General features: G+C 32.6%; 2 protein-coding genes across 2 annotated transcripts; one reads left to right on the top strand and one right to left on the bottom strand.

Annotated features, from left to right (window-relative positions):
- Positions 1–30,493: 30,493 nt before the first annotated feature.
- LOC134277253 (zinc finger MYM-type protein 3-like) lies at positions 30,494–31,444 on the bottom strand. The gene has a single exon (XM_062759570.1). The coding sequence runs from the start codon at positions 31,349–31,351 to the stop codon at positions 30,500–30,502; it is 852 nt and encodes a 283-aa protein (XP_062615554.1). The 5' UTR covers positions 31,352–31,444; the 3' UTR covers positions 30,494–30,499.
- A 27,225-nt stretch (positions 31,445–58,669) lies between these two features.
- Positions 58,670–131,552, top strand: LOC134277252 (zinc metalloproteinase nas-36-like). The gene is made up of 9 exons (XM_062759569.1): positions 58,670–58,744; positions 65,554–65,745; positions 71,539–71,668; positions 77,186–77,305; positions 84,830–84,936; positions 85,955–86,076; positions 111,213–111,373; positions 117,720–117,765; positions 131,171–131,552. Exons 2-7 carry the CDS (start codon positions 65,578–65,580, stop codon positions 111,370–111,372), a joined length of 807 nt encoding a protein of 268 aa, XP_062615553.1. The 5' UTR covers positions 58,670–58,744; positions 65,554–65,577; the 3' UTR covers position 111,373; positions 117,720–117,765; positions 131,171–131,552.
- The last annotated feature ends 12,627 nt before the right edge of the window (positions 131,553–144,179 follow it).

The raw sequence follows: 144,179 nt of genomic DNA, 5'->3' as shown, positions 1-144,179 counted from the left end.
CTATGTTTGTTATTGAAATCCACTCTCAACCACAGAATGGGGCTGTAGTGGCACCACCAAGTGGTGCCAAGTGCGTGGGGCATATCTTATTACCAATCACTGAGGATGGGTAAGGGGCCTTAGGGGTATCCTTAGACAGATTTTTGCAGGGTCTTAGGGGCTGGAAGGGTCCAGTTAGCTAATCTGAACTTTGATCTTTTTTTTTGGTGCACAATAAATATATTATCTTTTTAATGGGTGGCACTGTAGCTCTCTTGCCTGACAATATAGCTAAATTTATGTGAAAGTGAAAGGCTGAAAATTTAATTTTATACATGTACGATGCACGTGTGGTACTGACAGCCTTTGAACATACGCAGAAATACCCAGAAAATGAACAATATTTCAGCTAAAAAAAACAGTTTAAACAATAAAAATCAATAGTGATCAGCGCAAGGACAGACTTTGTAAAAAAAAAATCAGAGATGAAATCAGGCAAATTTAATCCTTAAACGACACCACCTACCTCGTAACGATTTAGTTGTGTGACCGGTCTCCGCGTCTTGAACCCCCAACGTAATATAATGCATGTACTCGAATAATATGTATTGATTGATTGATTGAATATTGTTTAACGTCCCTCTTGAGAATTCTTCACTTATGTAGAGATGTCACCGAATGCCGGTGAAGGGCTTCAAATTTAGACCTATACTCGGCACTCAGGCCATTGACCAGTGAGGGTTCCTTATCGTGCCAGCGCCTACCGTGACACGGGACCTACGTTTTTAAGGTCATATCCGAAAGACCCGTGACTTTCACTTCTAGTGCCGAGCGCTTACCGAAGGAACAGTCACCTCTTTGTTTATGTCTTAGGTATGACACAGCGCCACGAACGAGAATCGAACCTTGGCCTCCCGATCACGAAGCGAACGCTCTACCACTAGGCTACCGTGACCGGTCGAATAATATGTATTAATATGTCTTCAAGGAAATAATATGTATTAATATGTCTTCGAGGAAATCTCATGAAGGAAATTTCATTTGCCATTTTACTTCAGAATATATTACCAAATCGTTCTCTTTTGGAAAAGATACATACTAGTGGATATTTCTAATTAAAAAGCACGATAAGCATCACCTAAACCACACCTTGCCATAGCGTTACTAAGATGCAATTATTCCGTAACGTATGATGAAACAATTCCTTATCGAGTTTTTACATGGAGATTTAACAAAGGTAAGTTTATGTTGTATTTGTATGCCTTAAACGCAAAATAGCCCCAATTATGTTATCCGTTGCATTATAGGACTGACACAGGCATCTGTTGACATAACGGACAATGTCCAGTGATGCGCTGTTTTGATTCACTACTAAGTCAAAAACGTACCGACATTCCCATTTTTTACTGACAAACTTAGAAAATTACTGACAATGTGCTGTCGTTACTGTAAAACTTAGACAATTACTGACCTTTTTACTGCCGGTACTGATAAACTTAGAAAAGTGCTGACAATCTTAGTCGGTGCTGATATACTTAGACAATTACCGACCCGTTTACTGTCCCTGCTGAAAAACTTAGACAAGTGCTGACATTTACTGATAATTACTCTCCCTATTGTTCACCATGGATCGGACATTGTTTACCATGCATCGGACAGACGGTATTTTGACCAGAAAAATATCATACCTTTATCAATGTGCTTTAAAATGCTTGTTATGGATATATTTTTATCTTTTATCCAAGAAATAATCCTCAACTTAAATTTAATTGACGACATCGTTTCACAAATGTAGAACGATTCAAGAGACCCCAGTCTGCCTTAGAAATGCTTTAAAATGCATATAATGCGGTAATTCGCGCCCTTTTTTCATGGTTTATCATCTTCTGGTTTGTAGAAATAAATTGAGTCAAATTCCAGACGTCATATATCGATAACTCGTATTTTGACTGAAAATATAGAGTTTTTATTTTCTTTTTCCGCAAAAGCAGCTATCAGCTGGGTTCTGTATGAAAATGATAGTGCTTACCATTGCATCGGAAAGTGTCCGATGCATGGTAAACTTGTGTCCGATGTACAGAGAAATGAACATACTAGTGAAAACCAGCTCTAAAAAGAACAAGAGGCCCATGGGCCACATCGCTCACCTGAGCACTAAGGGTAGGAAAAAGTAGAAAATAGCTTTTTATTGTAAAGTTTAAATCCAAAAGTAGTCCCAAGACCAATCATGGATTTGCTATTTTTAGAAAATGATTTTTAAAGAATTTTCCTATATATATATGTAGGACTCCAAAGTGCGATGGGACTCCAAAGTCTGATGGTCACGCAAAAGTCCGATGGTCTGCACCAAACCCCGATGGTATGACACGCCAAAGTCCGATGGTGCGGAAAACAATTAACGTTTATGACGTCATAGTACTGCTGCGCAAAAATGCATTACCGCGCCATGCCAAGCCCGATTTGTTTAAAATAAAATACAAATAAATATTAAATGCAAAGATTAACCCTAATCTTTTAGATATAGGTGCGAGACTAGACCAATCATGGATTTGCTATTTTTAGAAAATGATTTTTCAAGAATTTTCCTATATATATATGTAGGACTCCAAAGTGCGATGGGACTCCAAAGTCTGATGGTCACGCCAAAGTCCGATGGTCTGCGCCAAACCCCGATGGTTTGACACGCCAAAGTCCGATGGTGCGGAAAACAATTAACGTTTATGACGTCATAGTACTGCTGCGCAAAAATGCGATACCGCGCCATGCCAAGCCCGATTTGTTTAAAATAAAATACAAATAAATATTAAATGCAAAGATTAACCCTAATCTTTTAGATATAGGTGCAGGACAACGTCATGACGTCGGACTATTGTGACGTCATAAACGTTGATTGTTCCTACGCACCATCGGACTTTGGCATGTCAGACCATCGCACTTCAGCGTCGCACGTCTAATAGGAAACGAGCCATCGGACTTTCGCTTGACTATCGCTTGACTATCGGATTTTGGCGTCCGTAAAGACAGCGTGCCATCAGGGTTTGGAGCAGACCATCGGGGTTTGGCGAGACCATCGGACTTTGGAGTCTTACATATCTTTGTAAAAACATTGGTCGGCCATTTTTGCCCCGCCCTACCCTTGGGGGTCATGATTTGCAAAATCTGAATGGACACTACTTGAGCATGCTTCCATATAAATATGATGAATTATGGCTTTGTCATTCTTGAGAAGAAGATGTTTAAAGAATTTTCCTATATATTACTATGAAAAACTACTGTCGGCCATTTTGGCCCCGCCCTACCCCCGGGGTCATGATTTGAACAAACTTGAATCTACACTACCTGAGCATGCTTCCATATAAATATGATGAATTATGGCTTCGTCATTCTTGAGAAGAAGATTTTTAAAGAATTTTCCTATATATTTCTATGTAAAACTTTGGTCGGCCATTTTGGCCCCGCCCTACCCCCAGGGGTCATGATTTGAACAAATTTGAATCTACACTACCTGAGCATGCTCTCATATAAATATGATGAATTACTGCTTTGTCATTCTTGAGAAGAAGATTTCTAAAGAATTTTCCTTTATATTTCTATGTAAAACTTTGGTCGGCCATTTTGGCCCCGCCCTACCCCCGGGGGTCATGATTTGAACAAACTTGAATCTACACTACATGAGGATGTTTCCCCATAAGTTTCATCTTTCCTGGCACAGTGGTTCTTGAGAAGAAGATTTTTAAAATATGCTACCAAATTTTCATTAATTCCCAATTATCTCCCCTTGAATTAGGGCGTGGCCCTTCATTGGAACAAACTTGAATCCCCTTCACCCAAGGATACTTTGTGGCAAGTTTGGTTGAAATTGGCCCAGCGGTTCTTGAGAAGAAGTCGAAAATGTGAAAAGTTTACAGACAGACAGACAGACGGACAGACAGACGGACGGACGCCGGACAAAATGTGATCAGAAAAGCTCACTTGAGCCTTCGGCTCAGGTGAGCTAATTATACGAACATTGAAGTGAAATTTCTTTAAAATTTATGTAAAATTACCAATCTTTGACTTTATTTACCAAAGTCTGACTCGTTCCGTTGAAGTCGAATTTAAGAACGATAACTCTAAAAATTGCAAAATTATAAATTTCTGGTTATTCCCCTTTGATGATGTAAAATATGACGTAACTTCAAGGCCATTCTCGGGGTATTTTTATCACAACATGATAATAACAATCGATATCATTAAAAAAATTAAATCTTCAGCTTCTAGACAGAAACAAATAATTATACGGGACTCTTAAGTTAATTGTCTAAAGTTGTCCGAAGCAAGATATGTGTCCTATGCATGGTGAATTCACCCTATTACAAAAGTTCGATAAAGTTGACTGTAAAAAAAGACTTTGATTTTTTTTTTAGATCTTGTTTCACGTGATAAGTTCCTTCTAGAAAATATTGCTTTTTTTTTGCTGTTTCTAGACACTGTAGGATTCATGTTTTGTAAAGAGCCTAGTACAATGAGATTCAGGTCAAACATAAAATCTTTCTGGAAGGCTGGTAGGAAAGTATTCCATAACAAATTTCTAAATTTCATGGGCGGATCCAGGTATATAGGGAATAAAGAGGGAGTGATCAAAGGGGAGATATTTCCTAGGATAAATTTTGCCGTACCATATAAAACGATTTTGAATATATTCAAAAGATCTTCCTTTGATACTTGTATCTCAAAGCGTATGAATACAGGGTGCTTATCACACATTTAGAAAATTTTCTTCTTTTCGGAGTTGGATAAGGGGATGAAATGACTTTATTCCTCCTGTACTTTTTTCTTTTAGCCGTTCTATAGTCAAGTTTTGCTTTTCTCTTAACCATTTGGTATTCTGTGATAAAAAGAAAGCAATGAGTTATTTTATTACACTACTTTAAAACGTGCCCTAGTAAAGAAATCCAACATATTGGTCTAATAAAACGATTGTTAAAGAATAGTTGCATCGCACGTTACTGATGATGGGAATCGTTGCCTCATACGTTACTTCTAAAAACCCATGTTAAAGGCGATTAAATAAATATTTTCATCACAATTCTAGTGTGAAAAACAACGAATTGTTATTATGGTTAACTTGTAGTTGATCTTGTAACATGATTGGGAAAAAAAGTTCTATAAACAAGTTGCTGTCTTTTAAAAAAAGGACTGCAATACGTGGACCATATGCATGTTTCTTCTAACTGAAATTCAATTTAGAAAATTTGTAGGTGTAGGGAATATTCATGTAGGGTTTGTTCACTTATTCTACAATGATCTGCCTACTTATTACTGATTGTAGTCTCAAAGCACAGTTGTGAAATATTATCTCCGTTTAGCGACCTTTAGTTTTGTCAGTTTAAAAAAAAATCGGGTTATTTTGACACTTGTAACTCATACTTGCTAGGACTTGACACCTGTTCTGGATTTATACGGCAGAAATTTATCATGGGAAAAAAGAGATGTGATGATTCAGGAGTATCACAGTTCTGTACTACGCAGATTTTTTTGTTGGAGCCCCCCCCCCCCCCCCGCACCACACACACATTAAAAGCCGTTGTTACAGATAGGATATTTAGATTGCCGAAATTTTGAATGATTTTGCGAGCCTTGATGCACAAAACTAATGCCGGTGAAAACTTGCTCTATCTTTTAATAGCTATCTCTGTTCGTTGAGTGACGTTTTTCATTCAAGTTGTTAAGTTACATGTATCTAAATACTGTAACTTCTTAAAATACTTGTACTTTAGAATCAATGCGTAGCCTGTCGTTTGCCTATGGCATCTTGTTAAGCCTCGCTTATATATTTACTGTGTGGACATCAGGGTCCACGCAATAAATCGAACTTTCAAGCCTCTTTATTATGACAGTGCAAAGTGTTTAAGAAAACGGCGCATCACTGGACATAGTCCGTTATGTCAACAGATGCCTGCGTCATCCCTATAATGCAACGACCTATAATGCAACGGCTAACATAATTAGGGCTATTTTGCGTTTAAGGCATACATTGTACAAATACTACAATTGTTGAAACCACTATTGAAATTATAATCACTAATGAAATAATTATATCAATAGTAGTTGAGGGTGAATTTCAATAACAAACATAGTTAGTAACCACTATTGAAATGCAACCACTATTGAAATTATTATATCAATAGTAGTTGAGATTGAATTTCAATAACAAACATAGGTAATTACCACTATTGAAATACAACCACTAATGAAATAATTATTTCATTAGTGGGTGAGAGTGCATTTCAATAACAAAGATAGGTAATAACCAGTATTGAAATACGACCACTATTGCAACCACTATTGAAATAATGTTCACTTTTGAAATAAACAGTTCCGTATGGATTAGATATCGACTTTATTAGTGCATTGAACAATGAATCCAATATATATTAAAATAATTATTTCAAAACTTGCTTAGGCGGTGAAACTTTTCTTTCAATTCTCGTAGTATATTTCAATAGTGTTTGAAACCTATGGTTATCATATTGAAATGCACTCTCACCCACTATTAAATAATTATTTGAGTAGTGCGCGTATTTTAATAGTGGTTGAAACCCACGGTTATTATATTAAAATTAATTCTCATCCACTACTGAAATAAAAATTTAAACAGTGGTTGCATTTTAATAGTGATTATTACCTATATTTGTTATTGAAATGCACTCTCAACCATTATTGATATTATTATTTCAATAGTGGTCGTATTTCATTTATGGTTACTAACTATGTTTGTTATTGAAATCCACTCTCAACCACTATTGATATAATTATTTCAATAGTGATCGTATTTCATTAGTGGTTAAGAACTAAGTTTGTTATTGAAATGCACTCTCAACCACTATTGAAAAAAATATTTCGATAGTGGACGTATTTCAATAGTTGTTACTAACTATATTTGCTTTTGAAATGCACTCTCAACCACTATTGAAAAAAAAAATTCAATAGTGGATGTATTTCAATAGTGTTTACTAACTATGTTGCTATTGAAATCCACTCTCAACAACTATTGATATAATTATTTCAATATTGGTTGTATTTCAAAAGTGGTTACTAACTATGTTTACTATTGAAATGCACTCTCAACCACTTTTGATATAATTATTTCAATAGTGGTCGTTATTTCAATAGTGGTTGCAACAGACATTTACTTACCTTGGTCAAATCTCCATGTAAAAACCCCATAAGGAATCGTTTCATCATACGTTACGGAATAATTGCATCCTAGTAACGCTATGGAACGGTGAATCAGCATGGATTTGAAACATTTGAATATTTTTAAACCAGGCTGAAGCTAGCAGCCAATTACAGCAGCCACTAAGCCCGTAGAAGCTATCAGCCAATAAGGAAATTCATCAAAGAACTGAGAGAACTCGGACGCAGCGCTGTTTTAGGGGGAATCCCTAGACAGATTTTTGCAGGGTTTTAGGGGCTGGAAGGGTCCAGTTAGCTAACCTGAACTTTAGTCTTTTTCATCATTGTACATTGTGAAACGGGAAAAGGGCAGCTATTATACGCCTTATCCTTGAAGTGTTCATCAAATAATTATTGGGGCAAAGTAGAGGGGCCATGGGGCTATCATGTCTCACTTTCAGAATGGGGCTGAAGTGGCACCACTAAGTGGTGCCAAGTGCGTGGGGAATATTTTCAGCATTCATATTTTATTTATTGTCGACACCCTAAACAAACTATCACTGGGGATGGGTAAGGGGCCTTAGGGGGTATCCCTGGACAGATTTCTGCAGGGTCCTAGGGGCTGGAAGGGTCCAGTTAGCTAACCTGAACTTTTTTTCATCATTCTACTTTGTGAAACGGGAAAAGGGCGCTGATGTTTATTTAATGTCACCTGTAACTTCAACATAATCTGTCAAACTGAACGCGACATTTATTGCAAATTTGTAAACAGAGTATTGACACGGCAGTTCTATTGTATCCTAGGCTTTAAATTATTAACTCGATTTGTTCAAAGTTTAAACAAATCCAAATGATTTTGTTTTACAGAAAATTTGCAATTTTATTATACATCAATCGTATTTCTCTAAACTATTTAGTATGGATTACTATCTTGTTCAACCAGGAAGTTGGAACTCTTTACGTAGTGTTTAGAACGTATGCCTAACAAGAATTGTTAGTTTGATACCGGCTGGGTGCATTTTATATATTTTTTTTTATTTTTTTTTTTTATTTTTTCTTATTTCTTCAACCCAAATTACCTTTTAAAGGTGGAGGGTCCACAGGAAGAATAAGATTTCAAGTATTTTTTTTACGCATAAGACGTTTTTCACTTCAATTAGAAACATTTGCTTATGTGTAAATATTATATTAAAAATAATTTCCAAGTTTACATCATGATTACTAGCATTCTCACTTTTTTTGCATAAGATTTTTTTTCACTTTAATGGTAAATATTTGCATATGTATACATTTCATATTAAATAACATTACTTACAAGTTCACATCATAAGTTTAACGTTTGAAAAAATCTTATTACCTCTAAAAAGTGCAAAGTTTCGATGTGAAAAGTATGAAACCATGACAAAATTTTTATTACATATTGCCATTTTGCACATCTTATTATGCCCCTGTAAACGAAGGTTTTGGGTGTATATACTGTAGTTTTTGTCGTGTCTGTCCGTTTGTCCGTCTGTCTGTTTTTCTGTTTGTCCGTAAAAACTTTAACCTTGTCCTTAAATTTTGATTTAACGGAGCTATGATTTCATATTTCACGTGTTTACTCCTTGAAACAGGACTTTTCTTTGTATACCACCAAATTTGACCTTTTGACCTTGACCTTAGAGTTTGACCTACATTTAATTTTTTAAAGCCCTGTCCATAACTTTTTTAACGTTAAAGGCCTAAGCTTTCATCCTTTACATATGTATTTTATGTACAAAGACCTTACATTGAGTAGTTATTACCTTGACCTTTTGATATTGACCATGGAGATTTTTATACTTATGAACACGATGCTTTTTTTAAAACACTATGCGCCCGGCGGCGGCAACAAAGTAAAAACCCATATTTTTAGCATATATGTCACAGTCAAGGTCACAAAGAACTTGAACAGTAAAGCATGCATACCAAATATGAAATTTTTATCTTTCATGGTTCCAAACGAGTTATTTTTAGCATACACGACACAGTCAAGGTCACAAGGACATTGGCTTTATTGGCTTATGAATGTGCTTCATTAGTGAAGTATATATTCCAAATATTAAGTCTCTATCTTTCTTCGTTCAAAAGTTATGACGAAGGTTAAAATTGCCGACAAAAAAAACTGTATTTAGCATATACACTGAAGGTCACAGTCAAGGTCACAAGGTCATTAATCATGGTGTCATTTAAAGGAGCTAAATCAGTGGTGTATGCATACCAAATATGACGTCTCTATCTTTTATGGTTCAAAATTTCTGGCGAATGTTCAAATTTGCAGAAAAAAAATATTTTTAGCATATAGGTCACAGTCAATGTCACAAGACTTTTGAACACTAGTGATAGGACTAGTGATATCATACTTCATCGATAACTTATGTAATCCCTCATTGGATACCACGAACTTTGCCCCCTTAACCTTGCAGTTTGACCTACTTTTGAAAAAGTAAACCTTGACATTTCTTTTGAAGGGTTAGGCCTAGTGCTTTCATACTTTACATATTTAATCTTTGTGACAGGACTTTTCATTTGATGGCAAGACCTTAGACTTTGAAGTTTGACCTACTTTTTAAAATCTTTAACCTTCGCCATAACAAGGTAATGTCTGACGCTTTCATAATTTACATATGTATTTTTCTGGCAAGACCTTTCATAGGATATCAATGACCTTGACCTGAAGTATTCCCTACTTGTGAAAAACTTTAATCTTGGCCTACTTTCGTATTTTACAATTTACCATTTTTTGGCACAAAAATATCAGATTTGCCTTAAGAAAAAGTTTAATCTTTGCTATATTGCAAACAGGGGTATCAGTGTCTCACAAAAAGCATGTGATCCGACACATATTTTGAGTTTCCAATAGCAAAGCATTGACTTTGCCACTATATACATATGGGAGGCGGGGGTATCATTGAACGAGCTCATTGCTAACAGAACTTCTTGTTAATTACAGTTATCAATAGCATATTTTTGCTTTGATAATGTCACTATAAAAAGGTTCCTTTGATTGGAGGTATTGCTTTTCTTTGGATCATACTCAAGTATATCGTGCCTTAATTATATCCCACCTCCACCCCACCAACCCACACACTTAAAAGCGGGAGGGTACATTTTTAAAGGTAGGACAAAACCCGTGGTCAAGGTCAAAAGGTCAAGGTTATTGGTTTCTGAACAAGACCATATAACAAAGATATCTCAAGTATAAAAACGTTGGTTCTTACCGTTCAAAAGTTATGCCAAGGTAAAAGGTTGTAAAAAGTAGGTCGAAATCCAATGTCAAAGGGTCAAACGACTTGATAATCAATGAAAAGACTTGTCACAAGGATTACATGTGTGAAGTATGAAAACCCTAGCACTTACTTTTCAAAAGTTTCAGCCTAGGTTAAAGTTATTTCACAAATACAGAAATCTCCAAGGCCAGAGGGTCAAGGTTGTTGGTATCCAATGAAAGGTCTATCAACAAAAAATGCATTTGTGAAGTATACATATGTAAATGTCCTGGTATCTACTGTTCAAAAGATATGATCAAAGTAAAAAAATCTCACAAGGAGTACACACGTGAAATTTGAAAGTCATAGCTTCATTAAATAAAAAAAATCTTGTTTAGGACAAGGTTTAAGTTTTGCGGACAAACAGTTGGACGAACGGACGGACACGACATAACAGGTGCAAAATATAGCAATATGTAATAAAGATTCTCTGATGGTCTCATACTTTTAACATCGAAACTTTGCATTTTTTAGAGGTAATGAGATTTTCAAACGTTAAACTTGATGTGGACTTGTACATAATAACATATTACATAAAATGTACACAAATGCAAATATCTAACGTTAAAGTGAAAAAATCTTTAAAAGAAAAACCAGATGTAAAACACTGATGCCCCCGTATGGCAACATAGTGAAGATTAAACTTTTCTGAGATGCAAAGTTAATATATTGGTACCCAAAGAAGTGTCTTCTTACTGGAAATACAATAGAAAAACATGAAAGCCCTATCACAATTTGTTCCCAAGTTATGGCCAGGCTTTTTCTTCATAAGAACATAAATCTTCAAGATCAAGGTCAGAAGGTCAAGTTAATCGGTATCCAATGAAAGGTCTTTCCACAAAGATCATATATTCGAAGTATGGAAGCCCTCACCCTATCCATTCAAAAGTTATGGCCAAGGATTAAAAGATTTTTAAAGTAATTTAAGCTCCAAGATCAAAGTCAGAAGTACAAGGTTATTGGTATTGAATGAAAGGTCATGTCACAAGAATTACATATGTGAAGTATGAAAACCCTAGCCCTTCCTTTTCGAAAGTTATTTCTACGGTTAACGTTTTTTCATAAGTCCGACAATCTCCAAGGTCAAGGTCAAAAGGTGAAGCTCATTGGTATCCAATAAGTGCTCTTGCTACAAAGAATACATATTTGAAGTATGGAAGCTCTTATCCTAACCGTTCAAACGTTATGGCCAATATTAAGATTGTTTAAAATTAGGTCTAGGTCAAAAGGTCAACGGTGTCGATATCAAATGAAAGGCCTTGTCACAAGCATTAAATATGTAAAGTATGAAATCACTCTTATCCTTTAAATGATGTGGTCGATGTTTATTTTTTAAAAGTAGGTTAAACTCCAAAGGCACTATCAAAAGATCAAAGCTCTTGGTATTCAATGAAGCGTCTTCTTACAAGGATCACATATGTGTAGAATGAAAACTTTAGCCCTTACCGTTCAAAAGTAATTGCCAAGGTTAAAGATTTTCATCAATACCAAAAAAAATCTCCAAGGTCAAGGTCAAAAAGTCAAGGTTTTTAGTATCAAATGAAAAGTCTTGCCACAAAGGAAACATATGTGACATGAGAGTCCTGGTATCTACTGTTCAAATGTTATGACCAAAGTAAAACTTTGAATTTTTTTGTGTAAAAGTGGGTCAAATTCCAAGGTCAAGGTCAAAATGTCAAATTTGGTTGTACCCAAGGAAAGATCCTGTCACAAGTAATACACATGTGAAATATGAAAGTCACAGCTCCACTAAATTAAATGTTATGGACAAGGTTAAAGTTTTTGCGGAGAAACATACAAACGGAGATACAGAGAGACAGACAGACACAACAAAATATGTTTAACCCCGAAACTTTGTTTACGGGGGCATAAAAAAGAGAGAATAAATACTAGTTATCATGATGAAAACTTGTAAATACCGTAAATCTGACAGACAGACGGACACGACAAAAAACAAAAACTTCGTTTACGGGGGCATAATTCAGAAAAAAAAAATAAAATGCGCCCAGTCGGTATCGAACTCAAAACTGTTTCCTTGAAAGGCATACGTTCTTTACACTATGTCACGATTTCCAACTTCCTGGTTGAACAAGACAGTAATCCGTACTAAATAGTTTTTAGAAGCACGATTGGTGTGTGATGAAATTGCAGATTTTCTGTAAAAACAATTTATTTGGATTTGTTTAAATTTCTGGCCATAAGGACCCTGCAGAAAACTGTCTACGGATACCCCCTATGGCCCCTTATCCATCCCCAGTGATAGTTTGTTCAGGAGGCCGACAATGAATAAAATATGAATGCTTTAAATATGCTCCACGTACTTGGCACCATTTAATGGTGCCACTACAGCCCCTTTCCTAAAGTAGGAAATGATAGCCCTAGAGCTCCTCTACCTTGCCTCAATAATCATTTGATGAACACTTCAAGGATAAGGCGTAAAATAACTGCCCTTTTACCGTTTCACAATGTTCAATGATGAAAACATCAAAGTTCAGGTTAGCTTACTGGACCCTTCCAGCCCCTAGAACCCTGCAGAAATCTGTCAAGAGATACCCCCTAATGCCCCTTACCTATTCCCAGTGTTAGTTCAATCAGGAGGCCGACAATGAATAAAATATGAATGCTGGAAATACGCCCCACGCACTTGACACCACAGGGTGGTGCCACTACAGCCCGATTCTTTACCACTTATAACACTTATATAGCTATCTTATAGACCCCTTAAGTTGCCCCAGTATTAATTTTCGAAACATACTTCAACGTAGTTTATACTTGTGCCATATATCAGTTTACATTTGTTTGAGTAATCAAATTTCAGGTTAACTAATTGGCCCTGTCGTATGTCCGAGGTCCCTGAAAGAGTTGAAAATGGATTTTTTCCTAAAATAGTTTACCGTTTCCTAGTGACTATTTTTACAATTTGATTAAGCTGATAAGGTAATTTATTTTTTCAGTTTTTGAAAGAAATAATATTTTGATGCAGGTAAGCTTTACTGCCGCCGAGTGTCTGATTTATTAGGTAAATGATTGTCGTATTAGTTATCCAATTATTTTCCTTTCATTATCTTAAATTAAGTATTAAAAACAGTGCTGCGTCCGAGTACTCTCGGTTCTTTGATGAATCTCCTTATTGGCTGCTAGCTTCTACGGGCTTAGTGGCTGCTGTTATTGGCTGCTAGCTTCAGCCTGGTCATTTTTAAATGCCTATGGACACCCTCAAAATCCGGGAAAGTCGCATCGATCCTTCTTTTAGTAATGTTTATGTTAATCAAGGCAAATAGATATTTAAATCGACACTTAAACAATCTAATGGTGGATCATAGGCAGGCGCGTTTCTTGAATGAAACTTTTTTGTGCTATATCTGTTTTTAAAAAAATGTAGTTGCCTGTACCCATAATACTCAAACTAAAAAATTGGTACTCTTGCATTTGAAAAATATACACAATAAAATTTTCATTGAATTTGAAATCTAAAAGGAGCGTTTAGGTGGCTTTCAATACCTGTGTCATCGTGTTGCATTAATGCTAAAAATGACACTTTTATGAATGGCGCTAAACTCTCTTTACCCCACCGTAAACTTAAATATGAATACATACTATATATATACTATAAGTATTTTCAATAATTTATTCCACAAGTGGGTTCAACATGGGTCATACAGGTAAATACCTCTCATTTGCTATAGGAAAAACATTGTAATTTTTGTACATTTTTAATATTTTAACTACCAGCCTAATAGAGTACAAATTTCCTACTTTCACCCAAGTTTTATAAATGTATAATGCGTCTTTTGTCATTTGCACAAGTTTGTACAAAGTTAGACTCATGGTAAACAAAAGCTTCCAAATGAATGACCGTTTTCGATTTACTACACAAATGTCGGCTGACCCCTGCCACATTCTTTGGTTTTATTCTTTGTATATTCGTGAATTTCAGCGGTGACATCTGTTGAATCTTACAGTTTAGAGATCAATTAATGATTATGGATGTAAAAGTTTGCTCAATTTGAATGTTTATTTTTTCACATTTTACCGGGGCCCATTAGTGCACTCGTTCTTTCATGTATTTATTTTTAGGGTACATTAAACCTTATTCAACAGCCAGTCTGTCCATCTGTCATGAAATCTTTAAGCTTGATAATAATTACTGAATGATTTGAAATAATTATAGAACTTTCATATTTCACATGTGCATAATTTGTGAAATGTGATTATCAAACATACTGTGATTTTTGACCCTGTGACCTTGATCTTGGAGCTAGACCTACTTAAAAAATAATATTACCTTAAATTGACTATAACTTTTGAAAGCTTCCATTTATAAACTTGCATTACCTGTGACAACGCCTTTCAACATTCACTGTGATTTATGACTATTTGACCTTGAAGTTTGACCAGCTTTTTCAAAAACATTAATTGACATACGTTTTGAATGAGAAGAGATAGAGCTTTTATTTTACCCCGGTTTATTACCTGAGCCAATGCTTTCCTATATACACTTACTTTTGACAACGTTACCTGGAAGCTTGGCTTACTTTTCACAATTTTAACCTTGATCATAACTTTTGAATGAGAAGAGATAGGACTTTCATATTACACAAAAATCACATGACTGTACGTACTACTATATACCTGTATTGAACTTTGACCTTGAAGTTTAACAAGCTTTTTGTCCCCCGCTTTCGCGAAAGCGAGGGGACATTAAATCTCATTCGTCTGTCCGTCAGTCTGTCCGTCTGTCAGTCTGTCCGTCACAAAAACTTTAACCTTGCCTATAACTTTTGATTTAGTGGAGCTATGACTTTCATATTTCACATGTGTATTCCTTGTGACAAAGTCTTTCTTTGGGTACCACCAAATTTGACCTTTTGACCTTGACCTTGGAGTTTAACCCACTTTTACACAAAAATTCCAAACTTTTACTTTGGCCATAACTTTTGAATAGTAGGTACTAGGACTTTCATATTTCACAAATATATTGTTTGTGGCAAGACCTTTCATTGGATAACAACAATCTTGACCTTCTGACACTGACCTTGGAGATTTACGTACTTATTAAAAAACTTTAACCTTGACCATATCTTTTGAACGGTGAGGACTAAGGCTTTCGTACTTCACATATGTAATACTTGTGAGAAGACCTTTCATTGGATACCAATTACTTTGACCCTTTGACCTTGACCCTGGAGTTTTAACTACTTTTAAAAAACTTTAACTTTGGTCACAACTTTTTAACAGTAGATACTAGGACTTTTATATCTCAAATATGTTTTTCTTGTGGCAAGACCTTTCATTGGATACCAACAACCTTGACCTTTTGACCTTGACCTTGGAGATTTACATACTTATGAAAAAACTTTAACCTTGACCATATCTTTTGAACGGTGAGGACTAAGGCTTTCGTATTTCACATATGTAATACCGTATAAGTGGAAATTTTAGCGAGACGCAAATTTAGCGATTTCTACCTAAAATCTGGTATTTTATTTTTTAGCGAGAAGTAATTTTAGCCATTTTAAAATGCTAACTAAAGAAGCTATTACAAATAATACGCAATTAATTTTTAGCGATATTCAATTTTAGCGATGTCTGCACCCTCGCTAATAATGCCAAAATTAAATCCTCGCTAAAATTTCTACTTATACGGTACTTGTGAGAATACCTTTCATTGGATAACAATAACTTTGACCCCTTGACCTTGACCCTGGAGTTTTAACTACTTTTAAAAAACTTTAACCTTGGTCACAACTTTTTAACAGTAGATACTAGGACTTTTATATCTCACATATGTATTTCTCGTGGCAAGACATTTCATTGGATATCAATAACCTTGACCTTTTGACCTTGACCTTGGAGATTTACGTACTTATGAAAAACTTTAACCTTGACCATATCTTTTGAACGGTGAGGACTAAGGCTTTCGTACTTCACATATGTAATACTTGTGAGAAGACCTTTCATTGGATACCAACAACTTTGACCCTTTGACCTTGACATTGGAGTTTTAACTACTTTTTAAAAAACTTTAACTTTGGTTATAACTTTTTAACGGTTGATACTAGGACTTTTATATTTCATATATGTATTCTTTATGGCAAGTCCTTTCATTGGATATCAACAACTTCGACCTTTTGACATTGACTTTAAATATTTACGTACTTATGAAAAAACTTTAACATTGACCATAACTTTTGAACAGTAAGGGCTAGGGCTTTCATACTTCACATATGTAATCCTTGTGAGAAAACTTTTCATTGAATAAAAATAAATTTGACCTTTTGATCTTGACCTTGGAGTTGAACTACATTTAAAAAAACTTTTTTCACTTTGGCCATAACTTTTTAACGGTCAGGATTGGGGTTTTCATCCTTCCAAAAAAATCAACTTCAATGATAATTTCTAAATAAATGACATGATAGGATGTTCATATTAGACACAATATGTCATAAAAAATAACATCTCATCCACAAAGAAACCGAAAGCGGGGGACCACAGTTCTTTGAATTTACTTGTCCAAAATTTAAAATAACATAAAAATATAACTATGTACATAGTTCATTGGTTTAATACCCAGGAGCAGAGAAGAAGATTTTTGAAAAAAACAATGTACTTTTACCAGGCTTGGGGTAATGCCATTGTAATAGTAATGCATTGCAATGCATTACATGAACTCCAAGTAATGCTAGTAATGTGTAATGCCAAAAAATTCGCATAACATGTAAAGGTATTGTAATGCATTACTTCATTAAAATCAGTGTAATGCTGACATTACATGGCATTACAAAGCATTATTTTACATGTACCTTTTTTACTGATATTTAAATAGACATGGAAAGTATTGTTTAGGTTATTGTTTTATTTCTTTTGCAAATGATAAATAAAATGATTAAAGTTAACCTATTTAAGTATATAGAATTTCTGTATTTATTTCAATACATTTATTATTCTGTGGAAAGTACACTTAAAATTATCTTACATTTAAGTATTCAGACTTATTTTAGATAAGATTTGGTTTCAAAGAATTATTTAAAATATTTTTTTAGAATAAAAATCGTGTATGAGGTATTCTAATTAATGTAAATTAATAATTGCCACAGCTAGAGTGTCATCAAAACACACTCTGGGTTATGTAACAATTAAGTACAGCTCCGTGTAAAAATCATGCAGAGGGTGATTCATTCAGAATTTCTTCAAACTTTGCATGTTGGTAGAGTATGCTAAGATACTACAAAAAAATTATACTTTTTTTTTAATTCTGCCATTGGTATCCATGGCAACCGATAAACTGTTTTGGGCAAAAAAATGGCTGAAATTTCCTCTTAAAACAGGCAAAAATACCAATATTGAAGATTAAATGAAAAGAAAACTAAACAATAAAACACGATTATGTTAATTTCTTATCAAAATACAGCATAAGTGGTTACAATCCATATCTAGTCAAAATATTTTATGACCAGTTATGTGTTCCAATTTTAAGCTAAAAAGGGGAGATAATCCATATTGGCAAAAAATGTAAAATATCCATTTTTTAGGATTTTTCTTTATCAAAAATTTCTAAAAACCCCGCAGCCAAACTAAAAAGCCATGCTAGTTTCATTGAGACTATGGTATAAAGTCAATAAATTTATTAAAACATTTTTGTGCAAATGATTATTAATTTCCCAAAACAACTGATGAATTTTGTACAAAAATGGTACTTTCAATTTTTTTTGTCACAGTCCAATATATGCCATATATGTTAACATGTAAAAAATAAACAGCATTTCAAAACCATTTTTTTATATTTGCATTTTCAAATACAATTAAATTATTTACTTTTCATAATTAATCCAAACATTACCACGTCCAGTAATATTTTTTATTTTCAAGCTGAAAGGGGGAGATAATCCATGTCGAGAAAAACTGAAATTTTCAATTTTTAAAGGATTTACAGCTAAATTCAGCTATATGATAAAAAAATTAAAGAAAAAATACACTACAGCCAAACAGAAAGGCAGGGTTTATTTCCTAGACACCATACCTTATGGCAAATAAAATTTTAAAAACATTTTTGTGCAATTGATTATTAGTTTCCTAAAGCCATTGAAGGTTTTATACAAAAAGTGGGAAATTCACTTTTTTGTCACGGTCAAATAAATGTCAGGTATATATTTTATATGCATTTTAAATTATAAATAGCATTTCAAAACAATTTCTTTATAGTTCCAAATCCAAATAAAAAACAATTATTTATTTTCATTAATCAAATTATATCTATATCTACAGTATTATCTCTAATTTTAAGCTGAAAGGGGGAGATAATTCATGTTGACAAAAAACAACAAAATATCATTTTTTTTTAGGATTTCAGTTATCAAGAAAATAAAATATATCTATGATTTAAAAAATAGCCAAACAAAAAGGCTGAGTAGGTTTCATAGATACCATACCCTATGGAAAATTTTAAAAAATCATGTGCACAAAAATCATTGTGATTAATAATGTAACCGAGCAGTAACAAGACCAGGTCATGTTTAGATTAAATCTTTATTAAACAGCAACAAACGACAATGGCATGTGTCTATAAAAAGAATATACATAAATTATAACAAAATAGAATGAAAATAATAAATTATGAGAAAAAATAGCAAGTTATGAAAAAGAAAAGCATTTCAATAGCAAATACCCTTATGGACAGCACAGCTTGAGAAGTGTGACCTTGAAAACTGGCTGGCGGGACAAGTAATTTCAATCGAACATGAGTATTTATACCCAGACCTACTACGCAAGTGGATTGAGTTGATTTCAAAAATACGCCAGTCAGGAATGAGATTACAAAGAGTGTTCGACGAAAGCCTTTACAAAATATTAGAATCATACTCACTTAATTCAATAATCAAATAAGAAATAAGTTAACAAAAGTGAGTACGGTATTAGCCTAAATAAATATATGAATTAAAATATGTAATTACTTGGTCACAATAATTTCACCAAAAAAAGAAGTAGCATCATCTTTTGTCAGAGTCCAATATATACACCATGTACACACGCCAGTAAATGTTTACATGTAAGAATATCAGTTTACAGTTTAAAATAAATTCCTTTACATTTCCGAATTCAAATACAACACAAATTATTTTTTCATTAATGAACAGTAAAATGTAAAAAAACATTTGAAAATATTAATCATATTAATATTGATTACTAGATACATTTATCATATAATCATTGTGTATGTAAACACAATTTTTAAAGTTTTACATCTTTGTAAGGTGCAGTCATGCCACTCAGAATATCACTAATCTCCCCTGCTTCTCTTCTGTAGTAAGTGACTGTCCTTTGTTTATTAGCCTCTTCTAAAAGCACTTAAGATCCTTGGGAAAAGAATTGCTGCCTGATTAACATTCTCCAATGTACCATCATGGAATCCACTGAACTCTAATCTCTGCTTTTTGACAGCTTTAAATATCTTATTTTCCATTATTCCTAAAATAATAATTACAATATACATGTACATATACTTATCATTCATCAATTTAGAATTCTTTAGTGTATGCTACATTATTATTAAGGTACTAAATGGTTATTTTGATTTTATAAATTACTTTACATGGAATATCAAGTTTATATAATGCAGTAATTTCATTAAAAATCTATAAATGGTTGCATGACATATTTTCTCCCACCTTTGGAGTCTTATAAGTTGTGGTGTTCAATGATGTTTTCTTGCTGTCTGTAATAAATAGTGTAACCTTTTCCTTCAAAACCATGATGCAGCCCATCGCATACATTCTGTGAAAATAAAATGGGGTTTAATTCATCTAAAAAAACAATAATACTAATTTATGAAGTACAGTAAAACAAAGTTATAACAAAGTCACTGTGACCTATGAAATTACTTTCTACATCAATTACTCGTTATATCCATATAAGGAATTTCTTAAATTTATATAGCTGGGGATCTAAAATAACTTCGCTATATCCGTGAATTCGCTATATCCATGATTGTAGTAAACGAGTTTTGCTGTATGTGAAATATCTTTTCTAGTAGTGCATTTTTCATCATTTGCAATATGTCTCCAGTTTTAACTTTAGTACAATTTAAACAGAATCTACACTACTTGAGGCTTCTTCCAATGACTTCCATGTCAGTACAATATTAATCATGGCTTTGCTGTTCTATGGAAGATTCTCCCCTATATACTGCAATGTGAAACTTTGATCCCCATTGTGGCCCCATCCTACCCAAAGGGGGGTTTAACTTAACCAATTTATTTATACACTACATCACCAGAGAATGCTTCCATATCACCACTTTGCTGTTCTTGAGAAGATTTCAAAAGATTGTTACTTAACAGGGGCTGACAAATAGATTTTTAAGGCACTAGTCCAAGGGCAAGTACATGGCAAAAATTGACTTGCCCAACCTGAATTTTTGCTTGCCCTACCATAAACTAATTTTGTATTTATAGATATTACCAAAGAGAGGAAGACAAATTCTGAGCAAGCCCCCTTGCCCAGCTTTTAAATGGCCTACAAATAAATTCTATTTTTTGATAAGTCACTTGCCCACGGGCAAGTGGTTGATAAAATTCCACTTGCCCACCCGTAAAATTCACTAGCCCCGGCGTCGGCAATGGGATTTGTCATCCCCTGCTTAAACCATTCCAAGTTTTCTATCCGTTTTTTTAAGATCCATGTGCGCCTTGGTTTTGAATCCCAATGAGAAAAGCCCTTTATTTTTCATTCAAAAGTCATGACCAAGGTCAAGTTTTTGAAAAGTTTTTCATTTTCAGTCGGATGTCAAATCTGTAATCTGTTACAAATCTGTTTGCCTGTGACAAAATTTGTGCATCTCAGGCGGTTGAGTAACAGTTATTTCAAACACTGCCTTAACCATACCATCATACTTATTCATGCCTCATCGCACAAAGGGGAGTGCACAGTAACTTAAACAGGTCTAGACAACAAGATTATCTGATGACACATCAGCTTAAATTTGCATGTAAATTGGCTATCAGTTTTCTTTACATAGTTTTAGACAGCAGCACAAGGTGCACAATTATCATTTAACCCCTAAATCAAATATCAAAAGTATAAAGACATGCAAACGTCACAAGGTTTGTACGGTACGTATTGGAAGCAACTACAGTGATACCTCATTTATCCAGACGCTTTGGTTCCTAGTCAAATTGTCCAGATATGTGAAGTATCCGGATACCTGAATTACCAGTTAAAAAAGACAAAATAACGTTAAAAATTTTCGTTCCGATGAAAAATCATCTGAATACTGAAGCATTTGGATATCTGGCGTCCAGATATCTGAAGGTTCACTGTATTTATCATCTAAAACTACAATTTTAAATGTGAGCATCGAGCAGTGTCTTTGGAAACTAATCTTTCAATTCTGGCTGTATAAAGTAAAAAAGAAACTGTATTGTTTTTGGTGATGAAGTAAAAAAAGTATGCAGTAAATCGATGAAAACCGTGTGTCGCTTCTCATTTGTATTAACAAATAGTAGACTGTCATGCTTGGGTACTCATTCAATTAAGGGGGCTCTCTACACCTATAAAGTATAACTGATTTTTGTTGCATGCATTTGTTTCTAATAATAGGCCCCATATCCGATAAAATAAGGTTCCTAAGTACTTCAATTTATTTTTTAGAAATATTTGAAATATTTTATTTATTTTGTTCAAATCCCTCCTATCTATATTTTTAATGGCCCAGTGCTTTAAATTTCTCTTCAAAGTTTAGTGTTATAAAATATTGAAATAATAACCAGCAAAGGTAAAAATAAAATCAACATAATTTTTATTTAAATTTACAAAAATAAATAAAAGAAAAACTTAAACAGCATTTTCTTGAGAATAGCTGGTTGGATCCTCTTCAATATCTGAAAAGATATATAATATCAAAGGGTAAAAACAATGAAAAAAAGAAATTGAAAAAAATTGAAAAACTGTCAAAAATTTATAAACTTCACAAAAATTCAGGTGCGAGAGATCCGCTTTAAGAGTGGACTCAAATATCTTGGTACTGTATTTTTTAATATAAAAATAAACTTTAAACTCTACTTGCACAAGTATTAAACAAATGTCACGCAAGGACATTGGAAAGAAATTCGTACTGTACATGTATTGTTTTTCAATAATACATTCGAAAATCATCTCGTTTACAGTCAATGACAAAGACATGTATTTAGTGAATTCATGGTATTGAGAAAGGTAGATTTACTTACCGTTTTTATCCAACTTGCATGTGTTATCCAGTGCTTTATATAACAAAACAAGTTAAGATGGTAGATGGTGAAAAGCGGTAAAAGAAATTCCTGTCACCAAATGCAAACTTCGTCTAAAACCTGCACGTTTCCCATACTTGTAAACAGCTGACAATCAATGGTGATCGAACGTTTGCACGTTTGGGTCATGCGAAATTTCACCAGGTATAACCATTCATTCAGGTGTATACAAATAGAGAACAGAGTATCCTGTAGTTGATGGGAAGATAATACATATGTCTCATCTTATCAAATTTGCATTTTGGGGGGATAGGCCTATATTTTGCTGAAAAGCATATATGCTTATTGAAGAAATGAATTTCTGAGTGTATGGCGTTTTGACACGTAATGATGAATTAGCATATGGACAAGCCATGTTTCATATCATTTTTTTCTCATCTAAAAATCTTACTCCAATAAGTTTGTAAATGTATTATCTAATAATTAAATAAGTAAAATTGAATACATTGAAAAAAAATCATTTTTAAAGAAAGGATAGATATTGGGCAAAACACTGTATTTATTGATGTGATATAATGTACATTCAATCCACAATATCGAATGTTGTGTTATACTCAGTGATTTATCGGTGTTAAGTGAATTTGAATCTGATCATTTGGGATCAAAATGGCGTTTTTACGGAAGTACGTCATGTTGTGACGTTGTAGAGGGCCCCCTTAATTGTAGAATGCTAGAGTAGAGACAAAAACAATGTGCTGAAAGTTACCTTCCATTAACGGTAGTGTACCCGAGCTCTTAAGAAAATGGAAATTTGTCTTTTGCTTAATTAAAAGTATTCAACAGCTGCAATACTACAAGTATCTATGATTTTTCCTTTTTATTAAAAACTCATAATACATTGTCATATAGGACTTGTAAAATACTTTTGACTGCATATAAAAAGCTTTATCCCATGTTTACCCCTTTATCCTGTGGATATGACCCATTGGATAAATTTTTCATATCCCACACTTAAGTGCAGTTATGACGTCACAATGGTTTTTGCGTAAGCGTGATGAAGTAAAATATAGCGATGTCCCTCATAAAATCAGTGTAAAACATCAGTTGTGAAGTAATAAACATGGGATAAAAAGAATCTCCCATGATTTGTAATTAGACATGATTTTTATCCAACTCGTTGTGTGTTTTTATCCCCTCGCCAAGGCTCGGGGATAAAAAACACACAACTCGTTGGATAAAAATCATATCCAACGACAAATCATGGGAGATCCTGTTTTTACCCAGCTATTTTGAATAGATTAATAGCGAGTACAGCAAGGGTCGCAAAGCGATGCACATAACTGGCTAACTGCGAGCTCTGATGACAATGTCTGGGCAAAGAGAAAATTTAGACTACTTCACATTAATTCCAAAGAATTTTGCAATAATTTAGACCCACAATGCATCACTTCATACACAAACTCTAAAGCAACATTCTCACGAGAATAACAACAAAAGTTAACCGAATAATAAACTTGTCTTGGTTTAATGAATTTATTTGTTTATTGCAGAAAGATAGTCATAAACTGATTGAAATCAGCCTTGTTCAGGCTTCGGTTTGCTAAAGCAGCATACAAACGACGTCATATGACGTCAGAATCTAATACGCACCGAATGTCACTTGCGGATTTACATGTCTAATCTAAATGAAAATGGATAAGTATATGCTTTCACCCTAACGGTTGCACCGTCAACATATTAAAGCTACATAGCTATTTAAAGCTACAAAATTAATTATCTTAATTAAGAAATTCGGTAACTGGAAATTCCAGAAGCCCCCCGTTTTTTGTATAATACCCATACAGAGGGGTAGAAGCCCCAATAAAGTGGTAGAAGCCCCATAAAATTGAATTAAATGGGGTACATGAAACCCTAAGGTGATGTTTAAATGAATGATACTGATAACCATAAATTTTTATTGCCAATTTTACCTCAGAGTCGACAGAAATCGGGCGCCATTTCTTCGTGTCATCATATACCGTACACCACGCCCGATCTAAAATCGCGATCGCTGAAGTCGTGAAAATCATTACCGTCACTTGATCGAAAGTGAATAATTTAAATATAATATATATTTTTATTTTCAAAAAAAAATATATGAAAGGAAAGTTAAGAATATCTATTAGATGAAGCATTAAATATTTACATATTTCCTAAATGAAATAAAATATTAATTATGAAGATATTTCATGGCCTACTTGAATACATTTATCCCCACTGGTTTGTACCTACCAAAAAGAATTTTATATCAAAAATCATTATTGAAAATATGAAAATATTTGTATAGATGATGTGTACTGTTACATAAAAACATAGTGATTTAACCTGTTGATAGAGAATTACTGTAACAGTGAAAATACTAATTAATAAAGTTCCTTTTTTAAAATTCCAATCATTTATAACATAAAATTAAGTTAAATAAAATTAAGTTAAATTAATTAACGAATAAAGTTGTTAATTTATTTAATTTCAAAGGTATTTGTTTTGGTTCGTTTTCCATCTATGGATGTTTATTTATATTAGAAATTCTGTATTCATGCATTCATTATTATTTTCTTGTTACTTGTAATTTTTTTTTTTTTTTTTGGTTCTGTTTTATTGGGGAAAGGTTTTATTATTATTATTATTATTATTATTATTTTGTGTGCATGTAATAGAACAAATTATACTCATTGATATTAGAAAGCAATAATTTGTATCCATTAGAATGAAATTATTAGAATCCAGGTCCAGGAAATAAAAAAGTTACTTATAAATTAATAAAATGTGCATAATTGCATATGCAAACACTTGTAAAGTGGGTATTATGAGAATATGGTGAGAATATCATTTACACATCAGCTAGCTGTGTTATGTACTGAGATAGAGAGGCACCCCCGTGTGTGTACATCCAATATATACACAGCTGTTGACACTTGGTAAAGTTGACAATAAACTCCTTTTGTTCAAACACCTGTTCTCAGCTAGTCTGACCAACCCCCCTCTGGCAGGGCATGTGTATATATACACTGAACCTTAACTATGCTCAATTGTTCTTGACTTTCATTATCAAATTGTAAAATAAATTATTTTGTAATATATATATTTTTTTTAAGTAATGTTGATATGTAATGGTAATATGCATTAAATACAAATTTTTATTTTAACTTAAGGATGTTGCACACACATAAGGAAAATAAGGAAAATATGAATTTTGATAATTTTGATACTAATATTTTAAATAATTATAAATTAATAAAGACCTTTTAAATTAGTAATACATGAAAAATATTCACAGTTTCCCTATGTTCCCAGCTCTAGCCATGTGAAGCCCTCCTTAATTGTAGAGCCATTATTTGAATTTTGAAACAGAAAAGCCAAAGGACCGAAAATTAAAAGAAAATAAAAAAAACTTTAAAAAGACCTAAAGATACTATTATTATTCCTAGTCAATATTTTGTTCATGTATAAGCATATAACAGTAAAGTAAAGTGAAAGTAATTGACATAAAATTAAATAACATTAAAAAAAATTTCATAAAAAGGAATTTATAATTTTATTAGCAACTAAAATAAATTATTATACCTCTGTGTATTTTTTCTATATAAAAATAAGACGAATAAACATGCTATTTTTTCTAAACAGTCTCTATGGTGAAATAGTTTTTGTGCTATTTGCCCATGGTGAATAGTCCTCAAACTATTCAACGGCAGCATTCGATTTCCCTTGCTTTTCATCTCAGAAAACTTCTGATTTTATATGAATTGTGACGTATATATTATGACGTAACAAAAGTAAAGTCGACATTGGTATCAAATAAAACACCTATTTACTGACTATTCGGACAATAGCAAGTTTATCGTCCCCCTCGACAGCAAACTATTTCCCTCGGCTGCGCCTCGGGAAATAGTTTGCTGTTTTGGGGGACGATAAACTTGCTATTGTCCTCATAGCCAGTAAATAGGTGTATAATATGTTCCTGACCTAACCTAACACAACACCAAACAGTATTCACTGGTCTGCACCCGTCTGGTGGGGGAGGAATACTGCGTGATACTAACCCTACTCTAGAAAAAATAATAAATATACAATTTTAAAAACATCTTGGGGTTTTAATGGTTTAAGACTGGTTTAAAAGTGTTTCTGTAAGTGGGAGAAAAAGATATATAGTGTTAGGAATCCAAAACATTATTGAACAAGAGGCCCAGGGGCCACAGCGCTCACCTGAGCACATCGGGCTTGAATTTACCCCCCCCCCCCTCCAGGCGTTCATCATTTGAACCAACTAGAATCTACACTACCTGAGGATGATTCCATATAAATATCACTAATCATAGCTTTGAAGTACTTGAAAAGAAGATTTTAAAAGGTTTCCCTATATATCCCTATGTAGAACTTGGGTCAGCCATTTTGGCCCCACCCTAGCCCCGGGGGTCATGATTTGAACAAACTTGAATCTGCACTTCCTGAGGATGATTCCACATGAGTTTCATTTTTCCTGGCCCAGTGGTTCTGGAGAAGAAGATTTTTAAAGATATTTCCTATATATTCCTATGTAAAACTTGGGTCGGCCATTTTGGCCCCACCCTTGCCCCGGGGGTCATGATTTGAACAAACTTTAATCTACACTACCTGAAGTTGATTCCACATGAGTTTCATCTTTCCTGGCCTAGTGGTTCTGGAGAAAAAGATTTTTAAAGATTTTTCCTATATATTCCTATGTAAAACTTGGGTCGGCCGTTTTGGCCCCACCCTTGCCCCGGGGGTCATGATTTGAACAAACTTGAATCTACACTACCTGAGGATGATTCAACATGAGTTTCATCTTTCCTGGCCCAGCGGTTCTTGAGAAGAAGATTTTTTAAAAATGCCATTAATTTTTAACAAATTCATGATTATCTCCCCTTGGAAAAGGGCGTGGCCCTTCATTTGAACAAACTTGAATCCCCTTCACCCAAGGATACTTTGTGCCAAGTTTGGTTTAAATTGGCCCAGTGGTTCTTGAGAAGAAGATGAAAATGTGAAAAGTTTACGACGACGACGACAACGACAACAACGACAACGACAACGACAGACAACGGACAAATTTTGATCAGAAAAGCTCACTTGAGCCTTCGGCTCAGGTGAGCTAAAAACTGTTAAGAAAATATTTATTGGAAGTATGTTTAGGCAAATGATTTGTGGAACCATGGATCCAGGAAAGTACAATTCTACTGTTTTTGACGTAAATAACACACTACGAAGGAAATATGGGAATTCTCAGAATGTGATATTTTGGAGATGTGTGGGTTTATTGAATTCAAATAAAATCATTTGGCGTGAAGATGGGATTAGTGTGAACAGATAGGCAATGGAAATTTTTAGTCGACATATTCAACTGGCAATGAAATGTAAAATTACATAAAATACCTATGCTTGGAGATGATAAAAGATTTTCAGTTCACTTAATAGGAGTGGGACGATCCACCGGTGCACCGATGCATCGCAGTATTCACTTTGACGATCTACGGATCGATTCATATAATTAAGTATCACGATACCTTACCGCTTTTTTTTTAATTTCCAAAAATTTCCGGGCTTAAGAATTTGAAATTTTTAGTCCTTTAGTCTGTATCATCAAGACGTTTAAACAAACACAAATAAAGTACAAACGTCTTGTTGATACAGAATTCTAAATATAAGCGTCAAAATGGCGTTCGACACGCCAGATTACATCAAATAAACGAAACCAATTGGCAGTAAATCGGGTGTCTGGGACGTATATTAAAAAGACGGGGCACAAACAACAGTCAATTTGAGACAAGAAACTCTAATTCCCAGTTCATTTGTTAAATTAGTTTATTTGCACACACTGTTTTGTTCAAAATTAAATGTTCTAAAAAAAATTATCTAGTTTTATTTGGTTTTAAATGTATCGTGATATGCATCGTATCGCACCTAAGGTATCGTGATATGTATCGGATCGGCTAAGTTCAGTATCGTCCCAGCCCTGTCACTTAACAAGACTGAGATTTTTTCGTAGTTAAAATTCAACCAAAACTTCCGTTTTTTAATTTTGTGGTGTGTTTTTTTTTACTTTACTTTTTTTTTTTTAATTCATATTTGTTTTAATTTAAAGCCATATATGGCGTAACTGATCAAAAAAAAATATTTTTGAAAAAAAAAATTAAGTAAAGAAATATAGTAAATACATTTAAATTAAAGCTTTTCATACAATTCTGAACACGGAGAACACCTCGTTTCATCTAATAATACGATTTTATCTTCTCTGTAATGTGTTATTTAAATCTTTTGTATTTTCTTCCGAGTCGGAGAAAATTCTGAGAATCCAAATTAAATTGTGATATCTTTATAACGCAATTGACTTAGATTTTGTAATTTACGGAAAAGTTCTATCTTTATATAAAGTAATGATACAAATAATAAGTTCTTATAATTTTAGTCTAATAATTTTCATTGCACATACGCCATATATGGCTTTAAAGACAATTCAAAATGTTGTTACGTATTTTGAAGTCACTCTTTTTCTAAATTTATTATTTTAATTGTTAAGTTAATATTCTACAGTATTTATGTAACCCCAGTCACTCGTTCTATTTTTAGAATAGTTTGTTTACACCCGGTCACTCATTAGGAGTGACGGTCCTTTGTTTATACCCCATCACTCCTTAGGAGTGATGGTCATTTAGTATATATACGGGTACTTATTCGATACGGGGACGCAGTTTTTTGATATAGTTGTGCTGGGATATACTTCGCTCAAATATTGTTTCAGGATGAATTATACAGTGTTTTGTTGTGATGATTTTGGATGATTCTTAACTATGATTAGTGTGTTAATAACATGCTAACCGATACTGACTTTTGATTTCCAAGGAGGGAGTAAATCGCCGGGGGCGATTAAATACCTGGATTACGCATTGAGCGTTTACTTATATCTTATTTGTATCATAGATGCGGTATTTTCCCTTTGAAGTTGCCTAAATGTTACATTCAGTTAAAATGAAAGGGGGTGGAGCTTAAGCATGCGTTAACTTCCAATGTGATAACTTGTTATTGCACACTTTTAAAATAAAGACAAAGTGCTAAAAAACATTTTTTTTTTTCACAAACCAACAAAAAAAAAGGTTGACACATGTACTGTCATGTATGATTTAAACAGAATTTTAAAATTTTTCTGCATTAAGCCATGTCACAAGCGTTTGTCTCAAAAATTGAACGAAATTTTACAGTTTTCAAACTGAAACTTGTTGGTCAAATCCGCCATTGCCCTGTTGTCGATTTGTTTAAACGAATTGCTGCTAGAGGCCATAGACTGCAAACTCTCACAGACTTTTTCCAGCGTATTTTCAGCACACATAGGTTCTTGGTTATCATTTTCGTCATACGGTGTTTCCATTTTCATTGCTTTCGGCGCCGGTGGATCAAGTATTTTACTGAAATTCTCTGCTACCTCTGGACATGATCGTTTGTACTTCCGCACTGCTCGCTCTGACCTATGTCCAGTTCGCTCCATGATCGCCTGTTCATCCATTCCAGCGCTGTACAACTGGCTAGCACAGGTGCGCTTTCCACTGTGGTTAGTAAAGTTTCCAACGAGACCCCCCTTTTTGCAGATGATTTTCATGAAGGTTTTAATCTTATTAACACCAACAACTTGTGCACCATATCGAATAGGGTTCCCTGCAAGTGGACGTCTGTAAAACTCCCCCTCGTTTCCAAGTGCATCGAGGTACTGATGAAAATAGTCGGCTATGCATCGATCTCCTTAAAAAAAAAGTAACAAAAATAAATTAATATTCATCAATTAGTAGTTTTAAATGTAAAAAAATCAATCTAAAGGAAAAATACCGTACCTGGTTGACAATAGTGCCGAATGTCTTTACTTTGCAGAGATAGGTGGGCAAGTCCTCCCTTAAAAGTCTTGCTTGAACCGCCGCAAAAGTGGATGTATTTACCTCGCCCATCCTCACCAATCGTGACGTTTGCACATGTCAAGTCTCTATGCTCATCAAATCCCCGCAACCCGAATAATTTACACATGTAAAAAAACACTGTATACTGTAGCGTTTCCGCGGACTTGTTTCCCAGTACTTCTCTTTCCCAAAGCAGTTCTTCGTCTTCTTGAGTTATTGGATCTGCCTGTTTGACTTTAGTTCCCAGTCCTTTAGACAAGAGGGATTTCATTTGAGCATCCAGCGTTTTTCTAAACTCTGCAAATTTCAAGTCTGAAAAGAAATTAATGTCATGTCTCTTGTTGTCTCGCAAATACCTTAACAATCCACAAACTAGATAGTAGACCGACTTAGGTGGGTATTCACTTCCGTCCTTCTTCCGTGCGTCGCATACAAAATGTGTCAATGAATAACTCATAGTAGAAACATCCATGTGTAGAAGTTCCGGTACTGCAAGTTCAAAAGGCAGATTCTTGTTTTTTTCTTGGCGCCACTTTTCGAAAACCCCAAATGCCCAACGAGTATTTCTCTTTGTATTTTGATTTTCTTGACTAGAAATCAACTTCTCAATTTCGGAATCAGAAATTCCCCCGAAACGCTTGGTCGACTCATCGCTGTTCGTTTCACTGAAACTATCGGTGGCACCTCCGTCCATGCCGTCCAAATTAAAATCTCCAAACAGATCGAGGTTCAGTGCATTCGCGCCTGTCGGGTTAATGTCAAAGTGATTCATACCATCAATGAGTTCCTCTTCTTTTTCAATGGCATCACATATCTGTGATAGAGTGAAATCATCCTCGGTTATTGCTAAAAAGTCAATCTCATCAAAATTGATTGTGCCGATTTTGTCGTCCATTTTCTCTCGCTGTTATACTGGAAATATTCGTCTGCACACGAGTTGCGCTATACCAGTGAATACTGTTTGGTGTTGTGTAAGGTTAGGTCAGGAACATATTATACACCTATTTACTGGCTATGAGGACAATAGCAAGTTTATCGTCCCCCAAAACAGCAAACTATTTCCCGAGGCGCAGCCGAGGGAAATAGTTTGCTGTTGAGGGGGACGATAAACTTGCTATTGTCCGAATAGTCAGTAAATAGGTGTTTTATTATACCAATGTCGACTTTACTTTTGTTACGTCATAATATATACGTCACAATTCATATAAAATCAGAAGTTTTCTGAGATGAAAAGCAAGGGAAATCGAATGCTGCCGTTGAATAGTTTGAGGACTATTCACCATGGGCAAATAGCACAAAAACTATTTCACCATAGAGACTGTTTAGAAAAAATAGCATGTTTATTCGTCTTATTTTTATATAGAAAAAATACACAGAGGTATAATAATTTATTTTAGTTGCTAATAAAATTATAAATTCCTTTTTATGAAATTTTTTTTAATGTTATTTAATTTTATGTCAATTACTTTCACTTTACTTTACTGTTATATGCTTATACATGAACAAAATATTGACTAGGAATAATAATAGTATCTTTAGGTCTTTTTAAAGTTTTTTTTATTTTCTTTTAATTTTCGGTCCTTTGGCTTTTCTGTTTCAAAATTCAAATAATGGCTCTACAATTAAGGAGGGCTTCACATGGCTAGAGCTGGGAACATAGGGAAACTGTGAATATTTTTCATGTATTACTAATTTGAAAGGTCTTTATTAATTTATAATTATTTAAAATATTAGTATCAAAATTATCAAAATTCATATTTTCCTTATTTTCCTTATGTGTGTGCAACATCCTTAAGTTAAAATAAAAATTTGTATTTAATGCATATTACCATTACATATCAACATTACTTAAAAAAAATATATATATTACAAAATAATTTATTTTACAATTTGATAATGAAAGTCAAGAACAATTGAGCATAGTTAAGGTTCAGTGTATATATACACATGCCCTGCCAGAGGGGGGTTGGTCAGACTAGCTGAGAACAGGTGTTTGAACAAAAGGAGTTTATTGTCAACTTTACCAAGTGTCAACAGCTGTGTATATATTGGATGTACACACACGGGGGTGCCTCTCTATCTCAGTACATAACACAGCTAGCTGATGTGTAAATGATATTCTCACCATATTCTCATAATACCCACTTTACAAGTGTTTGCATATGCAATTATGCACATTTTATTAATTTATAAGTAACTTTTTTATTTCCTGGACCTGGATTCTAATAATTTCATTCTAATGGATACAAATTATTGCTTTCTAATATCAATGAGTATAATTTGTTCTATTACATGCACACAAAATAATAATAATAATAATAATAATAATAATAAAACCTTTCCCCAATAAAACAGAACCAAAAAAAAAAAAATTACAAGTAACAAGAAAATAATAATGAATGCATGAATACAGAATTTCTAATATAAATAAACATCCATAGATGGAAAACGAACCAAAACAAATACCTTTGAAATTAAATAAATTAACAACTTTATTCATTAATTAATTTAACTTAATTTTATTTAACTTAATTTTATGTTATAAATGATTGGAATTTTAAAAAAGGAACTTTATTAATTAGTATTTTCACTGTTACAGTAATTCTCTATCAACAGGTTAAATCACTATGTTTTTATGTAACAGTACACATCATCTATACAAATATTTTCATATTTTCAATAATGATTTTTGATATAAAATTTTTTTTGGTAGGTACAAACCAGTGGGGATAAATGTATTCAAGTAGGCCATGAAATATCTTCATAATTAATATTTTATTTCATTTAGGAAATATGTAAATATTTAATGCTTCATCTAATAGATATTCTTAACTTTCCTTTCATATATTTTTTTTTTGAAAATAAAAATATATATTATATTTAAATTATTCACTTTCGATCAAGTGACGGTAATGATTTTCACGGATTACCGGTACTCTAAACGACTTCAGCGATCGCGATTTTAGATCGGGCGTGGTGTACGGTATATGATGACACGAAGAAATGGCGCCCGATTTCTGTCGACTCTGAGGTAAAATTGGCAATAAAAATTTATGGTTATCAGTATCATTCATTTAAACATCACCTTAGGGTTTCATGTACCCCATTTAATTCAATTTTATGGGGCTTCTACCACTTTATTGGGGCTTCTACCCCTCTGTATGGGTATTCTACAAAAAACGGGGGGCTTCTGGAATTTCCAGTTACCGTCAACAAGGTCAATATACTAATCAACACGACACATAGCTATACTTTTGCCCGAAAACTATGCCTAATATGTCACTTCACACATATTTTTGCAATAAAGATCACAGGACGCATCAAAGTAACTTTGCAGCGTACAGCTAACAATGGAGGCTGCTATTTTTTTTACTAGCGCCACCTATGTAAAATTGCAAAGGGAGATAACTCATTTGAAGAATCTTGACAAATTCTCGACTTTAAACACCTTGTATCTTTTCAATACTTCGTTTGCACAAAAATATTAAAGTAAATTTTTATTAAGCCTTCCATGTTCACTTGAATTATGTATTAAGTTTTTGTACATCTTCTAGGGTTTTAAAGATATTCTTTTCTGAAATAGGCATTATTTGCACACTATCTATACAAAATTACACCTCAAGTACTTTATCCCTGGCTGTATGAAAAAAGAAGAATTATAACAAAATCAACCGTTCATATTCATTTTAGACCCAAATAAATAGATTAAACCCAATTTCATTGAATTTGAAGACGGTCGATGAATCACCTTTTCTGTGCTGTCTGCATGATTTTTACACGGAGCCGTACTTAAATAGTGCATTGTTTGGAGAAGTGCTCCAAATTACATGTACCTGTCCCTTTCTCCTGTGTTTTTAAACAATTTAATTGAGCTGGTGTATTTTGAATCGACCATGAAAAATACACTGAACCAAAGAAAATAGAAGACATACAGGCATTCTATGCTTAGCAAAGCAAAATGTACATACTGTCTATCTTTTGTACAACTTTGTCAATGCATTTTTTCTTCAGAGGGCACCTGATCAAAATAATCTAAACTTTATTATTGAATATTTTAGACAGTTTTTAAAGTGTCCTAAAAGTTAAATTGCTTTTTAACATCAATAGTTACACAAAAAGTGCATGCATATTGTTCATATTTTTTATTACTGACAATAAAGAAGTTTAAACTTTCTATGAATGTAATTAAGTTATTGACAGTGTAATACATGTATATACAAATACCTGAAATCAAACTTGAAATATCATTTAATATGTTTAGTTTTGAAAGATGGACACATGCTTCTGAAAAAAAAAATTGCAAAGTTTTGTTTAATTTTCTATTTTTAAAAACCTCCAAAAGTCATGGTAATGGTAATATATTACTTTACTAAGTAATAGTAATGTAATGCATTACTTTAAGAAAACATTGTAATGGTAATGTAATTTAATGCCCAAACTGTTGAAGTAATGTAATGTTCTGCATTACTTTACAATGTAATTCGCCCCAAGTCTGACTTTTACTATATAATCAATAAAGCCTCACCCTACATGTAACATCACAACCCCCCAAACCAGGGACAACAAAATTCACAATTTTGGAAGAAACACTTGTTATAAATTCTATACCAATTAACTTATATCATGTAATGTGCAGTGTACATTCCTGGATTATGACGTCACAATCGTGATGACGTCATAATAGAAATGACATCTTTGAGTACTTTGTATTGTATATTGTTACAAAGTAAATAACTGTGTTTAATTTAGATGAAATATTTGTACCGAACAGACGTGTTTTATCTTGCTCGTTATAACACTCTTGCACATCATAACTATGTACTTAGCTTCTTTAATACCGAGGAGCAGAGAAAACGATTTTTGAAGAATTAATGTTTTTTACAATACAATCAATAGAGCCCCGCCCTAACCAGAACCCCTGACCTTGGGACCACAAAATTCACAATTATCGAAGAGGCACTCTTGGTCATCATAACAATGTTCTTAGTTGGTTAATTTAATACCCAGGAGCAGAGAAGATTTTCAAAGAAATAATGCCCTTTTACTATATGATCTATATAGCCTCACCCTAACACCAGAACCCCCTGACCCAGGGGACATGAATTTCACAATTTTTAAGAAGCACTCTTGGTCATCATTAATATGGTCTTAGTTAGTTAATTTATTACACAGGAGCAGAGATGACGATTTTCAAAGAAATAATTCACATTTACTATCTGATCTGTATAGCCCAGTCCTAACACCAGAACCCCTGACCCAGGGGCCATGAATTTCACAATTTTTGAAGAGGCACTCTTGGTCATCATAACTATGATCTTAGTCAATTTAATACCCAGGAGCAGAATAGAAGATTTTAAGGGAAATAATGCACATTTACTATATATGTCTATATAGCCCCACCCTAATACCAGAAACCAGATCCAGGGGCCATGAAATTCACAATTTTGGTAGAAGACTCAATGCTGATTACAATCATGTCAATAGTTTGACTGCTTGATGTCCAGGAGTAAATAAAAAGATTTTTAAAGATTGCATTCATTTTAGTGGTTTTGACCCCACCCCTCAGGCCCCAGGGGCAGGGACCATGAAATACACAAATTTTGTTCCCCTTAACCCACAAATGCTGTATACCAAAGAGCTAAGTTCACGAAGTGCAAAAATCCGCCCAGTCATCAAAATAAATTAACCTTTCTCACATTATATTTGAAGATTAGTATGTTGTAAAACATTTTATTTTTTAAGAATATCTTTTCTGGATTTCTTTTTACAGCCGTTTCAATTTAGTATTGTTTTTTAATCAATGCTGTCACGTCATTACGTTGACGTTATATGCTTCAACATCGTAACGTTGACGTTTTGTATAAAAAATAACACATGTACTGTAATGGAATAAGAATCACCAGTATAGCCCATTCTTTAAAATTTTCGGAAAGTATTTCTCTGATTTTTCAAGAAATAATTAAAAAAATGGATTTTTAAAAAAATTATTTGTAAACTTTATATTTAACGCATGACTGGAAAAATCATGGATACATGTAACTCCTTTTAAAGGAAAATAAGGGGCAGATATAGTAAAATATATACTATAATAGCCACGAAAAGGGATTTTAATATCCTTAATACCGTATACAAACTGTTAGAGAATAGTCAATTGCTAAGAAAAAAGTTTAATCAAAAATGAATATGTTTGAAGTTAAATCACCATTTATTATATTGTCATTTAAAGATTTCGCTGCTTTTCCATAATTTACGGCATTTCCTAAACATTTGAAATGTAGACTGCTTTTACATGAAATACACGAAAAATAGTGACGATTCAGGCACATAGCAACCGGGGTGGGGCTGGGGGCAGGGGTCCTGCCCCGCCACTTTTTTCAACAAAATTACCTTTATTATTGAAAATGATCATTGAAAGGCTGGTTGCCCCCCCCCCCCCCCTACACACAAACACACACACACACTGGTTATTGAAGTGAAGTGATGTCAAGGAAATGTAGTAAATGTATGCAAAAAACAAAAAATAAAAATAAATAAATTATGCCAAATCATTGAAAAAAATTGCCTTTTCTCCCCTCACCCTTCCTCTACGAAATAGCATTTTTGAGTTTTGGCAATTTTCCATTTTGCTTGTCGATTTTTTCGGAAAATAATTCTCTTGCTGGCCTTCCACTTTCAAAATCGATGCTACGTCAATGCGATTGACGGCTATCTTGCGAACAAATACGTGTACATATGAACATGTGCGTGGGTGGGTGGGTGTTAAAGCTGCGCCTCAATGTTCAATGCCTTTACAGTCCCTGAAACGTTCTACTTTCCCATTTTTCCGTTCGCTCACCGTTCGTTCACCGTTCGTTCACCGTTCTTTCGCTCTTCGTTCAGCGTGCGTTCACCGTTCGCTCTTCGTTCACAGTATTGCGTTCACCGTTCACCGTGCGCTCGCGTTCACCGTTCACAAAACGTTCACCGTTCGCTCTTCGTTCCGTTTACTTTGCGTTCACCTTGCGTTCGCCGGTCACTTATCGTTCAGTCTTCATTGTCATTCGGAACTCTGAAGTGAAAGGACTTATCTTTTTGATGGCAAGGATTTACATGTTTTTTAATTAAATAACTTAGATATCGCGTTTGAAAAATAATTATTTCATTGCAAAAATTATCTTTGATATTTATATTTTTATTATTATAACTCAGCTGTTACTTATTTCATGAATTTTCCCTGGAAAATAATTAATACATTAAGTACCTATATGTATGTAGAACGATAAGAAAATATTAACTTCAAAAAAGGGCAATGTACAAATGCTTCACGCACGGCATCAATTTGATGTAATTTTAAGAGGATAAATTATCAATGGATGTATAATAATTAATCCAAGTTTTTTACAGGACAAGAATACATTAAAAAATATTTCTACAGTAACACGTATTTAAACTACATGTAGGTTTGCGAATTATGAACAGTATTGCAAATATTCAGTTAATCAAATATCTTTAGAGCTTATTAAATTGATGGTGTGGTTTTAAATTTTAGAAAAGACAAACTGTTTAAAATAGTCTATTATTATAGAAGGAAAATTCCTTCCTTCACCGTACCTAAACATATGTTTAAAAATATGTTTTTTGCCATTCAGTATAATTAAGACATCCCCCCCCCGGTGCAATTTCTCCCGAAATAAAATTCTGATTGAGTTTTTTCAGTATATTTTAATTAATATTTAATTTTTATTGTAACACAAGAGATTCAGTCTTAAAACCAACATCAAACAGTCATTAAAAAATAGTGTTTAAGCATAAACTTGTGCCGACAGTAGTATTTTAAATTGGCAGGGAACATGTTTCACATTCAATTTAAAACTTAATCCTTCCAAGTATATATTTGAATTATTTTTTTTCTGCAGGAATGCAAAAATCAAATCTAGAAATGATAGGGAAAAATATTAAAATTTCTTGGAATACTAAGTGATTCTTTGCCTTCGGCATGTTCGATGAAACTCGATTTCCACACCTCCTCTGTGTCGAAGTATTTTTGATTGACAGCACAAGCACGCTACTACAAATTTGTAGCACGGACTTCCTGTGAACTGTGTGAACTTGATGATGGAAAAAAGCCAATGATATTGTCAAATGGATTTGTTAATCTTAAAAAAAGATTACCTTTATTGATTGGAATATTTAGGAAAAATAATAAGACTTTTTATTTGATACAACATATATCTAAGAATCGAGGGGGTTATCTCTCTCTCTTACTCTCTCTCTCTCTCTCTCTCTCTCTCTCTCTCGTACATTTCTCTGTTTAATAAAAACTATGATAACACATTACTTATTTAGTATTGAAAATTTAATCTACACAGGTATTAGAAATAATTTGAATGCCTCTCTCCAACATCTTGACCGAGTATAATCACGGCCGGGAAATGTCTACAGATACATGAAGAAGTTAGCTAAAATAATCGTCATAAAAGAATAAAAAGGCACATAAATGCAGAATATTTTGCAGTAGAATTTAAATAAAACGAGAACTTTTATGCAGTGCAATAACATTCAATGTCAACAGATAATTGTGAGTTTTAAAAAAATCCGTTATTTTACTCAGAATCGCTTTGGCACGGAAATACATTTACGGTTGTTTCAACCCCGTACAATGTAATTTATTCATTCTATAAGAAGTAGTTTTATCTTCAGAAGTCCACATTATTTCATTAGTGAAAAGAATAAGCATAATTATCTACTATATAAGTAGATTAATTAATTTTTTAACTACACCCGGTAACAAATACACGTTTGACGGCGATTAAGATCATGTTATTAAAATATCGATTTAAACATAGGTATGTGCAGAAAAAAATGATTTTGTTAATTAGTCAATTAATTAATTTATTTATTTATTTATTTATTGTTTATCTCAGTAGTAGTTTTATCTTCTAAATTCCACATTATTTTATTAGTTAAAAGAATAAGCATTATTATTTACTATATAAGATTAATTAATTTTTTAACTACACGCGGTAACAAATACACGTTTGACGGCGATTAAAATCATGTTATTTTAAAAAATATCGATTCAAACATACGTATTTGCAGATTTTTTTTTATTATTTATTTATATCTCTTCTGTTTATTTATTGTTTTTTTTTATATTTATTTATGACATTTGAATTATAGAATAAAAGAATAATTTTAATGCAAGGGAAAGACTGAAGACATTCCGAATAAATCGTTCATCTTGCGTTCACCGTTCGTTCACCGTTCACTTTGCGCTCGCGTTCGCGCTCCGTTCGGTTCTGCGTTCACTCACCGTTCACCGTTCACACATCGTTCACCAAGTTGCGTTCACCGTTCGCACATCGTTCACTCACCGTTCGCTCTGCGTTCGTTCACCGTTCGTTCACCGTTCAGGTGTGAAAGTAGAACGTTTCAGGGACTGTATGAAGTTTTTTGGCAAAAAAGGGGGAGCGGGGCTATACCCCCCTCCCCCTTTCAACATGGTTCTGACGCTTATACGAAATGACTTCACGTGCTTATATCATCAATCTTTGTCATGTGACAATGCCGATGTTCTATCAAAATATACGCAGAGTGAAAAAAAAAAATCGTTGTGCATTTGAAACTGTAATTCATCCGTAATAAATGAGACATTTTTGCACCGTGATTCATATCCGGACACTTTTTTTTGTTTTGTTCTTGGGAGCAGTTCATGCAATGACTTTGATGAAATCTTTTATACATGACATTTATAACTATTTTATCAATAAGAATTATTTATCAAGGCATGCGCAATGACAAAATAAGCCTGAATTACCGTTATGATATGAACATTCTTACGATCATAATGACTTGGATAATGTCCATTATGATTTCTGCTGACTATGTCGCACACCGTGAGGACGGACAGCATAATACATGTAACATAATAAATGCAAAGTGTAGAAAAAATATTATTGCGTCAATTATAGCTCCAGCATATGGTTCTAGACAACATGTCAAGTGACATATCACCATACCAAACCGTCCCCCAGATACCATGTTGAATGAATTAGAGACAACCGCCCTATCTAGATGCATCGGAACCGGGGAAAGGGGGGGGGGGGGGGGGCTGGGTTAGTTTTTCAAAAGATCGACATTATATAAGCTTTGAAAATTTGGGCTTACCTACTTTTGGTGGTTTAGCCCCTCACTTTCAATTAGCCTCCCCCCTCCCACTTTCAATTTGTTTCCAACTCCTGTGCTGTCTATGAAGTTATATTCTATAGAACAGACATCGCCTTCATCGCTTACAGCCAGGTAAAATTATCCATTAAATCAGTTAATGATAAAACATTTGGGACATATACAATTAATTAATTCAATGACTAATTCACGAAACAGCAGTTTTTCTTAATTTTTTATCAAACAATTTTTTTTTTCTAAATGAAAGCTGTGATTTAATAAGATTCTTTTTATTATATACACAGTAGTACATGTATCTTTTTTGGAATATATATACATTACACAAATTACTGTCTTATGAATAAACAGGTACTAACGTTATCTGCATTGTTGTTTGTCATCCAACTATATCATTATTAGTTGTCATACATTTAATATGAGTGATATTGTGGAATCCGAACATCCCACCCCACTAAACATCTCTCTCTCTCTCTCTCTCTCTCTCTCTCTCTCTCTCTCTCTCTCTCTCTCTCTCTAAGCTTCTCATTTTATGTCGAGGCTCTACCTCCCTTAAGAATCTACACTGCTATGAACAGGCTTGCTAATCTTGGTTGGCTTTTTTCCCTTAGACCTGAGGTTGAACAGGTTACATTTTTATCAAGAGAGGAGTAACCCAGAATAAAAAGAAATAGCAAATAGCCTCCCTTTAACTTTTTTTCATGTGGCATGAAGACGATACTGGAAACTTACTTCCTTGCAACCATAAAGAGCTGTCACAATCTCAGTACATGTAGTAAGTTATTCGTTTTTATCAGTCTAATAAAGGACTATATATCAAAAAAATAAACACGATCTTAAATAAATATATTTTCTCAAATTGTTTATTTCTGAATAAATATTTGATTATTCAACTCTAATTTTCTAGGTTCAATACTTCATTTCATTTCATACATGTTATGAAGTCTCAGATCGTAAAATATTTTAAATAATAAATATTTTAAAATTAATCAGTCTTCTTGAAATGCCGTTTTAAAATGCATGTTGGTTTTGGAAAGGGCCTACATAGCTTTTAACTCAGCCAAACGTAAATCATTTTTATCTTTTATGACATTTGTGATGCCAATCGATTTCACGACATACACAATTTGTGTTTTGTAAAGGGGTTAAAACAAAAATTTTCAATTTAAAATACATCCTGGTAGTTGTTTCGATTAATTGTTTATGTTGAAAATATATTCTAAGCTTTATTCCGACTACTTCACTCAGGAGAAAATAAAGTTTCTCGGGTTATCTCCCTTTGATTACATAGTGACCATGGAGACAAGGAAATGGGATCGGGAAATAAAACATGCATACATTGTATGTAAACTAAATAAGATTGGGGGGAAATAGTACACATTTTTAAAAAAAAAATATTCAGCATAATCAATGATAAGTTAAACCTAGATCAGCTGCGTGTGACTAAAAAGTCCTGGGTTAGGAATAGGCGCGAAAAGTCGACATTATTGCATCTTCACGCAGTCATGCTTATTGAGACTCCGAGAGATTTTCGTACTTTTTTTGCAACACAACACAAAATAACTTATGATAAATGGAATATTTACATTTAAAAAGTTTAACTTATTAAAATTTATAAAAACAATATGGAATCTTGTTTCTTTTCAATTAATGTGGGTAGGTCTAAACCCCGGCCATTATTTTCACTTTTAGTGGAGTGACAAGACCATCAAATATTTGAATTTAATGTACCACCCTACCCTACGGCTGATTTGTACTTTTTTGGTCAGATATATTATTAAGCAATAATTTTTGCCCGGTCGTAGAAAATTCTATGATTAAAATTTAAAATAAAAGAAGATCAAAGATCAATGAATGAAATCTGACCATTATATTGTTTATATACAGAAAAGTTCAAGGAATTCGTGAAAATAATGAATATTTGTATAGAAATTTTATTTTTTCGGTGAATATATTGATTTCATAAAAAAGGAACGAAAAATTGAATGAGAATGCCCGTTTGTCTGTCTGTAAAATGAAAGGTTTGCCTTATAGTATCTTATCTAAATTTGGAAGGTTTAATGCTAATGTACGTTATTCTTTACTTACGGTCACGTAATATTTAGTACACAAAGGAAAAAAAAATAAATAAAAAAATGAACATCAACACCCAACACCCCTACCACCCCCTTAAATAAACCGGAATATGACCATAAATTTCGCACTTTTTTAAATGTAATTTTTTTTATTAAGCCTTTTATATCTGATTCATTAATTTTTAAAGAAATTGTTCGACGCCTTTTTAAAAGCGTTTTAAGTAAAAATTCTTCTAGAGATCATCCTTGCTCTCACACCGAATTTCAGTATTCTGATCTCATCCAAAGGACCGACAACAGAATATTTAAGGTCTAAATTTTATTCATTTCGCTGTCTAAATAGCCTTATTTTGTTTATCAATGATGTGGTCCATGATTTGAATTTACATTTAATTTGGTGAATAAGCGTTTACTCACAAATTAAGCAGGTTACATTGACAAGTAGAGATTAAGGGTTTTGAAAGATTTTAAACACGCATTGGTGTTAAAGTTGCAACTCTTTGAAAAGGGGTAAGAGTTAAATTACATTGTAATGACGTAATACATTTGCTAGAGCTGTAATTTCTATTCATTGGTTTTCATGTACACCTTCATGCGTATCTATTTTTTAACTTTTCAAGAATATGCTTCATTTGAAAACTAAAAATAGAAACTTTGTAAAAGAGCTACGGTGCAAAATGTTAATCACATGGCAATATTCACATAAAATGCATGTTGTGCGTGGATTTTTTTTTCATCTGCTGACTGGAAACTTTATATCTTTGAATTTTGAAAAAAGGCCGATTGCCTAAATACTCAGTAGTCTTTGTCACATTATTTAGAAGTACGAAAAATAATGTTTGAAACCCCTTGTTGTTTCTGTGGTTGGTTAAAAATAGCGCCTTAGATCTTCTGTCTCCATTGCAATTCGTACAATTAATTCTTGACGCGAAACTGACAATTCTTTCTCAAAAGGAAAAATATCGAAAAGCTTTTTTAAGACAGAACAAACCATGAGTTTTCCAAGCAAAAACTTTAGTGGATTGCTATAAAGTTCCGTTTGATTCATATCTTCCTCTCTGGTACGTATTTTTAAAAGAAAAATTTAAGTACCGTCAGCACTTAGCTGAAAAAATATTATCCCCCCTTAAAGGATTATAGCAACAAAGTTCATTTTTGGCAGTACATGTATGTAGATGTAAATGAGGAAATGCGTGAACAAAATAGTATGTTTCCCTTATTTTGAATAATGACAAAAATGTTTTTGTTGTAGAAACTAAATAAATTTCCGAAGGAAACATGAAATAGTTTCTGCGAAGTGATGGACAGTCCTAAAGATGAAATACTAAAATCGTTTTTCTCTTTCTGTTTCATACCTGCGTTAATCTGTATTGCTTATGAAGTTGAAAGCAATATATCCAAACATGCAAGGTAACTTGTTCAAACAAGAATGAATTTTAGGAAAACTGACATGTTTGTTCTTTACGTATTTTTTTTATTTGAAAAAAAGGGAACAAGGAAAGTTACTTTCAAATACTCATTTATTTAAATTCAAAATGAATATTAGCGTTATTATCTCATTAATAATAGAAGCCAATTTAATATACTTAACAATAATTTTGATCAAAGAGAGTCTCTGTTTTAGATATGATGGGATTCTATAATCCGTTTCCAGTTGCACATATTTTTAGATCAGACAAGTAGAATACAAGACATAGTGTGAGGATGTCTTTAAAAAGTGCGGTTTATTTGATCAGAAATATTTGTCTTATAAATCTTTCTAACGCTTAAGTAAACATTCGTTATTAATATCGCTTTATTAATAATAGATAGTTATATTTTGTTGAAATTAACACAGTTTCTATAACAAAAACATAGGATTTCTCAAAGGGGGGGGGGGCAAATAATATTTCTGATGAATTTTGCATTCTTAATTTAGATACCTGTAGCTATCCTATCACACCCAATTTAGAATTCTTATAAAATCAATAATTAATCTTTGAAAAAAAAACATTATCAGCAAGTAAAATAAACGACTTAAATACCACCCACCTTTCACTTTCATCGTAAGTTAAAAAAGAAATTTGACTTGAGAAAACTCTACGACCGGGCGAAAATGTATGAAGAGGGATGTCTCTTTTATAAAATATAACTTTCAGCCATAGGGTATGCCTGTCCATTAAACTCAAAAACTAAGCATCTTTTTCTAAGATTGTCACTCCACTATTTGATGGTCGATGCAGAGATTTGAATCAAACAAAAAGTAGAAATTTAAATGTGGCCACACCTTTTGAACAAAATAAAATAACGCTCTATTTGTTCATATTTTAAATTCCTTTTAATAGAATAAATTTTATTTTGTACAAACGGTGTGGCTACAGCAAAAAATTGAATCAAAGACCAAAAAAATGCTGCTTTATTTTGATAAAAAGTGGCGAAGTGCACGTAATTAAACGTTTTCTGCACAGATATGACGTCATCAAATGAAAAGTTTGGCGTCAACTATTCAAGTTTGATATCTAAGGATAATATTTCCGTGAACAATTTTCTTCTTCTCCTCACTTTAATTTTCCTAAAATCATTCGGTCGATTTAACACATTCGTGGATTTAGCTCTTTGGTTGAAATTTGTTCAATTTTCCCAGAAGAGAAGTTAAAATTGTTCAAAAGTTTACGAACGACGTACGACGTACGACGACGAACGAAAACGGATAGCAATAGGTCACCTGAGTTTACTCTGGTGACCTAAAAAGGTGGTGCATCCGAAACAAATATTTACGGAGGTATTAGTCTTCTGAGTTGCTTTTGCAAACCCTTTTACTACGTTTAAAATCAAAGATTGTTAAAATTGTCAAATGAAAACTGTTATTTCAGATCCACAATTCGGTTTTCAACCTAAACGTGGAACAGCTGAGACAATATTTTGTCTTCATACAATGATTAGTCAATCTTCAAGAAAGAAAAGTAGACTTTATTGTTGTTTTATTGATTATACAAAAGCATTTGATACTGTACAACGCGCACACTTATGGAACAAACTTAGTCTGACGGTATAGATGCGCCATGTCAATTAAGTGAATTCATTACATAAACTGGCGGTATTTCTTTATGTATAGAAGACCCATACCAAACCAATCTGTTTTTTTCCAAAATTACATCGTAAACTTGTGATAATACGTTTGTATTAAGCCAATAAAGAACAATAAAAAAATGCATATATATATATTATACATGTACACCTATTTACTGGCTATGAGGACAATAGCAAGTTTATCGTTCCCCAAGACAGCAAACTATTTCCCGAGGCGCAGCCGAGGGAAATAGTTTGCTGTCGAGGGGGACGATAAACTTGCTATTGTCCGAATAGTCAGTAAATAGGTGTTTTATTATACCGATGCTGACTTAACTTTTGTTAACTTTTGGAAGTCCAGGGTACACACAATTATGATATTCCATATTATACCGGTGCTGACTTAACTTTTGTTACGTCATAATATATACACGTCACAATCCATGTAAAAATCAGAAGTTTTTCAGAGATGAAAAGCGAGAGAAATCGAATGCTGCCGTTGAATAGTTTGAGGACTACTCACCATGGGCAAATAGAACAAAAACTATTTCACGGTAAAGACTGTTTAGAAAAATAGCATGTTTATTCGTCTTATTTTTATATAGAAAAAATAAACAGAGGTATAATAAATATATATATATATATTCAAAAAATTATTTTCCTTGGTATAGGGATAAAATAAAATCCAAATTCAAATGATAAACTCAAACTTTTATCTAAAGCGCTTTCGCCTCATGCGGGCTCATCAGTAGATTTGAAATTGTAAACAAGTTACATTATGACGTCATTCTCGTAACGTTATGTAGGCAACGTTAAACATAATGATTCTGACGTAATAATAATCACAGTTAAAAGAGGCGCACAGATAAAGTTTTACAGTTCATCTTATCAAAGTTAAGCGCCTATTATAAATGTACAATAATGGAGACATTTTATATAAAATGTACATAATAAAATGATTTGATATAAATTCCTTTTAACAGTTCAATTTTGGTTTAAACAGATTTATAAAATATTGTTCTTTGGCTTTCCGTAATTGTTCATTTTCCTCTTTTTTTTTGTAAAAAGGAAATATATAAAAATGTCCTTTGCCACAAGAATCAAAGTGTTCACTACATGGCGTGTTTCGTATGGTCGGATCCTTAATCTCTTGTTTGTGCACGCGAACACGGTCGGCTAATTTGGTTCCGGTTTGTCCTATATAATTTTCCTCACATGAAGGACACGTCATACAGTATATAAGGTTTTTAGATTTACACGTCATCGAAGATTTAACGTCAAACTTCATTCCGTTTTTAAAAATAATAGTTTGGCCGGTTTTTAAAACTTGACAGGTTCCGCATCGTGGATCCTCGCACTTAGAAACCATCGGTTTTTCTGGGTTCGATGTAAATTTTGCAGTGGTAATAGTGCAAAGGAAATACCCATTAACGAATTACGTACTATTAGACATCACGAAGAGGAGAGCAACGAAAAGATGATCCCTTTTGTTCTAACCCACAACCCAAGAAATCACAACATCTTTAAAACTGCCAAACAATTTTTCCCTATTATTCAACAATCAGAAACGTTAAGGGACCTTATTAAACCAAAGGATATACTACACATCAGGCGTCAACCTCCCAATTTGAAAAAGATTCTTACCACTGCCAAATTTACATCAAACCCAGAAAAACCGATGGTTTCTAAGTGCGAGGATCCACGATGCGGAACCTGTCAAGTTTTAAAAACCGGCCAAACTATTATTTTTAAAAACGGAATGAAGTTTGACGTTAAATCTTCGATGACGTGTAAATCTAAAAACCTTATATACTGTATGACGTGTCCTTCATGTGAGGAAAATTATATAGGACAAACCGGAACCAAATTAGCCGACCGTGTTCGCGTGCACAAACAAGAGATTAAGGATCCGACCATACGAAACACGCCATGTAGTGAACACTTTGATTCTTGTGGCAAAGGACATTTTTATATATTTCCTTTTTACAAAAAAAAGAGAAAATGAACAATTACGGAAAGCCAAAGAACAATATTTTATAAATCTGTTTAAACCAAAATTGAACTGTTAAAAGGAGTTTATATCAAATCATTTTATTATGTACATTTTATATAAAATGTCTGTCTCCATTATTGTACATTTATAATAGGCGCTTAACTTTAATAAGATGAACTGTAAAACTTTATCTGTGCGCCTCATTTAACTTTGATTATTATTACGTCAGAATCATTATGTTTAACGTTGCCTACATAACGTTACGAGAATGACGTCATAATGTAACTTGTTTACAATTTCAAATCTACTGATGAGCCCGCATGAGGCGAAAGCGCTTTAGATAAAAGTTCGAGTTTATCATTTGAATTTGGATTTTATATATATATATATATATATATATATATATATATATATATATATATATATATATATATATATATATATATATATATATATATATATATATATATATATATATATATATCTCGAGAAATTGAAGTAGAGAACATTCTGATGAAAACCAGTTGAATGTATAATTAACCTTTAATTCTGAGTAACTTCTCCCGCCTCAATCCCATACAACAAATCTTAAACTCGTATGTTTAGAGCAGCCCAGTCCTCCGGACTGAATGAATAAAACAGTTTCTCAATTTTAAGGGGGATGTACAAGACATATTAGATCTAGCCTGGTGTAAAATAAGAAATACCAAGAATGCGCTTAATACTCTACTTAACTAGCCCAAAGTTACTCAAAGTGCTAATGCTCTGATTGCTTACTGTTAGAGACCAAAATTAATCAATAATTAAGTTTATTTTGTTTTAATTAGAAGGAAATTAATCATGTTAGAACTGCGCAGTTACAGCATTCACAAGATGAAAAATGCTTTGAAAATGGTGTTAGTTTGATTTGATAATATGGCTACAACCATTTGTTTCGCTTTTTTCTTCTTATTATCCATCATAATTCTTGAAAATTTGAATTTTCATATGGGTGTCTTCCTGAGGCCATATGTTGTTTTCGTCCGCCATTCCTCTGTCACACAAAGTTCGAATAACATTGATTTTAGAATAAATGCGACCATAAAAACATCAAGACAAGAAATTACTAAGTAATAATCATTAGTTCATATTACTTGCTACTTTTATTTGTTGCATCGCATCGTCTGATTAATGAAAAACGCGATTTTAACCCCACTCCAGCAAATCGGGAAAAACTGTTCTGTTTACAGCTCGAATTTCCTTCTTAATATCATTTCACTGAGCATGCGGTTGGCATGTGCATATATCTGATGTGGATAGATACGTTTATTACCATGATTATATTTAATATTTCATGGAACAAGTCTTTATAATTTGTTGGTTTCTTTAAAACTCAAGAAAAAAGATAAAAAATGTCCTAAACATCTGTGTTTACGTCGGGTCTTTTTTCTGTGGCGATAGAAGTTATTTTCAAATGGGGCACTGCAAGGAGGATGCTAAGCATTTAATTTGAAAATGTTTAAAAAATATGCGGTGCATGAAAAACAAATATTAATTACATGTCTTTCATTCGAAACGTTGGTACATATGTCTATTTTGTTTAGCAGTTAGATAGAAACAATAGGCAGTTTTAAGATTCCCTTCAGGCACCTCACATAAATAGCTAGATTGTTTGCAGTGACCCACACATTGTATGGAGTAATGTTTGGACGTAAAAACGCACCATATCTCATTATGTTGACAAAGTTGTAAGCTCTCGCTCATTGAACATACGAATCTTGATAATCAGGAAAAACTGTTCTGTTTACAGCTCGAATTTCCTTGTTAATATCATTCCACTGAGCACGTGGTTGGCATGTGCATATATCTGATGTGGATAGATACGTTCATTACCATGATTATATTTAATTTTTTAGGAACAAGTCTTGATAATTTGTTGGTTTCTGTAAAACTCAAGAAAAAAGATAAAAAATGTCCTAAACATCTGTGTTTACGTCATGTCTTTTTTCTGTGGCGATAGAAGTTATTTTCAAATGGGGCACTGCAAGGAGGATGCTAAGCATTTAATTTGAAAATGTTAAACAATATGCGGTGCATGAAAAACAAATATTAATTGAATATCTTACATTCGAAACGTTGGTACATATGTCTATTTTGTTTAGCAGTTAGATAGAAACAATAGGCAGTTATAAGATTCCCTTCAGGCACCTCACATAAATAGCTAGATTGTTTGCAATGACCCACACATTGTATGGAGTAATGTTTGGACATAAAAACCCAGATAGTAAGATTATGTTGGGCCAACATTGGCAAAAGGTTGTATGGTTGGCGGTAGGGGAAGAACGTTGGGCCAACGTTGGACCAATGTTGCCATGCCAACCTTCTCGACCATGACAAAATTCCAATGTTGGCCCAACGTTGGTCCAACGTTAGCAACTTCCATTCACTTTACTTCCCAAGGAAGGAGGGATGTTGATGTTGTCCCAACGTTGTCCCACTGTCTTTAATATACCTTTAAAGAAAATGTTTTTTAAAGTTGGAAGTATTATGTTGGCCCAACGTTGGCCAAATGTTTGTAATACACCCTTAAAGAAAGTATCTTATTAAGTTGGTAGTAGTATGTTGGCCCAACATTGGCCCGATGTTTGTAATACACCCATAAAGAATGCGTCTTATCAAGTTGATAGTAGTATGTTAGCCCAACGTAGTCCAAATGTTTGTGATACATCCTTAAAAAGTGTCTTATCAAATTGGTAGTAGTATGTTGGCCCAACGTTGGTCCAATGTTTGTAATACACCCTTAAAGAAAGTGTCTTATGAAATTAATAGTAGTATGTTGGTCCAACGTTGACCCGATGTTTGTAATTGCCTGACGTCACGGCGTCAGGCTGTATAAGGAATGATATTTCCGAGGTGCGAAGAGAAGAGGTCATAGTTAGCCAGCAAAATTTTGTGCGTGCTGATTATCACTGGAATTTGTTACCTCCGTTTCAACGTTTTACAAAGCATTCAGCAGAAAAAAATAACTGTCTTACTGAAACAATATATTGATGTGTTTATTTCCTTTAGTTTTTTGCATGCAGCTGTTTATTTCATGCGATTTCATATACGGACATGTCCGCTTGACCTTTTTTCTGCATTTCTGTACTATTGGATGAGTCCATTTGTCCTTGAGGTAAGGGGTGTCACAATCATTTTGCGCCATATGTCATGTATATATCTTCGCGCCCTTTTCCTGGATGATTCTACTGCACTGAATGGAAATGAAAACTTCATCTTTCTATCGGAGTTTCGAATTTTTGGGGAAAAAAAACATATCGGTGATATTGTGAAAGAAGTTAGAAGTAACATCAATTAAAGTAAATAAAACGAAACGGAAAAAAATTTTCTTAAGAGGAAAACTGGCCAAATATACATAATATTTCTGATCATATCTCGCCCGGACTCGCAGCCCCCCCCCCCCCCCCCCAGTTTTCAGAGATAAAATTCTTCCTCCTATGAAATACAGAAAATAGACTTAGGAAAAGTGTCCCTCCTATTCCAGGATTGAAGAATACTAGTATAAGGAATCAACGTCAAGTTCGTTGGGTCATTTATGCATAACGGGCTGTTTCCAACAATCGTTCATGCTCTGGCATACCCAACAATATAGTACTTAAACATATTCTGCATGTTAATCAGAACGATTCATTTATTTCTTATAGTTATCATATTATCAGCTGTCTTCCTGGTAGTCTATGCAGTTGAATCTAATTCTAAATTTTCATTTTAAAATCAATATATAACCTTTTACATAGGCACGGCTTTCCAGCATACATTATTTCATTTCCCTTATTTAATTACATCTTCTAAAACCATTTATAGAGTTGCGGAATGAGGAGCTGAGCTTTACGTCGCGGCTTTGAATCCACTGCAGGACGTGGAGATTGGTCCTTAGGATGAGACCGTTTAAAACCAGGTCCCGAGTCGCAGTAGTATTTGTAACACTCCACAGGCGTCCTTATACAACAAACGAAAAACAGATCAAAATCAATTTTTAACACATATAAAATATACCTTTTAAATAAAATCTCACTGTTCCTTTTCCATCAAACACGTAGCAACAGGGGAGGGGGGAGGAGGCTGTCCCCCCACTTTTTTCCCAACCTTACTTTTACTATATATAGGAAATGTTAGTTGAAAGGTTGGACCCCCCCCCCCCCTGTATATAACAGGAAATTTATTAAAGAGAAATGCAGTATTTAATGCTAAAAAAAATGGTACAGAAAGAACTTTACACTGAAAAAAAGTTGGTCACAACCCCCCCCCCCCCCTCCCCGAAATAGGATTTTCAACTTTGAGCATATTCCTTTTTTTTTGCAGGTGAGTGAAAAAAATTCTCTAACTGCCCCCTCTTTCAAAAACGAGGCTGTCCATTGCTTTCATAAGTAGCAAACAACTTAAAATTAATGCATGATGTTTTGTTTGACGTCTTCATAATTTACTCTAATGAAATAATTACCCCTCACCCCAATGTAAACGTTTATATAAATAACTTATCATGATTATAGGTTCTATAGATATTGATTGCATTAGTCAGGCAAGCTTTTTTAAAAAGCTATTACTTGTACACCCTTAAAGAAAGCGTCTTATCAAGTTGGTAGTAATATGTTGGCCCGACGTTGACCCGATGTTAGCACGAGTGTTCTTTGGTTACATGTGTAGGTGTTTCAAAGATGGGTTATTTATATTAGGCCAACGCTGGCCCAATTATTATACTGCCACCTAAATGATGGTGTCATTTTTAGCTGCTGAGCTTTACGTTGGGACAACGTTGGTTCTAATTATAAAGTTTTTATTTAGATGCACATTCTGAAATAATTTTAAAAGAGGACATTCTATGTCCATGCTTTCAATTGGATGACTGTTTTTGTTCAAATCTGATATTTTCAATATTTTAACTTTGAACTTATGTATCACAGAACCAAAGAGTGTTTTATTATATTTAATTTTGAATTGTTCACATGCATGCTTATTTATTTGAAATAAACACTTGAAATAATGAATTTTTTCATGAGCGTTGTATTCATGAGAATTTAGAGAAGACTGAATAAGTTCTCAGGAACAGGATGTGAATGAAGCCTAAATATACATAAATCAAAATAGCACAGCTTTATAATTAAATTAAAACAAAAGTTAAGCGTTCGGTAAAGATTGGAGAATCAAATTACACAAAACTGTGGAGTGAGCTGTCAGATTCAATTGCTCACAGGTGGTGTTAGACTGAAAATGCAGGACAAGTAAGAAGAAGCGAAATTTAAATGGATTATACACTTGCTATAGCTGCATTTAGAAGCGATGTAAGTATATCTATGCTTATTTATTCAGGTTAACTGTTAAAATTGATTCGGAATTCATTCTTTTCATGTTTTTGCACACAAGCACTGTAAGTTAAGGTTAAATAACATCTTTTAAGTTGTTTCTATCTAATTCTTAACTGTCTATTTCAGACACGATTGTAACAAGGAAATTAAGGTGCACTTATAGTATATAATACACTATTCTCTATATTAAAAGATTTAATTTAAGTTATATTTATTCATAAGTTTGACCAGTAATTGTATTGTTTCTAATCTCAGACTATTTTGTATTTTCAGTCAGAGACTGTAAGGAAAACAAATGTTCTGGCGGTAAATAGCAATGGAATCGAAGACCATGCATAAAGAAGTGTATGAAGTACGAGTACGTATGACAAAGATCAAGACGAACAAAACGGGAGGCGACGAAAGCTAGAGACGGAAAAAGAGCGGTAATACAACAAAAGGACAGTAATAAAGGAAGTGAGCACTGATTAAGACTTTGAATTATTAATTTTTCATTATTTAACTATTGTCTATTTTAAAATTTATTTTGTATATTATGATTGAATTGATGTATATAAAATATTTTCACAGTGAATCATTAGTAATGTTTTCATTGAATCTGCCCATGTATGCATTATGAATGCAGATTGAATTGTGTATTATTTTTTTTAAACAGTCATAAAATAGGTTTAAGTAAAGCAACACTTAACCAATTGCAAATGTTTCTATGTAATAACTATGTTGACCCAACAATTTGCCATCTGACATTGTAAAAAAGGACCAACCAATTGTTTATTAAGGCTGGCTGTTAGTTGGCAAACACTAAAAACTACGTTGGCCCAACAATATGCCATCTGACATTTCAACATAGGGCCAACGTTGGGCCAACCTAACCAAACAGTTGTTAAAGTTGGCTGCTAGTTGACATACACTAATAACTACGTTGGCCCAACAATATGCCATCTCACATTTCAACAAAGGGCCAACGTTGGGCCAACCTAACCAACCAGTTATTAAGGTTGACTGTAAGTTGTCATACAATTATACCTGCGTTGGCCCAACAATATGCCAACATGTTGGACCAACGTTGGTTCGATGAGCAAAATTACCGTGGGCCAATGTAAGGTTACCAACAGTGGGCCAACATTGGAAAAATAATTAGGCCAATGTTGGCCCAACTATGTCTTGCTATCTGGGAACGCTCCATATCTCATTATGTTGACAAAGTTGTAAGCTCTCGCTCATTGAACATACGAAGCTTGATAATCGGGAAAAACTGTTCTGTTTACAGCTCAAATTTCCTTGTTAATATCATTCCACTGAGCACGTGGTTGGCATGTGCATATATCTGATGTGGATAGATACGTTTATTACCATGATTATATTTAATTTTTCAAGGAACAAGTCTTGATAATTTGTTGGTTTCTTTAAAACTCAAGAAAAAAAAAATGTCCTTAACATCTGTGTTTACGTCGGGTCTTTTTTCTGTGGCGATAGAAGTTATTTTCAAATGGGGCACTGCAAGGAGGATGCTTAGCATTTAATTTGAAAATGTTAAACAATATGCGGTGCATGAAAAACAAATATTAATTACATGTCTTACATTCGAAACGTTGGTACATATGTATATTTTGTTAGCAGTTAGATAGAAACAATAGGCAGTTATAAGATTCCCTTCAGGCACCTCACATAAATAGCTAGATTGTTTGCAATGACCCACACATTGTATGGAGTAATGTTTGGACATAAAAACGCACCATATCTCATTATGTTGACAACGTTGTAAGCTCTCGCTCATTGAACATACGAAGCTTGATAAAATATATTGATTTGTTTCTTTGAAATTTAGAAGCAAACTCAATGTTTGCAAAGAAAGGTCCATTGCATATGCTATGTCTATCATCGCAAAAAAAAGTGAGAGGTCACCCTAAAATCCTATGTTTGTTTGTTTTTCTAAATAGTGCCAAAGATTCAAAAAGTTTGCATTACTAAATATGTGATGGAACATGTACTAGCCTAATAAGACCATTTGTTATAAAAATATTTAGTTGCCCTCTCTCCCGATCTACTGTCTAGAAATGGTCCGACTAAATTTAGTACACAATTTTTGTTTTCTTCCGTATAACAAATATTTTTAAATTTAATTTTTTCTCACCTATAAATACCGACCCAATAATTTTCCCCGAGTTGGGAGGACCACCAAACGTCATTTTAAAGATGGTATAAAATATTTAATTATGTTAATTTTTTTCTTTATTCTGTATAAAATTGTAATTTTGACAAAATGGGCAAATTAAAAAAAGTTTTTTTTTTACTCATTAAATCTTCTAACCCACTCTGAATGATATATTTCCTCCTTTTCAAATGTTGCTCCGCTGTAATGAAAATTGTAAATGTTTATTTGACAGAGTATACGAGGGGTGATCAAAAAGTGAACGATATCTTAGGTATTTGATAGCTATATTATTGTTGAAATATTCGCGGGTTTGTTAAGGCAGCACATGGATCAGAATTCGGCGAATTAACACTTTTTTATAATCATGTAACACTCATAAATCGTTAAAGTCAAGGATTAAACTTTTGCTATAATTATGCATTCTATAGACTTCAATGGGACTTATACTACATGAAGCACTTCCCCACGACGTCACCACGTGACGTCTATAATTAGAAAATATATCTTTATGAAAAAGTGAAAAGTTCAACACTACCCCGGAGATGATTAGTTTCAATTTATAATAATAATTATTGAAAAACATCTCTGTACCATGAAAAGTGCTGCTAGAATCCTACTTTCCTATCACAGAAATAATTATTCAACACTTTCGGTCGAAACCTTCTCAATTTTTTTACATTTTGTTCATAACATCGAAAAATATTCACTAATTCCCGTAAACCATGCGATTCTAGCAGCACTTTCCAAAAACAATAGAATAAAAAATATTAATGATAAAAAATCTGCTTCAGAAATTTATCACGATAAATTGACTGTGAACTGTTTATTATGAAATAAAACTGATCATGACGGGTGTGTGTACTTGATCTCGCTGCAATGAAAATTTAAACACTACGTCTATGACGTCACTGATGTCAAACTGCAGGGTAAGGAGAAACAAATGTGTGGATTGGGCAACTTTGCAATTTCTAAATGATGGCAAGATCTTTAAAAAATTAACGAATAAAAACTTCTAAAATTAAATGTTTAAAAACATTTTAGAATTTAGATTAAAATTACAAAAGAACTGTTGAGTTTAACAACGTTTAACATGTATACCATCACCGATTATGACGTAATAAGTCTTTTGGGTCATTTGACATGTGCCCTGTCTCCCCTTAATAACTGTTCGATAATAATACTAAATAAATTACTTCAAGAAACACTTTAACACATTTCCTCTTTTAAAAGTGTTCATATTATTTGAAATATTTTGCACTGTAATTTTCTACATTTAAAGATTGTTATGTCCCTCCATATTAAGAAGAGGTCTGGAAAACAAAATTTGGTGCTAAAAATTGATCACGTGCTGCTATCCATGAACTACTTTCATGGTTCTTTACGCTCATTTTGAAGACAACGGTACCTTGTTTTGGACTTGAAATTGTCATTTACGAGGATGATCCAAAAGTGATGTCACAACGTTGATAAAATTGCTATAAATTAACGTAAAGCAACAGTATTATGCATAATGGAAGATTTATTTATTTCAAATCAGACCTGAAAAATTCAACGGAATATGATGTACAATTTCCAAAATATCGGATTTTAAACAATGTGCATTTATGGTAGTCGTCGCACCTAAATATTACGTCATATGACGGATACGCACCGTCATACTTTAAGGGTTTCCCCTACGTTTCATTAAAAAGTATTTGTGATTCACAAACACTTTCACCAATTCCACTTTCTTTAAGAGTTCTTGGCACAATTATACACTCACTCATTTCATAGTTAAGCCCTCTGTCAAAATTTTGTGAACGGTAGCAAAGACAAACTTAGAAATTCACATATGCATGTCACTCTATACGTCTGTCTTTTTTGACGCCGGACATCATTGAACGTTTCCGTCTGATCTTCTATCTTTCGGTCTTTTAGTCCTCTGCTGATCATTCTGTGACCAATTACCCGCCCAAAATTGCTGAAACCATCTTTTAAGATGTCTTATTTTGATTCTTTATTCTGTAAGTCTGATTAATTTATGTTACTGTCGCTTGTGATGATTCCCTTATTTTGAAGCAACAAATGCATTACAACTGGTCGAGCCATTTTTTTCCCATTTAGACAATCCCTTTGATCAATTCAACAAAGTAAAACAACAATGTTTATAATCACAAATACCAATGCCGTCATTTAATTTTCAATTAAAAAACGAGAAAATGACAGAAATTGTGTCTTTCAAAAAAAATTGGGAGATTAGGTGCTTTTTAAGAATTTTTTTAATGCGTTTGTCTTTTTCAATCTAAAAAAAAACGCTTTAAAACGTGACGTTCCGTTGTCACGTGGCGACACCCCCTATGCTCTATGTTTTAAAATCTATTAAATAAATTCAAATAAACATTATTTAATTAAAAATTTTAATGTTAATTAGATTTATATTTGTACATCTTTTGGTATATTGTATTTGATAATATGACGTCAAATAAAAAAGATATGGACAATGTGACATTACTTTTGGATCAACCCTTGTAAAAGTGCAAAATTTAAACATTTTCTCAACAAATGATTGTAGAGAGAACATTAGTGCACAGTTTGCATATTTTTTTGGATTTTTTAAGGCTCTCCTGAATTCTGTGGCTACGCAGTTCTAAGGAGCATATCAAAGGCATTTTTCTGCAAAAGTATAGATATTATATGTACAAGATGCATTCAGTTATGCATATCAATTGTATCTTAATCATAAAAACTTAAAAGTTGATCAAAATATAATGTATATTAGCCATTTGAAGAAATGTTTACAGTTTGTTCTCACTGCACTAAAGTTGGCCGTACATCCCCCTTAAACACAATGAAACCCCAGGCGGCTCTCTTGGGTACACGCGAGCATTTGAGATGTTGTTAAAATCATTTTCGAAATTCACCAAAAGCTCAAAGGCTTCTTGAGATATCACATTGAAATAAAAGTGTCACAGACGAAGGATGTTTTTCTATTATTGATTTATTAATGTTGAAACGAAAAAGTAAATGAAAGAATTGAAAAAAAAATCGTTACACTACCGAAGAGTTTAAAATCCATTTAAAACTATATCTGATTCAGAATGAAATGCCAAACTTTTTCAATTTTATCAATAAGACATTCGGTGTAATAAAAAACTTGTAAGTTGACACTGGTTTTAGCTTTGCCTGTCAAATTCAAAGTACATGCATTTTTATTTAAATTTATATACACATGATTTTTTCTGCCTTATGCAGCAATGAATTTTAAAATAGATAATTTGAAATATTTTTTTCTTTCTAAACATTTAAATTATATTTATTTCTTGTATTTTTAAGCGAACCCGGTTGCTTTGCAGATGTTGGCCAGCAGAATCCTGATCAGGAGGTTAATTTAAATGAGTTAGAATGCAGTGACGTAAGTACATTACAGATTTTTTTTTTGTTTTGTTTATTTTTATCAAATTTTAACATTTATTATTTAAGAGATCTTATAAAGTGCTTCACCAAATGCATAACATATATATAGCGGAACTTAGACCTATTTAATTTTTTAATCTATTGGTGAACATAATCGAATCTAATGGGTATTCGGATAAAATGTGTGATTCTTAATGTCTCCATTAAACATGTTAAAGAAGCAAACAAAGGCCCAGAGCCAACAACCTTTACTCATTCCAAATCTATTTGTAATAAGGACACCTTTTTGAATCGGTAAGGGAATTGATCTTTTGAGAGAAAATAGTTTGTTTTCTTGTTTTTTATCCTTCTAATAAGTTGTTTGTAAAGCTTTCTCACGTATGCATATTGTTTGATCATTAGATTGGGAGTGCGAATCAGGAAGAACTTATGGCTTTGAATTACCTTTTACATTTATTCGATCGTTTATCACCAAACGCATTTTAGGTCGCATGACAAATCTTAGGAGACCTATTGTTATCTGTTTTCGTCTGTGGTTGTATGTCGTTCGTCGCTCGTAAACCTTTAAACATTCTTGACTTCTTCTCTGGAATCACTTAAACAATTTCAACCTAATTTATGGGTGAAGGGAAACAAAACATTTTATAGAAAATTAGATAAAAAATTGAATTTCATGGTCGGGGTCAAAACCGCTCAGATTAATGCAATCGTCTTCTTTCCTCCTGGAGATCAAGAAGTCAAACTGTTGGCATGATTGTAATCAGCTTTCAGTCGTGTACCAAAATTGTAATATACATGGTCCCTGGGTCAGGGGTTCAGGTGTTAGGGTGTGGCTGTATAAATCATAAAAGAAAAGTGCTTTATTTCAGTGAAATCTTCTCCTCTACTCCTGGATATTGAACAAATAAGCCAAGTACATAGTTATGATGACCAAGAGAGCATCCTCAAAAATTGTGAATTTCAGCCCATGGGTCAGGGGTTCTGATGTTAGGGCGAGGCTCTATTGATTGAAGAGTGAAAATGCATTAATTCTTTAAAAATTTTCCTCCTCTCTGCTCCTAGGTATGAAACCAATGAACTATGTACATACATGTAATTATGAAGAGGAAGGATTCCTCTTCCAAAGTTATATCCCCTGGATCAGGGGTTCTGGTGTAAGGGCGAGACGCTAATGATTATAAATAGTGAAAATGCATGAAATCTGTGAAAATCTTTTTCACTGCTTAAGGGTATTATGCTAATATATATGATAAAGAAAGGTGCATCTTGCAATATGATTAATTTCATACACCCTGTGTCAGGGTAGCTGGGAGAGGGATCTTACATAGTCTGAAAATAAATTAATGTTTTAAAATCTGTTCTGTGGTATTCATCAACCATTTATGATAAAATGAAATTTATGATAGAATTTCCAAAATTTTGAAATATGTGGCCCCAAGATAAATGGTTCCTGTCGGATATGAGGTGAAAAAGTGGTTATAAATTTGCAGTGCATTTTCTCTTTGTTACTCTGATATAGCCCTCAGACTTTACACTGGGTATTAAGTAAATAGAGTACGCATACTAAGTGTATAATTATATAAAGCAGCGTTGCCTCTTTTCAAAATTGTGAATTGTGAATTTCCTGGCCTGTTGTATAAAACTCGAACCAAATTCTGTTTGGCAGTCAAAGAGCCAGCGATTTAGAAGTGTTTCCTCGAGTAAATGTGGGAATTTCCTCCCCTGGTATGAAAATCCCTGTCTGTCCCCTAAAATAACAGAACTTGACGGTCTTGACGCCTTGTTACAGCAGACTTTGAAAAATAACGCACTTTGAAAAAATTTTTAAAGTGCGTTAAATTTGGGACCAAGCTAACGCACTTTGAAAAAAATAAATTTCGTTTCAAAGTGCGTTAATATCGACCAAATTAACGCACTTTGAAAAAAATGTAAAGCTTGATCGATTTCTTACAAATAATCGGTTTGACAAATAATTAACCCTGGTTGGATAACTTTTTGGTGATAAGGTCAAATCAAGACGTAAGATATTGACGTTTTCAATATTCAATGTTTTGATAAACATTTTAAAAGGGAAATGGGTCTTTTAGAAAAAGAAATAGAGAGCAGATTGTTTAATATTTTTATTTCCGCTTCTTCTTCTTCTTTTTTTTTTTTTTTTTACAATTTCTAGTCTATAATATGCAGATAAAAGGGGGGTGGGGGTTGGGGTTAAAAATGAACGACTTACAACTAAGTATTAATCTTAAAGAAAGAGTGGCAATTTGATTTTTCAAGACTATGAAAAAAATCTTTATCTGTCATACGTTTTACTGTACTTAAAAATTTCTAGTTTTCATCTGTTTTAAGTTAATTCAATTGTTGATAGTTTTCAATGTCATACCGGTAATGTAAATAAATATCCATTGTTTGGGTATAGCATAGACATCGAAACCGGAGATCCACAAATCCAAAGAAATACAGAACGGACTTGAAGGTAAAAACTCATTATATATAAAATTACCTCGACCAACGGATTTAAAACTTGGACCAATTGTAGCAGGCCCTGCATGCCCCACGCACAGACTCAGCAACTTGTTGGATATACTTCTAAAGCCTCTATGCCAACTTGTACCAAGTTATGTAAGGGATGATTTGGATTTTCTCGGCCACATTCCAGATACAGTTGAACTAAATACTGAGATGGTTAGTTTTGATGTAACGAGCCTCTATACCAACATACCGCATACACTTGGACTAGAAGCAATCGCTTTTTGGATTGACAAATACCACAATCAAATTCACGAAAGATTTTCTAAAGAATTTATTCTAGAAGGAATAAAAATAGTATTAGAGAATAATCATTTTGTTTTTGACGGGAGAAATTTTCTACAAATTAAGGGAACAGCGATGGGCACGAAAGTTGCCCCAACCTATGCAACCCTAGTTCTCGGTTTTTTAGAAGAAAAACTGTTCAACGAAACAGAGAGACGATTTGGAAATCCTTTTGCGCAATACAGACGATTTAATTGGAAACGATACTAACATGATTGTTTCATTTATTGGACGAGATCTACTGAGGATTTACAAGAATACCATACAATTCTTAACAATCTACATCCTTCTATTAAATTTACCCTGGAAAAGAGCAGGTTAGAACTACCCTTTTTGGATATTCTTATAATTAAGGAGAGTCGCAAAATCATAACAGATTTATACTACAAGAAAACGGATTCCCACCAATATCTCGTGTTTAATTCTTGCCACCCGTCACACGTTAAACGTAACATACCTTTTAATATGGCAAGACGTGTTTGTACCATTGTCATAGATGAAACCAGAAGAAATGGCCGTCTACAGGAATTAAAAACATTTTTGCTCAGACAAAAATATCCTAACGACTTAACAGATATAGTAATTGAAAAGGCCAAGTCAATACCGACTGCAGATCTCCGTTCTACTAGACGAGGACGCCAGGAAAACAATAAGGAAATCCCGCTGGTCGTTACCCATAACCTACGGAACCTTAATATATATAACTCCGTAAAACAGTGTTTTCCTATTTTACAGCAATCCCAAAATTTAAAGGAATTAATTGACCCGAAGAGCATCATCTATAGCCGACGCCAACCTCCAAACCTAAAGAAACTCCTAACAAGAGCCAGATTCTCATCGGATGAGGAAAAACGCACTGTAACCAAATGTATGGATCCCCTGTGTGGAACCTGCCCTTATTTAAAAACCGGAGAAAATTTTACATTTAAATGTGGTAAAACGTTTACCGTCAATGCGAATATGTCATGCAAAACTAGACATTTAATATACTGTATGACTTGTACTTCAGGCGGGGAAAACTATATTGGACAGACCGGTAACAAACTAGCTGACCGTGTAAGAGTCCATAAACAACAAATACGAGACCCCTCCGTCAGGAATACACCTTGCAGTGAACATTTTGATTCATGTGCGAATGGAAACTTTTTGATATTTCCATTTTATAAAATCACAGAAGATAATGAACAATTACGGATGGCCAAGGAAGATTATTTTGTTAAATTATTTCAGCCTAAATTAAATGTAAATTGAACATTTTAGCTCTAAAGAAATGTTCCATTTTATTACAATGTACATGTGTTTAACTCTATACATTTGGCGCTTTTTTGACATTAACCTGTGCCAATGTATAACGCTGCCTTTGTGACGTCATAATAACGACGTCATAACAACGAAGTTGTATTGTTTTTATTATCATTGTTACACTCTGAAGAGCAGTAACGGCGAAAGCCAAGGCGCTTAGTGTAAAAAAAAAACGTAAACTTGTTTGTTTATCTTGGATTTAATTTTGATTTATAACTTAACGTATACCATGGACTTCTACAACATTTTTCATATATATATATATATATATATATATATATATATATATATATATATATATATATATATATATATACATGTATATATATATATAAATATATATATATATAAATATATATGTATATATATTAGTGTTGGCAAATCGGACGATTTTTAGTAACCGGTTACTCGCTTCATCTTCCGATCGAGTACCCGGTTACTCGGATGATTTTTTTGGTAAGCGTATCGGTATCTATTATTTATCTTATTCTATACTTATCGGTACATGTAGTAGTAATGCACAAATATACTGTATAGGGACATTATATTTACAATACACACATACAATATCGTCAAGATTTACGATTTTAAAATAAAGAAAATTAATAGGGAATTCGACACACAAAGACAAATAAATACGTCATCGTCAATCACCATTTTATACTTTCTTTTTCAGCCCCCGAAATATGTCGCAATCAAGGAGAATAATTATTTACATACTCCATAATTAATAGTTAATATGTGGAGTGTCCAGTAAATCGCTGGTTTCCGAATAATTTAAGCTTAGGTGATTTAACAGATTTTGAATCAGCTGTTCTTTTGTTACAACTCCAAGCTTATTATGTCAGCGGCGGCATCTCGTTAAATTATTAAATTAGGTAATTATAACTCAGGCTTTCAAAATATGTATGTATACCCCATGCAAACAAAGCTATCAATTATATAAACTGTGAAGCAAATACAAACAATTTGATTCACTACAAACATGCACTAGATCAAGTCTAACGGTACTTAAAATTAGAAATGTGTAAGTTAGTATACATTTATAAATTCTAAAACATTAATTTTCTATGCCTTTACTATGTAGAATTTATTTTATCCGAGTAACCGAATAGCAGTTTTACTAACCGATACTCGCAACGTTCGACGGTTAACCAGTTAACCGGGTACTCGTTGCCAACACTAATATATATATATATATATATATATATATACTTAAAATAAAAAAGAAAAACACGAAAAACTCCAGTAAAGCATTAGGCCTTTCATTCTATCTTCAGAAGCTTTACAAAATAAACAACTGTAGTAACATAGTTACGTTACACAATAATTGGCGGAGTATATGACGTCGTTATTATGAAGTCAAATGTACTATGAAAATCACAGGTTCCGCACCGAGGATTTCCACATTTTTTCACTGAATAGGTTCCTTCAAAATTGGAGTTACACAGTAGCAGGAGGAAATGATATAAGTAGACGTCAGAAAGAAAAACATTTTATTTGTGCGTTAAAACCAAAGCTTAACAATCTGATGGAATGTATATCAATTAGATTTAATTATATATGCATATGTATATCTGCATTTTATTAAGAACTTGAAAATTTCCCGTACTTTTACCTGTGCGCAAAGAGCTGTTAACGTCATAGTACATTTGACTTCATAATAACGACGTCATATACTCTGCCAATTATTGTGTAACGTAACTATGTTACTACAGTTGTTTATTTTGTAAAGCTTCTGAAGATAGAATGAAAGGCCTAAAGCTTTACTGGAGTTTTTCGTGTTTTTCTTTTTTATTTTAAGTATTTAATTCCGACCACTGAGACTATTTATTGGATTTTATATATATATATATATATATATATATATATATATATATATATATATATATATATATATATATATATATATATATACAACTACAAATTTAAAAAAAATGTTGATATATTGAAAGACTTTTAAAGAATTGATTTTTTAAAATATATTTTGACCAACATCACAAAATTTATATAACTGGCCCAAACTGGCAGATGATGAAAAAAGCAATTAAATGTTCTACTGTCCTGTTTGTAAGCATTATGTGTCCAGTGGTAAGGAGCCTATTAGAATAGCATAAAAAAGAATGTACAAATGTTAATAATTGATTTATATAAAAAAAATTTATTTCCTTCTCCTTCGGGACTTTTTTATTCTCAGGTTCATGACTAAACCTAAACATAAAAAAATGCTGGCCTTATAATGAAGAAAGGGGCCTCTTTCAAAATAGATAATTTCAGGGCCGCTGGGTCAGGGGTACCAGGGGGGTACTTTGACTAAAAATAAATTAATGCTTTGAAATCTGCCCTTTGATAAGCAATGGTGCCCCTTTCAAAATTTGTGAATTTCATAGCTTTTGGATTAAAACACAAACCAAATACAATCGCTGGAAAGTTGTTACATGATACTCAGGTGACCTATAAGGCCCGTAGGTCTGTTGTTCTTTGTTCCCTTACTCTACCTCTGGGTATTAGTAATCAAACTAATCGCATGCTACCTGTAAAGTTAAAATGAGCAATGGGGCATCTTTCAAAATTGTCAAATTTATGGCCTCTCATTTACGAACCAAATTTATTTCTTGGAAAGTTGTTACATGACACTCAGGTGACCTATAAGGCCCTTGAACATCTTGTTAAAATATCTTTTCTTAATTTCAGTATGAAACAATTTTTCATGAGCTGATGCATGCCCTCGGACAGCTACACGAGCACTCACGGTCGGATCGGGAAACTTTTATTTCAATAATAAAGGGAAATATAAAAAAAGAATTTATGGATAATTTCGAAAAATATGATACATTCGACAGAACTCCGTATGATGTTGAATCTGTAATGCAGTACTCATTAAATGTAAGTAGTAAAATATATATTGTTTAACAATAATATAATTTTATTCATATAAATGCTTCCAAAAAGATTTTTTTGCATTTGACATTGCTATACCCTGTTTCTAAAGGCCATGTCACACTGTTGCGATTAACTGTTGCGTTTACATTACTTTATTCGACATGGGCGGAGATATTGTACCCCGACAATGCCATGTCGTTTGATATACTACATGTATGAATCAATAATTAAAGTAAAATAAGGCTACTGATCACGTATTATTGATTGAATCCAAGCTTTCCTGATTTCAGTTGCAAAAACGCACACAACAATGTTTATCATGACCAACGACCGCCATGTGCCTTTGTTGGTATCGACCGTAGCCTTGTTTTCGATCTGCTGGCGGAGCTTATAAATATTTGTTGAGAATGGAGTATTCTGTTGTTTCTTTTCAACTTTGTAAGGTCTTTCAGCGGAAGGCATTTCTGTTATTCTTCGGTTTCTGTTTAAGGTCTTCCGGCTTCAGCAGAACACCATCTAGTGATTCTTAGGTTACTTTTTCACTTTTTGAGGTCTTTCGTCTTCAGCGAAAGACCTTTCTGTTATTCTTAAGTTTCTTTTTCACTTTTTTTTTCTTACCGACATTGTGGACGCGATTTTTCGAAAACAGCTCGATGAATTTTCATAAAACTTTCAGGACTTATGTATCATCACTTGAACCTAATGCTTTTTTTCTTTTTTGATGACGTCACTTCCGGTCTGAGATATTGCCGATTTTATGAATTTTAAATGGTCGGGTTATCCAGAGTTTTTCTGAAGAATGGGTTGAGATAGAAACATGAAACTTTCAGGTATGATATACCTATGTCTGTAGATATGCCTTTCGCATTTTGTTTTTTCCAAAAACGCCTTACGTTGGCGCTCGCTTTGGCCCCAAAATAGTCCTATCGCGAACTTCAAATTTTCTTATACCTTTTCTACAATAAATTTTTATCTGGAAATATCTTTTAGAACATATAGAAAAAAGAAGTGTAGAATTCCCAGATCTTTCAAATAATATTTCGAAAAAAGGGCTGGCCACTAAAATTAGGGGCGTAGAGGGGCCGAATGTTTTTTCATCTATATCTACAAAAGTCTTGAAAAATTGTAACACATCAAAGAAGCAAAATTGTTCAAAATGTCAAGCCTAATTTATTGGAATCGTCAAAATACGTCCGGTGACGTCACTTCCGGCCAAACCGTGTGTGCGTTTTTTGCCCTTCTTGACAAGTTTATGGGTAACATTTGTCACTGTTAGCAGAAAAATTAATCTTCGTCCGTCGTCGTCACTTCCGGTCAAACCGAAAGTCGCAAAAACTGGCTAATTTTTGCATTAATTAACATTTAGAGGATCTAAACCAATTTTGGGCGTTACAACTCATTTTTGTAAAAAAAAAAATTGAAAGTTACATGTGGTCAAACTGGACAGAAGACCTACTGCGATTTCTTGGAAACATCTTGCTCGATTTTCATCAAACTTTCAGGTCTGTTAGAGCATTATTAAAAATCTAGATACATATTTTGATATTTTGATGACGTCACTTCCTGTTCTGAGTTTTCTGCGATTTTGTGATTTTTAAAGGGTCATGTTGTCCGGCAGTTTTCTCAAAAAGCACTCAACACCGAAGCATGAAATTTTCAGTGATGCTAAAACAAACTCTGGAGAAGTGTACTTGGTATATCATAACTACCGGAAGTACGAAGCGCCGACGCTCGCTATGGTCCGAAAATAGTCCTATCGTCAAATTCAAAATTTCTGACACCTATTCTTCGATAACGTTTTACCTAAAAATATTTTTCTATAACATATAAAACAAATAAGTGTAGAATTACATGATCTTTCAAATGATATCTAGAAAAAAGGGCTGATCCCTATAATTAAGGGTCGAGAGGGGCCGAAAGTTTTTCCTTATTATCTCAAAAAGTATTGAGAAATTGTAATATGTTAAGGAAACAAAGTTGTTTGAAATGAAAGGCTGAATCAAGTGGCGTCGTCAAAATTCGTCCAGTGACGTCACTTCTGGTTGAACAGGAAGAAGTCAGAAAATGCGTATTTTTCTGCCGTTCTACAAAAGTTTTTGGGTAACATCTGATAAACGAATATTTCAGTGATAATGTGTTCTGATCTGAAGAGGATCCTTTTTTGTTCAAATCCTCAAAATTAACTTCCGGTCGGAAGTTGTCGCCCTTCAAGTGAACTTTCGAGGGTCTCTTTGTCAGCTATGGAACTCAGAAACGGTTTAAGCTAGAAAGCTGAAATTTTCAGGGATGATAGAAGACATATTGCCATGTTGCACTTGGGTCAGGATATTTTCGGAAGTGCCTAGTATGGAAGCTCGGTATAGGTCAAAATTTAGGAAACGAACCATGACTGATTTTTTGAGACATTTGGATCATAGCTATTAAAGTATACTTATTTTGATAAAACATACTGAACAACATTTGTTCAAAATGACAACGTCTTTAACATAATGGCAAGAAAAAAAGTACTGCGTCATCACATTAGGGGCCGAGAGGGGCCAAACGTCTTCAATCGATAACTCTTTATCAATCAATATTTTGGTATACATTACTGAAGCAAAGATGTTTATTTCAACCATTTTCAAAGATATATTATAATTTTTTTTGTCGTATTGTACATAATTAGGGGCCAGAAGGGACCAGAATGCTCAATTTTTGACGCAATATATCTCGAAAGTGAGAAATATTTTGATAAGTAATATTGAACAAAAGATGTTCAAAATAATGTTCTTAACAATATTCAACCTTTGATTTTTTCGTTTAACGTCCCCTTGAGAGAGTTGAAAGTTTGACTCCTAAATATTTCTATTGCAAATAAAATAATATAGTCTGCAAAAAAGTTGTTGAACAAAAAGTGTTCAAAATCTTAAGACCTTTAAGGTGAAATTCAGAAACAGGAGCTGGACATTCAAATTAGGGGCCAAGAGGGCCAAAAGCCTTCAATCGTTAACTCTTTATGACTCTTTATAAATTGGGCAAATATATCGGTCAATGCATACAAGAAAAAAATGGCATTACAATTTTTATTGTCTCAATTTAAATGTTCCTTCAAATTAATCAACATCCACATCAAAATTATGGATTACATGTATCTTGATTGGGCATGAAAAAAATTAACGTGAATGTACATCGTCCTGTACATTAATTGAAGGAAAAATAGCACTTTCAGGCTTATAAAAACAATTCCGAACGCAGAATTTGGAGGACGACTCATTGAAATTTATCAAGAATTCTAGTCTGATAATGAGCGTTTGCGGTTATGATATCCTTTTTTGGGGTCTTGATTTTTCCTACTTTTATTAATATTTAAATATTTAGAAATGTTTTTCAGTAAAATTATCTTAAATTTCATTAATGTGTATATTAAGTGGGGTGGGGTGTATATTTATATTTTCTTATAGGGAGAACAATTATTTTTTTCGTTTTTTTATTCTGATTAAAATCATACTCTGATCAATAAATTGACAAAATTTTAACTACGATTTTGCATCTAAAACGAAAGGAATAACAAATACAATTTTAAACTAAATAACGCATGAATTGGAAAGGTATTTTGTTGAGAGGATTTCGTCAGTTTCACTTGTACACCATTCGATATATTGAATTCGAAGAACAAATCAACAACTTTTTCTTCCTCTTGTGTTTTTGTTTTCACGTGATAAATGAGGAAAAATAAAGGACTATTAGCTAGCTGTAAAATAAATTTGAATTGCTCGGGATCGAAATTTTGAGAGCAGAGAAGGAAAACAATTATTAATCTACGTGGAATGTACAGTTGAAATTTGGAAAATCGATTAATGTTCTCTATAATTTCACTCTCTGTATATGTGTACAGTGTACATGTATCGATCGCCACCAAAACAACAATGATCGATTTCACGTTTCCGTTACTGTTTTGGAATAAACAAGGGGCGGGGCTCTACTGACGGCGAGATTAAAGCGGGGTCCGCTTCACACATCAATGCGTAAAGCGATCCCAGAAAGCGAACACCGGGTTTTCTCTAGCGGACCCAGATCTGGCCCAGACCAAACTGGGAGCGAACCCGGCGCGCACCAAAGGGCACCCAGAGCGGTCCAAAAATTCCTGAGAGCGACTCAGAAGCGGACCCTGAGCGAACCCAGGAAGCGATTCCAGGGTCCGCCTCGGGTTTGTTCTGGTGTTAGAATGTGTGCGGTTGGTATTTTGTTTTCCTAAGGCATTCTTTAAAATATGATGACTTCTAGTTTATAGATTTTCTCTTTTAAAATTGAAATTCTTTCTGTGCCTTTTATCACTAACGATTGAGGATTTAATCTTGAAACTTTCTGTGATAATATATCTTGAACGGTACATGTGTCCTTTGTCCACCGGAAGTATTAAAAACATATGCATGAAAAAATCATTTTAAAATGTGTATAGGTCATATAGGCTGTTTTATGTAATTTTATATCACTCCGAAGTTGGGTCTTAAAAACCGGAAGTGGAATCGTATAAATAGAAATTTGTTCATAAATTTGTCATTGAAACTTTGAGGAAAGTCAGAATGTGTTTCTTGTAAAAATATAATATCACATTTAATATCATTTAGCCAATCATATATAATGTTTATCTTTTGTCAATATTATTAAAATGAACAGAGTTTGATGTTTGCCATTGTCTGAAGATTTACATGTACCTCTTAAGGTAGATGTCTAAGCCCTGTTGACCTTTTTTGTTGGTTCAGCCTGACCTCTTTGGACGAGACCATGTACTGGCTGGTGCTTTACGTAGCTTTTCTGCGAGTTTGATGATGACCTTTTCTATAATATTTTGATGTTGCCACGCCATCGGTTTTGTGTGAGGGATTTGAATGGCATTTGATACAGTGTCCCAGTATTGACCGTACACAGAATCGGCAAAGAGTGCATCTGCAGTCTACGAGGAAGTAAAGATTTCCTTCATTTCATTACACTGTTGTAATTTTTAATCTGTAATTTCCTCCATAACAGATGGGGCATGGATAGCTTTTCCAATGGATTTGCATTCAAGAGAGGACTTAGCCTGGCGAATACGTTCTGCTGCCACAAGATCACCAGAGCGCATTGCCTAATTGAGTTGAAAAGCTTGCTCCGCAGACTTGAAATGCTCACCAAAAACTTTCAGATAACAGTTAAAAGTTTGAAAGAATATTTTGTTCCCCGTCCAAGGCTACCACTTTGGGGTTGTTTTGAGTGAACTAAGGACAGATCTCATCATCTGGTTTATGGCCCTCGTTTTTACAGGCTGAGTACCTGAGTGTATTTTGGGACACATTGAAGAAATGCCCGGTTTCCAAGCAATTTGAAATTCACATTTTCAATATTTTGCTTTATTTTGAATAATCGTGTTTGAAAATTGTAATTTTGACAAACATTTACAGTCCAAACATTTAGTTGATAAAAATAATCAAATAAAATTTTTCAATAAAAATTCATTCGACTTTAGTGTGTTCTTAGTTTATTGTCGGGAGGCTAAACTACATTTATTTAACGATTTAATTAAGGCAATTACTCTTGGTATCTAAAGAAATAAAAAAGAGCATAATCATTGAATATATAATAAATTGCAAATTACATTTTTCCCCTGTCAGCTTGTTTTGAAATTTAACCTGCCATTAGACAAGTTTCATTATGGCCGTTAATGGATAGTTGTTTTAAGAAACAGGTCATTATTCACATATTCCCATCATGTGCATCATCGTTGAAGAATCGTTTGGCATAAGCAAGTAAGCAGATAATTTACATTGTTTTATTGATTAGGCTGGTGCAAAAGATGAATCGAAGCCAACCATGATGCTGCACGATCAGAGTCTTGCTTTCCTTATTGGCCTTTCTAAAACTATGACTTTCTACGACGTACAGGAAATAAACAAAGCTTATCAATGTTCAGGTATTTATATTTTTATCTATTTCACTCTTTTGATATACTCAAGTATTATATGTTCACCAAAGCTGAAAGCTAATGTCCATGTTTCCGATCACATTTTTCCTATGTCCTTCTGTCTGTCAATCATTTGATTACTGTTGTACATTTTCAACTTCTTTGCAAGAACCATTATGCATATTTTAACCAAACTTGCAACAACGTATCCCTCGATAAAGGGAATTCTTGTTTTAATTGAAAGAAGTGCCACATAATTTCCTAGTGGAGATGATTATATTAAACTAAAAAAATAAAGAAATCTTTCAAAACTCTAACTTCTTCTACAGAACTACTGGACCAGGAAAAATAAAACTTATGTGGAGGCATAACTCATGCATTTGTACTCACAAACTGAATTAAATTTAGTGCGAAGCACTTTTATATTAAGTTTGTGAGTACAAAAGCATGTTTTTTTACATCGACAAATTCTGAAGAAAGATACTAAGTATTCAATGTATAATGAAGATATTTTGAACGACTTTACATAATTTTGAACTAGTTAAAAACACATTGCTACATAATTAGAAAAGTAACATTAACCAAATTCACAAAACTGATAATATGTAAGGAAGGAGACGGTCATTTTCCACATTAAAATTTTTTGAAGAGTTATCTGCCCTTGATAAAAAGGAGAAAATGATTGATTTCTCAAAATGTCTATGGTAACTAATTAATTTTATTCCATACTAAAAATGAGGGAGTTTATGCATAGATTCACCAAAATTTGTTTAAATTCTAATTTTGTTTAAATATCTTATAAAAGCATGTTCTGTCCGTAGACTTCAATGTAAAATTCAAGGTGAAATTACTTGGACAATAATCAAAATTTTGTAAATTCCTTTGGTGGAGCAGATTTACTTGATAACATCTTCAAAATATTACCATGATTAAAAATAGCAGACCATTCATTTATGAGGTACAAAATATGGTCGTTATACATCGAATACCTTAGGGTTTAGAAGTGTTAAAATTCACAACGTCATTATGACGTTCCATAAAATGTACGAAATTCGGCCATATACATATGCTATTTTAAAGACCTCTTACGGAAAATATGAAAGAGATATTGAAAAAAGAAAATTGTTTTAAAAAAGATACATAGTCTGTAGATATATCCAGAGCAAAAATTGTCCTATTTTAAAATCAGGCCAATTTGTGTACTTTTTGACTCAGGCTCTTTGTTAAATTAAGGATTTGTTGTGAAATAGATTTTGGATATTTACTCATTTAGTATGACTCAAAATATCAGAAGAAATAGGGGGTCATTGTGCATCTTACTGAGCTACAGTACAATTAAGTTGACCTTGTTGCACTTAAATTTTAAATCTTGGTTAATTACTTTATCATATTTAATCAGATGTAACAATGGCAAATAATATAATCTTATTTTACGAAAATCGTTTAAATAATATTTATCATAAAACAAATCTTGCAAATTACTGTGCGTAAATTATTATGTGACCCTTTTGATCTAAAAAGTGACATATTTGGGGTATTAAATTCTAAATAAGCAAAAAAAAAATTTTCTGACATTAAACTTTTTACGACTTCAGATATGATCAGTCAAAAGTTTCGAGTAGTTCGAAATAAAGGAAACATATAGGGTCAGTGATGTTAATTTTGAAATATTGGTCAAAAGACACGAAAGCTGGATGGTGTAGATCACTAAATTTTCGCGACAACTTATTTTTGCGAGATAGTCATTGCCACTTTATGAGCGAGACAAAATATTCACGAATTGTGGTGGTTGCTTTATATAATCCATTGGGATACTAATATACGCGAGAATCATATCTTCGCGAGCTCATTGTCTAGCGTAATTACGCGAAATAATAAAAATTCTCGCGAATAAAAAGTGATTTACAGTAGCTCATTTCTTGAAAGATAAAAAAAATTAACTCGTTAGAACAAAAAAGTTATCTCGTTATAACGAGTTAGTATTCTCGTTATAACGAATTAGTATCTTGTTATAAGGACTAAATGATCTCGCTATAACGACTTAGTTATCTCGTTATAACGAGTAAATTATTTCGTTATAACGACTTAGTTATCTCGTTATAACGAGTAAATTATTTCGTTATAACGAGTTAATTATCTTGTTATAATGAGGTAGTTATCTCGTTATAACAAGATAATTATTAATTTGCTATAACAAACTAGTTATCTCGTTATAACGAGTTAATTTTCTAGTAATAACGAGTTAATTTTCTTGTTATAACGAGATAAAAACTGGTCTTAAGTTGTTATATATCTTAGTGATAGGAAGTATAGCATATAAAACCGAGTCGATCAAATTTGTTTACAGTTTGTTTCAAGTATGATGAAGATTTATTGTCGTTTATCGGAGAAAGTTGTGCCAAACTTTGTTGCAAGTACATTTGGCGTATACACGTATAAATGTGTAAATGTGCTAAGTAAAGATTGCTTTACTTATCAAATTGTGATTGTTAACAGCAAGATAGTACAAGATTAATATTATTTAAACCATAATGCAAATGAAATTTGCAACTTTTCATCAATTTAAAAGTTAAGTACGACTGACAATAATCAACTTCACCTCAATGGAAATTAAACTACAGTCATTTTTAATTCCCAAATTGCTATTAATTTGGAAATAAAGGGCAATTTATAATTTCAGTATAACGATATAATTAACTCGTTATAACGAGAAAACTAACTCTTTATAACAAGATAATCAACTCGTTATATAATAAGATACTAACTCGTTATAAAGAAACACTAACTCGTTATATAACGAGATTACTAACTCGTTATAACGAGATAACCAATTCGAGATAGTTAACTTTTTATAACGAGATAACTTACTTGTCATAACAAGATAACAAACTCGTTATGACGAAATACTAACTCCTTATAACGAGATAACTAATTCGTTATAACGAGATAACCAACTGGTTATAACGAAATAATTTACTCGTTATAACGAAATAATTTACTCGTCATAACGAAATAATTTACTCGTTATAACGAGATAAAACTAAGTCGTTATAGCGATATAATTAACTCGTTATAACAAAATACTTACTAGTTATAACGAGATACTAACTCGTTATAACGAGATAAATAAGTCGTTATAATGAGTTATTTTATTTATCTTTTTAGATATGAGCCTATCCGGATTTAGTAAAAACATACGATTTTCAGGCAAAAAATCGTGTAAATTTCATTTTGACTTCTTTAACATATCTACAATTCTCGGCAAAATTTGTTGAGGGAATGTGTAAAATTTGTTCTAAAAAATTTAAATTGAGACCTTTTTTAAAATATTCGTAGTATATCATGGATTAAAATATTATCCAAATAAAAGTATGCGAGGCTAAAGTTCCAAGATATATAATTTAATTAATAAATGTGCAGATTTGCTGAATTTTCTGCTTAATTTCCTTTCATCTTGAATGTTGAATAATTTACATTGTTGAATTTAAATATTTTATAAAAAATGAATTATAATAAATATTTTTGAAGAAAGAGGATCTACGTGAACTTTTCTAAAAAGCTTACGAGTGACATACCTTAATTCTTATAATTCCAATTACGATTCTGTACGAGGATCAGCAATTCAAAAAATACATAGACAACAAACCTCATCATCATATTATTTTTACAATAATCGAAATCAACTTATTTTTATTTGCAAGAACAATTTTTTCTCTATGTATGAAGTTTCATTCCATTATTATTTATCCATTTATTATATGGAATTCATGTTCGCCAGTTGGAAAAGCACCATGTTTTGTGACCACAAAGCACGATTAACAACGTATTGTAGCGTAACGAATTGAGAAAGTTTCTCAAACTTATTTTGCCTTTTTCACTTTATACTCGGGTCTTTCCAATTCAAGAAAAATAATCATATCCAAAACACTTGATTACTAGTTTGCCAACAATTCTTCGATTATCTTTTAAAGTTAGATTGTCAACGTTTTTAAATCTTTTACCGCGTCATTCTGCTTTCACAATTAAGTTCTGTTAAGTGAAACAGATGCACGAATCATCTTTTGACACGAGTTTTTTAACCAGTTTCTCCACAGACCGCACAATGTCCGATTCAAAGTCTCTGCCACTCAAAAGCTGTCTTTGCATCATATTCGACAAGATTTTTAATGACAATCTGTTTCTTTGCAGGCAGTGAATCTTGTGATTCAAAGTCTCTACCAATTTTTTTTTTCAGTATGCATAAATGCACGGCTTACCGGTATTTTCTAAATATTTTCTGGTTTCTCACGCATTTTCAGGGTTTGTGTTTGAGGTTTCTCGAATGCAAAACAACATATTATTGCCACTCACTGCTCCATGACGTCATTATACGTCTTTTTTTTTTTTGCTTATTAGTATCAAGTGTATTCTGTCTTTAAATGTGGATATTTTTTAACAAAGCTACGTATTACATTACCTGCATCTAAAGAAACAGAACAATACTGATTATACTGTTTCATATTATTAAGGTTGTCTGTCTTTACAAAAGACCTTCGAAGAGATTCTATTGTACGTCTTCTACTGAAAAATATTTTCGCGATATTTACAGTACTCATCATCCGAAATAAGGATCAAAAGGTGTCCCAATTCGAGATTTTTAGACTTTATATACCTAAGGTTCGAAATATTTTGTCACCTATCAATTTTTGCTTTACGTCCTCATAAAGTAGTTGAAGGGTTGGTACCTAAACATTTCTTTGCAAATATCTCGGAAAAGAAAAATAAATCTCTAAATTTTTGTTGAACAAATCTGTTTGAAATCGTGAGAGCTTTAAGCTAAAATAAATAAAAAGGGGCTAGCCAATCAAATTAGAGACTGTAATGTGTCATAAATCTTTAATCGATAACTCTTTTACAATCAACATTTTGCAATGCGGTACCGAAATAGAAAAAAAAATTATCTCGACAATCTTCAACTATATATTACTACTTTTATGTCATATTTTACATGAATAAGGACCAAAAGGTACCACAATGCAAAATCTGTAGCGCTTTATCTCTCAACGGTGGAAATATTTTGATAAGTAACATATTGATTTAAAGAGGTCACCTCTCGTTTTTTTGTTTAACATTCCCATTAAGGAATTAAAGGGCTGTTCCCTCGAAAAGAAAACAAAAGAGTCTAAAAAATTTTCAATAAGAGCTGTTACACGAGCTTTAAGATAAAATGAAGGAGAGGGGGCTACTCCCTCAAATAAGGGGCCAATAGTGGCCAAATATCTTAAATAAAAAAATCCTTTAACAATTCATAATTTGATATACTTTATTGAAGCAAAAGTATTCATTTCACTGCTTTCTCGAAACCAGCACTTAAAATTTAATCACGTTACAACTTGACTTTAGAAGGATTAAGTGATAAGAATAATAATAAGGTTTTCTTATTTTTTAGAAGACAATGACCAACCTATTTCTTTCTTAAATCGTATGTATGAAGAAAAAATCATATGTGCGCATTAATTGTAGTTTTAAAAAAAATGATTTTTACAGCATTATGTAAAGAAGATCCTCCTGTGTGCCAAAACGGTGGATATGTTCTTCATACGTGTCAGTGTATGTGTCCTGACGATTTGAATGGCACTACTTGTAACCAGGTTAAAAGTGATAAAGGTAAAATCGACTCTGTTTATATATATACAGTAAAACTTCTCTAAACTGGCCAGCTGCCGGACTGAATAAAATGGCCGGACTAGAGGGGTGGCCGGTTTCCCGAAAATCTAACATACTGAAGAATTGCAGAACTATTTGACAGATGCTAGGAAAAATATATAATTGGTGTCAACATGTCATTATATTACGGCAGACGTGTAATGTATTCTTAAGGTCTTAAAAAATGTTAATTATATTTGATGATGATAAATTCGTCATACATGTTGATTTTTATTTTTAAAAATTTAAAAAATAACAGAAAAGACATGGAAAGTTACTTTTATTAACCATATGCGAAGAAATAAATGTGTCAGACCTTTTACCTTAAATGAACTCTATACAGAATACTGCATGGGTATCTGTGTATCGCTTACATCATTAAAAAACTGTTTGTATTTCAGTGAAAAGTAAATAATTAAAACATTCCTGAGCAAAACTTCTGTTATTTTAATTATGAAATGTATATTCTGGTTATCATTTTATTTTATTTTTGGTAAGTGGCCGGTGTCCGGTTTTCAGGGGTGGACGGTTTTATGAGAGTTTATGTGTAAAGAAATGTTAAGAATTTTGTACGATTTACTGATTGTCGTAATTAATTAGCATAATTAATTCGTTCAATTATGTAAATCGCACTTCACCCGAGCATACCCGATAGACCGGACGTATTTCATAGCGGTCCGGATTTCTTTCTTTAATTATAGTGTTCTTAAAAATTTCCAATTCAAAATGTAACTATGTTTGTAAATATATAGTGTTTAGTAGTTTAGTAGTAGTGCTAGTTGTTTTTGATTTTCTTTTCCCTTCGTTCTTATGACCTTTTAACTTTTTTCTTTGTCCTGAGTAAGGGACAGGGCGTCCCGAAAATTTGACAATTTTTATTGTTCGTGTCTCGTTGGTCATTTTAGTGTTTTATATAAATTTCCATCCGTGACCTTGTATCTACTTGGTAGATCCGACATTTAGGATATACAGTGTTGTTGGTTTTTTAGTGCTTTATATATATATATATATATATATATATATATATATATATATATATATATATATATATATATATATATATATATATATATATATAAGCACTAAAAAAACAAAGAAAAAAAACATTTGCTATCAGTTAATACACCTGTACTGTAATAGATTGTTACGTTTAATTATGTTCCCCAAACGAAGTTTGAGAATACTTATTGTTTTTACTATTTTTCTTCTTATTATTAAGGACCTTAAAATAATTGGAGTATTTATTAATGTATTCCGGTTCAGACGGAAGACCTTATAGTGATTCAACTTTTTTATTATTAAGGTCTTCCTTTTCAACGGAAGACCTTATTATTTTGTTGTTTCTTTTCAATTTTTCTTATTATTATTATTCTCGATTTTTTGCATGCGATTTCCCGTGATTGGATTTTCATAAAACTTTCACAGTGATTGCAATTCATATGAACTTAAGGTATTTTTTAGTTCATGACGTCACTTCCGGTCGCGAGTTATTTAATATTTTTAGATCATCTGAGCATTGAGTCCTCTACAGAAATTGTTTAATTCATTGCCAGTGGATAATGGTTCTAGTGCTAGGTTGGGGCTTTATATATAATATAGTGAAAATACATGAATTCTTTGAAAATCTTGTTCGATTTCTCTGCTTCTGGTTATCAAACAAACTAACTACATATATAGTTATGATGAGGAAGGGTGTTTCTTCTAATTTGTGAAATAAATGACCCAAGGGCAGGGATTTTGGCTTTAATGTGAGGTTCTATTGATTACATGTATATAATGAAAATGCATGCATTCTTTGAAAATGTCCCTTTCTGCTCCGCGATATTAAACAAACTAGAGGTAGCTAGGGTGACCAATAAGCTCATTGAATGATACCCCTGCCTCCCATATGGTTATATCTGATGACAAAGTCCATGTTTTGCTGTGGCCGGGAAACCCAAAATATGTGTCGGATCAAAAAGTGAAATAGGAGATCACTATTGCAATATGTAATAAAGATTCTGTGAAAGTTTCATTAAATTTTCACAGTGTTATAAGAGGAGTTGCGGATAAGAGATGGGTACCCTTAAGCGTAACAGACGGAGGGACGTACAGCTAGACGGACGTACGGACCGACGGACGGACGGACATACCGATTACAGTATACCCTCCCACTTTTCAAGCGGTGGATATAACAAACTACATACATAGTTATGATGAGGAAGAGAGAATTTCGAAAATTGAGAATTTCAAGGCTCCAGGGTCAGGAGTTCTGGTGTTCTAGCGGGGCTACAGTCGTATATAGATAACCTGGTGAAAAAGCATTTATTCTTTGAAAATCTTCTTCTCTGCTTTTGGGCATCAAACAACGTTAACCTAGGTACATATATAGTTATGAGGAGGAGGGGTGCCTCTTTTAAATTTGTGAGTTTTATGGCCCCTGGGTTCGGGGGTTCTGGAGTTAGGGTGGGGCTATATACTAGTAGATTATAAAATGAAAATACATTAATTCTTTGAAAATGTTCTCTCTCCTGGGCATCGAACAAACTAACTACATACATTGTTATGATGAGGAAGGGTATCTCTTCTAAATTTGTGGATTTTATATTCCTAGGTTCGGGATACTGGCTTTAGGGTTGATTATGAAGTCAAAATGCATGAATTATTTGAAAATCTTCTCAGCTCTTGGATTTCAAACAAACCAGGAGTTCTGATGTTAGAACAGGGCTATATTCATTATATAGTGGAAATGCATTAGTTCTGTGAAAGTTTTCTTCTCTGCTCATGGGTATCAAAGAAACTTACTACATACATAGTTATAATGAGCAAGAGCCATTCTTCCAGAATTGTGAATTCCAAGGCCCTTGGATCAGGGCTTAGAAAGAGGGTGAATGGGGGGAGGGTTCTAATTATAATTAAATTTAAAATGAATAAGTGCTTCGAAATCTGCTCCTTGATATTAATCAAACATAAATAATGAACAAAGGTTTTTTACTAAATTGTGAAATGTTTGGACCTACATGTAGGATCAGGGATTCTTGTAGGATGGGACACTACTGATTATTGCTGAATATTATTGATTAGTTGAAATGTTTTTATTTTGGTTCCCCTTCTCTGCATATGAGTGTTTAGTAACCAAATCATGCTAAGTGTGTAGTTATGATGAGAACTGGTGCCTCTTTAGATATTTTGAATTTCATGGCCTCTGCTTTACAACATGAACCAGATTCAATTGTTGGAAAGTTGTTGCATGGTGCTCAAGTGACCTATAAGACCCATGGCCCTCTTTTCTTTTTTTATTGAAATTTTGTCCATCCCATTTCCCAAAAAAGATTAAAATTCCAATCATGAAACTTTCTATGACAATTGATTTTGTTGAGTACATTTGCATCTTGTATTTAGTTTTTACTTCCGTTGTCCACCGGGAGTAATTTAAAATATCAATATTTAAAAAAAAAATCATTTTTAATTGTTTCTATCATAAAGTTACAGGGTGTTTCAAGTAATTTTATATCCACCGGAATTTGGGTCTTAAACACCAGAAGTTGGGTCTTATAAACCGGAAAATATTCAAAGATGTGTATTATTCATTGAAACTTGGAGGAAAATCATGGAACACACGCATTGTAAAATTGTTAGTCGTTTTGACTGTCACACAGGAATGCATAGAAAAAGAACCGGATATAAATAAATATTAGAAATCTCACTTTGTATCTGTTTTTGTTAGCATATTGTGAATAAATTCAGCATTTTTTTTATTCATCTTCCGTAGTTCTTCCGTCTTTTTAAATGGAACTATTATTGTCAAGATCGTAAATCGGATTGAAGACCCACTCGTTGCTTTGCATTGTGCTTTGCTCTAGTTATCATTTTTCCTAAATCTTGTCAGCAATATTTTTCAGAGAAGGCTGGACGGATTTTTTTGAAATTTTCAGGGATGATAAAAATTGAAAATACATCTAATTTTTTTCGTAGAATTTATTTTTTTTTCAAATTAACTTCCAGACGTCAGATATGACCGCTTTTTGTTTTCAATTTGCAAAAATATTTTGTCCGAGTCATATCTCAGAACAATAAGAGATTAGTGCACCAAACTTACATGAGCAATAGATCTTGATGAGTATATGCAAATCCAATTGGGTTAAGATTGTCCACCGTTACTTCTGATTGTCAAAGGGAGTGACTGAAGAAATCGAAATTTTCAACTTTTCCCTTTTGGATTATTTTAATCACATAATTGCATCTTAAAACGGCAACATCCGCTTATAAGAGAAAAAAAAGAATGAGATTTTTTCTTTCCCACAAATATATTTTTTATTGATTATTCTATTTGGAATGAATTTTGGATATGTCATTTTGACTGCAAATGTCTAGAGAAACATCAAATATCTTTCTAAGATAAACTTCAGCTTGCGTGTTTCCCTGTCCTCAAAATGGAAAGTTATATCTTATCAATATCACGAAAACGATAGGAGATTAAGACACCAAACTTATACGAATAAAAGACCTCGACATGTAGAAATAACAGGGTTGTCACTTCCGATCATCACAGGAAGAGATCAAGGAAATTGAAAATTTGAACTTTTCATTTTAAAATGAAAATTAATATAACTTTATTGAATCCCTTTCGCCGTGTTGAAATACGTTAGATTCTACCGGGAACAAAAATGTCAACTTTCGGTTTTATAAGAGAAATTTTAAACTTTCTCATTAATATTTGCTTATAGATAAACTAGTATTTAAAATGTCTTCATACATGTTGTGGATACTACAAATGTCTGGAGAAGCGTCAAAGATTTTTATTTACTTCCGGTCGTATGATTTCTTTCCTTTAATTCGACCTCATTCTCACAATGACTCGCGATCTGAAAAAGGAAACGACTCAAGTCTTAAAGTTTCAGTACTGATAACTAGTCAAAAAATTATTTGCATCATGTGAAAATCGTGTGTCTTCTCCACTTAAGGTCTCAACGGGTCATAACAAAAAAGTAGGGATGTCAAAATTGTCAATAATTGATATTCGAATATTCGATAGGAGTATTCGAATATATTCGAATATTCGATAAAAAAAATGCATCTTGCATTATAAAATACATATCTTCTCTCTTCTGTCAAGCAGTATATGTTTTATGCCATTATTTTGTAATAAAAACCCATGTAGAGTTTTGCAAATGCAGCACAATTATATTTTCAAATTATCAAATATATGAAGAGTATGCATCCATAATCTTTTCTTTTATTTTTTGGGAAATTCAGAAGATTTTTAATATGTTTCATATTAATTGATCGTCTTACTTAAGTCTACATGATAACTCGTACAAATCTATACCAAACAGAACAATTAATTAAAAGAGAAAGATTAAAAGCAATTACTTTTTGCTAATTAATTTCCTGATAATGATTTTAATGATATTTTAATAAACAAGGGATCCATGTGTTTACTGTAAAACTGTGTCCTAACAACAATACAAGCTGATTGTACATGTAAGCACTGGGAACTATCATACCACTAATTAAGTGAACAAATGAATAAATTATTTTAATAGGTACACTCTTCACACTTTTAAGGTAATCCAAGAGGAGTGTCTTTGAATTTTGCATAAACATGATTCAATTTCTAATAAGTTTTGTCAGGCTTTTCTCTCTTTTATACACGTGTACACGTAAAAACGAATATTCGAATCTTAAATTTATATTCGAATATTAACTCATCGAATGAATATTCGAATATTCGAATATTCGTTGACATCCCTACAAAAAAGTGAATTTATCAAGTTGGTTTTCCTTTTCTACATACCGGGTATGTTTTAGGCTAATACCTTCATTAAAAAGGACATACGACAGGAAGCAGTATAACGGAAGACCTACTCATTACTTGTAAAAAGTTTTTTTTTGTATTCTTTATATTATTGTAAGGTAAAATTTTGTAAAGGACCACTCTCCGCTCCATTTCTAAGCTTAAGGTAAGTCACTCCTCAAGTTTGTTATATCAAGGATTTTTCGAGAAGTATATTTTGGATAAGTACTCATTAAGTGTAACTCAAAATCGCAAAGAAAATAGGGGGTCAGTGTGCATCCTACTGATCAACGGTACATTTAAGTTGACCTTTTTGCACTTAAATTTCATATCTTTGGTTAATTACTTTAACCCTTATTATATTTGATTAGATGTAAGCATGGCAATAAATATAATCTTGTTTTACGTAAAATAGTTTGAATAATATTTAACATTAAATAAATCTTGCAAATTAATGCGCGTTAATTATTGTTTGACCTTTTTGCACTAAAAAATAACATACTTGGGGTATTAAAAAACTTAATAGACAATAAAAAAAAAATTATATCAAACTTTTTACGACTTGAGTGCTGATCAGTCACAAGTATCTAGTAGTTTAAAATAATGAAAGAAAAGGGTGGGGTCAGTGATGTTAATTTTGAAATATTTGTTAAAATATGTGATTTTCAGGCTAAAAATGGTGTAAATTTGACCTTGACTTCTTTCATATATTTTCATTTTTTGGGAAAGTTTGTTGAGGGAAGGTGTAAAACTTAGTCTAAAAATATAAATTAAGACCTATATTAAATATTTTCAGCAATTTCAAAACGGAAAATATTCTCCAAGTAAAAGTATGTGAGGCTAAATTTCCATTACATTAAATTTTATAAATGTGCAGATTTGCAGAATTTTCTGCTAAATATCCTTCCACCAAAAGAAATAGTCCCTCATAAATCTTGCTTCTTTGTTGATTTTTGAGCAGTTTTTTCATTGAATGTTAACAAATTTACATTGTTGAATATAAATATGTTATAAAAATTGAATTTTGATAAGTAGTTTTGAAGTAAAAGCTTCTGCGTGAACTTTTCTAAAAAGCTAAGGAGTGACTTACCTAAGATATAAAAGTTTACTCTGTCAGATATCATAGATGATAGATTTCACCCATGAAATTTTTTTCTGTCGTCAATACTTCCGGTCGTTACAGAAAGTGGATTATTTTTTTTTATTTTCTTAGTCTTTCTTTCTTCTTTCTTCTGTGATATTCACAGCGTATGTAATGAACCCTATCTAGTGATTTTACGTATAAGCAATTTCTTGATATGACTGAGAGGGAATTGAATATATTGGAATTTTCACAAACGTTGGCTCAACGTTTCCATAAACAATAAAACACATTCATTTTATTTACGTATAAATAGCTTACGGGGACTTCGATGGGGGTTAACACATAGAACAGAGTGTGCAGGTAAAGCCTCTCTTGGGACTGCAAAAGGACATAACTTTCCCTAGTTCCACTAAGACGAGTTTCTAGTTTTTCAATATGCCCATGTAACGGATGGCAAGGCAGATATATAACAATGTTTTCTTTTCTATAAAATGTTACCCAAATTATTTTTAAAAATATTCACCACTTTTTTGTTGAATGGAAAATGATTACTTTAGCGTACAACATATAATAGCATCACATATTTTTAAATGCTTATTAATCTTTAACTTTACTTTTATTGTAGATTGTGGAGGCATCATAGATCTTGATTGGAATCAATATGAATCTATACCATCAGACAAATATCCCTGGAAATACAGAACAAATAAGAGATGTGTCTGGATGATTAGAGTACAATAGCCTTCCATTACTGTTAAACTAGGTTACATATATAACAAGAGGCCCAAGGGCCCCATCGCTCACATGAGCACATCATCTAGGAAAAACCACAAATCAGATCAGAATTAAAAAGTTTACTGAAAGGGGGGGGGGTAAATTTAACTACTTGAGAATATCTCCATATCAATACTGCATATGACTTTGCCTTTCTTGAGAAAGAGATCTTTATAAATTTTTGTTTCTTTATTTTACTAATTACTTTACAATTCTAAATTTATACTTGTCACATGACAAAAAGTTGATACATGCGATATAACTCTGTGTATTGTATGCGGTCCAGCCCTATCCATAATGGGAAACTATGTTACATTTTCTACAGATATTCACTAACTTTGTTACAATTTTTAAAAGAAGTTATACATATTAATTAAAACGGTGCCTTGGTAACTTTTCCATATCGGTGCTTAAAGGGGCATAGACACAGTTTCAGGTAAATTTTCAAATTTTATTTTTCCACTTTTACAAATATTCAACTAGGGTCTTTCTAATGATCATCAAAAATTTGAACGTCAGATGTCGAGATACAAGACAAATTTATAGCTCAAACCCTTTGTTATGTAAACAAGGTCCATGTTATGTTTTTGTTTACATAGGTTAATTTACTAATATATGTTCGTTCAAAGGAGATATTTTCAATAAAAAGTTTATTTTAAATGCGATTCAACAGTTTCTATTTATTTGCTGAATTTCATATTTTCTATATGTAAACAAAAATTATGAGCTTTAAGTTCTGTATCTCGTTTGTTAATCAACAAATGATGTTTAAATTTTTGCTTATCCTTAGATGAGGCCATAGGTAGGAATAGTAAACATTAAAATTGGTTTTAAAAATTCAGTGGAAATTGTGTCCATGCCCCTTTAACATAGCTGTTATTATTGAAGCATTTTTTTTTACAATAAAGCACCTCTAAAAAGCTTCTATTTACAATGTATTTTAACTCTAGCCATACATATCTATGTTAAATTGTAGGGACCAAGCGATTCCAATATAAAATTAACGATCAAGAAACTTAATCTATCGGTCTCGAAAGGCCAAGCATGCTATCACTGGCTGGAGATTAAATACAATCTTGTTGGTCAGTCAGGAATCAGGTAAGTCATTTTATTTTGCTTATAACTGACATGAACTCTAAAAGTCTTTCTCTGTAAACATGAACTCCAATCGATTTTGTTGAAACTTTTGGTGAAACCCATTGGTCTTGTTTCCATGGCAACGGGTCACCCATTTTCTCTCTAGCTGGAAATACCTATTAATGGTATTTTACCCTATTAATGTACATTTAATTAAAACAGGTGACTATTATTATTCTTTTTCTTTGTTTAATTTGTTATGTTTATTTCTATACAAGAGAGTTGAAAAAAAATTGAACCTGCAGATAAAAGCTAAAAGATTTCTTACCCATAACGATGGACATACATGTTTTTTTTTTTTAAATTGGACAGATACTATTTACACATATTTTAAGAAAATAAATTGATTGCAAAGTTTATAAAAATCTCTTAATTGGCACACATTTTTCTCAAGAGTTTTTTTTTCTCTCTGTCGGAAATCTTTTGCCAAAATCAGAGAAAATGAAAGTGAAAGTAAAGAGTGCTTTAAGGGATAAATACTACCAATTTTTTTCCCATAGACTTCCATACAAAGTTGAGCCCTTGTCACTTATACATATATTGAACTTTGGCCAAAACAAAACAAGCCGGGAAAAAATATACCGTTCCGTTGCACTTTTATTTTCAAATTCCATTTGTTTACAACTATGTGAGTTCTGCACCAAATTAAAAATCTCTTTCCAAAGTGCATCCCTCCCTACAAATTTTACCTGTAATTCCTATGTTTCTCAAAGAAGCCTAAGTCTTGATATGATATTTTTATATCACCTTTATTTCTGTGACAGGATTTGGTTTTACCCTCAAACTTAGAAACCACTAACGGCAAAAAAGTAACCGGAATTCGTTACATGGTATCGATGCAATTCAGAAAAATTCCACGATACCAGTGTAACGAAAACGACCGTTTGAAAAAACCTCTTAAATATCACACACTGTCTTTATCAATAAGAGTACTGTAAACCAACTTTTATTCGCGTGCGAGAAAAAGTTCCAAAAACGACTTGATCGCGAAAATTAATCGTTGCGAACTAGTTTACTCCCGGTAAATCGCGAAATAAAGTCGTCGCGAATAAAAGTTGGTTTAATTTACAGTTATTTGCGTATTAAACCAATTTCTTATAAACCAATACACCTTTGTAAAAGTCCAGAGCCCGTCTTACTCAATGCTTAGTCCGAAGAAAAGTGACCCATCCTTGCACGAAAAATCTACTACGTCTAACCTAACCAGTTTACCAAAAATAGAAACAAGGAACTGGAAATAACAATAAAATGGACATGTAAATAAGGAAAACAAAAGAACAACTTGAACGTATTGAACGAGACAATTAATTGAATTGAACGAAACAGAGACAGAGAGCGGGATCCGTCCCGATTGTTAAAAATTGAGCTGGCACAAACCTTTGAAAAGGTTCCAAACCAACTGATCTACACGTGAAATACTGGACTTAAAATATACCGCGGTTTGGACATGTGTCTCTTTTATCCACTCAAAAACTGTATTTTATGTATAACCCATGCAATGACGTTTTCCAAATCACTGTATAAAGCTAGAAGGTTTCCGAATGTACAATAAACGATCGTAACCAATAAAATTTATCATTATTTATTAACTCTGTAAGTTCCAATCCTACCACATTTCACTTGTCAAATACTGAACAGGTATTTTCTTTTAATGGCCAATCACGCTCCAGGTAGCATTCTCTTCTCGGCACGACCTTGCGCGTTAAAAAGTCTCAATATATATGTATTTGATTAAGTATGAGTTTTTGTCCCCGCTTTTGCGAAAAAGAGGGAATATTAAATTTCATTCGTCTACCTGTCAGTCTGTCAATGTCACAAAAACTTTAATCTTGCCCATCACTTTTGATTAAGTTGAGCTATGACTTTCATATTTTACATATGTTTTCCACTGTGACAAGATCTATCTTTGGGTTCCACCAAATTTGACCTTTTGACCTTAATTAACCTTGGAGCTCGACCAACTTTTACACAAAAATTCCAAACTTTTACTTTGGCCATATCTTTTGAACAGTACGAGGGCTGTTCGGAAATTATTGAGATAATTACAGTAACTCCATAAACGACGGGGATATCTTCATGAAAATTAATCAACAATTTATAAAGAAAGAATAAAACAATTATGCAAAATTTCTAATTCCTATGATAAATAAATAAATTTCGGTGAAATAATAAACTTGCATATGTCTATCGACCCGGAGCAGCATCGCTGCGTCATTCGACGTCACGTCAGCCGGAGATGGTTTCGATCGCATGTGAAACAATCGGGAAGCCTTTTTAAATACTCTTCCTTCTTTTTTATTACATGTAACATAATACAAATCAAACAATCTCTTTTCTTAAACTATTCTATTAAATGTATACTGTTGCTAACCCAGTGTAAACTTTTCGATTGTGGGAAAGATTGACTTAGCATCATGCAGTGCTGATTTGTGCAACGCGGGTCAACGTTATTAATGCCGTAAATGAGATTAATATCGTACGTAATTACTGATGGTCAACCAGAGCTTTTAATTTTTTACACTGGTTGAATAAATTGTACAAAAATATCTACCAATAAAATAACAAACCCAAACACATTTTTTTCACGTTGTTATTGTTTTATTAGGTTTTTCATCAATCTTGAAAAGAGTTCTACATTGTGCTTCTTAAAATTTTAGGTGTGCTCACTGCTCCGCCCTTGACGTCAAAATTAATTTGTTGATGATTGCTGATTTCTCTACCGCACTTATTTTTTTTATGATCTTCGTATTTCTATTCAAAATTCTAACAAAGTTACAGAACATGAATATGAAATAAAGCTGATTAATCTTTCGTAAAAATGAAATATTTTAGCTCTTATTATAGGTCCACGAAGAGTTGGTGTTATATATTTTCAATAGTTGATTTCGTGACTGTTCCGGGTACCCCTACTATTGACACATTTATATACCATTCTAGGAATCGAGTTAAATATTTGAAAAATATTTCTTGCTTTTATTAATTATAGGTGTAAGTCAAACGTAAATTATGTAAATGTAAATTTTCATTGAAAAATGTTCATCAGAAAGCAAAATATACACAATATCTCAATAATTTTCGAACAGCCCTCGTACATACCAAGACTTTGATATTTTACATACGTATTTTTTGTGACAAGACCTTGCATTTGATATCAACAACTTTGACCTTTTGACCTAAATAAAAACATATCTTTTTTCGTTTTTTTTTAAAAGATGCTGTCATATTTGACATGAGCATCACTTGTGACAAGATCTTTCCGAAAATTCTACGATTTCTGACCCCTTGACCTTGACCTTCACGATTGGTCTCATTTCTACAAAAAATAATTTCAGTGATGATTTATAAATGACATATGATAGGGCGTTCATATTTGACATGTCATGACAAAAAAAATGACATCTCATCTACAAAGAGACCGGAAACGGGGGACCACAATTCTTTGAATTTGCTTGTTCTAATAAAAATATAAGAAAAAACTTATAAAAAGGTCAATTAAATACATTTAGAACACATTTCTTTTTGTTAACTCACTTCATGAATATAGGGGGTCAGACAGTCTTGGCTGAAGTGTACCTTTTGGCCTTTTGTTTGCTGTAACATTTCACCCTTACACCTCCGCCCGGTTTCTCTCCTATACATATTGCTTACATTAGATAAAATTCTTTATTGAAATGTTATATGAACCATACTGAGTGAAGAACATTCACTGAATTCTAATCTGGTCCCCTAGGAGCATGGAAATTCTAATCACAGGCACTTGTTTCTGTAATAAATTCCCCCAATACATGTGAGAAAATAAATTAAATGATACCTCGACAAAACTTTGTTTATGCACTTATATTTACATGTTATATACATTTTGCAATAATGCGCATCCTAAATTAATCGTTAGTCGGATAAAGTATAGACAAGGCAAATTTTAATCAGCCTACGGAAATGAAACTTAATTTTATCAATATTATTATTGAAAATCAATGAAAGAGTTCATATTCCTGCAGCAAGAGATAGAATTTTTTTATTCAATTTATTAAAGCAATATGAGCTGCATTTTTAAAAATTTCATTTTGCTCTGAAAATGGGTTATTATGATAAATTTGTAGTTAATATTAGCCTTTATAATCAATTAGACTAAAACAGAAGAAAGATTTCTAAGTACAATCCAATATACAGTTTTATATAAGAAATCATTATTGCACAGGACAACAATAATGTAATTTTGATTCAATCGAAGCTTATAAATAGTTCTTCCATCGCAAATATGAACAACATAGGTTTTATCAACGTTATTTTCAGTCATTGAAATAGTTATTTACAATTTTGCAACAAACAAATCCGTCATCAAACTTGCAGCTCATATTACTTCAAACTATACATGTAAGAATTTCTAAATGCAAGAAAAATATTGTAATGAATGAAAAATATAAAATTATATTTTATAATGCAGTGTTAAAGCAAGCATATAAAATGTATTATACGTAGAGGATGATATCAGTATTCATCTCTAAGCAATTGGAAATATAAATACAAAATTATTTATTGACACTTTTTTATTAATTAATTACAACTGTTAGGGTACTGTTCATTTCTTTCGGTTTATATATACTAGTGTACTGAATTATAATTTAAACAGCTCCTAAATGTACTGTGAAAGATTGCAATTTAATTAACATATATATTATAAAACCGTAATAATGTCAAAGAAATTCCGAGTAAATAATCCAAATCGGGATCCAAAAGACGTATGAGAATCGTACGAAAGCCCTGGAAGGACATTGGCTTACTTGTTATGACTTATTTGTTATAACTTTTTTTGCTTTGACTTATTTGTTTTGAGAGTTTTTTTGTTACTTCTAACTAAGTGTAGGTAAGATTTTGAGAACGATTAATTGTAGTTTTGTAGTTAAACGTACAAAACTGATGTGATTACTAAATTTTTATCTGTTAATTACGGACGCCCTTGAGAGATATTGACGTATTCCTTATGTGTTTTGACTTATGTCTTATGTTTTTTGACTTATTTATTATGTGTTTTGACTTAGTTCTTATGAATTAACTTTGAATTCTTGTTATTTTGAATTTGTTATAACAAGTTTAGTTTATAAAAAGTGGCGTGAAAGATGGAGACAACGTATAGTTTCAGAAAAAACTTCTTGAATTTATTACTAACGACAAAATGAAATACATAGTAGTGATTGTGAGTTTGTCAATCATTATGCAAACTGGAAGTTACATATAAGAATTACGTAATAACTTTTAGAAAATAAGAATTAAGTTATAACAACAAAAAGAATATTTACTTTAGAAATCACATCTGTACTGGATGTTAAACTACAATTTGTTAATCAAAAACCACAGTCAAAATAGGACTAAATATCATTTTTATCATAAAAGTAAGCCAAGCAACAGGTTTTCAATAGCTTTCTTACACTTAGTTAAAACTAGCTATGAAACATTCACAACAAATAAGTCAAAATAAAAAAGTTATAACTAATAAGTCATATAAATAAGTCATAACAAGTAAGTCAATGTCCCTCCAGGGCTTCCGTAGAATCGTGTACAAAGTGTGTGAGAAAGTGTACAAAACGTTTCGCGTCGCCTTTCCTGTTAACCTCGCTGCAAAGCTAATCGTGTAAACCATGTAGTGTTCGTGTAAACCGTGAAGTGTTTCGTGTAAACCATGTAGCGATCGTCTGCCGTTCGAGCAGCATGCGTACATGTACAAGGTAACCGTAGTATAAACCACGTCTCAGGGTCTGTAATAATGATGCGCAATTGGTACCCAGGGTATTCCAAAAGATTGTTGGGAGACCTTGTCTCCAAAATCCCTATAGATCTTGTCAATCTTTTTAATATCAACTTTAAAGTACTTGTGTTTACAATCATTTCTTTTTAAACAACGTTTTTTTGCAAATGAAAGATGAGAAGGTTAGTTTTACGAGTTCCATTTTTTTTAAAAAGCAGCTGTCAATGACGCCAGAAAGCCTAGACTTTAATTTATCATGGAGAATAGTTGTAAATAAAGTCGAAATGTCGTACGTTTTTGTGTTGTTAATTTTGGTAAAATTTTGTAATATTAAATGTTTCAAAAGTTTCTTGAAACTTTTTTACTATCCACATCTCTTTTCCCATTCCATGATATATAGTATACATTTAGTTGCAGTGCAGTTTGGGTGTTTACATTATTTTTTCCTTAAGTAATATTACGATTCAATTCTTTGAAAAATGTTCAAACCTAATTATTAGACCTGCCTCACGGATTTAAAATATTGAAGCAATTTCCAAGATTATAAAATATTTTGTGATGCATATCATATGATCAAATAACACCATTTATTTGACAGAATGGTAACAGAATGGTCACTGAAATGATCCTTTCCCGTAACATTTCCATATTCTTTGAGTTACCGTGTCGTCCACTGAATAACAGATACATATCAGTCGTCTTTCAGTTACAATTTAGCTACATTTTTTATTGAATAATCAGCTTTTTTAACTTGAAAAATTTTGTTTATCTTTTTCCTGTTATAATACATGTAGCAATAACTTGATTCATTTATTTATTATAATTATAAAATGAAAAAAAAAAATAATGCAAGAAAAAAAAAGTCATTCACAAAACCAGAGTCGAACTTTGGCCTCCTGCTTGAGTGTCTGCAAACTTTTTCATAAAGCTACGGGACTGCTGCAGGACTGCTCTAGGAAGTAGTCCAAGCTGTCCCAGCAGTCCATGGAAGGTGGTAAAAATACTAAAATGTAAAGCAAGCATTTCTGACAGAATTTTGTATATTTATGTTTTAAGTACACGTAGAAATAGTTATCGTTACCTAATGTCTTCAGGTGATATAAATTACACATATATATTGTCTGAAATTCATTGTAAAAGGACAGAAGATAATTTTCACCCCTTCCCTTACACTTTTGATATATTTTTTATACAAAAATATTTCAGCCTGTTTAATGAATTCATTGTGTAAAATTATGTACTCTAATTTTATTACTATTTGAAATACATTAAAAGACGTTTTCATGACAGTAATATATATATATAGAGCGACATACAGTATCGATTTATTTTAATTGGAACTAAAGGTAATACATGAAGCATGCTGAAAAAAGCATTCTCTGTAGATGTAACCCTCAAATAAAACCTGAACACACGAATTTCTTAAATCACCATGGTAAAATTACGGCACCAATATTTTTGTGCTTGTGTTAACCTGGCCGATTAATGTGTATAAAAATGATGTCAACATCTGAGGTTTCATTTCCCTGGGGGCATGATTTGCAGCATGTCAGTCCATGTTATTTGGGTATCAGTGTTACACATCACTGAACATGCTGGCCAACAATGACATTAATTTCAACCTTTGCAAGGCAAATAATATTTAATTTAATAAATGTGTATAAATTTATATTTTATATTGGGATTAATTAACATTGCAAATAATCTGAGGGGCTCCATTTTCGTGATTTGCTGATGTGCACTCAAACTTTCATATAATAAAACACTTAAAACTTAATGCTATTGTTTTCTGTTACAAAGAGAAACTAATGATAATTCAATTAGCATGTCAGTGATAATAAACATGACTGAAAAATAATACTCAAAAAAAGTAAGCCAGTTATATTTTTTTGGTCAGAAGTACATGTACAAATTCTAAACAAGATGATTCCTGGGTATAGTATTGAAATCAACCTTGCTCTACGATCTACTAGACAAGTATTTAACTGCATGGAAGAAAAAAAATTAAATCAAGTTTTACTTTTTTCTATAAAATAATATGGAGACCAATATAAATAACAGAAACAAAAAGGTTTTTTATGAAAGGTTAATGTACCATATTATTGTGTTTAAAAACTCATGTTTTTCATAGATGAGTGTCTTTTTCTTCAAAAATTATTATTTGTTTCTATACGTGCACTATCAAGAATTTAAATACCTGTCGCAGAAGAATTGTAAGCATTTGATGATACTACTAAAAAAGAAATGCATCATCAATTCCAACTGCCTTTTATAGTTGCATTGTTAATTGATGATCTCATTTCTGAGTAAGCTCCGCCCATTTAATTAATAAATCCCATCCACAGCAACTCTTGGTACTGCGATCTATTTTGGTAACGAACGAGCCATTTTTTTTTTACAAAGTTATGTCCCTTTGACTAAGAAAAATTCCAATTATTTTCAGTTTCCGTTAATTTTTCTTGATGAGGTTAGACCTATTGAAATGAAATCTGATGAACAGATTTTTTCATAAGAATACATCTAAAGTCTCGTTCTGTTTGGGATACGATCGAGCAATTTCAAGCCAGGCTTATTGCTCAAGGAGCAATTGCCGGTTTATGTCAGCCTGTTCAAGGCAGGATTTCCAACCCATAGTCGCCAAAAATAAAGTTACATGTAAAAACATCGTATATTACGTACTTACTCTCAACAGTTTTTGAGATAATACAAACGCTTAAAAGGCAACAAAAAATACGCTTTATATATACAAATAAATATCAGTGGTACATGGAAGGACTTTTAAAATTTCAGTACCATGTCAAACAACATAGTTCATCGGCGTAAGGTTTTTTTATGGTTAGTGTAATCGTAATCTAGCTTTCTACAAAGACGAAGAAAAACAGTTATGGGAACCAGATTGGCCTGTTTGTATTAGGACCTATAAATCATTGTCTTATCATACTTATATTTAAAAAAAAAATGAAGATTTTTTTTTTCAAATAAGTTGTCATTGAAGCCTTTTTAGGTCACCTGAGTAACTCAGGTGACCTATTGCTATCTGTTTTTGTCCGTCGTCGTCCGTCGTTCGTCGTCCTTCGTACGTCGTCCGTCGTGTGTTAACATTTGAACATTTTCAGCTTCTTCTCTGAAACCACTGAACCAATTTCAGCCAAATTTAAAATACAGCATTTATGGGTGAAGGGGAACAAACATTGTGAATTTTATGGTCCCCCCCTGGGGCCTGAGAGGTGGGGCCAAAACCACCAAAATTATTGCAATCTTTAAAAATCTTCTTTACTCCTGGACATCAAGCAGGCAAACTGTTGGCATGAATGTAATGAGCATTGAGTTCTCTACCAAAATTGTGAAATTCATGGCCCCAGGGTCAGGGGTTTTTGTGCTAGGGCGGGGCTATATAGATTATATAGTGAAAATGCATTTATTCATTGAAAATCTTCTTCTCTGTTCTTGGGTATTAAGTAAACTAACTAAGTACATAGTTATGTTGAGCAAGAGTGCGTCTTCCAAAATTGTGAATTTTATGGCCCCAGGGTCAGGGGTTCTGGTGTTAGGGCGGGGCTCTAATGATCATATAGTGAAATTGCATTTATTCTTTGAAAATCTTCTTCTCTGCTTCTGAGTATTAAATGAACTAACTAAACACATAGTTATGTTGAGCAAGAGTGCCTCTTCCAAAATTGTGAATTTTATGGCCACAGGGTTAGGGGTTATGGTGTTAGGGCGTGGCTCTATTGATCATATAGTGAAAATGCATTTATTCTCTGAAGATCTTCTTCTCTGCTTCTGGGTATTAAATAATCTAATTAAGTTCATAATAATCTAATTAAGTTCATAGTTATGTTAAGAAAGAGTGCCTCTTCCATAATTGTGAATTATATGGCCCCAGGATCAGGGATTCTGGTATTTGGGTGGGGCTCTAAGGATTATATAGTGAAAATGCATTAATTCTTTGAATATCTTTACCTTCCTTTGCTCCTAAGGTTTATGTCAATGATCCTAGTATATATATTTATGATAAAGAAAAGTGCATCTAGCAAAATGGTTATCTTTCATGCCCTCGTGGGGGGGGGGGGGGGGGGGGGGCGGGGGGGTCATAGTCTGAAAATAAATCAATGCTTTGAAATCTGCTCTTTAGTATTAATCAACCATTTTATGATTATATTTGCAAAATTTTGAAATATGTGGCCCCAGGGTCAGTGGTTCCTTTGGGATGAGGTGTACAACTGGTTATAAAGTCGAAGTGCATTTTCTCGTTGTTTCTCTTATCTACATCTGGGTATTAGGTTAATAGAGTAAGCATGCTAAGTTTATAATTATGATAAGCACTGGTGCCTCTTTCAAAATTGTGAATTGCAAATTTTATGGCCTCTGGTTTAAAACACGAACCAATTTTAATTGTTTGAAAGTTGTTGCACGATACTCAGGTGACCTATAAGGCCCGTGGGCCTCTTGTTTAGTTTCATTATTATGTTTCTAGTTGTATTCATTTAATATTCTTCCACTGCCTGAAATTCTCGTAATTTTGGTACATAATGAATGTATGATTCGTGTACAAAAAATTCTACTCTGTAAATAAGCCCTGCTCTCGGTACTCCTAAGTACTTTGATTGATAGAGTTGTGTCCCTTAGACTTAGAAAAATTTCAATTATTTACAGTACCCATTCATTATAGACCTTTTAAAATGAAATTTGGTATATAAAATTTCGATTTCTTAAATCACTCCTAAATCATAGAAAAATAAAGTGCGTTATTCGTATTGAAACCGTACCTTGTTTTATGGAATCAAATTAAGGAGGTAGGATCCTGTTATTAAAAGTATTGAGAATTTTTATCAAGTACATTTTAAGAATTTACACTCATTAGCGTTATGTGCTCTTAAATACGGAAACTGATTAAAAAATTCGGTTCATATGAACCTGAAGTACATTTTCAGCTCTGTTCTGCAGCATGTTAAGTTATAAAGAGGATGTATGTGTGTGTGTACAGAGCATTTATGAATTAGATTACAGATTTTAGATTAAAAAAAATTTTGAAAGTGCACGGATGTGTCAATCAAACCCGTCAAAAATTTGAAGCTTTAATAACTTTTAAATGAAATAAGATTTTCAATTAATTTTTGTGTGAAATGCTATGAAAATACATGTATATGTGTCGTTACAATATAGAGAAAATATTAACTTCAAATCTGTGTCCAATGACATTAACGATTTCATTTTCTTGTGTGTTATCCATGTAAAGTGAATCTGCACAGTCTGTTACACATGGGAGGGATAATAGAAATGTTCCCAAAACGTCATGCACATGTCAATAGTTCTCACAAATTAACCTTCTATATTAAGCATGTTAAAGTTCCAGACTCCAAACACAACTCGAAAGTCATTAATGTACGTACCAGGAATAGGATTATTGCATATCTTGAGAAAAGCATTTAAAAAATTCAAAGTGATAAATAGAAATCATTCATATGATACTCAACAACGAATATATTCAGTACCACCTCAGACAGTTACCGAATATTTCGTGTACATGTACATGTATGTAAGTATAGCATAAAGTGAAGACAGATAAATAATGCAATGCCAAACTTTCTCATGCATTATAATGATATTCAAAGCATGAAATTGACATGTTTATGAAATTATTGTATTAGCAATTTAATTCCTAAAAGGATGCAGAAAAATAAAGGATACCGCCTCAGACAGAATACCCGTGACACTGAATACATTTAAATATTACAGAAACATGATAAAGGATACTTTCTCACCCATTTCTCATTTAAAATCGGACTTTCTACCACTCTAAACGAAAGCACTTATGTACTTATAGGCTAGGAAAACATGGACCCTTAGGTATATCTGGGATAACATCAGCTGCAACCATCCTATGTCTCTTATTTTGCGAATCTTTAAACCCTAAAAATGTGCCAGAGGTGCTGATGTAGCGAAGGGGGGTCATTTCCGGATGTTTCGCAAACCTTAAGGTTGCACGTACAGCACCAAAGCTTTAATTGGGTTGGGAATTTATGTCAAGATAGACTTTTATTTTACCTAAATTGTATTGAAAGTAGATTCCTTGTAAGAATTCTTTAAACTCCTTTTTGTCATGCCTGAAAAGGAGTATTTCATCAAATCAGCAAGTATCTGTTCGAGTCTGAATGAACCGCGATTTCCATTCCTCTCAGCAAAGGCCACTAATTTTTTTTATCTTTTATTACACAATTCCCTTCAATATCCATTTACAATTACCAGTTAACCCGGGTATTTAGGATAACCAGCATAAAAACAACAAAGAAAAAAATATAAGATATAACAAATTTGTTTAAAATTTAGCTTGGTTTTAAAACATGTATGTTTTTGACAAATTAAAATGAAATCTATATCTTTTGCTAATGAACCTCTAATGCTTTTTTCTTAAATGCACTTTTCATGTATGATATTTTCTTTACTGCTTTTCATTTTGAATTTATATATTTTATATGCCAAATATGATATCATACAGTATTGTAAAAAAGAATTCATGAATTTGTTTCCAAGTAGAATCCTATAACAATATGTTTCCATTGCACATCGAAGTTCATAACAATATTCAACTTTTGCCATACACCTTTTACATTATTACAATTAAAAATAAGATGTTTTATATCTTCATTTTCATTTCCACACAATTCACATTTTGCATTTGCTCTTAATTTACATTTTTGTAAAAAAAAAATTACAGCATAGAATATTATTAAGCAATTTATAATTAAATTCTCTCAAATGTTTATCATACATGAGTTTGATTTTATTTCTATAAATATTGCGCCAGTGTTCTTTACTCACACAAAAGTTTCGATCTAATATTGATTGATAACATGGATATTTACACTTTAGACAACATATTCTCATGGAAAAACTTACATTTTTTATCTGTAATACAATGAAAGCCACTGTTAAAATTGAATAAATTTACATAAGTTGTCTCAGTAAAAACACAGCACTTCATATCAAACATATTGCTCTGTTTATAATTAGTTGCTACTTTTTTTTCAAATCTTGTATTCACGCAGCCAATTAGATTTATTTATCGGAGTATTTGAAATTTCTTGTAATGTTATAAAGTTACCATTTTCGTCAAAGAGATCTTTTGTATACAAAATATTGCTTGCAATCCAATTTTTGAAGCATATTGTTTTACCTTTAAATTGATATAAAATGTTGTTTCAAAGTGGTTGTCGTGCAAATTTGACTTTAGATTAATTTGATACTTTTATTTGCTTTTTGCATTCATTGCAATAACAGAATATTTCTTTATTAAAAAAAGTAGGCAAGTTAGATATAAGTGAAAAGTTTTCGAGTTTTCTTTCAGACAATGTTAATAAATAATTAATGTCTATATTCATTTCGCTAAGGTATCCGTTTATGACTTTATTTAATATGCAAGATTCATCATGATAACTTAGTCTTGTTACCCAAGATGCCTTTAAGGCCTTTAGTTTTAGTTCAATAGCATATTTTTTTTTATTTCGAATATCAAAAGTAAGAGGTTGCACGCATCAGCTGACCTGGCAAACTTTTTTGTTCCACTTAACATTTTGCTGATTAACAAATGGGTCAAGAAGTCTGTGGTGTTTGGGATTTTAAAATAGTATACCCATGCTGCTAGGTGAAATAGAGCTTGATGGTTTCCCTAAACTGAATAGGTACATGAAAGAGACAAGTCTATCAATAACTCTAATAGACCTTAAAATAATTTAGAGTATGCCCGTACACTTACTTCGCAACAGAAGCTTAATCTGCATCTTGCAAAATACAGGATGTGTTTGGAGAGTTGTAAAATATAGATTGGTATGCTTAAATATCCATAAGCACTTCCTTGAATATCTTGTTCTTAAGCATGAAAGTAAATCTGGTAAAATTTTACATTCCTGAATTGTGATCTGCACAAAAACAGAATGTTGTAAAGACCCAACAATAATCTTTTGAAAGAAATGATTTTTCTGGCGTTTGTAAGTTTAAGATATGAAATCAATAGCTGCCTTATCAGAATGTAATATGACAATTGAATCCTTTGAATAAGTCTTTTCATTCAGCAGCAATTAAGAATAATTCCTGAAAGTAATACTGCAATCCTTTTTTGCCAAGATCCATAGAACTTTCTATATCTTTTTTTTAAACCAACAGTAATCCTTACCCAAGAATCCGCTGCATGTGGAGATGCATGTGTTTTGATGTAACCTGTGTATGTTCAAATAACCATCGTACTAAGCTACAGACTGTTTAAATTTCATTGCATATGTAACTTTTTTTAATTTCTCCAGTTTCCCAGGCTGCAATGTATTGGATTTTCCAGTGCCCCTCTGTCAAATTCATTTTCAAGAAATACTTACTTTGTAGCTGCCCATGAAGTCTTTTTATCCAACACGAGTAATGTCCCTTGACTCTACCAATCTATTATAAGGCCAAAGAAAAATTTCAAAAACTAACACAAGAACTAGACAACCCAAGTGCAAACCTTATCATAGAAGATATGAGACTTTCCCATTGAAAACCCAGTAGTTCATTATTATCTTTGTGACTGGGTCTATACGACAAGCTGATTACTACAGAAGTATTAAGCATCTGTTTTGGGAAAAGGCAATCTTTCCCTATGGAAACACTAATATTTACAGCATTATTCAGAATATATCCAGAACAATTGATCATTGCTTTATATTATTTTTTAAAGAAAATACTAATGGTTTTTGAGTCTGAATTGACCATGTTTTTCTTTGGAATAATACCATTTCGGAAAATCTGAAAATTTCCAAAAGAGTGGTCTGAAAGATCTTGCACCCTAATAGTGTAAATCAAACCCATATCTAAATTCTGAAACCAGATATCATAAATAATGATATCAAAGCCTAAAATACATATCTAAAGACATTTGGTATAGAGGGGTAAAATCATAACTGCATTAACTAAGGAATAAAGGAACAATTATTTCTGCTTTGCAAATTATTACTACACTCTACACAAATGCATTGAATTTGACTTGTCCTGCTTGGTTCGACATGGTCATATATTTACATATCCTCGGGTGTATGTTTCCTTTATTTGGATAAACAAGTTTGTCTTTCCTTTGACACATCCTTTATAGTTGGATATGCTTGTAACTGTATTTTGTAGGTTTAGATAGCCTAGTTTGTCCTGAATGTTTAGACAATTTATTTGGCATATCATGTATGGTTTGATATACATAGCTAGATTAGCCCTGTCAGGTTAGGCAGATATATTGCTTGTGTATGAGTACAATAATTTGCAGACCTATTATTATTCTTTATATTATTTATATATAATCATTTCCAACCATGCAGGACAGGTCAAACAGATTGTCGAACCATACAGGACCAATTTGGTTATCTTACCATACATGATAAAGATATATGTGTGTGTAAACATATTTAATCATACCATATATGTCAAATAAAGCGTCCAACCATACTGAACAACTTCTTTATTACATTTTTACCCGTGAAAAACTGTAATTTATTCATTGAATAAAAATGACATTCTGTCACTATGTGAAAGGATATGAAAATGATATCCTGTCACAGTGTGACGAATATCAGAAGTTCGGGAAAACTCTCCATGACTGTATTACAAAAAGACAGAGGCAAGGGAAAAATCAAAGATTTTTCTTTAATGTAATAAACAGTTAATTCAATGTTTTGTACTTGAATATGAAATTTATTTCACTCGTGAGACAGGATTTTTTTATATTTTCAGTCGTGCTTCGCACTCTTGAAAATATCAAAATTCCTGTACCACTCGTGAAATAAATTCCATATTCAACTACAAAACATTGAATATCCTCTATTTATCAAACCATTCATGATCAATAAATATAAGGAAAACCTTCCTACAGGATATGTCCAATAATTGTCCACCATACAGGACAACTTGTTTATTGGTCAAACTATACAGAATTAATCCTGGGTATATGTACACTCATACTCTATACAAGCATATCCAAGTATACAGGATATGTCAAATAAAGTATCCAACCATACAGGATAAACTCAGTGACCAAACCATAAAGGATATAAAAAATATGTATATAAGCCTATTCAACCATACAAGATATGCCAAATAAATTGTTTATATATATATATATATATATATATATATATATATATATATATATATAAAGCACTAAAAAACCAACAACACTGTATATCCTCAATGTCAGATCTACCAAATAGATACAAGGTCACGGATGGAAACTTATATAAAGCACTAAAAATGACCAACGACACGAACAATAAAAATTGTCAAATTTTCGGGACGCCCTGTTCCTTCCTCAGGACAAAGAAAAAAGTTAAAAAGTCATAAGAACAAAGGAAAAAAAGAAACAAAAACAACTAGCACTACTACTAAACTACTAAACACTAGATATTTACATACTTAATTACATGTTGAATTGGAAATTTTTAAGAACACTAATAAAGAAAGAAATCCGGACCGCTATGAAATGCGTCCGGTCTATCGGGTATACTCGGGTGAAGTGCGATTTACATAATTGAACGAATTAATTATGCTAATTAATTACGACAATCAGTAAATCGTACATTGTTTCATTCTCTCAAAATGGCGTAACTTTACTTAATAAAGAATAATGAAAGAAAAATCATACAGTAGGGATATTTAAACATATGAATTGTGATCAATTATAAATTTTGAAATATTTAAGGACTTATTATCGGGAAAAAATAATTAACAAAGGCGTAAGCAATACATAGTTATGTGGTTGTTCGAGTTCGAGAGTTGGTGGCACAAATTAACTGTAGAGTTTACACTAAATTGAGAGAATAATTTTGTTTAGTATGATCAGGAATTGGGTCTAATTTACGTTCATTCTGGTGAAGTCATTTAATTTGTTAATACCATTTGGGCGGAATGACTTCAATCTGTGCATCCAAAACTTTTCTTTGCTTTTCCTTTGAGCATCTGTCCATCTTGGGTTATCGTCAATCACCACTACTGTCATGTCCTCCCATTTGTGACCCTCAAGGTTGAAATGTTCCCCAACGGGTTCATTGAGTTTTTTGGTCCTAATGGTCGAACGGTGGTTATTGACTCTCCTACGGAGTTCTCCTGTTTCACCAACATACTGTTTGGAGCAAACTTTCCTTAAGAACCTTAGCGGTGTCCTTCAAAAGAACCTACCAATTCTGGGTACTACTAAACAGAGAACCCTAGAGAACTCTAGAGAACCCTAGAGAACCCTAATGATTTTTAGTTATTTATTGTATGTAAATGAAATATTTTTATTTTGTAAAAGTAATTTATCATGCCAAAACAAAATTGAACTGAAAAAATAAATATTTTGACAATTTTTTGCTTATTTTAACCAGGGACCTATATACTAACGGGATAAGCAACTACCGCAAGTCTCGCGATATCTCGTAAGTCGCGGGATTTCGTAAGTCAACTTTAATTAACTATATTTCTAACGCTATCGCCTATTTGAGATCAAATCTTTTAAACATCTGTCAAAAAATTATCCAAGATTTGTTTTTAGCATATATTATATTCCCTATCTTAGTAGTAATTTTGTTTTATGCAAAATCAGCACATGCCCCGATCCGCCATATTTCCGAGAAATCGCTGATTTCGGTGTTTGTTTTTCTTATATTAAAATTATATTATTATTATGCTTTAAAATTTATCAATAAATCAATTCAAATATATAAAAGGAATAAATGGTAATAATCAGAAAACACACTGTTTACTAGGAATAAACGTAAATTGAAAAAGTTGTAGTGTCTTGCGTGATGTTTTGGGTAAATAAACATGGCGATGAAGGAGTTGCCTATCCCGTTAATATATAGGTCCCTGTTTTAACAGATTACTATAATCGCTTAAGACTTCATCATAGCTTTGTAATAAAACTAGAAAGAAATCAATTAATGTGCTTTAGATCAGAGTAAATAGCTAAGAAATACACATATCATTAAATTTAAATAAAAAATAATGTGAAAAAGAATTGAAAAAATACGTGATAAAAATTATTATTTCGATAAACAATGTTTCTTGAAATTCAATCGGGATCGGGGTGTCATTAAATTTTTCTCAATTTATTTTGTTACGTTTTTCTGATAAAAACTCCCACAAAATAACTTCTACTTGATTTTAAGTATAAAATGTGATTTATTTAATAAAAATCAACCATATTATATATAAAATATATCAAAATTCACCATATAAACCTCAGGTTCTCTGGGGTTCTCTAGAGTTCTCTAGGGTTCTCTGTTTAGTAGGACCGACCAAAATTCTCCATTCAAACAAACGAATGGCAGAGGTCTTTAAGGAACCCCCATTGGCTGCATACAGACGCCCAAGGAATCTAAAGGACATGGTAGTAAGAACCAGACTGGACAACCCGTTACCTAACGGGGGCTTTAAAACTTGCTCTGACAGGAGATGTCTTCTTTGTAAGCACAGCACTGGCACAGACAGTTTTAACAGCCCTGTTACAGGCCGCAGCTACAAAATACTAGGGAATTTGTCCTGTCATACTGACAACTGCATTTATCTCATCAGTTGAAAAATTCTTTCTGTTGTTGTGCTGTATTTTTTACGATCTTTTCTGTACTGATTCGCGAATGTCCATATAGCTTATTAATATTCGTAAATATCCATTCATGCGTCCTCTAGTTTTCGGTTATAATTTTTTTTTGTGTTGGTATAATTGTTTATATAAAATGTATATCATTGATGGAGTAAACAAGGTTCCATGCTGACCCTGGGGAACTGGAATCTTGCTAACCCCCTTAATGACATACTTTAACTGTATAATAATTACCTTTTTTAAACAAGTTAATTATCTCGAAATAATTTTTCCTTAGAGTTGATATCTCTTGTATACGAAAGCCTACAAGGGTCAAATTAGAAAATGAAGAAAAAAAAATTAAGTCATTATTACGACTTTTTATCTCGTTATTACGACTTTTTATCTCGTAATAACGACTTTCTTAAGTCGTAATAACGACTTTTTATCTCGTTATTACGACTTTTTATTTCGTAATAACGACTTTCACAAGTCGTAATAACGACTTTTTATCTCGTAATAACGACTTTTTATCTCGTTATAACGACTTTATTAAGTCGTAATAACGACTTTTTATCTCGACTTTTTATCTCGTAATAACGACTTTCTTAATTCGTAATAACGACTTTTTATCTCGTAATAACGACTTTTTTTCTCGTAATAACGACTTTTTATTTCGTAATAACGGCTTTATTAAGTCGTAATTACGACATTTTATCTCGTTATTACGACTTTTTTTAGTAAGATTATTTTCAATAGTTTGCTATTTTTGACCTTTCCGTATTACGGAAACTTATGAACACCTCGTGAAGTTGATTTATACATCAAACTGACAAAAGAAAATGAGTAGCATCTGCTTATCAGGCACGTTGCAGGGTGGAGGTGGAGGCTTCCCCAATATTTTCTCAAACATAACTTTCCTGCTGATGAAAAAGTTCATTGCCGCCCCCAACACTTTTTGTTGCAATATAGCCAAATAAGGGTGATGTGGTAGTTTAATTTAAATCTGGTACGGAAAGAAGTTGCCAATATATGGTAATTTGGTTATATATAGCATAGACTTTCACGTTGATATTTTGAAAGTTTTTGTCTGTGAACGAGGAATGTAAAAGTACATTTGAACAACAATTTAAACCCCTTTTTTGCAAAGAAATACATAATGCACAGTGTAGTCTACATAGGCATTGATAATTGGGGCTTAATGAGTAGCCCCCAAACATTTTTTGTTGGTTTGCCCCCCCCCCCCCCCTTTCAGTTTGCTTTCGACACGCGCTTATGTATCATATATAATATTTTGAAATGATTTCTGCGATGTGCAGTACTAATGTCTTCAATTTAGCGTCATAATGATTAAGATTAAGACTTAAGAAAGTCGTAATAACGAGATAAAAAGTCGTTATTACGACTTAAAAAAGTCGTTATTACGAGATAAAAAGTCGTTATTACGACTTAAGAAAGTCGTTATTACGACTTAAGAAAGTCGTTATAACGAGGTAAAAGTCGTAATAACGAGAAAAAAGTCGTTATTACGACTTAAGAAAGTTGTTATTACGACTTAAGAAAGTCGTAATAACGAGATAAAAAGTCGTTATTACGAATTAAGAAAGTCGTAATAACGAGATAATAAGTCGTTATTACGACTTAAGAAAGTCGTAATAACGAGATAAAAAGTCGTTATTACGAGATAAAAAGTCGTTATTACGACTTAAGAAAGTCGTTAATATGACTTAAGAAAGTCGTTAATACGACTTAAGAAAGTCGTATTAACGAGATAAAAAGTCGTTATTACGAGTTAAAAAGTCGTTATTACGAGATAAAAAGTCGTTATTACGACTTAATTTTTTTTTCTTCATTTTCTAATTTGACCCTAGTAGGCTTTCGTACTTTTAGGAAAGAATAACAGAACTAGAAATAAACGGATTCGAGTTCTTAAAATGTGTTTGTAATATGTATGATGAAGAGATAATTGAATTGAAGAATAGTTATGCAACTGATTATTTAGTGCTCTTTTTATATGTCAAAAAAGGATCTACTTGTTCATGATTTTTTTTATTTTTTCGCAGTGATAAAGTTAATCCTTAAGATTATTGGCAGCGGAACAGCTTAAGAATTTTTCATAACTTAGCCCCAACGCTAAATAAAATTTTTTCTATTTATCAAATATTAGAAAGATAATTATTAATGGGATTTAAGGTGACAGAAAAATGTGTAGAAAATTAAGGAAAGTTACAGAAAGATGGAAATTTGAACATCTAAGTAAATTAAAATTTCTTAGTACATGTATTTTTGAAATCTTTTTTTTTTTTAATCATTTACAACCAAAAAAGATCCAAGAAAAGATTCCCATCTATTCGATCAGTTTTTGTTTGGATCATCTGTCCTTAACATGATAACAAACCTGTTATTATATACTGCATGAAATTGATAGATTGACTCCTCTGGAGAACTTTTCACTTATATGTAGACGTACGCAACCACTTTCCGGTGGAGAGCTTCAAACTTTGCCCTACACTCGGCAACCAGGGTCATTGAGCAGTGAGGGATCTTTTTTTGTGCCAGCACCTACTGCGACACGGGACTTCGGTTTATACGGTCTCACACCTGCGGCTAAAGGATCATTTTCACTCAAAGATGATTGATTGATACTGTTTAATGTCCCTCTCCAGAATATTTCAATGATATGGAGACGTTACCATTGCCGGTGAAGGGCTGCAAATTTAGGCCTTTGCTCGGCACTTACGGCCTTTGAGCAGGGAGGGATCTTTATCGTGCCACACCTGCTGTGACGCAGGACCGCCCCGTTTAGTCGCCTTTTACGACAAGCAAAGGGTAACTGAGGACCTATTCTAACCCGGATCCCCACGGGGCTTCACTCAAAGAAAACCATTCGAAATATCTGGCGACCTTGGCTGCGCCTTAGTTGACAATGGTTCACTCAAAGAAAAAGGATTACGAATGACCGGGGATTAGCTTCCGGACTAACGCATGAGGATTAGCCCCTTAACATATTAGAACCAAAATAAAAGTAAAATCTAGAGATAACAGATAACCCGGGAATTACCTTCCGAAGCAGGGATTAGATCATTTGACTATCTCACGGGGATTAGTCCATTCGCAGAGATTTCTAGGGAATTATTCACATTTAACTGAGTAACTTTTATAGAGGAAAATATTAGTAGACGTATAAAATAAAAGGAGATAACTAACTATTTATGAAATAATCAATTCGTTTTCACATAGTACGAACTCAAACAATTCTTCCGTTCATTGGATTCAAGGAAAATATAAGTAATAAAAAGTATACATAAATAAAGGACTTTCTATGAAAAAAATCTTTAAACAGCCTTATCAAAAAGAACATTTAAAATATACATTTACCGCTAAAACCATTGGAGGTGTTAATACATCTAATCTGGGGAGATTTGCGTCTCTTTTGAAAGCTAAACATTTTGCTTGATGATTTGAAATATATACTTCCTAAATGTACATAAATTGAAAAACACTCATTAACCATTCAAAAATCTGTTGGTCGTTTATTTTATTATAATACGGCTGTGGTTTATATTGACTCTTTATATGACAAGGGATGGTGGATCCTACTCTGAGAAAGAGAGAACTTCAAGGAGTAAGGTTCTGGTGTGTGAATTCCCCTTGGGGGGAAATTCTGCTCTAGAGTACGATTCTTTGCTTTGAAAGATTTTTTAGTTAATGTTTTTTTAAATAAAAGTAACTGATTAAAGATGCAATGTAATGTAAATATTTTAAAGAAGTCGTCGTACTCCGATTCTGTAATGAAGCGTATACGTAAATGCATTGGATTTTATTTTAAAGTGGTTATTGATTATATCAATAGCTGATCATTATCAAAAGGTCAATATAATTTTTTCTTTTCATTTTAAAATTGTTCATTTTTTGGAGTAGTATTATCAGCGCCCCCTTCAGACCTTGTCTTATCTTTTTTATAGTTGTAAGTATGTCAAATGACAATCATTTTTCTTGTTCAATACTCTAATTCTGAGACTAACAATTTTGAAAATCATAAATTACATGTAAAACAAATAGCTCTCAATTTTGCAATCACCATATTTAAATTCCATTAAGCATGTCACTGCGACAAAGAGGTCAGTGATGCCAAATTGATAAATTTAAGACAGATTCCTAAATTTCAATATTATTTGAAAAGAAAAATTAAAACTATATTTTCATCATACAATAACTGTTCGTAATTTCCATATTTGATTTAAAATAGTAAGCATTCAAGTGCCTATGAAGACAGGGGTTTTAATCAGTGATGAGAACGGTGGTAATGAGTGAATAAAAGGCGCAAAATAGAGGATTTTATTCGTTTAGGAAAATGTCCCCGTTTAGATACAATTAAACAAGAACTGGTGTGTGAATATTAATGAGTGTGAAATAGGTCCCCGTTTGTGCTGTGAAATGTGCTTAGCTTAAAATTAAAGATATTGATATGTTCTCATTATATTTGTCATCAGGGTTACATGGTGATTGATATTTTAAGTCAAAAGTCAATGAAATATTAAAAATAAAGAAGTCCCCATTTTGACAGTCTTTAACCCCTGTCCCCGTTTGACACCCTTCACACGTATGTGTGTGTGTGTGTGTGTGAGGGTGTTGTGTGTGTGAGGGTGTGTGTGTGTGTGTGTGTACCATATAAAAGCCTATCAAATCATATAGGATATGGCAAATAATTGTCCAACTATATAAGAAAAATTGGTAACCAAACCATGCAGAATATTATACAGTTATTGCTGTTTTTTAGCTCAATACAAAGTTTTAGCCATCGATCTGAGGTGAATATTGTACTTCAAGGATGGCTAAATCATTGTATTGACCGAAAAAAAGCAATAATTGTTTAATTATATGATTCACTGATGAAATGATACAGCTCATTACTTGCTTGCATTTAATTAAATACTAGCCAAATAAAGAGAGGAGCAGAATTAAACTGTGAATAAACCTTACCAGTCGTATCAATTTGATTTTTTTTCTAATTAATTTTAGTTGCCATGAAAAAATACATAATGTCAGTCATTTCTATAGGAAATCTTTTTGAAAGGAATGAGTATTATCAGGGAAAACGAACTGCCAAAAAGTAAAAAAAAAAAATGTTGTTAAGTAAAAGTGTTTGAGGGGGGTCCGTTCATCCCCTCTTATCCCAGGTTTACTTGGTGGTTTACTGTGGAGAATTTGGTATGTACACGTTATACTGGGCACCCAACGACCCCGGATTTTTCTCAGCGAGTAAAACATTCTCAACCCAGTCATATAATTGAATATCTAGACTACACAAATCATAAGAACCTGATTTTATATAATACTAAATCGGGTTTAATTTTATCAACTTCTGCAGGCCTACCTATTTTCTGAAGATTTCTTATTTTGTGCGTGTACTTATTATCGCGAATGGGCTCTTCAACGTCAAATCGCGAGAATAATTATTCGAGAATGGACGGTTGGTCAAGAAATTTTTCGTATATTTAAGCACCATAAAAATAAAGGCGAGTAATTTTATTTCGCGTGTGGTGCTTCTTCCGAAAATACTCGATAATTAATTCTTGGCGTATATTTAGGAAACTACAGTAAAGCAACTTAATATCCTCTATACAAAACCTTCTCGCTGAGATAGGAATTGACATTTAAAAAATCTGCAATCGAACAATAAATAAATATATTTGAATCAATACACTAGTCTGCATTACTGAAATAATATAAATACTCACTACCAAGTAAAATTTGTAAACCACATTTTTGGAGCCAAACGTTGTTTTGATATAAGAATAAATCTAATAACCGTAACCAGATGGCGCTTATATATAAAACTCGGATAATCTCTTCAAGACCCATAAATTCACTTAAAATAGTGATTTATAAAATACGCAATTTTGCACACATTTAGATCACATAAATTCCTTTATATACATAAATACACTAATTGACAATCAAAACAAAAAATGTGGGTCATTGCATTTTTTTGACACCAAGCAGCAAATAGATCTTTTTGCACTGAAATTACGTCTAAACGAAAATTTTTCAAAGGTTTTTTTCTCTAAAATTTATTTTTATAAAAATGAATAATGGGAACAAGCACCATCTTTTAATCATGAATGGAAACATTAAAAATTGTGACAAAAATTTCTAAAGACTTCGCATAGCCAATTATTTTATTACCTTTTTGCACCAACAAAATGACATTTTAGTGACAATAACAATTCACAAGCAATGAAATCATTTGAAAGTAATGACTTTTTTCTAAGTTTAAGCAGAATGATAGAATTCATTAGTTAATTTAATTTATGATTTAGGACCAGCATAAAACGAGTCATTGCAAAAATTAATTCTGTGTGCAGGCTGCAGTAAAAAAGTAGGAATCCAATTTTGACTATTCTGTTAATACTTCGATAGAGAAAAAATGATCATTTTTCTCCTTAAGGAAACCTTTCGCCTCAATAAATATTTCCTCACTTAATGTTTTCCGTATGGAATTTATTCATTGGTCTTCGATGAATATAGCATTATTAGCATTAATTTTAGATTCAAAATTTATTGTAGAAACTAAAAAATTTTGTATTTTTTTAAATTAAACTACAACAAAAACGGGTTAACACAAAAAAAAACCTTCTCAAGAGCTTAGGAGCGAACCTTTTTAAGTTTTCCCGCTTATTTTCTCGAAATTTTCAATTTCGATAATTGACATATGTTTATAACGATTTCTGAATTCAGTTTCTTAATATGATACTTTATAATACTTTATTTTTCATGAAGAAGATGCAACAATCCCTCAGCAGAAGAAATAACAGAAATAACAACAACTGATTCTGTGGACAAAAATATTATGATCCTTACGTTTGACAGCAAAATCTCTAAAGACATAAAGCTACCTAAGGATGATCCAGGAATGCTTTTAGAAGTTAAAGTTGTTTAAGGTATATTATTATATATTTAAGGTATTTAATACCCACTTTCTATAACCACTTAAACTTTTGTTGCACGCATATTCACAGATTTTTTTCAATTTTGGCTTGAAAGTATCACATCATAAACTACTTCAACAAATATTGTTCGATCATATGAAAGTTGGGTAGTTACCATAAAAACCGTGTCTAAAGTAATTTTTTCTGGAAAAAAATGCAATATTTGGAAATGTGTTTTAATGGTATGCGGCAATTTCAATTCATGTTACACACAGAAAAAAGAAATACGACATCTATCTTTAAAAGGCATTTTAAAAATTTGTGGTATTCAGTCTATAAATATGAGAAATCTTTGATTCGAATAGCAGATATTCAATTTAAATTTGAATTATCTCCCTTTGATTATTGTGAGCTATTTAAGTGTCAGAGATAAAATTATCATTGGATAAAACTAGCTCGAAGTTGTTTACATATTGTCAACAGATAACTCGGAATACAAATAAAACCAACTGTTTTTCTGTTTATTTAATGCACATACAAATCTTAACCTCTGTTTATTCCCTGAATGTAAAAGAATGATTTTGATGTGTGAAAAATGGTGAAATATACAAGACTAGATCTACATTACATGTAACATAGTACAGGAAATCAGCTCCCTCTCCCCAAAGAAAAAGAGTTTGACTATTTCCCCTTTATTGTTTTTTTTTTCTCTCAGTGAAGTAGAAAGAACATCGTTTTTACTGCCCTACAGATCATCTTGGAAATAAATGATTCTTCTTTCACTACAATGAAAATCTTAACTCCGAAAGAATTGCTACAACCTTTCTGAATCAAATGGCCGTCCCCTAACCCATAGTAAGCACAGTTGTATTATGCAATTTTAAACATTATATTTGCCTATCCACTGCTCTCTCCCACTATGAACATGTAGTCATCAACTGCGTTCATAGAACTTTAGATGTAACTGCTTTTGCTATGAGTGCAATTGCTCTATCACTTTCGTGCAGAACATGCTTTACTACACTTAAGAACAGATGATACAAACAATTTTTTTCTTTGAAAAAGATTTAATATCATGTCACAAGTTTAGAAAATATCTTAAATCTTCTTAAAATCAAATCTAGAAGATTTTCTATCCATCACATAATTTACTACTTCTGCGATTTCATTTTAATTGATTCGCTTGGAAACTATTCCGAGATTAAATGTATTAGATTATTCAAGCATTTTCTTGGTTTTTTTTTCGTTTTTTTTTTCGGGGGGCGGGGGGGGGGGTATACTGTAGGATCAATCGCATGTCATTCATGTTTTGTGTGTTTTTTTTGGGGGGGGGGGGCGTTTGTGTGTGACTCCTTCATCATGAGGACGAATGAATAATTCTTGTCCTTAAACAATGAATGCTTACACTGTGGAATAATCTTTAGAGAATAATATTTCTGGTCTACATTCTCATAAATGTCGTTTATCTCTAAAGAAAGAGAATTCATTTATAGAGGAAAATGAAGTGAAATACACAAGCCTGTTTTTATAGAAGTAAACATGTGCCAACAGGTGATTCGAACCAGGCCACTGTATAAATGTTGAATAACAGTCTCAAAACATCCGAGCTTTTCCAATTAAAAGGATATTAAACATAAATATAAACCATATAATTAAAGAAATATTTTTTCATTTTCGGGATTCTTGCACTTTTCACCCACATCGGCACCCCCTGAAAAGCTTTATTTATAATATTTCTGAGATAAGAACCTATCAAAATATCAGATTCTTTGATGGGTGGACGGGGGCTTCTTTGGATTGGACTTCTAAGTCAACATGTAAAATTGCCTTTTTTTTAAATAGATTGTTAAATAGACGGAAGTTACATATGTATATGAAATTTAGGTTCTTCCATTTTAGCAAAAAAAGCACAACTATTGGCACGCCCGTATTCATGATATTATAAAGAAATCCGAATACCTACATATTATATCGTATAAGTAACATATTATCTTGTACACATGACTACAAGGGGTTAATGTTATCTCGTTCGTACGACGTAGTATCTCGTACGTACGACTTAGTATCTCGTTCGTACGACTTATTATGTCGTACGTACGACTTATTATGTTGTTCGTACGACTTATTATGTCGTTCGTACGACTTATTATGTCGTACGTATGACTTATTATGTCGTACGTAAGACATAGTATCTCGTTCATACGACTTAATATCTCGTACGTACGACTTACTGTGTCGTACGTAAGACTTACAATATTTTTTTGTGGCAGCAATACGCTTCCGTATAAAAGCTTTCTCATTTATTGATTTTTGTCAAAAACGTTGATCGATGATGTCACAACTGAGTCAAAACAAATTAAGAGAATGTGATGACGCCAATGCTTGTATGGAGATAACTGTGTTTGAGAGTGAAATACTTTATAAATAGTTTGTGATTTATTAGAGAAAAGGATCATTGATCACGTTTACTGATTTTAAAGCCGCATGTTTTTCATTTCTGAAGACAAGAAGCCGCGTCCTTATGTAAGTCAGGATTACCTCTGATATTCTCGAAAAAAATCAAAGAATGCAAATATAAGCAATAAACAACGATTATTTAGTGAAAATGGCATTATGAAGAGCAATAGCTCTGCTGGCATATTTTCCACGATACGCTAGCGCGCATCATGGCATATGCAAGCAGAGCAATTGCTATTCATAACGCCATATTCACTGAATAACGTTGTTTGTTTTTTAAATAAAAAAAGAAAAAACAGTTTTATTTGATTCCTGTACACCGGTCAAAAATTCTAGTATACTTTGAATTATTGGGGAAGGGGGGATGATTGTTGTTTATATGAATACAAATTGTCAGAGCCAACTTAAATTTAATGCTTTACCACTTTTTGTGGTTCACTTTGAGTATTACTATACAGTATTTTTGGAATATTAAGAAAAACACCGACAACTTACGAACATAACTCGACCTAACTTCCCATATCTCGATAGGTTTCTCGGGAACAGAGATTGCACCCATATAAAATTTGAAATCGGAAAAAATAAGTATATGTGTGAAATAGAATGGATAGTGTTATAAACACTGTTATTGAAAATATCTTGTGTCAAATTTTTCATAATCACTTACAATGTTATAAAAAGCGGACAATTAGAGAAAATACATGTATATACGGGCTACGAAACACGTTTTTCATGCATCAGTGATTTACGTAATATACAAAATACTCGTAGTGTGCGCTGTGTTCATTTAGGGGAAAAGTTATTTTACAGATTGAACAAAGGAGACTCAAATCCTTTATAAAGAGCCATAGCTGCCTTACCGACGACACGACCGACTCAAGTATTTAAATGGAAATTACCTGTTTCTATTTATAGATATATGTACCTTTTCATTTCAAAATCAAACTACATGTATGTAATCATTATTGGACCAGTGTATATTTTCATTGTTGCAAGTTTGTTACATTACAATAATTTTACTCGTTTAATACTATTGTTCCAAACATTGTTTTAGAACATTTTGAAAATAAAACAAGCTACATGAAGCAGCTATAACTTTGGGTCATTAAAATAGTTTCATTAGGACTGTTTTTCCCGAGATATTTTCAAGGTGTAATGTTGTATTATATACACTGTACATGTGTCTCTTACATTATTTATACATGTTTTATAAAATAATAAAAGAAATCATAGGAAAAATGCACAGAGAGAAAAAAAAGCATAGATCAGAAACACACACTGTGAGACTCGAACTCAAGATCATTATGTCTACAATCCAGTACTTTTTTTTTTTTATCTTTTATTGATAATAATCATTATATACATTTCATATGTTTAAAAACATACCTGACAGAGATACAATGTAGTAGAAAAACAAAACAAAAATATTATAAAATAAATAATAACACCCCCTCTGTTTCTTTTCCTAGAGGGTTCTTTTATAAAAACAATTCAGAGAATACATCCTTTCTATTTTCATTGACACACAATTGATAATAATTATATGAAATAAACTGTCTCAATGTGTATTTGCGAAATTTTGTTTTATCCAACTTTTGTTGACTGTCAATAAACATTAATTTGTCTTCTTTTGTAAATACATAGTCTACACACAGATAAAAAGAAATTAACAAAAAAAGTATTAACATTCTTTACGCCCTTTGACAATGAAGAAAAAAAAATCAAATTCTAAAGTATAAAATATTCTAACATCTACATTTTTCATTATAAATTCTAAATGATAAACAACAAAATTGTTTTTAAAATCCTGCAATTCCTTACAGCCAATAAACAGGTGTATTGTATCTTCAAGTTCTGACAAACAAATAGGACAAAGACTTGATTCAGTTTTACCAATTTTAAACAATTTTTAATAAGTAAATATTACATTGTGATATTATTTAAAATCTAATTCAATGATTTCAGGTTGTTTGTAAGACTCCCATAAGACAATCCATCTATTAATAAAAGAATCAGATTCATGTAAATTCAATTTTCTCTCCAAAACGTATTTGAAACAGGATATTGAAACAAGTTTTTGAATAACAATTTATAAAACATTTTTGTTGAACAAGTACTTAAAACTATATTTTGATTTTAATAATTAATAAAAAATCTGCCATAAAACTAGCATTCTTGAACTCTTTTTCTTTTACATATTTTGTCCATTCTATTGGCATACTTTGTAAAAGAATATTGTAATTTTCCTTGATTTTCATAATATTTGCATCAGGATTTTTCTCTAGAATAATATCAACAATATAAGAACTAGGTAAAAAAAAAAAAAAACGGTATAACTTCGTACGAAATATCTTTTACATGTTTAATTCCTGCATTTATAAAATCATTCCACTTTCATATTTTACCATTTGATTGAACTTTTAAATTATAAAATAAACAGAAATTATACACATCATCTTCTTGCTCTTTATAAACAACACTTTTTTCTAGAGCATGCCATGAACTAAAAAGTTCTTTGTAATATTGAGGTAAAAATTAAAAAAGTCTTTATTAAACAATCTTAGCATTAGTATTTCCGAATTTGCTCTCAAATTACATACCCTAGACAAAAATATTTGAAAATGTATTTCCACACAAAATATTTAGATATCGATGTACATAAATATTTAGCAAAGAATTTAAGTCTACAACATGACAACATTTTAAGATATATATCATTTACCATCAAACAGCCATTATTTTCATAATATTTGTCTCTAAAATTTCAATGTTAGTTTTACATCATTTGATAAACAACCTGAACCTATACACATTATTTCAGACTTTTGAACATTTAGCACCAGATGAATTTCCATACAATTCAAACACTTTTAAAACTTCTATAACAGAATTTGTATCTGAAACCGCCATAGTTGTGTCATCAGCATGTTGAAACATTAACGCAACCTTGTCTGACATTGGAATTGGAGTCCCTTTTATATTTGTATTGCATTTCATGGCATGATTCAAAGGTTCTGCTGATGAAACATATACCAATGCAGAAATAGGACAACCTAGTCTTACTGAATTTTTGATAGGAAAATAATTTGTCAAAAACCCATTACATTTAACACTACTAAAATATCATGATAAAAAAATCTTTACCCACTTCTTGAAATAAGATTTAAACACAAATGTATCTAAAACATCACATAAGTATTCATGACTATCTCTATCAAGAACCTTCTCTTGATCAATTTTAACAATGTATCGTTCTAAATTATCCATTTCTACTTTATCAATAATATCTCGAATACTAACCAAGTTACTTAGATACTAATGAATAGTCTATTCTACTTTGAACAAGAGTATTTTTAACAACCATCTTTCTAGAAAAAAAAAACTTTCTCTGACATATTTCTATTTCTCCATATATCAGTTACAAAGTGTTTATTCATTAATTCAAACAATGCTTTATAACTCATATGATACACATGAGCTGTTTTCCCACATCGATTTATTTCATCAAGTGTATTCTTAAAATCTCCCAATATCATAAGATTTGTTTACTTAATTCAGAAATTTAATTAAAAAATGATGATCTATCTGCGACCGTGTTTGGTGCATATAAATTAACTATATCAAGTATTTCTTCGTTTTCTGTATATCTAATATGCAAAAATCTTCCATCTAAACCTTTAACAAATTCAACGTTTTCTTTCAGATCATTTTTTATTAAAATGCTTCACCTCTTGCAGATCTATCATAATCATTTTGAATAATTTCACCATTCCATAAATGTTTATACCTTTCAATAAATTCATTCTTCCAGTGTGTTCCTTGCAGACCAATTATGTCATATCTCTTTTTTTTTTTTTTACAAACAAACTAAATAATTTATATTTATATATTTTTTCTCAAGATCACATAAGCCATTACAGTTCAATGAAGTAACTAACATAATACAGGTAATTAATGAATTAAGAATAATTTTATTCATTTTATCTATTCTTTTTAGCCTTTCCTTTCTTCGCTTTCTTCTTTCTCTTTGTTTTCCCTTTGACTACGATCTCTTCATCCAGTTCGGAAGACTCGGAACTCTCAGATTCTGTATAAATTGCCCCGTTTTCTACCTGTTCCATTTTTCATGATCACTTGCAACACCTGCAGTACAAGAGGGTTCATTAGCGTTTTCCACATTTTCCTTCACGCAAGAACTTATTTTTAATTCATCTCTCGTATCTTTTCATTTGTTTCTCAGCTATCCTCTCGAACAGTCTCGTTTCCTTGCGATTCTGTTATTTCTATTTCTGATTCCCTCTGTTGTGCCTCCTTGTCTTTATTCTCGCGATCGTCCTCCTTATTTACCTCTTCTGACGACCTGTCATCTGCGTCTGATTCGTTATCATTCAACCCGCACGAACACTCGTCACCCAATTCAAGACAATTAGGACACCATTTCACTGTGCAGGTTCTAGCGTAATGCCCTTGTTTTTTACATCGAAAACAAACAAATTTAGGACACTCTCTGAATGGATGATCGCTTGAATAGCACAAACTACTCACTTTCATCTGCCTGTTGTGAATAACTCTGTAATATTCTTTTCTGAATTTTATTATACCCGCACTTTCTAAAGAAAGTTCGAGTATATTGTTGTTACTCATGTCCGTCCGTCTGTCCGTCCGTCCGTCGGTCTGTCACACTTTTCTTCCCTGAACTCCTCTTACATTTTACACAGTAGCCTTATCATCTTTTGGGAGATGGTTGGTGGTGTCATGTAGATGTGCAGTAAGGTTTCGGAACTTTGATTTTGCCCCGGGGGATTAAATTGGGGTCGAAAAATGACGTTTTTTATGCAAAAAGCCCCGTCTTCCCCGAACTCCTCTTACATTTTACACAGTAGCCTAATCATCTTTTGGGAGATGGTTGGTGGTGTCATGTAGATGTGCAGTAAGGTTTCGGAATTTTGATTTTGCCCCGGGGGGTCAAATGGGGGTCGAAAAATGACGTGTTTTATGCAAAAAGCCCCGTCTTCCCTGAACTCCTCTTACATTTTACACAGTAGCCTAATCATCTTTTGGGAGATGGTTGGTGGTGTCATGTAGATGTACAGTAAGGTTTCGGAATGTTGATTTTGCCCCGGGGGGAGTAATGGGGTCGAAAAATGATATTTTAAAAAGTGAGGTCAAGGTCAATGGAAAATTCAAGGTCAAAATAAGTTGACGTATTAATAGCTCTTAGCAGTATGTATCAGCATATGAAGCTTGATAAATATATCTTGAATTGTTTATTCAAAACTGGTCTAGACATTAATTTTAGAAAAGTGAGGTCAAGGTCACATGAAAGGTCAAGGTAAATAAGAGTGAAGCATCGTAAAGCGTACATCAGTATGTATCATCATGTGAAGTTTCATAACACAACTTGAATGGTTTCTTTAAAATAAAGCTAAACACTAATTTAAAGAAAAGTTAAATGAAGGTCAAAGGAAAAGTCAAAGTCAAAAAATATTGCTGCAGTTGGATATTTACATCAGTATATGCATCAACATATGAAGTTTTTGATAAAAATATCTAGAAAGTTTCTTTGAGCGCGATGGAAAGACAGATGGAAGGGTGAAGGACGGACATGACAAAAATTATACATGTATTCCTAATCATGGTGTGGCATAAAAAACTTGAATCTACATTATGTGAGCATGTTTCCATCTATCAAGATTATACAAGCAAATTCAAAGAATTGTGGTACTCTGCTTTCTGTGTTTTAGTGAATGAAATACCATAATTTATGGCAGATTGTGTGTCAAATATGCACCCCTATCATATATCAATTTTTGAAAATTGGGTCAAAGGGGAAAACTCATAGCATGCTCTGAAACATTTTGTTGCAAGTTATGTACATGTCAAATATGACTGACAGACAAATGACATTTAGTGTCGCCTCCCTTTCCCCAAAATGGGGGACAAGAATGCCCTTGCTGTTCTTGAGAAGAAGATTTATGATGGAAAAAATCCCCTGCATATTTCTTAACGCAAATCAATATTGTGTTTTTATGTCATTTTGTTTGTTGTTAAACATCCCTCTCAGGAATTTTTCACTCATATGGAGACACCACCATTTGAAAAATAATGAGGACAAGTTAGATTTGAGGTCAACATTCATTTTAGGAGTTTTCAACCATTAAGACGTAAAGAAATATTAACTCGATCCTTCCCCTCACCCCTTCCCAGACCCCTGTTTGTTCATGTATGCAAAAAAAAAATGTTTATACAAATAGTTTAATGTGATCCATCTCTGAATGATTCTTAGGAAGATATGTTGACACAAATTCATGAATAAAATGTCAAGTAATCTTATCATTGATGCACTTTTATTTAATTTAATGCAGTCATATTGTGAACATTTCCAGCTCATTAGGAGAGTGGGGATGACCTCTAGGGGTTCATAACCTTTATACCATTAAATTTACATAACATAATAACACAAGAAACAATATTATGTATAGTCAAAAGGAAAAAGTTTCCTACTTTTTAGGAGTCACATGATCATTTGTCATTACAGGGACAGGGAAGTGGATTGGGAGATCGACCCCTCAACACCCCCCCCCCTTTCCCCCGGAATTTGCAGGACTATAATCAGGTCTGGACGATTTCTAAATATGGAAGTCAAGAACGATAACCGAAAGTTGCTATAAATGTACATCAAGTACACGTAGATATTTTTCTGTCCAATCAGCTGACAACAGCATTTTTACACACCCCAAAACATATTTTAAAAGAACAAAAAGATAACACGTGCTTTTGTTTTTTTGGTCAAAAAGATTTTTTTAACAAAAAATCTGTAGAAGTAAGATGAAAACTTATGAAGAATAAGGTATTCCCCACATTTTTACCGTGAACAACCATGACATTTTTATCTCGGTAAAGAAAAAAAAAATAATGCACGATAGAATGTAATCGTTTATACAGAGGTATAGATCGTACCAGCAAGATTTTATCAAGTTCAATTATAACATTTACCAGAATATATTATATGCTGGTAAATATAATTTTGCTCAGCCGTCCGATTTTCATCGAAAATGCTTAAATTCCATGTGTATTGATCAACTCACACAAGTGTTTATCGTATGGAGTATACACATATAGTTTTGCATTATCACGGGTTTCATGAGCGCCGAATACTTAGCTATCTGACTTTAAATGGGCATAAGGAAAGGCGTTTAACGTGGACAAAAGAGAATCCTGTAATTACATGAATGTGTTTTATCCTAATATCTTACCTCGCAAATATGAAACTGCATGGACTACTAGTATTCTGTAATAAACACTCAAAAATGGTAAAGACTGTTATCTTTTGAATAAGATTTTTATGTCAGGCCGTATACCGTATTTATATAATTTTTTTAACGTAAGTAAACTTTTGGGATTGCTACCTCTTACATGTATAGAGACAGATTTTTTTTCCACTTAAAACGTATTCCAAGCTTTCAAGTCGTGTTTGTTCACGGTAGAATTGTCATAAATATTATATTATTCCCAAATGCGCATAAAGTTTACAAAAAGTTTGTTCTAAAAAAATCTTTTGAGCAAAAAACTTAAAAACCACGTGTTTTATTTATTCTCTCATGGGTTTGTCTAAATGCTGTTATCTGATTGGTCAGAAGGATTAGTGCCTTGTTTATTCTGTGTATTAATAGCAATTCACGGTTATCGTTCTTGACTTCCTTATTTAGAAATCGTCCAGACCTGATAATATATACTGGAGGAAATAAAAATGACTTTGGATGCCCTAAGTGTCCCTCCACCCTAGAAAACAGACCAAACCATAACTTCTTTTTTTTTCTTGCTTCTCAGGAAATTCTGGTCTGGAAACCCCCCCCCCCCCCCGGTCCCTCCCAGAAAAAAAAATTCTGGATCTTGTTACTGAATGTAACGTTGATAACGGGGGATAACTCTTCAGAATGTGAAATTCGTCTATTGTAGCATCGGATGACCTTTGATCCTTTAAACTTTAACCTAACCGTTTGCATTTCAGACTATTTTACCCAACTCTATAACAAAACTTGTACTTACCGATTGTTATTATTTAGGCCCTGTCATCTTCATGAAATATAATCCAGTTAAAACACAAAATGAAATAATTCCTACCGACATATATGCAAATATGCACACAAGTATCCTACTGCACGTGCAGTGAAATCTAAAATAATAATGCCAATGGTAAAACTAGTACTTAAGTCAGGTACGTGACGCAAGCCCAATGTGATGCAGGTGTTCAGATACATGTATAGTGCAAGAACAAATTGAAAATTATCATTTACAAAAGATGTTTTATTTTAGCTTTGCAATCTAGGCCTTTTTGCAAAAAGAGACAAATAAGGTGTGTTTGTGTGTGTGTGTTGATGGGAGACGGGTGGGGGTTGACTATTACATTGATTGTGTATATGGCAGCTTTCAAGAAGTTTCTGCCTAATCAAATATAAATAAACTTTGCACATTATTTCTTGTTAATCTATATGAGAAAATAGATTTAAAAAGTTCCAATTATGTGCCAAAAATCCTCCCCCTCCCCTTTATCAAACCTAATTTACATCATTAATTTAATTCTGTAGTTTAATTTCCGACTGGTAATGAATTAAGAATAGGAAATACCTATAAAATGGAGGCCCATGGGTCACATGGTCACTAGCTGCAGATCTGTAGCGTTATGTTTTTATATATTAGTCTTTGACTGCAGATCCTGTAATGCAAAAAAGGTGCAGTTCTGGGGAGAATTTCTCCACTTTCCAGCATCGGTCAACTTACTACCTTTCACTCCCTAATTCTAGGCACATTATTTAATCAACCTGTATATTTTATCCATCTCCCAACCTTTGATTAAAATTATTTGTTAGATTGCTGAAAATGCACATCAAGCGAGTTTATTGCCTGTAGAGATTACTATAAATGGCTGGGAGGTGGACAAAATATACATATTGGCCAGAGAATGTGTCTAAAATTAGGGAGTGAAAGGTAGTTGATTGACTAATGCTAGAAAGTGGAGAAATTCTGCCCAAAAGTGCTCAAAAAATATTGCGCGTAAATTGCACCTTTTTTGCATATGGGGATCTGTAGCGTTATGATCAAAGACAAATATATAAAACCAGATCTGCAGCTATATGGTCACCTGAGCATATTATGCTCAATTTGATGAATACATGTATTATGTAAATTATTGAATTATATTGACTTTTTCCTTGGTAAAGCCCAATATGAAGAAGTGTGCATTTAGAGTGCGGGTATTACTGTCTCATGACAGCATCTAGTTGTATATGGAAACAAAGGCATATTGGGTGGTAATTTTACTTTCACATACCTTGTGCCAACTGCTATATTTGTTCCTGGGTAATAACGCCTTTTGATTGGAGATAGAATTTCTACTTTCATAGACGCTAATGCGTCTTCTTTTTCTTGATCCTCGATGTATGCAGGAAGATGAAGAAAACTAACCATTACGGAATTTTGCACTATTTCTCTGCACTTAAATGTTTTATCTCCGATCTTAATACCCTCCAAGAGATATTGTATAGGAGCCCTTTTGTCCAGTGATTTCACACAAGTTCCCAGATTTAGGAACACAAGCGAACATTGACCCCACTCCACAATGTTCATGCACAAATTTAATGATATTATCAGGTTTAACCTGTCAATTATCTAAAACATCTACAGTTATTGTGTTTTCACGACAGTAAAATCTTTTCACTTTGTTCGTGTTATTTTGAGATCCACTCTCATGGCCGCCGCTCGATGTGGCAGCCATTCTGCCGGTTATTGACTGAAAGTCAAAGAAACGGGTAGAAACAGCTTACAATGTCTTATATGTACAGTAAATAATATTTAACAAATCAACTGGGCTCCTTTTTAGAAGCTCATTACTTACATTTAAACTAGGGATGTCAAATCGGTCGATTTTAAATATTCGGTTACTCAGACGTTTTCAACAAAAACCAACTAACTATCAGCTCCAAGAAATCAATCCGTGCACTCTCGGCTGACAGCAAACCGGAAGTCCTCGCGACCTTCTCCAAGATCATTATGTCTACAATCCAGCATTCAAACCATTACGCCACGAAATCATTGTAAACGGATGGACAAATTAAAGACAGATTGCTAAATCTTTAAATAATTTTAAGAAGGAAAACATACTTTCAACATTTTCAATATGAAGACGACCATCTTTAACCAAAATTACTGTACAAGTACTTTTTTCCGCGTGGTATTAATTTACGTTTTATACGCGGCCACAGATTTTCCGCGGAAATTTGTCCAAGCGTACTTTATGAAAATGTAAGGCATATAGTGATAATATGAAAAATCAGCGTAATTTTCTGCTCGGGGATTAAACAGAAATTGAGATTCCGAGGAATTGTGACCCCGTGGAAAAAGTACGTCTACAGTACCTAAATGTAATGAAATGCAGTCATATCCAAATAAAATTATTCAGACTTGTTTTTTTCTAGTTAAGGGTGGTCTTTTCCTACAGTTTGTCATTGTTTAGGGGGATACCTCAGTATTTACTATATTCTCCATATAAACTGATCGATTTTTATATCTATCATATGAGGGAAATATCAATATTTGAATATTATTTTTGTGTGATTTGCTTTATGGCATGTATTAACTTTTGGTTAAACAATGTATTTGAAAAATCACTTCTGGAGTAGGCGAGAGTGACTAAGCGATATGGCTCTTTATGCGTTAAAATGGAGTGTCTTGCATTAAAAGTGTTTTTATAGAGAGAGAGAGAGAGAGAGAGAGAGAGAGAGAGAGAGAGAGAGAGAGATGTTCTTTTTCAGATTTCAGTATACATATGGTAGACATGGCAGGAAGTATCTCTTCTTGGTTGGTGTATTAAATGGCGATATTCACTCGCATTACCTTGTGCCACTTTTCATTATATATGTAATTATACATGACTAATTTTTTTTGTGAAGAAGCAAACAGAAAATTTTTGAAAGGAGGAAATTATTACATTAGAAAAACGGTTTTTTTTGTCTTAGTCACATATTTCTTTAATATTATTAGTAAGCAAACATTCCAATAATGATAACCGTCAAATTTTTAAGTTGGCACCTTTTAAAAATTGCTTAACAAATACATTTTTTGACAAGGCATCATTTTTTTTTAATTAAAGGTCACATGACTATGCAGGATCAGTAGGGGTGGGTGGGGTGGGGGGGGGCAACCAAACATTTTTAGTTTGAGGACACTTCCAAAAAGAAAAAAGAAATCCCTGGCCAGCCAAAAAAAAAATTAATTGAGGGAGCACAAGCATATATATTAGTTGCATTTTTATAGTATTTTAAATATCGATATATATTTTTGTAAATCTATCCGCGTCCAAAGATATTTTTTTTGCTTTCTTTCATTAATAAAATTTACAATTTACAACATATAAAATTTATACCTGCAGTTAAAAAAGTTAGAGATGATTTATGTTGCTATGGGCTTGACTTTTTTAAAGTGAATTCTATGTTCTTTTTGGATTTTTCATAAGAAATACATTGAACTAATATGTACTAGAGGTTTTATGAATGAAGACAAAAATAAATATGTTTGGAACCGGTTTGTACATTTTGGGTGGGGAGGTTGTCCGGTCTACAAGCACTTGTGATAAGCATATGTGTGCACAAGGATGCCATATTGCAACTACATGTAAGTGCATCAGATGACAACTACGTTTTTATATTATTCGCACTTTTAAATTTCGGTATCTTTTTGTCAGTATCCTGGAATCCATCTTTTTTTCTTTTACAACAGGATAGTAATATTTTTTTCCTTGCATGTGAAGCAAGTTATAATTTCGGTTATAGATTTATATGTGTACTAGACCTTCGGTCAACATTACTCTGTGCGCCTTCTAAAGTATAAAGTTTATCTTCTAATTTTATATTCTGACTAATAATGCATGGTTAACAAAAATGACTTAGTGGAACATAAAATTAAGTACAAAGAAAAGAACTATTAAGAAAAATGTACCACCTACATAAATGCATATGTTAAACCTTTTTAATCATTCACATATATAAACGGTTATAGATGTACAAATGGTCGTATACATGGTACATAGGACGGGGTTGAGGGGTTGGGCATAAGCCGTGCCCCCCCCCACCCCCCTCCCCCAAATTAATAAAGTCGATAAAAATAATGTGATATAATAGAAAACTTAGCTACTGTTTACTTTCCCCCCTCGGTCGAAAATATAGCGGAACATGTTTTATTGTGATATACCACTATTATAGCAGAATTAACGTTTCCCCCATCCTGTTAAATGTATAGAAAAATTATAAATTACTTTTATAACAAGTTGCGAGTTGTATAATGTTTTCAACCCGTCAGCTAGTCCGTTAATCCTCTCTATTTATTGTCCCCAGCTCCAAAAGCGGGTGACATCAATTCTCATTCGTCCGTCAGTGTGTCAGTCTTTCTGTCCATCACAAAAACTTTGTCATGACCTTTCGAAATATACTATGATTTTTGTTTTGTGACCTTGACCTTGAAGTTTGACATTCTTTTCAAAATTGTTAATTTCACTCTTTAAAAAGTTTTACTTAGTAGTCATTTTTTATTTGAAATGACAAAGATGAGTAATAGATAGTTACTTAGCATTTACTTAAAATTTTAAATCATTTATTAAATATATGTCAATTATTAAATTCAAAGCTTTTGTTTGATTTTTACTTACACACTTAAAAGATTTACTTAGTAATTTATATTTACTTAAGATTTGTGTATATAAGTAATAACATAATTTGGTCTATACTTACATTTTACCACTATTTACTATATACACATGTAACTATTACCAAAATATTTTTATGCCCCCGTAAACGAAGTTCTTTCGGGGGTATATAGTTCTTGTCGTGTCCGTCTGTCTGTCAATCTGTCTGTCCATCTCTCTGTCTGTTTGTATGTCCGCAAAAACTTAAACCTTGCCCATAACTTTTGATTTAGCGGAGCTATGACTTTTATATTTCACATGTGTATTCCTTGTGACAAGACTTTTCTTTAGCTACCACCAAATTTGACCTTTTGACCTTGGAGTTTGACCCATTTTTACACAAAAATTCCAATTTTTTTTCTTTAGCCGTAACTTTTGAACATTAAATACCAGGACATAAATTTTTTGTACTTAACATATATATATTTTGTTGAAAGACGTCATTGGATACCAACAATCATGACCTTTTGACCTTGACCTTGGAGATTTCCATCCTAGTGAAAAAAATTTAACCTGGTACATAACTTTTGAACGGTAAGGGATACGGCTTTCATACTTTATATATGTAATCCCTGTGAGGAGACCATTCATTAAAAAGCAAGAACTTTGACCCTTTGACCTTGACCTTGGAGTTTGACTAACTTTTAAAATAGCAAATATAGATTATAACTTTTAAATGGTTAGGGTTAATGCATGCATACTTTACATATTTCATCATTGTGACAAGGCCTTTCTTTGGGTATTACCAAATCCGACCCTTTGACCTTGACCTTGGAGTTTGACCTACATTTTAAAATTGGTATACTTGACCATAACTTCTGAAGGGTTGGGGCTAGTGCTCTCTTATTTCACATATGTATTTTTTGTGGCAGGACCTTTCATTAGATATCAATAACTTTGACCTTTTCACCTTGACAGTGGAGATATATACTAAATTTGCATTTAAGAAAAGTTTAACCTTTGCTATGTTGCCATACTGGGGAATTTAGAGCAGTTGCAATACAAATAATTACTTAAATATGGAAGTCTACTCACAATCGGGATTAATTTCTTGAAATGTACGTGTAATATATAATTTTGGCTTCCATATCAATTGTCTGTGAGGAGGAGTTATCTTTCTTCTAAATATTCCTTCATGTGAAAAAAAAGTCATATAACCGTAATAAAAATGTATTAAGTACTTGAAACATTAAACCATTTTTAAAATGGTCCTTAAAAAGATACAACTTATTCAATTTATAAGGCTTTTGATGTTGGAATTAAATGTTTTATTGTTAACTATAATAAAACAATTACAAAGAAACTGGCAAAAGAAATAGATAGTATTGTTTCCATAATGTGTTGATTTCATCTAATTGACTACTCTGAGGTCTCAAATAGGAAACTTTGATCACGAAAACTGTGAGTATATGTAGTACTCACATTTTGCACTTTCAAAGTTATCTCTCTTATCAGAGGGTCTGTACCTTGCAGTGTTTCTAGTAAATATTGTCGATTTTAGTTAAAATGATAAGTATTCATTTACTTAGTATTCTTTTACTTAGTATTCTATCACTTAGTATTTTAATACTAAGTAATGATATTCCAGATTTTGATTAATTTCAGAATTACATTTACTTAGTAATAATTCATAAAACCTAGTACATAGAAAGAATATTATCTCTAAATTAAGTAATAATAATTTACCAAAAATGAGTGGTTCATTTACTAAGTAATATAATGTTTAAGTAATTCTACCGTTACTTAGAAAATCATTTTATAAGTAAAAGAATTCATCCTTATTACAAATTATGTTACAATTACTAACCATAACAGTCATTTACTAACTATTCTGACTAAATGGATTACTAATAATTACTAGTTTTTCCTAATCTAATATTTTATTTTAAAAATTACATGTAAAACTCTTTTAGAGGGTTTTCCTTGTGACTTTTTACTAAAAAGAGATAGGGCTTTCATAATTAACATGTGCATTAATTACCTGTGACAAGATATTTCCGAGCTTGCTATGATATCTGATTTCAATCGGGGATGGGGGGGGATAAAAATATTACGCATCCTAAATGTACCACCAGGGAGAAAGCTGGCTATGTATGTGCTCCCTGATTGGTCTAGAAGCCTTTTCCTGAGATGTACCTCAGAGTGTGTTCAACTCATATGGCGTTCTGGGGGAGTTATCTGGGTTGTTCCTCTTGACCAACCATACATTTGCTTACAGTTTTTCGACCAATCAGATTGCGTGTTTCAAAGCATGTGTCGGTGTGAATGTAAACATGTCAGAAGCCAGTACCAAGGAGATTAAACGCTAAGATATATGTTTCTATGAAAGAGCCATAGCACATTTGATGGTCACTTTTGCCTACTTTAGTAGTGATTTTTAAATACATTGTTTAACCAAAACTTTGTCATGTTAGTTTATTCATGCCTTAAAGCAAATCACACAAAAATAGTATTCAAATATTAATAGTTCCCTCATATGATAGGTATAAAAATCGTTCAGTTTAGGTGGGAATATAGTAGATACTGATGTATCCCCCTAAATACTGAGGAACCCCTCTAAACAATGACAAACTTTAGTAAAATACCACCCTTAAAAAGAAAAACAACTTCTGAATAATTTTATTTGGATTTGACTGCACTTCATTACAATTAGAAGTGGTCTTCATATTGAAAATGTTGAAAATATGTATTTAATTTTTTTTTATCAAAATTATTTTTTAATTAACAATATGTCTTAAATTTGTCCGTCCGATTACAATGACTTCGTGACGTTGTGTTATGTTTGCTGGATTGTAGACATAATGATCGTGAGTCCAAGTCTCACAGTGTGTTTTTCTTATCTATGCTTTTATTTTGAGTCGTTCGTGTCGTCGGTAAGGCAGCTATGGCTCTATCATAACTATATGACGTCTATAAGGGTAAAACATTACAGAATGAGCGTAATTTTTAAACGGCCGTCCTAATTATCTAACATTGATTAAATTAAAGTTTATTTATTAAAATCCGCTGAAGCAGAGAGTAAAAAAAATGAAAATGTGACAATTTTTTTCAAAATGCTTAATGATCTTTATCCAATTGACCAAAAAGGATATTAATGAAACAACAGTAGTCGTCCTTGTATTAACAATTTCTTCTTTTAAAAAAAAAAATATTTTAACCATATCTTCTGCTAAAAGCTTAAGGTTAGTGTATTGCTCATAAGTTTAAACAGTGAATACTTCAGTTATACATGTATAACATTACTCATATTCAATATTTATTTTTGATAAGAGGGTGAAAACACATCCACATATCCCACACACCTTTTTTGTTAGTTTATTTTTTTTTACTAGTTATTGCATATATCTCTATCATATTGAAATTTATTAAAGGGCTGAAATGGTTTTTGAGTGGGGCATCAAGGGTGATTGTCCGATTTCCCTGAGATTTTCAAAAACATTAAATTTCTATTTAGAGTCATAAAAAAACATACATGTATATACTTGCACTTCTTGAAATCCCTGGGGAATCGTATCCAAAGTCATGAAACTGACTAAAATAGACTAAGAAAAAATAAAGTTGTATGTATAGGTTATATCATAGAAGCCGAGTAGTATTGATTATATCGTTTTCATGGGGCGTGGAAATCGAGGGCGCGGAGCGCCCGAGATTTCCACGCCCCATGAAAACGATATAACCAATAGTACGAGGCATTTATGATGTAAGCAACTTGTCGCATGTCTGATGACGTAAATTTCATTGAGAGTGTCAAAATTCAATAATAAAAAAAAAAGATTCATTTCAAGCTACCTTTCCAACATGTCGGACGTTCTTAGTGATTTGACTTTGAGTTTTTTGAAGATTTTGACAATTTATATTTGAGCCAGGCACTCGACATATATGAAATCACAGATACAAATAGCAAGGAGTTTAACGATAAAAAGTGTGGAGATTTTACCGTAACTTTCAAATGCTCAAAATTGATTAATCTTTTGAACGACTGGGAACTTTCAACCGATTTAAATACATGTATTTTAATTTAGTTAATGGCTAAGAAATAGCTATACATGTTCATTTTTTTGTGGTTATGAACTTGTGAAATAAAATCAGTTTTGTTCTCATGACCTGATTTCTGCCTCCTGCAGTGATGTATGTATGAGAGAAACTTGACTAAATAACTTCCCTCCGTCCTTACAAGGCTTTGCTTAAGATTTGTGCTTTATTTTATCTAACAATTTTTTTAAAATTTATTGCTACCTCTTCGCCATGGGGGTAAATCTAGATCATTGCATTGATAGTACGCTTACTTATAAAAAAACGGTAATTTTTTTTTTTTAGAAAAAAGTGCCACAATATGCATGGGGAACTTTTCCGTACTATTATCAGCTATGGTTGTACATGTAACTGAATTTTCAATGTAACGAACTTTTATGATAAAGTTTGGGTCTACATTATTTTGTATTTAATCATGCTCAGAAAAAATAAGATAATTAAAATGATTTGTTGATATGTTTTGTTTTAATTTATTTCATATCTAGCAATTCCTTAAAGGGATTAAGAAACCCATGATCCCTTCATCGATCTCTGAAAGAATTTTGAAACACCATGTGTTCATTTTGTGTTTTTTACTTCCACAGGTATCTTTTAATGGAGCAGTACAACTGAATCTTTGCTGCAATTGCAAGTACGATATTCGGTAGAAGGACAGTGCATTTAAGGAAACGATTGTAGTTACATCTGCACCGCTTGTTGATACCATGGGCCACTTTGTGAACTGTAATATAGTATACTTTTATATGTAGCTAGCAAAAAAAACCTGCAATTATATGTAATTACTCACGCACTTTTTATTTATCACCTATGAACCTATAGAGGCTCAAGTGAGCTTTTCTGATCAAAATTTGTTATCTGTCGTTGTCGTCGTCGTTGGCATTATTGTCGTCGTAACCTTTTCACATTTTCATCTTCTTCTCGTGAACCACTGGGCCAATTTTAACCAAAACTTTGTTCAAAACATGAGGGGTGGGATAGGGGGTGGTGGTCGGAGGGGGGGGGGAGGTAGGGCTAGGCCACATTAAACAATAAAGGTTTTTTTATAGGATTGTATGGGAAAAATCCTCTTCTATAGAATGGGAAGGCCATAGTTTGACTTATATTGATATGGAAGCATCACTAGGTTGTGTAGATTCACAGTTGTTCAGATCGTGATTCAAGGGGTTAGGTAGGGCCATAATGGGGCTGAATTTTTTACAAAGGAATACAAAAAAAATGTTCTAGAACAGTGAAGTCATTGTTATTGATATGGAAGTTGAAATTATTCTCAAATAGTTTAAAATTAAAGTCCTACTTTTCAATACTTTACTAATTCGTGCCTTTTTCTAGCCAATATGCTCAGGTGAGCGATGTGGAAACTGGGCCTCTTTTTACTATATTGGGTTTCTCTCGTTCGTTTTATTTAGAGTGTAAATAGAATTAAGCACTCCATTTTTTGTAAATAAAAAGAAATTCTATTTTCTTTATTTTATAAAAAGAACAACAAATAAAAAACACAGCAAGGCGTTACGAACGCAAATTTTTAGGTCATCTGGGTCACTGAAGAAACCTATTGCGATCTGTTTTCGTTTGCGGCCATGCGTCTTTTGTCGTATTTCATTCATCGTCCATTGGGTGTATTTTTCCAATTTTCCTCTTCTCTTCAAATAAGTTTCAACTACAATTAGTATATGCCATGTAAGGGTAAAGGGGAGCTAGTAAAGTGACTTTCAAACAAAGTCCCAGAACCTAGAGAGCTAAGGCATGAGCGTCAACACCATCAAAATGAATGCAACTTTTACAAATCTCCTTTAAAGGGGGAGGAAATAAGGACCTCCCTCAAATTTACCTGGTCTTGGAACCTCTGTCAATCATCTGAAATTAAGCCTGGGATTGGATACTTTGATTTGATTGACATTTAGTTTGCTGCTGTTGTGTATATCTTGTGTACCTTGTCTGAAGATCGTATCGACCATCGAATTAACTTTCAGGCTTTTGATGCCTACCGCACTGTATGCCAACGTGATAAAGAAGCAATCAAATCGTTCTTTTCTTTTTTTAATTGATAAGAATATGCCATAAATATAATCAATCTATCAAATAATGAAATAAATGACAACTAAATCATGGCCATATAATATATATTATAAATTTAATTTTAAAAGGGAGGATTTCATATCGCGATTACAATCGATAATTTAAATTTCCGTGTCAAAACACGAGTTAATGTACATTTATTCCTCCATTAATTGACTAAGTAAACTGACTTGCGTTTGAAGCTAGTATCATGGAATTAAATAAAATTATTTTTTAAAAAAAGTATGACAACATTGTAACATTGTTCATGAGTCAAGCGAATTTATATTTATAAGACAAACCTGCTATACGTGTCGCTTTTCTTCGAGACATGGTGACGAAGTTACGGTATAATAATAAGTTTTAGAAGAGTAATTACCCGGAATATAACATCTTGCTTTGTATTTAATGTTTGAAATTAATAATGAACCCCCCCCCCCCCAAAAAAAAAAAAAAAAAACGATGCAAATGATTCTTTTCCCGTTTCATAGCTGTCGGGGAATCAACCCCGGTCCGAAGCCCTGGCCATTTTTACCGACCATGCGTTATGGAAAAATCAAGTAGGGTTTATCTTTAAAAGATATTTATTTAGACAATAATATTTCTACTTCAACATTTTATTCTCAAAACATCGTTTCTAAATTTCATTGTTATTTACCGAGGGACTGTTTTATGATTCACTTTTTTCTTTCGTTTTGCGTAGACGACGTGTAATTTGAATTATTTACTTCCCTTTTTGTCGCCAGATTACAACGACAGATTTTGGTGCTAAATGTATTTTCGCTATAACACTTCATTAAGAAACACACTGTATATAAAAAATGTCGAGTTATTAAAAATATTAGTTATTTTAAAAGAAAGAAATTGAGAAGGATTCTGTCTGCAACAAAAATGCTTTGTTTATCATTTTAATTCCTGAACTAAACATGAAAAAAAATGGCCTCGACTTACAAAGTCGTAGGAAAACGCATACAGGTAATACACTCAGGGGCTCATATGGAACGCCGTCACTGCCTTATAGCAGAACACTACTATTGCATTGTGTCAACCTTCCGTTACATTATGTGAACTCTTAATAACATTAACCTACACGACTATTGCCTTGTGTCAACCTTCCATTACATTATGTCAACTCTTTATGACATTAACCCACACTAGTATTGCATTGTGTCAACCTTCCATTACATTATGTCAACTCTTTATGACATTAACCCACACTAGTATTGCCTTGTGTCAACCTTTCATTACATTATGTCAACTCTTTATGACATTAACCCACACTAGTATTGCATTGTGTCAACCTTCCATTACATTATGTCAACTCTTTATGACATTAACCCACACTAGTATTGCCTTGTGTCAACCTTCCATTATTACATTATATCAACTCTTTATGACATTAACCTACACGACTATTGCATCGTATTAACTTTCCTTTACATTATGTCAACACTTTATCACATTAACCCACACTACTATTGCATTGTGTCAACCTTCCATTAATTATGTCTACTCTTGCATTTCGTTACGTTTAATTTTCATGAGAATCTTAGTTTTTATAAACTGATGTGAAAAGCTCATGCCATACTGTGCGCACTCTTCTACATTATGTCGATTCACTATTACGCTATGCGAACACGGGTATCCTCAGCCTTTATATGAGTAACGTATTTTCTGCATTCCGCAAGCACTAAAAATGAAAATAAAACTGTCGTAGAAGAGATTCTCAGTGATTTCGGAATGACATTTTAAATGAAAATTTTAAGCGACAAATGATTGACAATCTTGAAACATGCAAAGCCTTAACACTGCGACTGTGAATTACTTTAATCTGATAATTAATCAAATAAATAAAATATTATGAGTCGTGCAGCAATCATTTTTTTCTTTTTATTTTGAATTGTTTTCTTTTTTTATAAAAGTCTTAAACTTTGTAGGACATTGCATTAGTTTCACATTAAGTTTAGCTGAATTAAGTTGAAACTTTTTTCTGTAAAACTATAAAGCGTGAGAGCTTCTCCGCTTTCCGTCCTTGGTCTCCAACCATATACCGTCCCCTTCCTTGTTCAAGATTCCCATATCTGCCACTGATTTGTGCCCATGCATGCTTACTAAGGCATATTCAATTGAGTAGATGAGCGAGTGGTAGATTTTTGTAATAGAATTCTGGCCCTGGAATGATTAAAAAAAAATTACTAACTCCGGTGACGTAGCATCTTTTTTTGAAAGAGGAGGTCAGACAGAAAAAAAATCATTTACCCGAAAAAAACTTGACAAGCCAAGAAAAAAATGTTCAAGCCCGAAAATCCTATTTCGGGGAGAGGGGTCCAACTTCGATCAGTCCTATTTTTTTCCAGATATATTACATTACCCTTAGTGGACTATACTTCAACAAGAAATGGGGGTGGGAGGCTGTACAGTTTCAATAAACATTACATTTTCTGTAGTAAAGTTATGTCTGGGGAAAGAGGGGGGTTGATATTATGTGAATGTAATTTGTCCTAATCAATCAGGACCCCCCCCCCTTTTCTTATACCAGTCATTAAAACACGGTCGTCAACATTCATTATATACTAGATATACAGCTTTGAGATAATGTAAATCTATTTTTACATCAGATAATGAACTTTTGGAATCAACATGATAAAGAGTTAACACAATATAAAGATATTTTTAAATCACATAAGAAAGAGTTGACATAACGTAATTATATATCCACATCACGGAATGGAGTTTTGACATAATGTAACAAATATAATATGATATGATATAATATAAAGATATGTTCACATTATGTTATACACTTTTTACACCACGTAATAAAGCACTGACATAAAGGTAAGATGTGTTCACCTCACATCATGATGCCCTCGCCGTAAAATAAAGATAAATCCATATCACGTAATAATGCTTTGATATAATAGAAATATACACTCTCAAAAAGGAATGGGCTGTTGACTTCATGTAATGATAAGTTTAATTATAAAACACAATTTACTTGACGTAATGCAATTCTGACCTCACATATCAAAGAAATGAAATGATGTAAAGAAACATTCATTTCACGTAATTACGTTTTAAGTACTATTCCACGTAAGAATCAGGCAAGGGGCGGCACATGAGGTGTCTCAGATTTTTTTTAAACTTTGCATGCTGGTAGAGTATACTTAGTGACTTCCTAAAATAAATTTATTTTTTATCAAATCAGCGTCTGGTTTCCATGGCAACAGAAATACTCTTTTCGGTTATCATGACTGAAATTCCCTGAAAAAATATGCAAAATTGCCAATTTTCAAGTTTGAATTAAAACAAGATAGGAAAAGGTATCACAATTAAGTTTATTTCTCATTAAAATACAGCTCAACTAGTAACTTGTCATAAATAATTATAATATAATTATGACCAGTAAGGTGTTCTATTTTAAGACAGAAAAGGGGAGATAATGCTTAAATGCAAAAACATGAAAATATTGATTTTAAGGTGATTTTCGGCTATTAAAAAATATAAAAACCCAACAGCCAAATCAAAAGATTATGTTTTTTTCAAATACACCATACCCTGTGGCTTACAAAAGTATAAAGACATTCTTGTGCAAATTATATTAAATATCAGAATTACAGCAAAATCATTACTTATCATTCATTTTAGACCCAAATAAATACATTAAAATCAGATTGAATGAATTCGCAGATTATCACTGTACCGGCTTATTAGTACTATCTGCCTGATTCTTACGTGGAACAGTACTTAATACAATATGAACACATTATCACTTCACACAATGAATTTTTTACTTCAAGTTATGAAGTGCTGACATAGTGAAAGGATGGATTTTCTTCCTGTAATGCAGCATTGACATGATGGTAAGATATATTTACATCATCTCATAAAAAATGTACATAAAGTAAAGATATGTTCACATCACGTAATGATAAATTAACGTAATAAATACATAGTTGTATGCTATAAGGCAGTGATGGCGTTCCATAGGCTCAGGTAGCTGCTTCGATTTAGCTCCACCGCACACCAAACTTACCTGAGGAAAACCGTACGGTTGAAAACCTTGGCCTTTAAACCTCTACATCAAGCAGCTTAACTATCGTTTTGATTCTAAAAAGCGACGAGACAGATCACGGTAGCTTAGTGGTAGGGCCCTCGCTTCGTGATTGGGAGGCACAGGTTCGATTCTCATTTGCAGCACCACGCAAGTCCTAAGATATCTTCATATATAGTGACTGTTCCTTCGCCAAGCGCACGACATTATACATCTTATATTAGAAGTTAAAGTCCGGAGTCTTTCGGAATAACCGTGGTCCCGTTTCACGGTAGGAGTTGGCACAATAAAGAAAACTCACTGCTCAATGGCCTATGATTCCGAGTTTGGGACTAGATTTAAACCAATGACCGTGAAAAGTTCTCTAATTAGGCATTAAGCTATCTATTACTTTTAGTGTGTGAGGGGTTCTTGTTTGATGGTGAGGCTCTAAAAATCATATGATGAAATGTATTCTTTCTTTCTTTTTTTTTTTAAATCCACAACATGAAATTACACCGTCGAGTCAACGGAATGGTTACTGAATGCTCATTGAGAGGATACTTAAACTTCACTTAAAGGAGCCTCATGAAATGTCCGTGATCTTTTACATATTATGAAGTAGGTTGAATGGCAGGTACATATTACTTGCTTATCAATTATCTGTTTTTATTTGACGTTTCCCTATGATGTATACATGTATAAAGGTATGAAATTTATCTATTTTCTTATATGTTTATATATAAATTGATTGAATGTGAAACTGAGAAAAAAAACTGCTTGCAGAAACCTGGGATCAAAAAGGATTCCTCTGTTTTATAGTCAGTAACCTTTTTTTCTATTATTAGGTCTTTCCACCTTTCTGTGGAAAGACCTCTTGAAATGCTTCTGTTTCTTATTATTTTATTTCTCACCTTAGCTTTTGAGACCGTCAGACTTATCAAAAAACTTTATAGTTCATCATATTGGATATTTAAAGTTATTCCGAAAAAACGATCCCCTATGTTTGAACTTTGACCCCTTAAGTAGTTATTGACCCTTTAACCGTATTGCTTGTTATCGCTACTCCTCCGAAACCGTAAACCGTAGAGATACAAAACCTCAAAATGTCTTCAACTAATTTAGGAGACTTTTCAATCATTGCGAAAGTTTTCTTCAACCCCTTCAATGAGTAACTGCCCCTGAAAGTTTATAAATTTTATAAATAATTTAAGATTTCCAAAACGAGACATGAAATTAGCTGCATAAGATTCATTGACTTTTGACCTTTATATTCATTTCAAGGTCAAAGGTAAAGGTCATTCCAAATATGAGGAATATATGATTTTTTAATAGCTCTTATGTCCTTCAGCATATACTATCTATCTTCTGACTTTATTATGTACTCCTGAAACTCTTTCGAAGATTTCATTCTTGTCCCCTAAGATTGACCCTTTTAAAAGTTATTGCCTCTTGTGCTAAAAACCTTGTTATCGCTACTCCTTCGAAACCGTAAACCGTCGAGACACAAAACCTTAACTAATGTATTCAGGGCCCTAGGGCACAACTTCAGTCTATTCAGTGCGAAAGGATCTGATGACCCCTTATATGAGTTATCGCCCTTTAGCGTATTTGCACTTTCTATTAAGCCTCATAACTTTATAAGTTTAAGTAGTAGAGGCTGGGAATCAATTATCATGTGACCCTTGACCTTTGACCTTTAATATTTTTACATGGTCAAAGGTCAAGATCATTTAAAAAATTTTGAAATCTTAATTTTTTCTATCTTTCATGTCTTTTCTGGTTTCTTTTTCATGAAACTTTATTTAAAAGAGTTAAATATGAAAAAATAAGGAATTTAAAAAAGGTGGAAAGACCTCTAATTGTTCGAGAACAATTAGTCTACTAGTTTGTAATTACTTTTTTTTAATTACAATTTTGAATTAATTCTAATATACCATTTTTAAATAACATTTATAACAGAGAAAAAAAATACTTCATTGAGAGACAAAAATATAATTAAATAATGAAAATTTCTGTGTTCATTTTACTAGTAGGTTGTTTAATGAAAATTTCTGTGTTCATTCTAATAGTATGTTGTTGTTCAAAATAGATTATAGAACATATCATGTCTTCTTTATTTGACACACAATCGACACTCAATTGAAAACAAGTATATGAAATAAACTGTTTTCAAAAATGTTTGCAAATCTACAACTTATTTGACAATTTGAACTTTTTATCACACGTGCGCCGAAGTCTCATGTGAGCTTTTCTGATCGATATTTGTCCGTTGTCTTGTGTTGTTGTTGTCTTCGGCGTTGCAGTAAACTTTTCACAATGATTATTGTATTTTCTTCCCGAGAATGTCTTGGACAATTTCAAACAAACATGATACAGCGTACAGCATAGTCTCAGGATGAATGGAGTTCAAATGAAGGGCAATGTCCTCCCCTGAAAGGAGACAACTAAAAAATAGGGAAACTTTTTGGCAGCATAGAAAAATCTTCACTAAAAACAACTGGCAAGGAAAGATGAAACTTATGTGGAAACATTGTCAGAAAGTGCAGATTCAAGTTTTTACAAATCCTGACCCCCTTGGATAAGATGGGACTACAATGGATGAGCAAAGTTTTACACAGGAATATATAGGAACAATCTACAAAAATATTCTTGTCAAGAACAACAAAGCTATGATTGTTAATTGTTAGGAGACATCCTCGGTAAGCTTAGATTCAAGTTTGTTCAAATCATGATATGCGGGTTTAGGGTTGGCCACAAAGGATGATCAAATTTATAGGAAAAAGTCACAGTTAGTCAAAACCATATGTAACCTTCCTTAGTGTAGATTAAATTTTGTTCAAATCATACCCCCTCCCCCAATTTAATGGATAGTTCAGGACAACTTTTGCAATTTTCAATGAGAAGATTTTTTTGCCTTTTTTCTAGGCACAGCCCTCAGGTGAGCGAATTGACTTTTCGGCCTCTGGGTTTTTTTTTATTGTAAATACTAAGTGAAGTCTTCGCACAGTTAAACAGAAAAGGACAAAAATGTATTGATTTTTATGATTTTTTTTCATATACAGTGTATTTTACAGTCTTTTTCAGTTATATTTATTAACGATTAATTGCGTAAAAAAAGTTTTTTTTTAAATCCTGTATATCTTTACAGCCAAGAAACAAGGGTATTAAACATGTGTATTTCTAAAAAATTTTAAAGAAATGATAAAATTATGACACAATTTAATCGTGCATGTTTTTAAAAATTGTACAGTATCTGACGAGGAGAATCTGTATGTTGTATCTGATAAAATCTTATCAAAGCTCAAAAAACTTGGGACGGCATGGAAAGACATAGCGATTCCGAGTTGCTGATCTTCTAAAAGCACAGCTAAGTTGTAAAAGAAATTAAAACATTGACAATGTAAACTATACAACGAAAACAATTGTTAGAAAAATTGTTTAAAAAATGAATTTCTTTTTCCGCGAATAAAGCGAATATTGATTCCGCAAGTTAATTTCCTGCTGTACGGTATATAAGAAAAAAACAGAGCAGTTAAATGTGTTGCGGGATATATATATAGAATCTGAAGATTGTCCATTGCGGAGTTGACCTCCCAATCTCGGGGAGATTGTCACAAATACCGCCCCCGCATGTCAATGCAAAACCTTCCCAAGGGTTCCATGCATTCCATCCCCCATTTACCAGAGATGGTATGCCATATCATTTACCAATTTTACGTTAAAAAATAGAAAAAAAAAATGAATATGAAATTGTGGATGAGAAAAACAATGAAACTTTATATATAATTATGAAATAGATTTGATAGAGTTTAGATATTATTGTCCCCTTAATAAATGAATATAAGAAAGATCATAAATACTTCGATGCAGACATATTTGTCTTATTTTGTACGAACACATTTGGATAATGATGCTCTATGGATGCAAGTTTTATTATAGAGGCGTAGGCATATATACTGAACAAGTCACATGCTTTATGTTGCATGCACAAATACAGTTCCTACTACAATATTAATCAATCTAAAATATCAGGGTATGTTGGATATCTCGTGATTTGTGATTGGATATGATTTAGTTTCAAATTTGAAATTCACGCAGAAGATGAATGCACTTACAGCTGTGGTTTTTTTTTTTGGTCTTTTTCGGTCGTTCGTTTCTGTTCATTTTAATTTAATTCTAATTTATTTTTTTGTATATTAACTACAGACGTTTGTCAATTTGGCACCCAATAGCGTAGGTACATGTACTTATGAATATGTATAACTACTTACTTACCATATATAGTATTTCCCTGTAGATAATGTCACAATTATTTACTGAAGATAAAGTCGCATTTTATTTCTGGCTATTTAATTCACATATTAACATCGTTTGGTTAAAATTAAATGACAAACACGGCCTCACATTCTCTAAAATACAGTTGTTACCCGATTTCCTTAAGCACTTCAAAAAGGAGAAACTGGTAATTTTTTCCCGATCTCTTTTGCATTGTTGGATGTAGTACATATTTTAACTGCAAAAAGACCTTGAAATAAAAGAAATATCGCCAAAAATTTCTCCATTTTAGATTCAACCGTCATGACTTAATCGTGTAGATCGGTTACGGTGCAAAACTGGTAATGTATTACATTCTTTCTGACTATTTGTTTTGTAAACCTATTGATTGTATTTCACTGCTTAAAATATAAAATATTCATCTGCTGTCTTAATTTATAATCTCAAGTTTAAACTTAACTTTTACACGAATGCTTAAGAAAACAAATGTAATATGAAGATAACGGTCAGTTGTTAATATCAAATGTTTATCGAACAGTCCTTAAAAAATGACACAGAGCAAAATTTGATCTCTTAAACACACATATTTATTAACATGTAAAATTGATATATGCTTTTTTGACAATAGTTTAAGCTAAAATCAGTAGGAAGAAGTTGAAAATCGAGTCAATTTAACTTCCAAAAAGTAAAACTATATTATCTGATCCTCAGCCAGGGATGATGACTCCAAATATTGATATTTAATTTGAAATGCATAAAAATGAAGCTTGAAAATTAAGTATTTTTATGCAGCAGTTTTCATTTTATTCATCTTTATAAGATTCAAGGTCATTGGAAGACTTAAAAAAGATCTTATGAAAGTTGTCATTTGTACCTTATTAAAGGAGAAAAAATTTATACAGATATTGGTGAAATTAGATTTTCTTGAATCCAGACTTAAATACCGATGCTTATTATCATGATATGGAAATGAGAAGTGATTTGTAGTGTCTTGCAATGATAGCACAAGCCCTTTAAACTATGCATTATAGAATACGCGACGGAAATAGATTTAAAAAATACGAAATAAGTGTAAAAATCATGACACACAAGATGAAACACACCCTTTAACGCAGGTAGGTTAAGGTTACAACCAAATATTCTACTTGCCTATATGATATGACGTCATAGTAAGCTATATGACGTGAAGTTTAGAGATAACAATTTCTTATAATCGATATTTAAGATTGATTTGAGGTCGTAAAAATTAATCAAAATATGCAGAGGCATTATACAAACAGAATTTTGTCGTTTCTGGGTCTCTGTAGTTATCACAGGGGTTAAATACCAAACCCGTGACGTCATAACTGTTGATCATGCAGTAGCAGAATGAAAGTGAAACGTAACGAGAATTCATGTAAACAAACACATGAAATCGGAGTTTAAAAGCATTTAGAATGAATATCATGTGTGATTCATGTGGGAATAAAGCTTATGAATAAGGTATGGTAATATACTTCAACAATTTCTTCGTAAAATTAAAGCAGGGAGGGTGTTTACTTGCCGATCAGCCTTTCCTCTGTCGTTCGTAACAAATAAGATGCAAAAGTTCAACACTACGCCGCACACTTTGAAACTTAATTTTTGTATCTATCTAAAGTTCTTATTCTATTGTTTTTGAAAAGTGCTACTAGAATCGTATGGTTTACGGGAATCAATGCATTTTTTTCAATGTTATGAACAAAATGTAAAAATTTTGGGAAGGTTTCGTCAGAAAGTGTTGAATAATTATTTCTGTGATAGGACAGTAGGATTCTAGCAGCACTTTTCATGGTACAGAGATGTTTTTACATAATTATTATTACAAATTGAAATTAATTATCCCCGGGGTAGTGTTGAACTTTTCACTTTTTCATTAAGGCATATTTTCTAATTATAGACGTCACGTGGTGACGTCGTGGTGAAGTGCTTCATGTAGTACAAGTCCAATTGAAGTCTATAGAATGCATAATTATAACAAAAATTTTATGCTTGACTTTTCCGTTTTATTAGTGTAACTTAATTATAAAAAAGTCTTAATTCGCCGAATTCTGGTCCATGTGCTGCCTTAACATACCCGCGAAGTTTAATAAAACAATCAACATTTTTATTTATGGATCTTTTTAAAAGGCTTATATAACATTAATATTTCTAAACAGTTGAGTTTTTAAATTGTAATGAATTCGCTCTGTTATTTGAAGATTAATACATGTATGCATTAAATCAAGATTGAAATTAAATTAATTATAGATAAAACACAAAAAAATCTATCATTGGGAATCCCCCCCCCTTCCAAAAAACGATGCTATGTCACTGCATTGGGAAAGACAGATGAATTATTTTTTAAATAATAAAATATTCTGCGGATATTAACGGATATTGTGTCTAAGATTTGGGCCTTGTGACAATCCTCGTTTACGAGTTACCTGGTTATTTTTTACAAAAACTTTTTTCGAATATCATATTCAGTTAAAATTCTTTTTGTATCATAATGGGTATCAAAATAATTGTCATTTTACAATGAATCATAATTTTTAATTTATTATATGCTTGCATTAAATTTAAATTTTGTCAAAATAATTTATCATCAAAATCTGTAAGTGTTGTACTACGTTGTGTATTATAGTTTCCTGTTAGTTGACCGGGGACGGTGGACACCTAATTAAGGTCTATTGTTTAACCAGTCAGTACTGTACGCTGTTAATCTTACCCCGTTTCCCAATGTGTATAAATCTGGTCGGATTTCATGTTTAATCTGATCGGCTGTTCTTCTGAAAATCGATTTTGAAATAACAATGATTGAAGACCGACTAGATTTTGACAGATACTTACCGCTGCATTATAAAAAACAATAACGAATTAATACAAATTATTCATGATGTTAAAGTCAAACTTTGAAAACTAAACATTTTCTAGTCAAACTTTGAAAACTTAACATTTTTTATACCTGTGGCCCCAGCCCGCCCCCCTCCAAAAAAAGACATTTTTTTTCTTATGAGAACAAGACTTTTTATTCTTGGGAAATATGTAGCAGAATATGTTGTTTTTAACACATGAAATAAAAATACCATCTCTTTTTTTTAAGTAATATAATTATATTTGGTGTTTATGAATAAAGATAATTTTAAGAACAGATTTATTTTCGGTAGTGAGAAATTAAGATATATGACAGGGGGTTGGCCCCGGCGTGTGATAATATAATTTTTTTT

The sequence above is a fragment of the Saccostrea cucullata genome, unplaced genomic scaffold (genome assembly GCF_032062105.1).
Source record: "Saccostrea cucullata isolate Sc308-1 unplaced genomic scaffold, CSIRO_AGI_Scuc_v1 ctg338, whole genome shotgun sequence".
NCBI classification, from domain to species: domain Eukaryota; kingdom Metazoa; phylum Mollusca; class Bivalvia; order Ostreida; family Ostreidae; genus Saccostrea; species Saccostrea cuccullata.
The sequence above is the reverse complement of the archived record's forward strand: the minus strand, read 5'-3'. Positions and strand labels throughout refer to the sequence as shown.

Coding starts and splice junctions, on each gene's coding strand:
- LOC134277252 (XM_062759569.1), top strand. CDS start 65,578: ATGCATGCCCTCGGACAGCTACACGAGCACTCACGGTCGGATCGGGAA. Junction 65,746..71,538: donor TAATGCAGTACTCATTAAAT/GTAAGTAGTAAA, acceptor TTTATTGATTAG/GCTGGTGCAAAAGATGAATC. Junction 84,937..85,954: donor GATGTGTCTGGATGATTAGA/GTACAATAGCCT, acceptor GTTAAATTGTAG/GGACCAAGCGATTCCAATAT.
- LOC134277253 (XM_062759570.1), bottom strand. CDS start 31,351: ATGAATCACTTTGACATTAACCCGACAGGCGCGAATGCACTGAACCTC.